General features: G+C 40.4%; 2 protein-coding genes across 7 annotated transcripts; both read right to left on the bottom strand.

Moving 5' to 3' along the window:
- Window positions 1-341: 341 nt before the first annotated feature.
- LOC117262264 (E3 SUMO-protein ligase PIAS1-like) lies at window positions 342-78,522 on the bottom strand. Its single transcript, XM_033635143.2, has 13 exons — window positions 78,498-78,522; window positions 40,368-40,863; window positions 14,224-14,308; window positions 13,980-14,118; window positions 13,646-13,780; window positions 11,405-11,510; window positions 10,569-10,642; window positions 10,115-10,275; window positions 6,996-7,132; window positions 6,376-6,607; window positions 5,378-5,517; window positions 3,665-3,705; window positions 342-847 (listed from the first exon to the last, which is right to left on the bottom strand). Exons 1-13 carry the CDS (start codon window positions 78,519-78,521, stop codon window positions 488-490), a joined length of 2,130 nt encoding a protein of 709 aa, XP_033491034.2. The 5' UTR covers window position 78,522; the 3' UTR covers window positions 342-487.
- A 12,868-nt stretch (window positions 78,523-91,390) lies between these two features.
- LOC117254610 (SKI family transcriptional corepressor 1 homolog-B) lies at window positions 91,391-102,831 on the bottom strand. Of its 6 annotated transcripts, none has more exons than XM_078174159.1 (9): window positions 101,459-102,831; window positions 98,571-100,362; window positions 97,876-97,969; window positions 97,704-97,772; window positions 97,477-97,539; window positions 96,419-96,493; window positions 96,160-96,234; window positions 95,473-95,538; window positions 91,391-92,521 (listed from the first exon to the last, which is right to left on the bottom strand). In XM_078174159.1, the coding sequence occupies exons 2-9, from the start codon at window positions 100,350-100,352 to the stop codon at window positions 92,427-92,429; spliced, it is 2,319 nt and encodes a 772-aa protein (XP_078030285.1). In that variant the 5' UTR covers window positions 100,353-100,362; window positions 101,459-102,831; the 3' UTR covers window positions 91,391-92,426. The 6 variants fall into 6 exon arrangements, with proteins under 6 accessions (XP_078030285.1, XP_033478898.1, XP_078030287.1 ...); XM_033623007.2 differs by having other exon boundaries at window positions 91,391-92,524; XM_078174161.1 differs by lacking the exon at window positions 95,473-95,538 and having other exon boundaries at window positions 101,459-102,830.
- Between the last annotated feature and the right edge of the window lie 12,980 nt (window positions 102,832-115,811).

A 115,811-nucleotide genomic window follows, 5' to 3' on the forward strand; every position in this document is an offset into this window, starting at 1 on the left:
GCAGCTCACTAGACTGAAAATGTTCCGATTTAACATACAAAAGTAAAAGAGGAAAATATATTTTGTTCTCTGTACACGGTGCCACTCCTCATTTTTGTAAAAAAGAGCCGTCCTCCTTTGTGTTTTTGCTCAGGTAGCGTCTCTGCTTCTTTGTGCCGGGTTGGTACCAGTATCGCAGTTTCGCGGATTCACATGCTGGACAGGTTTCTGATCTGAATTCAGGACACAAACACGATGTCCACAGCTGACCCCTCCAAGTGATGACTCAGTACTGTTCTCGGGTCAGTCTCGTGAAGCGAACCCTCAGGCCTGTTACCCACTCATAATATTAGTGCTCTTCATGAGGCAGTCTCGTCATTGCGGCTCCATAAACGTTCTCATGACTCGTGGCCAGTCTAGTTTCTGCATCAAAACTTTACCCTGCAGTCAAAAAAGTTTGTTACCGGATCGTAGTTGGACCCAAAGTGTAGTCTCGACTCTCCCCGAGTCAGTCCAACGATATAACGTCAGGTATCCCGCCATAAATAGCTGCCACTGCTGCTTCGGCGCTGCTCCGGCTTGCAACCACCCCGGGGTGTGTGTGTGAGGAGTGTGAGCCCGAGTGTGTGGAGTGAGTGTCGCGGAGGCTGCTGGACGACACCAGGCTGCTGCTGCTTCCCGAGTTGCTCGCGCCGTTGGTCGGCGCGGTCAGCGAAGTGGCCGAGGAGGCTCCCGATTGGTCGAGGAACAGCTGGGAGGAGGAAGAGGAGGAGGAGGTGCTGTAGGGCAGGAAGCGGTTGAGAAGCAGCTCGTGGTCGTCTGAGGCTGAAGCGGCGGCTGCTGCTGCCATCACCATGGTGTTGTAATGCTGAGCCGCGGGAGGAACACAAGAAAGAAGGAAGTGTGAGTTCACAGTTAGAGGCTGCTAAAGTTACCAGAGGCCTTATTCATTAGAGACGGGAATCTCTGCGGCACTTCACGAATCAATTACGATTCAGAGGGCTACGATAATAAAACTATTATGGGTGCATCTCGATCCATCACAGATTCACAGACACATTGTGAATACCTGCTACTTTTCACACGTGGCTTTTATGTAGTGATCCATAGTTAAATAAAGAGATTATTTTACTTGCATACAATGTGACTCTTGTACAGGTCCCTTTTTCTCTTCAGCTTCACAGCCAAACACTTCCATACGCTAGCTATTAAACCAGGCAGTGCCGGTCGGATTTTATTCATCTGTGGGTGCTCATGCTAACCCGCTGTGGGATATTTATGCCAGTGTAGTGTCCAGTGTTTGCATACTCTAATATTTCACTGAAAACACTACACAATTCATGTACTATTGGCTTAATACTAGGGTTTCAGACATACTAAAAAATCTCACATTATATAATACACACATATACTGCCCAATTGTGGCGCTCCTATAGGAAGAGCAACATGCAAAGACCTGTAATCTTTGTCGTGTTGTGAGTGATGTCCGGGAGTTACTGCACTGCTATATACTGAACTGCTGCTACGTCATCTCCTTCTTCTTCTGGGTGAAAGCCCGCAAAATAAAAAGTGGCGCATGCGCAGAACACTGAGTCCAACTCTAGTCAGACTAAGTGGATACATGCAGCAATAGTTCAACTTTCAATCAGATTATCTAGGTGTGGGGTGTTGGTGGCTTAGTGGATAGAGCAGGCGCCCCATTAGACTCACAAGTCAGTCTTTAGATGCTTTGCTTAACTAAAGACTGATGACTTTCTCCCTGATTTTGTGTTTAGATGGGCGGATACAATTTCAGAGTTTAAAAAAAACTCTCTACGTTGCAGAACCAACAGTAAATCTGCAGGGCGGTCCTTCAGTGGCTCGCTGAACTCTTGTGCTCGTAAACATAGTCCGACTAGAAACACGTGTAGCGGTACAAAATGGCTCAAGTCGCTGTAAGTCCTTCATTCCACAATCTTGAGGACTGAGCACACGTTTGATAAAACGGAGTTAAATCTCTCGGCATCCATTTTCAAGCTCTCTGTGTTTGTTTCCTTGCGGACGAGAAAAGGGGGAGCGCACATTTCCGGGAGGGCGTGTCCTTTTCAAAAATGCAAGAGGCGTTGCTTTGTTGCCGGCCATTTTTGCCGGTGTGTTAAACACACTTTAGAAAGGAGTGTCCCCAGACTAGCGCCCCATATACAAGGCTGTTGCTGCAGTGGCCTGGGTTCGACTCCAGCCTGTGGCCCTGCATGTCATTCCCTCTCTCTCTCTCTCCCCCTTTCACGCTTAACTTTCCTGTCGATTAAAGGGAAAAAATGCCTCCAAAAAATAAAAAAATTATCTAGGTGTGTTGGTCGAGCTATGGACAGTCCAATTTCAGTCAAACTAAGCCAATAATTCCATTTTCTCAAGCTGTATGTAAACGTACTGATTGTTTTCTAGTTGGAGCCGCGCCTCGTTTTCAAACTGTATGGTTTGCCTAAAATGAACAATGACAGCAATATAGTCCACGATGAGCAGCGCTAAAATCAACCTGCGTTGACCACCATGTTTTGTTTACTTCCTGGATTTTTCCCACATGGAAATTTTGACCAATCAAGAGCAGCTTTCTCACACGAGGCATTTTATCTGGTCCGCTTATAAATGCTGCCGTGAGAACACGAACCAACTCTAGGCAATTATGTAACTTTGGAACATAATTAGTCCCTGATTCAGACCAAAGCAAGACAACTCAAGGTCTGAAAGCACCCTAAGAATCAAATTGTCCCCCCACCCCTAGTTTGCAGTGAGGACTTTGGACTCACCAGAGTAACCAGGGCAACCAGGGCACTGGAGCATCTCTGCCAGGTCATATATTGAGCGTCAAGCACTAAATTTCCTGAATTCTGGTGAATTTGTAAGCAACGATTTGTACATTTTCTGCATCAATTTATGGTGGCAATGTCTTTAATTTCATCAAAATAAAAGTTCTCTCCTACTTTCATGTTTCTATTAGCAGGGGGACAAATGTCCATGTTCTAAGTATTGAGAGGGGCGTGTCCCCTGTGTCCCCCTTCCTGAAATCTATGCCTCTGGTGAGAACCAAATATTCCATTCACCCCGACTGAAGCTGAAATCTCAGAACCAAAGCTGTGAACAGCTACATATCACACCCCTCAAGGTTATTTGGGAGGAGCAACCCTTTAAAATGTTAATCTTTAATAACAGATCTCAAACAGAGCAGAATAGAAGATGTCAGAGACGAAGAGATGTCTGTATTTATGCTCGACTGCCTGAGAGAATTCAACCCACCAGTAACCGTGGGGTGACGACCATCATTTGTCAAATGTCTCGCTCTCACGTCGCCCGTAGAGACAGAAACAGACAGTGACACAGATGAACTGTGTACCAGCGGGTTGTGTGTGTGTGTTATGTTCTTTTTTTATTCTTAAGTGTTTCACTCTGCATGAGGGATCTTTAATCACTCTTCTGTTTACTGTAGAGAGGAAGTTTGTTATCAGGAACACTCAGTGCACGGCTCTGACTTTGTTTTTGGGTGAGCTCAAGAAGAAGTTATGGTCACACGTACAGTCCAAGCCTCTTTGTGCCCCTCCCCCCATTTACTCAGCTGAATTATTTAAAAATGAGCCATGGTCACAGTCTTCCAGGACATCAGTGAAAGTGTTTCAGATGGTACATTCAGGGATGTACTGTTTGTACGTACCTGATGATTGTCGCCTTGAAGGAAAGAGAAGAAGTTCAGCTCTGAAAATCAAACACAGGCAGAGTCAGTGGTGAATATCAACAAAATCAATATCACAGATCCAAATACAAACTGTATGTGTTTAAGTTAATGAAAGCCCGAGGCATATTATACAGACAGAGGGGTTTAAAGGTGTTTTTAACCAAATGCATTTTTATAAAAATCCGCATTAGAGCTTTTACAGAAAAAAAAAGATTTAGAAAAAAAGTCACTTGTCACTCTCAGACAACTTAAAGGGACAGTTCACCACAAAAAATATTTGTTTTTTTTCTCTTAGCTGTAGCCCTATTTATCAGTCTAAATAGTTTTGGTGTGAGTGTTGGGGATATCAACCATAGAGATGTCTGCTTTCTCTTGAACATAATGGAGCTAGATGGCACTCAGCCTGTGCTGCTCAAAGTGCCAAAAAACATACATGTGAAAAACTCAACGGCAATGTCTCTTTCCTTAAATCATGACCTGACCTTACTCAAGATAATCCACAGACTTTTTCGGCTGAGCTGTAACGTGAGCTATCTCATTCATTACATTCCGATTAGTCCGAGGAGGGAGGACAGACCTATAAAGACAACGTCAACAGAGCGTCAGGCAAGAGTCCTTTCAAGTCCACACTGGTCTTATTCCATCTCACCCTCAAAGGGAGTAAAAATAAACATCGCCATCCAACATCCCATAAACATGTAAATCACAGAGAAGAAATTGGAGGAAAGTAATAAATATATTCATTTAAGGAAGGAATACAAAGCAGATAAATACAGCAAAGAAATCACCACCACATGCTTCCTTTCCTTCTACGTAATATCCTTACTCATATGCAATAGCCATTTGGTCATAGAGAGAAGGTCAGTTTCTCCATCTCATATATTTCCTTAACAATTGCTACCCATTCTCCCTTTGTTGATGGTTCCTTATTTAGCCATTTCTTAGTTATTGCTAACCGGGTCAAGTTTAAGGAAAGAGACATTGCTGTTGAGTTTTTCGACTGTAGTTTTTTGGGTCTTTGAGCACCACAAGCCAAGTGCCACCTAGCTCCTTAATATTCAAGGGAAGGCAGACATCTCTACAGCCGACATCTCTGACACTCAGCAACTAATGCTGAAACAATCTAGAATGATAAACAGCACTACAGGTAAGAGGGAAAATGTGTATTTTTGATTTTGAGGTGAACTGTCCCTTTAAATTTGTTTGTTTTCCTGTTAAATTTCCGCTGGAGTTTTTCTACACTGTATGATTATCTGCTTATTCTGACACTTTATGAAGTCACCATAATGATTTTGTGGCTATAAAAGAATACTGATTTCTGTTCTTTTTTATTTATATAATTTATTAGAAATTCAGCTTGACATTTGCCTGATATCAGAGTTGTCAACTTCTTATAATCCATTTTCATCTTCAGAATCAGTCAACTCGAACTCAGTGGAGTGGGCAGATTCAAACTTGTGGACCAAGGCAAGCTGACATACAATATTTTAGATTTTAGGCAAATTTGGATTTCCAGTAGAATTTGCGATAAAGTTAGGAGAGTTGGTTTAAAGATGTCAATTTGTTGTCTGGTAAAGGATGGACTCCAGAGTAAATACAGTTAGGATTAAATACATGCATTACATGTCTGAATATCATGCTATTGCTCTGACCAGTGACCTCGCTCAAGTCATCTTGTGTGATTGTCGTTACCTGACAGGTCGTTGGGGGTGGGGTAGTAGGGTCTGAAGTCCTGGATGAGTGGGGGGACAGGAGGGATGTAGCTGGTGTCTACAGCTGGCATGCTGGGAGTGCGGCTCACAGGAGAGGCCTGGTGGTGCAGGTTCAAAACTCTGAAGGCAGATAGAGAAAGAGGTCAAGAGATGAAGAGGTAAAGAGGAGACTTAATTTATAATGAGGCTTTTATTTTATGTCATATTTATTTGTTAAATATAGACATGTTTGGTTTGTCCCTTTTGGGCTACTGCAGAACAACATGGCAAACTATGACGAAGAGGACCCGCTCCCTCTGTGGATATAATCGTCTCATTTTAAGGTAACGAAAACAAGATTCTTATTTTTCAGGTGATTATAAACTATTGAAAACATAAGTATAAATATAATATCACCCGTAATCCTACACACTGGACCTTAAAATCAATCTTTTCGACTGGTGAGTTTCATGTCATATAATACTGTCAGTGGGAAAAATGAAAAGGACGGTTCCTTCCCAAAACCAGCCCAAAATAGCTCTTCCCTCTCCACAGCTCTATAAGGTCAGTTAGCTGAATGTTACCAATCCTTCCAGATCCTGGGGGGTTTGTCGAGCACTTAATTTGACATTTTATGTAAATGTGAAATAGGGACTGACTGAACTTTCATCCTCTGATCGCGATTCTAATGTGCAGAAAAACAAACAGCTTTAGTGTTTCTCTTTTGGAAAGTCACCCACTTATAAATCTATAGATCCAAAGTAAAAGAGTTAAGACGCAAAGCGTTCTCAGTCAGCACTCGGCTTCCTTCTGTGAGTGCTTTTGAAGTGAAATGGTAAAAGAAACTTTGAGTGCCTTCAAGTGCAAAACTCATGAATCATTTAACATCCAGAAACATTACCACCCATGTCAGCAGCTAAAACGAGCCTCATTTCCACATTTAATGAAAAACAAACATGAGGAGATGAAGTCGGGGTCTTGAGTGGGTGTGTGTCTGACCCTTTGTTGATGATGGGCGGCGAGGTCGGGGACATAGAGGGACACGCTCTTTTGGGTGGAGGAGGCAGTGGTGGCGGCGGCGGAGGCGGCGAATCCTGTCCCTCGTCTTCTGAGGAGCTGTCCAGTGTCAAGTCAATTACCTCCACTTTCTTGCTGTTGGTGCTGTCGCTGCCACCGTGGCTGGATGAGGAGGAGCTCCGCTGGTCCGAGCCCGCGGACGTCCGACATGAACCTGCAGAGCAGCAGACGTGTTAGTTATGTTTGTGTGCTGCTGGGATGTTTTTTTTTGGGACTGCAACAAAGCACTGCTGAAAACTAAATTATGCTAAAACGCATGCACACTTCCGCTGCTCTCGTATGAGATATAGTGTGTTTGTTACTATGGAGACAGGCAGTTTACTCAGTGGCATCATGATTGATGCCCTACCAAATTAAAACTGACAATGCATAAACAAAGAGGGGAGGGGACGTGAATGCACGCTCTCTCTCTCCTCTCACCACGTTTCTGTAATCCTAATTTAATTACTTCCAGGCTCCTCTCACCGCCTTCATATAGAGGCAGCCTCTCTGTCTCTTACCCCACCCTGTCCCCCCATTCAGCCCCCCATGTCATGTCTCACCATCCAGCCCGTTGTTGTAGGAAGCAGACGAGACCTCCTGCACTTCCTTCTTAGACCTCATGGGGGCCCAGCTGCCATCCTCCTTGAACTGGATCTCATCACAGTCCATGCAGCTGTTGAGGATCTCCACGAAAAGCCTGAGAACAAACATATACGAACCCATCCAGGAAAATGTACACAAACACACAGAGAAATTGGGCTTTTTTTAAACAAAAGCTGAGTGTAGTGGAAAAGACCCTCCACTTCTAAAGACAAGAAACCTACTCTAAACAAGCTAACGTCAACACTATGCTTCAGAGAGTGAAAGGAAAACTCCAACAAAAACTCCATCTTTTTATATACTTGCAACCTGCAGGCTGTAAGGGCAGCTGAGTGTTTGGAAGGTACTGAACAAACGCATCAATGTTGGAAAAATGTTTTTAAAAAGCCTTTATGAACATATGTTTTCGGTAACCTTCAGTTTCTGGTGTGAATCGACACTGACGAGAGCTGCTGTCCTCCACAAAGGAGCAAATTACAAACTTTTCAGAGCCACCCTCAAGCCTTCAGAGGGTCAATCCTTCAAAAGACTACAAACAATTAAATTTAAACAAGTTGTGTCAGTGTTTGTGTGAAGCTCTAGATTTTGATACCAGTGTTATAAATCACAATGTATTTCTGCAGTTTGTCCTTTTAAAAGAACAGAATTTGAACTCAGTGTAGACTGTAACCATGAGTAAATGTAGAGGTACAAGTAGTAGTCATTACGAGTAAAAGGTTTTAAAATAATCTTTAAAATTCTGCCTTTAATGTGAAATACAGGCACCAGTTTAGATCACAGAGTTTAAAGGTCTGATGTGAAGGATTGAGTGGCATCTAGTGGTGAGGTTGCAGAACTGAAACTTCTCCCATATGTCAAACGTGTAGGAAAACTGTGGTGGTCGGTGGAAAACCCTGAAAACGTGAATGGCCCTTTTTAGAGTAGCGGTCTAGCCATGGGGTCCAGTTTTCTCCTCAGTCATTACTTCAAGGTCCACACAGTTTACTACATTCAGTGTCATGCTTGTGTTTGGCCATGTCGTTGAGCTAGTTTGCTGTCTCTGTCAAGTAGCTGTCTGTTATTCACTCACTCCACAGCAGGAAATGGCACTTCAGAATAAAAGCTTGTGCCAGAAATTCACTGTACGTAAAAATTAAGTGTTTTTATTTTTTTTTACAAACTTGAAACGCTCTGTGGTCCGTTCAGAATGGACCTGCCACCCACTTTTGGAACGAGATCCACCAGTTGGGAACCACTGCTGTAGAACAACAGTATGGTCTCTGTGGAAAACGACCGGCTCCTTATGTAGATATAAACAGCTTATTCTTAGGTAACAAATACAGGATTCTTATTTTAAGGTGATTATAAACTAATGAAAACATAGTCATGTATATTTTATACCATATCTGCCTATAGATCCCCCTAAAACGTACCCACTGGACCCTTAACAAAAAAACACATGACCACAGACTGCACAGAAGCAAGGCTGGGGAAGACAACAAGATGAAGCTGAAAGCTCCAGAAATAAAGCTAGTAATCGGACCTTGAGTTGTGATTCAAGAGTAAAACACATAAAATAGAAAAATGTACAACATAAAATGTGCAAAATAAATCTGTTTTTAAAAGAAAAAGAGCTGAAGTGTCTGAATGAAGAAGACACTTGACTGATTTCTTCCTCCTTCTCTGGTTGGAACAGACGGTTGCTCAACTGTGTCAAGAGAACAATGTGATATTTATATAAGCTTATAACAGGGTTTCCACACCTTCTCAAACATCAAATTCAAGTATTTTCAAGTATTTTTCGAGGACGGCCCAGTTTAAGACACACATCAAGGTTAATTACTGTTATAACACTGAGACTTTCTATAATGAGGCTGAGCAGGCTTTACAGACACTCACAGACCACAATTAAAAAGACAGGGAGGCTTGAATGTGTGAACACGTCTCAGTTGTGCTGTGACGGCAGACAAAAGCAAGAGACAAAATTTATATTTTTGCGCATATATATATATATATATATATATATAAATATATATATATACATATATATATAAATATATATATATACATATATATATATATATATATATATATATATAAAACTCATGTACTTTCAATGACCTGTGTCTAATTATGTCTGTTTTCAAACTGTTTCAAGGCCTTGTTTGTTCCCCTTAAAATTACACTCAAACACTCAAGGATTTCAAGGCTCCTATGGGAACCCTGTTATAAGCTTTTGTGCTGAGAGTTGGATGACAAAATTAAAACCACTCTCATGTCTGTGAATATGAAGCTATAGCCAGCAGTTGGTTAGCTTAGCATAGCATAAAGACTGGAAACAGTGCCTAGTGCCACCTACCAGCACCTCTAAGCGCCCTGACACGGGAGGCCGACGGTTGGCTGTTTTTTTGCCATATCAGCCTGTTGAATCAGCGTCGGAGACAACGGAGCCTGACGGTGAATGAAGTCACTCTGATTGGCAGTTCAGCTCAGTGCACAAGAACATAAGTAGGGAAAGCAAACAAACGACTAGTCAAGAGGGCGGGAGATCTAAGATTATTTTTCTAGCCACTGTGAAGAAACAATATGTGATTGTTTGTGTTACTGTTTGCTAGCACATGGTAAATATCCTTTGTTCTTTGAACTTCAGGTTGTGTTATTGCTGTGCTAACTGGCTAACGAGCATCTTGAATCTGTCCTGTTAGTTTTCTGATTTGCCTTTTTTAATGATGAACGCAAACTACCGCCACCTGCTGGCATGGAGAGTTATTTCCTATCATGATGGCACAGAACAAACATACCCACTGGCCAATTGCTGTGGTCTTTGCGGTGTGTTCAAGTGCAACTTTTTGGCTGAGACATTGGGGATGTGAGATGAAGCAAAAGTCTGCCTCCGCCGCCACTAGTTCTTTGATGTCAGTTAGGTGTGTCTGGGCCTAAGCCTCACAAATTTACACGTATATATGTGTTTAATACGTACAAAAACCAAAGAGTAAAAATGACATATTGTGTTTCTGGATTAAAGATTTGAACATCTGTTGCACTGTCTCCTAACAGACCGTCTGTAGGATGGGGGTTTTGGGGGGGTTCTGTGACTTACCCGTCAATGATGAGGTGTTCATAGGGGGCCTTCTTGTCACAGACAGGACACACCCAGGTGGGCTTCTTCTCGTTCATCTGGATGTACAGTGTGGCGTCAAAGCACTGCAGGTGGGAGCATGTCAGTGCCCGGCATGGGATCATCAGCCGCATCTTCCCCAGCTGCACAGTGTGCACACACATGTCGTCAGGGCATGAAAAGGACACCCACAGTGAGGGATGGAGGGTATATACGGGATGCATAAATGTCACAAACAAGCCAAACCCACATGGAAAAGATGCGTGATAAGGGCTGAGAGGACAATTAGACAGGTGGCTTGTGTACAGAACACAAAGTTGAGGACATATAGGCGTGTTGAGACACATACAAAGCAGAGGAACGGACAGACAAGTCTTGGCATGACTGAATGACTGAACACCGCCTTTAATTTATGAAGAGCAGGGAGCGTGCTTACCGGGCAGAGCAGCGACACTCGAAGGCTGGTTGTGGCGATTTCACTGTCTGGGTCTGCTGTTAGCTTCTCTTTGACTGCAGAAAAAAAAGCACACACACGAGTGAGTGAGAGCCAAACAGCAGGACTTCTTCTCCCAAACGTGCTCAGGTTCTCATTTCAGACTGCAACTTCTTTACTACATATTTCAATCCAAGGTCACGAATGAAGCAGGTTTCTATAAATGTATTGGAGAGCTCCTCATGCTGTGTTGGACCGACTGAGTCCCATCTGCACCTGAATCTTCTTATATCACTTCCCATGCAGTGTAAAATATATATGGATATATATATATAGGGCTCCTTAGCTTATAACAGTTTTAAATCTCAGATAATAAGAAAGTGTATTTTATTTCTACCTAAGATGAGAAGTAATGGAGCAAAAAAGAAACAACACATGTTGGCCAGCATCTGACTAGGTTTATCTGGTTGGACGGGTAAGGCCTAAACTTCACAAACAGATCAGTTATCTTCATTGTGAAAAAGAGGTGGGATGCAACATTACTACTGTGTCTCTCCCAATACCTTCGCTCAGGGTATCTCCTGATATCGACTCCTCATTGACACCAGCCAGTTCTCTTTTTCCCAAATTTAAAATCTGCCTACACCACTGTGTGAAACTCATTGGAGTTATTTTAATGTAGGATATCATGAAGCCTGAGAGAGTTGTGCTAAAAAAAAACATTATAACATAAACACTGCATTAATGTGGATATGTCATGTCTGGCCAGGATCCAATCCATTTACATATAAGGTCAGTATCAGTCCTGATGTGTTTTAAGAGAGGTTGGCCGTCCTTACTGAGTGCTCTGGAGTGGTCCGGGTTTCTGATGCCTTTTGCCCGTAGTCTCTGTAACAACACTGTGGACGACTGCTGCTTCACCAAGTACACTGCCATGGAGTAACTCTGTGAACACACATGTATACATACAGTACTGTTATAATGTACAAACTAGGGCTGGGCGACAAGGACAAAAATTCATATCTTAAAATCCCACTTTAAGACATTTTTTGATTTGATTTTTTGTCAGAGCTCTGAGAGAGTTACACAGAATCTCCTCGAATGATGTTACTGAAGGTAACTTTAGCAGGCTACATGTCTTTGTAAAGTAAAGAGGATCCTACTGCTCTGCGACAAATGTATTTTCAGCCGTGTGTATAAAAGAACAAAGGGAAGGAAGAGCCTTTGCTGACTTCTGAGGTCAGTATGAACTTCAGTTGTGAGATCGTTCCTCTACTGCCCGTCTATAATAAACTAGTTTTAGATATATACAGATTTATACAGTCTTAAATGTTCCATCAAAAGGTGATTTGGTGAAAAACTCTGCCATCAGCCTTTACCCAGCATGCATTATGATTATACAAAGTCATATGGACAGACTTTTCCTGCAGTTTAATGTTTTCATTCTTACCCTGCGCCATCATCTAATACTGTTTTGGCTGTAAGAACTCAACACAGTCGTGGCCAGAAATCCCACTTCCTGGGCTTCAAACCACTTCCCACACACATGCATGTGATGCACACACACAACCATTTATTCACACGAGCACTGTAGGCAGGATGTTGAATTTAAAGCTGCCGTATATAACAGAAGACTGCAGACTGTTTTCTCTTCTGTCGCATGTTTGTAGAAGTTTTGTTTTTGCGGTGGCGTCTGTGTGTCTGTCACTGTAACACGTCACCATGTCAGCACAAGACAGCAGACAGCACCTCATTGAATCTTATTTTACAGGGTTTTTTTACACGGTCTATCTTAACTTCTTAAGGTAAAGAGTTCATATAAATATTACACATTTGTTATTTAAAGATCAGCGGGTGCAGACAGAAATGTGCATGATTAAGTGATACACTGATTAGAGTAATTGGATAGATTAAAGATGATAATCAGAGCTTCAAATAATTCTTTGTATGATCAACATAACTTACATTAAATGACAAAAAAGCAGATCACAAGTCACCAAAAGCTCAAGTAATATCTCCAAATATATCTACTTTGTCTCCATTACCAGCCTAAAACGCAAACATATTGAATTTAGAAGGACAGGAAACAAAAAAGAGCAGGCAAATCTTTAAGTATGAGAAACCTTTATCAGAAAATATTTAGTAATTTTACTTAATAGTAGGGGTGGGATTCTCCAGGCACCTCACTTTTCAATTCGATCACAATTCAGATTATCGATGCATCACAATGCATCACAATGTTTGATTTAAACATGATTTCTTTTTCTCTTTTCTTTAAAATATAGCAGACTCTATTTTTGGTGATCCATAATTAAATAAACAGATTATTTAACTTGCATACAGTGTGGCTCTTGTCCAGGTCACTCTCCCCTTTAACCTCCCTCCATACCCTCACTTTTGAACCAGGGGGTGCCAGTCGGATTGTATCCGTCTGCGGATGCTCACGCTTGTCCATTGTGAGACATACATATATATGGGATATACACAGGCCCGCGTATGGTCTAGTGCTTGCACGCTCTATTCAATGATATGTGGTCCGTATCCTTTTCATTTTAAAAAGTTAACTACATTGATGAATGAATTAATGAATCTGAAAGCACCATGCAGTCTCCTGTGTGTGTGTACAAATAACATGGAGGTGGGAGGGGGGGATGCTCCGCCGCAGCTGCTGTGTTATTGCCAGCAGAGGAGCTGCAAGCAGCCTCTCTCTCTCTCTCTCTCTGTTAGCGCTGGTGAAAGCCAAGACACTGGGCAGGCTAGGCACAGGGTTTTTAGGCAAAACAGACTGAACAGAGAGTTTTTGTCTTCACCACAGAGGTGTTTTAATTTGGTTAATGCCACAGTGTGTGCTGGTCAGCCGGTTTACGCGCTGTTTGCAGCTCCTCTCATTGAATGCAAACATTTATATAATTGATAATTGACATATGTGAATTGATGCCGAATTGTCCACTTCCGCATCGGGATTCATGTAAGACTTGATTTTTTCCCCCCACCCCTACTTATCAGATAACTTTTTTACTTATCAAAGTTTTCCCTGATCATCAAAAGCTCAACAGTCCCTGTTAAACATTGGCTCTTACCCTTCCAATCTCAGCGGTCCACGACACCACAATGGTATTGGGGACTGTGGTGGACAATCTGACCAGTGAGGTAATGTTGATGGGCCGGCTGGGCCGCTTGGGCTCTACGCCGTTTTTGGTAGGTGGAAGATAACCCTAAAAGACAGACATGAATATTCAAAGGAAAAAGATGAAAAGTTGTTGCGAATATTAAGAGGTTAAATTCTGACGTTCTTCAAGAAAATGGATTCAACACTAACACAGGGCAGAAAAGGTGGAACAACAGTCATACAGTGGTGGAATAAAGACACCGTGTTTTGCTGGCTGTTTATGTGATTAATGCAGAGCGCCTCACCGGCAGGTTACATGGCTTCCCGTTGACTTTCACACACAGATTGGGTGGAAAATGGTCTTCCTGAGGACAGCTCGTCTCCGACAGGCAAAACCGCAACTGAACTTGAACTGAGAAATCACATTTGGTCCCCGAGATGTCCCTTTGAGCACAGAAACAAATATATCAGCACACATCTGTAGAAAGCATGTACATGTTTGAATTATTCATGGAGCGCATCCTGCACTGACAACGGCGTTCATCTTACATCGAGCTGCTGATCTGCTGGACTTGCTGTGGCGTTAATGCAAAGGCGAAACACGTCTCCTGAAATCTCTGGCTGTTGTCTGATGCTGCAGAGAGAGGAAGGAAAATGCTTTTTAAAAACCGAAAATTACAACATGCACCAAATTTTTAACAGTGGCCAAGACAGTGAGATGAAGGAGCCCAAACATGACAGTAAAGTACAGTGAATCACTGAAACAAAGACAACAGGTGTAGAGGTGTGTGTGCAGCAGTGTATCAGTGGCTGTTTCCTGTACAAACAGCATTATTAGGTAGAGCTCGCAGGCATAAAATTAGCAAAAGCTAAAAAACACCTGGGCGTCAAAACCAGACCACCTCACACAGAGGTGAGGAAGAGAAAAATGTGTGTGTGTATGAATGTGTGTGTGTGTGTGTGTGTGTGTGTGCTCTATTTATAGGCCCACCGAGAGGAGCTGGAAATAACTGGTGCTACTAACCCAGCCTCCATTAAAGAGACAGCAAGTCTGCAAAGGCAAGAAAAGTTTGTGTGTACATGTTAGAAGGAGGTTAGCAAAGAAACTGTGAAGAGCTGTGAGGAGTCAAATCCAACTGTGTTTTGTATTTGCAGCTATGGAACAGTTCAACATTTTGGGAAATATTTTCATTAATTTTGTTTCTGAAAGTTAGATAAAAAGATCAAAACCACCCTCCTGTCTGTGTTCAGTATGACACTTGTGGCGGTAGGTGATTAGCTTAGCTTAGCACAAAGACTGGAATCAAGGGGAGACAGCTAGCGTGGCTCTGTCCAACAATAAAAAAATAAACTTAAAACTTGACATGTTGTATCTTGTTTCATTTGCGCACAATTAAAAATGCTCAAGTGAACAAATGTTACTGCGTTTGCTAGGTCAATAATGAACCTCTAAACTCAACAGTTTAGAGGTTCATTATTGACCTTTCTTGCATCACTTTTTTTATAGTAGTAACGGCTATAAAATTCATACTGAGCATGCAGCAAGAGATCGTTTTTCACTTCCTGTTTCAAAAATGAATGCAATGCAATGCACTGTAATGTTCAAAGGAATGAAATTATGGATTGGACACTACATATGTAACAAGTGCAGGTGTTTTTAAAGAGAGGTTAAAGAGATACCTGATGGCACAGAACATCTGCCCATTTCAAATAACATATCTGACTGTACAAATGTTAAAATGAAACTTTCCTGGTCTTTTCATACTGTTTTTCGTAGAATTACAATCACCTTTGAGCTGTAAAATCATTATTTTTTTCTGACAGTTTTGATAGAGTGAGAATACTTGTTGTCATTGTTGTAATAGTGCCATTAGTAGTTTTATTGTGGTTCATTTATTGGTTCTGATTGTTTAGTTTTTCTGTTTTCTTGTTGTATTTTCTTTCTTTTTGCCTAGGATTTTTAATTATATCTTTGTTTTACACTATAATGTAATGTTTGCTTGTGTGGACCCCAGGAGGAGTAGCTGACTGATGGGGATCCAAATAAATAACTAAATAACAGGTCTTTATTAATTCATACACTACAGCATTTACTGTGAGACCTCCGCAGAGTTTTTCCTCATTTTAGGAAGATACACATTGTAGGAGCTGGATGTATGTTCTGTTGTATAAATAAGTAAATATAATGAAAATAAAGCTGAGCACTGTATAAAATGTTTTTAAAGCTCAGGTAGGGAGTTTAATTTTGGCGTTATTGGACAGTCTGTGAGAACACTTGACTTCTGCACGTCTGCTTGGCTCTGTTTTCAGGCTTTGAAAATCTAGCCAGTGACGGGAGACATTGGCCAATCACAGGCCATTTTCAGAGACAGCGGCTGTCAAACACGTCAATCACGGCTCGTGAACTGCCATCAAAATGTCATACCTGGCAACGCTGATTAAATATGAATCAAAATTCTGTTACTGCATTGCCTGTTTGTCTCCTCAAATGTTTTCAGAAACACGTTTTAAAATGAGACTTTTCTTTTGGCTCGCCTGTTTTCAACATGGCAGCTGGGTCATACACTTTCTCATTTTACAGCTAAACAGTACACTAAAATATGTTTCTGAAAATGTTTGAGATGAGCAATGGGCAATGCAGTAACAGAAGTTTGATTCATATTTGATCAGCGCTGCCAGTTAGAGCACAGTTTATGAGCAGTGATTGAAATGTTTGACAGCTGCTGTCTCTGAATGTGGCTCGAAAATGGTTACTTTCGTGATTCTTGCAAATACCATTAGAAGCACTATGAGGATTATGGATTATCGGCCACATGCACTACTGTCAGGATATAGCAAAAAGACAGACAAACAGAACAAAAAATCTAGAGCCATCTAGAGAAACAGGGAGCACTGGCAGCCTTCCATTCCTTAAGAGTAATCCTCTTTGCTACTAACATGCCCACCATCAGGGACGTCTGTACAGTATGTAACAGAGCAAGAGAAGCTTCAGAACAACCAAACAAGGCAATTAATGGGTCAAGGTCAATCTTAATGTCATAAATATTACAATACCAAGAGAGGATGTCCTGTCAAAAAAGGATATAGAAACAGTTAATCAAATGACTTTTTGTCATAATGCTAAAATTAAAATTATTATTTGTTTTTGTGTTTTGACAGCAGTTTACAAAGCAAGACATAAAATATGATTAAGTAATTTCTCCTGCTGTTCAATTGTTTTTCACAATTTAAGAACTTCGTAGAACATTTTGGGGGAGATTAAGCGTACATATAAGCACCATATGTCGGGGAGACTTGATTAAAAAGACAAAAAAATTAAATAAATAAAATAGAATAGCAGTAAATGAGGTGGGTCTTTCACCCACTTCGCCCAGAATTTAATGAACATATTTTTCTGAAGATGAGGAGAAAAGGTCATTTTTTCATTAACATAAATATCATTTACAATATCTATCCACTCCTCTAATGTGGGGCGTTCAGGAAGCAACAAGTGCCTTGCGAGGGCAGGTATCAAAATACCAAACATATATTTGTCAAAACGCTTTGGTTAAAATCCAAACATCCTAAAAAATAATGTAGAAAATTGCAAAGGAAGATCAGTGTTAAGTTTCTTTTTTACTGCTTTATGAAATTCTGTCCAGAAAGGTCTGATCACTGGACACTACCAGAATACATGCCAGTGACTGGCTTCCTGAAACCCACACTGTCTCCAGTACCTGGCATCCCCTCCGGCAAAATGTGCTTTGGTGCGATTAAAAAAAATCAATACAACATTTCCACCCAAACTCACACCACACATGTGAGTTGCTGCATTTCCACTGAATTTTTTTCAGTCTGTTCATCTCATTCAGCCATTTTTTTTCTCTCTGGACTGAAGAGACAAATGATCATATTTTTTCAGTAGGCTACCTAAAATTTAATTTGTACTTGTAATATTAATAACTTATATAATAAAGAAATCAATACTTTTACCACACAAAAATATTGTGATACTATGCTGTATCTATTTTCCCCCCACCCCTCCTATTTACCGACTTAGCTTTCACCAACAATCATCATTAAAATCCTGTTTTCTAAATTCCAGCTCAGATAAACGACAGATGACTCGACTCTGCAGGAGATGTCTCTGCTCTAAAAGTGAAACCAACTAAAATCTTCACTGCTGAGAAAAAGCTTTTAGCGTGAACCACAAGAGTGCTCCGTACACCGGTGAGTAAGCATTACAGACCAGTGTTACCTTTGTTATGACAGAGCTCCTTTAGTGTGTTCATGTCATATTTTGTGAGGCATAATTGCTGAATCTCAGTGGGAATCTTTTGGCCTGAAGGCTGCGTAAGTGAGGGGGAAAATGAGTTACATGAATTACCTATCCCTGAGCCCCATTGTTGCTTTAATTGCTTAAATATAATGTCAGTGAATGACAGCTTGCACGCAGAGAATCTATGTGCACACATGATCATGAACTTAAATGCACACCCAAAGCACACAGAGGTAATTTCTATTCCATGTAAGCCTCATAGGGGGACGAAGAGGATGATTACTGGACCAATCATGTCCCTCCTCTCATCAGCCTTTCAAACAGCCATTCGTTATCCCAGTAATGACCCCGTCTTACCACCCACATGGTTTATAATTTGTATGGCGTGTATTTACTGTATGTTTCTGTTCCTGCATCTTTGGAGCGGCAGCCTGTGTACTGCAGAACAAAATCATACGCACCAAGTGTGCTTTCGAACAACAGTCTTCCTCCTCTCCGGGCACACAGGCTATAAATAGAAAGTGCTCTCTCACTCTCTCTCACTCTGTCCTCTCTTGCTCCCCCCCATCATCTATCCATCGCTCTATAACTCACTCTGTCTCTGGCAGCGGATTTTTTTTTCTGGTGTTTCAATGTGTGTGGTTAGGAGAGATATGAGAAGGGTTGAAATGAGTTTTGATTGATGTCTTCCTCTCTCTTTCCCCTTAAAACACACACACACAGAAACTTACCCCCCCCCCCCCCCCAACACTCATGCAGACTCACATTGTGGCTTCTTAACTCTGATGATTTAAGATGCATACACAGGGATTTTATTTATCTGACACATTGCAATATTAAAACTAAGGCTAAATACAAAACAGTAACACTTCTATGGTACAGACATATTTCTGAAAAGTGGTATCAAATGCTCAGATTCATTCTCTTCTCCATATTTATCCTGTTTTTATTTAAGCAGAGAGTTCTTTTATGACTGCTTGTGTTACACAACATTTATAGGAATAGTTGGACATTTTGGGAAAATTACTTTTTTGCAGAGACTCAAGGGGGATTTATACTTTTGCGGCAACCAAAGGTGACAAAGTCTGCAAACCAGCTCCTCTAAAACTCATTAATTAACATATTAGACTGTGACTGTTTACAAAACACAAAAACTGAAGCGTAAATACGTCAAGTTGCAATTTTAGCGATGGTTAATGTGTAAGACCAGCGGTTCTCAAGCGGTCCAGATTTCTCCTTAGTCATTAGGTCAAGGTCCACACAGTTTCATATATTCAGTGTCATATTTGCGTTGAACACGTCTACAAGCTAGTTTGCTTTCTCTGTCAAATATCTGTCCATGAGTTGCTTACTCTACAGCAGAAAGCCACACTTCAAAATAAAAGCTCTGTGCTGAGAATTTACTGTACTTCAAAATAAAGTGTGTTTTTTTTTTTACAAACTCGCGGTTTAGAAAGGACTCACGATCCACTTTTGGACCACGACCCACCAGTTGGGAACCACTATTTTAGACTATTCCTTTGGGAGTAGGGTTGGGTACCATTCATATTTGGACCAGTACTGGTACCAGTACCTAATGGTACCTATTTTCAGTACTTAACTCTCTGTAATATCAAAAATGGAATTACAGTTGTAAAAACTAAGTCCAGATTTCCACGCGCTATGTAAAGTGAAGGAACAGTCTGTGGGATGACAAACCAGAGCACAGTGTACCGCTGTGTGTCTCTGTCTGGAGACAGAACACTTTGTTCCACCTAGGTTGTAAGATGTAGTGAACTTTAATTATTCAGTGCCTTTTTATTGGGCATCAACCTTGGGTACTGTTGAAGGTAAAATAGACAAGAAGCATATATAAATGCTCCAGGTTGCTGTTATGCCTGTGAAACAAGCTGAGACATGAGCCTGCAGCTGTGATGATTAAAGTAAGAACGAATCTGTTACAAGTGAAAAAAGCATCTGAAGTACTTGCAGTCTATACGGAAATAAGACTCTTTCAGATACCAAAATTTGCCACAGACCGACTTCGTTAACATGAAATCATTCTTGGGAGTGTAATTTGGTCAGTGCACAACCCTATTTGTGAGTCGTTTCCCTGTTTTCAGTTTTAATGCTAAGCTAAGCTAACTGGCTGCTGGCTCCAGCTTCATATTTAGCATTGGGACGTAAGAGTAGCATATTTTTATCTAAGGCCCCGATCACACAGACAGCGCTTTAGCAGCTGGAGGTGGCTTTTTGTCATCACTTTCAATGAGAATTAAGTTTTTTGCTCGCTGTTTTAGCATTGCTATGTGCCTTGCGTTTCTGTGCACCTCGTATGTCTGCGCTCTAGGCACCTGGCATTTTTGCCGGAGCGCTCTGAACTCCTCGAGTTAAAAAACTTCCAACTTAGACCGGAAAAGCGCCCCACGTCATCTCTGCTTTTTTTCTCCCCATTGTCCACTGAAGTGATTTGTGAGTTGTGGGCCTCCTGTGGTGGTCACGACAAGTTTACAGTTGTTAAACAATGGAGCAGAAACTGGTGATGCTCAGTCGCTCTGCAGGACTGATGGACTCTCTGTAGTTGATGATAAACAGTACGTTGTCAAACTGCCCTCGAGTCATCCTAAAATATGCATGGAAACAGCCATCATTGAGGTGAAGCGCCTGGATCAGCTGGTGATACTCCCTCTTTTTTAGGGTCTCATGTACGCACACAGATCTCCGTTCATCTGCGCCCAACAAACTATTTGCTGACAGCCTCTCACCCTCAACCAGAGCAACAGCAAGTACCCTCTGCCTCAACAGTTTGGTAACTAGATACTAATTACTGCCAATTAAAATAAAATAAATAAATAAATAATAGATTGATTACACTGGAAGGGTTAGGGTAAGGAGGTGATGGGGTGGTTGCCTGGCAACAATAAAAAGGCGCAGCAAGTGTTTTTTTTTTACTCGTGGCATCCAATTAAAAAGCCTCACATTTTGCAACCTGCAAACTGCTTTCTGTGTGAACTCACAGAGAGAAAGCAAACACAGTTATTTCCCAAAATGTAGAAACTATTAGTTTAACATTTGAGAAGTTGTTTTTTTTTCTGTTAAATTGAAAAGTTTTTAAATAAAACATTGTTTATATTCCTTAATGAAAGGTATCTCACACAGTCTGATAAAGGTATCGCTGCTGCAACAGTATGAAAGCTAAAAATACTGTCATACAGGAAAAACATTTGACAGTTTATGTCTGTTTATGTGAGGTAAATTAACTGAGAAATTAAGGTCAATACACTTCACTTCCTCAGGTGTTTGCCTAAGATTAAATTTTAAAATTCACTCGACTGACATGAGCACACAGAAAAATGGTGACAGAAATATTTTATCATAGTTCACAGCCAATGATTTAAAACATCAGAATAGGCCTGATTAGTTCTCTTTTTTTTAAAAAATAGAGTTAATCTCTTTTATTGGGCTTGATTACTTCTGCTAATCACAATAATTATGTTTTAGCAATCTATCTTCTGCCAGAACTAATATTTGGAGGTGCAAACCAAAGGCTATTTCTATTTAACTGGTCATCTAATATTTTTTGCCTAAAATCAGGTTACACAGTATTAATCATTATAGTAATGCAGGTTTTTTATGTTCTAAAAACACAGCCGTGACCTGACAGAAGCTCCTTGTCAAATATCAAACATGTACATTATTATGGTAAAAACACACATAAATATACACACGTGTGAACTGCGTGTATGGCTTTGGATCATGACATACAGGATGTTAAATTAATTTTTATCACATGTTGTCGAGGCAGAAACTTGCTTATTGAAGGATTAAGTCATTATAAAGAATTAATTTGACTAACTCACATACAGAATGTAATTCCAGTGAAGTAGAGACTTCACTAAAGGACGACACAAAATGATTGGAGCTGCTAGCAGAGTTGTAATTACTGTTATAGAGCACATTTCTGCCGCTGCATGTAATCCTATTTCTGCTTATTAGAATACAAACATTAATAACTCATTGGGACATTAATTTTGAGACACGAGTGTAATTAAGACAAACAAATAAGAGCCTCTATCAGTGCAAATCTCACAGCGTGCGTCACAGAGTATCAAGAGTTTTTTCTGACTAAACATCACAGCTGATAAAACCTCGCTCTCAGCTTTAAGGAGGTTAAAGTGTGTAAGAGTGGAGTAAGTGGATATTATTCCTCTCCGAGTTGTCTTGAAGAGAATGTGAAAGTAAAGACACACTTCTTTGCAGTGACTGTATGGCATGAAAACTTGCAGATTCTCCGTCCTTCATGGTCCACAGTTTGAAAACCCTGCTGTCTGCTGTACTGGCCACTGCTCTGCATTTTACATTGTTAAATAATATAAGATGTATGTGTTGGAGAGACAGATGGTGGTGGGAAGAGTGACAGATGGGAAAATGACCTCCAATGTGTTTATGTTTACAGTAAAGAAGATAGGACCCAAAACATACAGCCAGTTACGATTATGTATATTTCTGTAAAAGCACCGTGAAAATAATTGCTGGTTCCAGCCTTAGTTTGCGGTGCTGTTGACTCATGTTGGGTTAAGTGTTTCGGATATTTACCCTACTGACAGAAACCACACATAACCTGTACAGACATGTATCTAAACTGTAGATCTGTTTTGTGTATGTTTCAGTTCAGTTCAGTACGCTTATTTTCCTTTTCCACTGTGAAAAGTTGTGCATGGTACCAATGGAACAGTTCCGTACCGTCCCCATTTTTGGTCCCCCCTCTGTTGGGGTACCTAGCACACAGATCTGGTACTAAAAGGTGGAGCTGTGAACACTGCAGTCTGTTGATTGGTCAACAGAGGACGGTCACTCTGCTCAGGGCTGAGTTGTGGCTGGTTTTGAGGCTCATGTAACCATTGTTCATACTGTGGAGAGTTTTATTAGTAAACTGTAACTATAAAATGAAAGCATGTTTTGCCGCCTCTCACAGCAGCTGGAGTCTGAGAAAAAACGTATTCACTGGGCCGACTGCCGGCGACTTTTAAGGTGGAACGTTAACTTGTAATGTTACTCAATGTTGAGTTTGATCATTATTTTAGTTTTTAAATTACATACACTTTTATGAATGAGTGGATATTCAAGCGTTAATATATATCTGTTTTCAATGGTGTTATGTGAACTGAACATATATTTTTAGCGTTGTGGAGCGTCGTTCCTGTGGGCTACAGCAACACTAAACCCCTGAGCTTGCCTGAGAAGGACTAAAGCACACCTGCTATTTTTAAATATCCCATGGAGAGAGACTCTCACCGGAGTCTGTTTGATTTTGTTCTGAAAATGCTGGCGTGAGGCCTCGTTCTGTAGACGATAAACGAGGTGCAAACTTCCATCTGTGTCACCGGTGAAAAGAAAATACAGAGAGTGCTGGACGGAGCAGTGAGTGACAACAACCACGCCCACATTTAAGAGTACAGTCTGTGATGGAAACGCTAGGGTCTAGGTACCATGTCTGAGGGTTACTTCTGGTTCCAAAGGTACCATGCCGTAACCATTTTTTAGGAAATGGGGACCAATGAAATCTTGCCGACTAATGACTCTTCCAATCAACTAACGTTTGGTCGACTATTGGGGGGCAGCCCTAATTTTCACAGTGTGAAATTAGTACTTTTACTTAAGTAAAGGATCTGAGTACTTCCTCAACCAGTGCTTAAAACTACCATCATTGGTCACATTGGGAGGAAGGGAACTATATTCTTGTCATTTACATTTTCAGGTTAGTAACCAGACAGAAAAAAACCAAGATTTTTTTACGCTATACATTTATGCTGAAAGTAGATTCACGTTTCAGTTTGGTCACATCTGGTCTGAAAGCACTTTACAGCTAGATTTTTACACTAATACGAAGCTGTATGTTGGTTTTTCATGGTGAAACTATTGAAGGAAATTATTAACAAGTTGCCTTGTGGCGAACATTGCCTACTAGTATGGAAAGTCTGAATATTCTTACAACGCTGATTGTGACCCTACAGCCAGTGAAAACCTAGAAACCCCTCAGTGCTGGGTTTAGTTCTGGTTTGAAGAGAAGACGTGTGAGCTAAGCCACAGAGAATGTGCTCAGCTCTACAGTCTGTCCTCAGCACAACAAAGCCCAGCTGGAGTTTATTAACTTGTTAGTGGCTTTGCTACTTTTTCTCTGTTTGGTGCACCGCAGGCACACACACACACACACACACACACACGCACACACACACACACACGCACAAACACAACATACTGCAACATTCACAGGCAGAACAAAGACAGAAATCATTTCAGCGTCACTCAAATTCAAAACTACAGTGCTTGAAGGATCCAAAACAAAAGGTCAGATCTGGATGTTACACCCACTCTCTCTTTCACACTGTCAACTGAAAACTTTCCAGAAGTGTTACTCCCTCTCCCTCCAAACAGCAGTGATTATCCTTTATTATCTACATGAGGGTGTCGTACAGTTACATATTGACAGGGCTCATTAAGGCATCCACTGCAGTTCCAGGACTGCTAAGTCTGGCAGTCTGGCAGCTGAACCCTGCTGTCCCTGTTGATGTATATATACTGTAGCAGGCATTTCACAATGCCTTCAGATTTTAGCTTCATGCAATAAACGCCATGCCCAAGTCATTATATCATGGAACACACTTTAAATGTCTGACACAGTGGAAAAAAACAACGCTGCTTATGTTTGAGATCAGCTACAAGAGCGAGAAATGTTTAGAGGTACAATCAGAGCTCAGGTCTGCCTAATTAGGAACGATGATACTCAGACTAGAGTTGGGGAATTGGATGAATATGTAATTGATTGGAAGGGCTGTGACGACAGGATTCCCTACACATTCATTTATTTGTGACGGGCTGCCACGATTAAAACATCTGTTACCACGTTTTGATTTTCTATTGTTGGAGGTGGACCATCAATTAGGAGCGCTGTTGGAATATATATTAACTGTTTGCTCCACAGACAGAGCAGCACAACACCAGTGAAACTTAACCTCTAGTACACTGGGTCAAAAGTTTGCTTTCACTTACAAACAGCTGCTCCTCTCATCTAATGATCGGATCCGATCAGGTCTGATTGGATTGACTGATCAATTATCCACTATGTGACTCATAACTCCACTAACTGCTGCTGAGGGAAAAGAAGAGGACTTTCTCCGAAACTCTGAATTTAGAAAGGCATCATAGTCTGATACAAGGACACACGGGCAAGATGGAAGTTTACGTTAATAAAGATAAAATGTTCATTTTATAAATTGATTCAGTGTCCGGCTTGTGTAAAGGTAGACTAATCAAGCTAATGACATGTTACAGAAATGTCACTGACCAAACATCTGATGTTTCCTGAGGGGCAAGTAACAGAGTTCCCTCCGTAGCCTTGTGCTGCATTTAGGTGGTGTCAGAATAATCTGAAAATGTGTCTTCCATCATGTTCATGGCTCATCTGACCCATGTCCTTCACTCTATGTTATCAACATGTTGTTATAATAATAATTTTTATTTATAAAGCGCTTTTCCAAACAGAGTTACAAAGTGCTTTATATGTCAATAGTTAGAGCAGACAAGACATGAAAACAACAGCTTCTAGAAGCACTGATAAAAACACTTATAAAAAACAGAGAAAATAAAACACTGTCTATATGAACTTAAAACTTGAGTAAAATCAGGAAAGGCTCTACGATAAAAATATGTTTTAAGAAGGGACTTTAAAGAGATCCCTGACTCAGGCAACCTGATTTCCCAACACTCTGAGCAATACTAAACACAGGCTATCTCATGCACTGTTTGTATGTATGCAGTACCTCCAAAAACTAATTCTTACATAACCTGTGTAATCGTGCAGACTGCTATCATGTGACAAATGTGCTGACGGGAGTAAAGACAGAAGTAGTATAAAGAGCAAAAGTCCTTGTAAGACATTGGGGTGGTGGAAGGGTCAAACAAACACGGGACTTTTCCCAAGGACACGGGTGTTCATGTCTCGTGTGAAGTGAAGTTTAGGTTATTTCAAGGTACATCATCAGGTTACGTTACGTTAAGTAGGTAACTCTAAGTTAAGTATGTAAAATGACAATGTGCAGCTATGTTTCTTTTCTTAAACCTAACTTTCATGACTTAACTTTCCTAAACCTGACCTATGTAACTTTATCTTGATAGCGTAATGTGACGACACCCACCCATAATTCTGAATTGAAGCTGTACCCCGAAGCCTGATGTGCACCTTCCCAGAAATTTAACAACTTGTCGTAGCACCACAGACCTCCTGTCTATTTTTGTAAGCTGAACCCATTTTCCTCAGTGGAAACGAAACTGTTATTTACCTTAATTTCACACATAAGAAACAATAAATTGTGTATATAATAAAGCCTCTATAAAAATAGCATTTTAAGTCTTATGAGTAATTTATTCTTCAGAATTTATCCTGGCTTCATATGAGCAGAGGAAATCTCTTCTCGTCACTAGGCTAATTTATACAACGTAAAATGCCATAGGCGTGTGCTAATAATGTTAGCATGTTATATTTGTTACAGACAGTTGTTTTGTCGGTGAACCTTGTGAGTTGTAATGGAGCCGAATTTTGTAACGTTATCTTTGTTAAATGTGGCTGTTGTCCCTGGCTTCATATGTGAAGAGGAGAATTCACTGGTTGCTTGTCTAATTTTTACAATGTAAAATGCCATAGGCTTGTGCTAATAATATTAGCATGTTGTATTTGTGAGGAAAATGTGTCCAGATAAAGACAAGTGCTTTGTCTGTGAATGCTGCGAGTTACAGTGAAGCTGATTTGTGTACTTCACAGAAACCCCGTCACCGACTAGTGTTTTGGAGGTGTAACTGCAGAGTGACACAGACGCATCACCACAAGTATAAATGCTCACAACAGCGTAAGCTATGGCTAAGGGTCTGCCGCACAAGTACACATCCTGGTTTAGTAGGAAATAATGCTGGTTTTATAGGCTCTGAGAGAGGGAGGCCATTTTGTGCAGCGTGTTCATAGTTTGGAGCAGCCAGAGCTCCTTTGTTGATGTTCATTTGTTGTGAGAAGCCTGAGTTGTTTACAGGGAGATAAAGATTTTGCTCAGGATCACACAGAGGTCAGAGTGTGAGCTGGTGAGTCCCAGCTTGTGTTTTGATGTCGAGTGCAGAGGTGCTTTATTTTCTGTACTGTCGATGTTTTGGGGACATTACCTCCATAACCCGATGGACTGATGTCGCTGGTAATGTATATGTGATATAATATCTTCACTGACTGCCGCAGGAGACGTGCATTTGCAAAACAGGATGTACAGAACAACTTGATTAAGTGTGCTTGCTCAGGGACACTCCAGGAGGAGAGATAACTGCTGTCATGGGGACTTGAACAAACAATTCAATTCAATTTTATTTATAAAGCCCAATATCACAAATCACAATTCACCTCAGAGGGCTTTACAGTACACAACATCCCTCTGTCTTTGGATCCTCACAGCTGATAAGGTAAAACTCCCAAAAAAACCTTTATTGGGGAAAAAAGTTCTGACTTTTTGCCAGAAAATATCCTAAAATGCAATTTCTGACATCCTGCTGGTGTTTGTTTCCCACTTTGTATCCCACAAATAAATCAAATAAACAAAAGTGAATACTCGTCAAAGATTGGCCTGTTGCCTAGTTACTCTTGGATGGGGTTGATTGGATCTATTAATTGAACTTACAGTCGAACCTCGCATAATGAGCCAGATCTCAAGCACAGTTTTCACTCAGTGAGTCGTTAATTCAAGATTGATTGTGCTCTACGTTGCTTTCTTGATATCATGCTGCTGGTGATTAATCTCAGCACTTCCTGCAGATGTTTCACAATAAAATCCTTCATGTGAAGTGAAGGAGCTCCTGCTTCTGAACAAGTGAACGTGTTTCAATGTGAAACAACCGAACAAGTCAATTAACACAGCAAAAGGGAGCAGATCAGAAACTAGAGGAGGATCTTCGTAAAATATGATCAAATACATATTAGAGGTAAAGGCTTGTCTCTGATGACAGCCGATCTGAATTAAAGGCCTGGCTCTCTTCACCCTTTTATCTTTGTGCTTTGGTTAACTGACAACTTAATAATATATTTATACAACACAACATATAATACTTTGTCAAGGATAGAATGAAAAAGTCCTGAACTTATTTCAGCTCTTGTCCCTGGTGTTTACTCCTTTATGAAGACAGAGACAGGCTGACATTAGGAAATATTAGAAAACAGGAATTTGGACAAACTAGAAAAGGCTGAGGTACACAAAAACAACCAGCAGTGCCCAACCAGCATGTTCATAAACTTGCAGCTGGAGAAACACAGGGACAAATATCATTTTCTCTAGTTGTACTTAATGTCATGTTACTGCTGGTTACACCCAAAAAAATTTTAAGAACTACTTTTGAATATAGCAAAGATGAGTTCAGGTTTGGGGAATTTAAGAGTTGTTAAAAAACACTGAATATTAAATGTATTCATGATCAATTAATTCAGATATTTTGTGGCTGCTCTAGAGGCACTTGAGCCTGACGCCCTGCTTCAATCAAGGTGACATATGGAACATAAATAGTTATGCAAATAACATCATTTGTTTTTCTAATGAATATGATAATTACGAATATTTTCAAGCAAACACAGTATTTTACATAACACGTAGGTGGTCTTAATGTAAAAATGTTTATCTAATACCTGTGGAGGTAACTCTCACTTATATAAACACTCTATGAATCAGGGACTCCAAAATAGAGCTGCAGCAATTAGTCAATAAATTAATTACTTGACAAAGAGAAAATTAATAAACTATTATAGTAATCGATTGATTGCTAAAGTCATATTTTAGGTAAAAAAAACAAAACAAATGTTCTCTGCAAAATGATTAACTGATTAATCAAAACAGAATTTGCAGATTAAATGATAATGAAAAACCTCAAGGCAAGTTCAGGACTTTTTAAGAACAATTTTACAATAAAAAAAAATAGAAGAAAAAAACTTAAATCTTCAACAACATCAATTATGGGGGATTTAGGGAAAATTTTGTCCAAACTTTTTGTCACTAGGCTAATTTATACAAAGTAAAATGCCATTGGCTTGTGCTAATAACATAAGCATCTTATATTTGTTTGGAAAACGTGTTTAGTGTAGGACAGTTGTTTTGTTGTTGAACCTTGTGAGTTGTAAGAGACGAATTATGTACTGTTACCTTTGTTAAATGTTGCTGTTGTCCCTGGCTACATATGAGAAGAGGAAAGTCCACTAGCCACTAGGCTAAATTATACAATGTCAGATGCCAAAGACTTGTGCTAATAACGTTAGCATTAATGTGTGTTTTGAATCAACTACACTTTACAGCACTTCACAGAAACCCTGTTGTGGACTGGTGTTTTGGGACTGTAACTGCAGAGTGACACAGACACACCACCGCACAAGTATAAATGTTCACAATGGCGTAGGCCATGTGCGTAGGCAATGGCGTAGGGTCTGTCGAACAAGTATAAATCCCCCTTAAAAGGGGGGAGGAGATAATGTCCGGAAAAGGGGTTGGGGACTCTTACTTCCTGCTCATGGTATGTTTAATGGTTATGCAAGAGTGCGGTCTGAGGGACTGAACTGAAGCTTCTGTGATCCGATGTGTGTTGTATCAAACATATATTCAAGTAAAATCAACTGTAGCTCATGGAGTTTATTTTATTATACATCAAAATGGAGACTGACTAAAGAGTACAAATTTTTTTTCATAAAAAATCTAATCAAATCCTGCATTGTAGAGAGGCAAATTACTTTTTAAGCATTTTAAGCATAAAGTTTGTATCAGGTATCATCAGTTATGTTGCTCACAGTGTAGCTGACAGGTAGATGGCACTATGCTTCATAACCTGTAACTAAAATAAACTCTATGTAGAGCTGAAGATAGACGACAGTGACCTACTGGCCTAAATGGGTGGTAAACAACATTCCTAACAATCAAACAGCTGCACCTAGTTATCAAAGAGTTTCTCAAGATTCAATATAAAAACATGAAAACATCAACTGTGTTCCAAACACTTGATTAGACTGACATTTTTTAGCACATGAGTTTCCTCCTTTGTGTGAATAGCAATCTTCCCATGTAACAAGCCATTATGCACAAAATGCTCATCAAACGCGAAATGGGCTTGCATCCTTTTTCTGAAGATATGGTGATTAAGTCATGTATAATGCATGTGCACCACAATGATATCCATAATGAGCACAGAGGCATCGTTCTCTATGGAGGACGGATAATGATGGAGAAGAGTTCAACCAGTGAGGTCGCCATGGTAATAAAAGGAGTAGCTGGTGCAGCCCAGACTGTTGACCAGTTTAGAGTGGCAGGGCCAAACTGTGGGCTGGATAACCTTTATCCCACAGACTGATAAGACCCAGCAGAAAGCACAAGACTGCACCGGAGGGAGAGGAGGGAGGGATAATGACAGGGAGGGAGAGGGAGAGAGGGAGGATGGTGTGAGCGAGATAATAACTACGATTACATGCACACAAGAAACCAGGTTACATACAGGAGACATCAGGTTAAGGCAGGAAATCTGCAAACACGTTTACATGCACCACAATTCCTCTCTTACCATAAACCAGAATTTACAATTTCTCCCCCAACCCCTCTACTGTCTGCTGTCATATTTTTAAGTTTATTAATGATATATGCTGCTGCAGCTTGAGGAGTGGTGTCGCAGTGAGAGGAATGGCTCTGTAGCAAAAGAGCATAGTTTTCTTCTTGCAGTGCATGTGAAAAACTGCACGACTTTCTTAATTCAAAATAAATTATACACCTTACATTATTCTCTTACAGTATTCATCCATACACCACTTACTGAGTGAAATGTTGGGAAATCATGCACATAAAACAAATAAAAATCCTTCTCATACATATAAAAGACAGCCAAGAGAATTGCAGACAAAATTACTAATCAAAAACCAACAAACTCACAGCTTATTAAATTAAAATCCTCAAAAATGTAGAGAGTCTTAGTAAGTCGGTGTATAAAGCCAAGAATTAATTAGTGCCTGAAGCCATCACGAGAGGAATATGCATGCTCAAGAAACAAAAGGTCAGAACTAATGTGCAAAAATCATTAGATCTCAGTTGAGGGGGTGAATTTATGGAACAGTTTAAGTGAGGAGCTAAAATGGTGCGGCAGCATACTGTGTAAATTAAAAAAAGAAAAAAAGTTTTGTGTTTGAACTCCTTCCTTAAGCTCTCTAATTTTATTCTTCACACAATTATATGTCACTTTTAACGTGTACAGACGAGCACAGTAGTAAGCATGCTGCCAGGAAAGACTGTCTGAAAATGCAACTCAGTCTCACCCAACACGTCATATACAAACCCTTAGAAAGTTGCCCTCAGTGCCAGATACAGACGCACAGACACACCCTTTACTGGTGGCATGAGATGCGCAGGGTGGCAGTATTTTTTGAAGCTCTGAGCAACTGTTGTAGTAGAAACAGCAAGAGAGTCTGCATAGGGTGGGTGGATGGATGGGTAAAACAAACTTACCACCCAGGAGCCTGCTGTTTGTGCCCTGTATAAAAGCAAAAGTCAACCGAGCTGTTTTAATGATAATGTAGTGTGCTAGTATGTGTAACATACTATGCTAGTGATTTACGTCACGTGATGTATGTGGCTTATGTCACGTGATGTTACATTAAGTTAGTTGCGAATGTACTTATTTCATGCCAAACTAGGTAACTTTGTTTTGTTGCGACACCTAAAGCTCTAGCCTGGTTCCAGACCATAGACCCCGCCCACTCAACTGAGTAGGCTTGCATCTCTGGTCTGGCATACTGCAATGAATTTGCGATTTATCTCGTCCAAACGATGGAAGGACCAATGAACGCCGGGGGTGGGGGCGGGTCTAGCGATTAGCCAATCAGCGCCACGCTGATGTCAAGCTGTGCGCCGGTGGGTAACTGGTGAGGATAGCAACAATGGCGACCGCTACAGATCCTACAGACCACATTAACGATGCTATCGAGGTATTTCGCCGCTACTCGCGTTAATGGAGGACCAAATTAAGGAAGCTGCTAAACTGGATTTAACGGCGATGCAGCTGGGCGTGCACGACGACGGAGACATTTTAAACGGGCAATGCTCGCTTGTTTTCAATGAACTAGGCTTAAGGAAGTAAACCTAAGAACGAAGTTTATCCCCTCTAAGTTCTAAGTTTATTTTGAAAAGAGACAGTATGTATCTAAGAGGCAGAAACTGTGCACTTTTTCCTGTGAAAACTGAAGGGTATTTTGAGAAGGCACGATGAATGTAACCAGTGTAAACTGACGTGCTCTCCAAGCAGTTTCCAAAACTGGTGCTGGATGGATACCTGGTAGAGCCCGACCGATATATCAGTTGGTTGATGAATTTGTATGATTTTGGCCTATCAAAGATATATCAGTATTGGCGTATTTGTTGTCAGATATGCATCTATATTAAAACTTTTTTTTTTTTTTAAGATGGTAATGCAAGAAGAGATGCATGGAATAATTTATAATGATCAAATCACCAGTGAAGTTTACTGTTTCACTGCACTGATGTCATTTTTAACATTAAAGTTTATTGTTAAACTGTAAAATGCAAAAAATAAGGAATTTTTTTTTAATCCCTAACATCGGTATCGGCCGATACTGATATCCAGTACTGGTTGGGCTCTAGTACCTAGATGACAGATGTGTGGGGACACTGACCAAGTGTGGGTAGCCTACTATAGGAGTTGAGAGTGAGAATATGTTGCAAAAAATGTACCAATATCCCCATATTGAAGTGAATAAATGTGGGGATAACATGTGTCTTGCTCCTCTGTATGACGACTGGCATAAACTAACCATTAGGCAATGTTATATTGTTTTCTATTGTACTATTTTTTGGAACTAATTCTCTTTTTTATTTGCCTCCTTTTACTTTCATGCCAAATTGTTTGTGGACAGGCATAAAACTATTTTCTATTCACATGCATCTGAATTTTACAAAGAACCTGCTGTTCAGCTGTGATTTACTCGGACTCATTTATTCCAATTTTAGATGCAAGGACACCAAACAAGTCTAATCTTTCTTTTGACTGCACTGTGTTCAGACTCTCATGCACATGCGCTCTTGTAAAAAGAAAAACCCTGTCAGAATCTTGGTTAAGCACATACATGGCCAATAAATCAGCTTTCTCCAGCAAAAAAAACAAAGAAGAAATCTAGCAAACCTAAAGAGCAAGCGAGCAAGTGGGGGAAGGGAGTCAGAAAGAGACTGGAGAGACTGGAGGTGAGGCATCAGGAGAGGCAACAACAATGGGGGAGAGACAGAGAGAGGGAGAGGAAGAGGATTGAGCCATAATCAGAAGATCAGAGAGAAGTAAACAAGCAGAGAAGAAGCAGAGTATGTGAAAGAGTGTGATCAGAGAGTGAGGAGAGTATAGCACTTTTAGAGCGAGAGAAAAAAGTCTCCCAGTCTGCCCATGAGGAGGAATTACAATTAATCAAGTGGTTTCATTACTGCCCTCCATTATTATAAGGATAAAGAGGGTCATTTCTGAAACAAATTCAGATTTTCAGCTCTGTGAGACAACATGCACCATCTTCCTCTGGGCTTTTTCCTCCTCTCAGTCATCCTTTCGCTCTCTCTGCTTCTCTGAGAACAATATGATCAGCATGCATTATTTATTGGGAAAGTACGGTTGTGTTTTGAAAGTACTGTATGTGCAGACGTGTGTGTGTGTGTGTGTGTGTGTGTGTGTGTGTGTGTGTGTGTGTGTTTGTGTGAATGTGCGATTCAGATTCAAATGAGGGGAGGGTGTGTTCTGCGGGCACAGGTGTACGCCTGTATGATTTCATCACTTTGCATGCAAATTTTAACTGAGGATGGCCGCAGAGACGGAGTGAGGGTGGAAGACAGAGTGCGTGGAGAGAGCGCGAGGAGGCCGAGAGGGATGGAACATGTGCAGGAAATGGATAGAGTGAGAAAGGTTGAGGGAAGGAGGAGAAAGATGGTGTGATGACAGAGCTGCAGGCGCTGTGTTTGTACATGCATCTGCAGGCAAATTAATCACGAGATGGTCTCTTACTCCATTAAAATGCTAATGTAGGAAAATCTAGACATTTCCATATATTTGCAATATATCCCAGAGCCCAAAGAGTGTTATTATGCTAAATGCAGGCTGGGTGCTCCATGCACACCAAATATAATGACAAATCTGACCAAGATAAAGATTAAAAGTCTCTTAAGTGGTGAATTAAAGAGCAGACTGGATATAAGAGATAGTGCTTAAATACTGAGCCTCTATCATATTAGACAAGAGGAGATTCTGGATACCTGGACTTATTAAAAGCCTTGAAAAACTATTTTCTCAAGAAGCTTCTTTCTCTGAGTGATGACGCCTTACATCAAGGCACTTTCTTTCTGCCAAAAGTGGAACAGTTCTAGTTCATTTACATGACAGATTCGTGTATTTGCATTTTTGTCAGAGATCCTGTCGGCGGTTTGAAGTGGGTGGAGCACTTATAGGTGATGTCACATACATCCCTGCACCAGTAAGGATTTATCCATATCTGAATCAGAATCTAAGGACAGTAAGCGGGTTGTTTGCTTCTGGTGCCACTGTTAATAAAATCCGATCAAAACACACCCAAACCTTCCTGATGAAGCGAGTATTTGACTGTCGAAGGTTAAGTATGCAGGATTTATCTAAGGCTCAGGAGGTAAAGCGGCTCGTCCACTAATCGCAGGATCAGCGGTTCGATCCACTGATGGCAGTGGCCGATATTTTTCTGTTGTGTCACATTAGTTTTGCACAGGTTAAAAACGAACAGTGTCCTGTCATCCCAGGGAAAAAAAAAATGTGTTTGTGACAGAGATCTTTCCCAGAATGCTGTTGGGAAGCATTTGGGATGACATGATGCAGTAAACGTAATGCTACATTGTGAACAACAACTCCGTGTTGAAATCAGCAGGAGGAGAACTAGTTAACGTTAACAGCTAACGGAGGCTGCACTGAGTTACATTATGATGCGCTTCGGCTCTGCTCAATAAAAATAAGTATTGGGCGAAGATAAATTATAACGTTATAATGACGTGTTCAAATGTCATGTCGTAAAATTTATTTTATGGACACTTGAATAAATATAGCTGTTTGAAGGGGGAATTTGTTGATGTTTTCACAGCAATATAAAATAGATAGTGGAGAGGGAATTATGATACATACATAGTAAGGGGTCGTACACATGCCGCGTTTTTTGCATCCTCAAATTCATCGTTTTCAATGTAGATGTGTGGCAGGTGTGCTCAAAGGCCAGAGTGACGCTGTCACAGCCCACAAGTGCTCCTGAGCGCCTACTTTTCAGGGTGTTGGTTGCGCCTCAAACAGAGTTTAACTTTTGGAATGCAGCAACGCAAATCGCATGTCATGTGACGGGGAACAACCAATCACAACTGACAGATATCTTCCCCTTTATCCGTAATATCAGTCTGTGATAAATATGGAAAAGTTGATCATGTTAGTGCAGGGCTACCCAGAGCTTTACATCCGTCCCACAGATGACAGGCCTACACACTTATAAACAGCTCCTGGAAGAAGATCAGCTCTGCATTCAGGATTTCAGGTAAATAGGCTATCATACGGTACTTGTTAAGGTTGCTTAGTAACCACAGACACAACCTGCCGCTGTGCTATTGAAAGCTGGCTCAATAACGCCCAGCGTCCAACTTGGCATTTTCCAGGCGGTTACAGATGCGGCATGTGTACGGGCCCTGAAAAGGCTTTTAAAAGCAGTTATTTTTTTATAGGATATTGTTAGAGCCATTTCTAGAAAGTCCTAGTTTCCTACTTTTTGAGTCACTTGAATGCGCCACCTGACCTAGAATCTGGGGAACCTTTAATTAAGGGCAGGTGTGCTGATGTGAGTGTGGAGCGTGGAAAACACCACGGGGTTACAGTCTTTAACTGCTGGCTGTTTGGTTAATCTTAGTTTTTACTGTTTGATGAAGTCGTTTAATGCCCCATTGATTTGAAGTTTGTTTTTGTAAAGGCCTGTTTATTTGGGGAATGTTTGTTTGGGGATTTTGTTTTCATTTTTTAAGCGCATCATCCTGCAACTCTCCACACATCCTGCAAATCAGTAAACTCTTAAACCAACCGAAGCACCTGGATCATCAAACAGTGAGTAAAGCTAAACACAAAACAGTGTGTTTATCATATCTCCCATTATAGTGTCTATATTTTGAACTTATTAGGAAGCTGCAATTGATACTTTTCATGAAAAAGCTTATATTAAAGGTTGTTTCTTTAATTTTTATATGACTGAGTTTGTGCTTATTCAAAGATAATGGAGATAACTTAAGTTGTTGCATGCTTAGTCATGAAGATTTAATGGTAACAGAAAAAGAGCTGTTGTTTTCTGACAACTAACTTACATAATATGCATCTTCTCTTATTGTGGACTCGACTGTTTCCCTGCATGGAAACAGAGCTGAGTTTTGTTCAGGAAGTGAAGAGGTGATGGTTTTATGCAGAACTGTTTTCTCAGCAGTGCTGCAGACTGACGGCTCAACCGCTGTACATGAAAGGTTTCCTTAAAACACCCTAAATGTCTTGGCTCTTATTGCTCACTTAATGTGGTATCCCAGGAGACATGTGACTCTGTTTAAATAAATGCAGCACTGTCAACATATGTTGTTGAAGGTCTACCTGCAGTGATTCATTTATATTCAGTGGCTCCACGCTGATGTAAAAATTGGTCTCACAGCAAGAAATATACACGTACAATGAAGATATAATGACAATTCATCATGTGGCAAAACAAATTCCAGCATAGCAGTCTATATATAACAATATAAATATCTAAATAAGCCATTACTCATCTGTGATGTAAAGTGAAATGTGTCCAGTGGCTGAATGTCACTCTCAAAATTACCATCACTAAATATTGTTCTCAAGCTTGTGACTAAATGGAGGCTCTTATTAATGGAAATAAACACCTGAGCATATACTACTGCTGTTAGGTAAGTAGCATAAACTGTGTATAAAGATGGACGACATTACAGCTCCCCAAAAATTTAGCTGAAACATCTTGATCACTCCCTTGATGAGACATGGACCAAACTAAAAGATCAGAGTACACGTTAAATAAATTTTTTCCAAACATGTTTTCTGTCGTTTTAGGTAGTTGTTATCACATGTTTAAAGCTATAGTTGGTAACTTTCATGTAAATAAGATTGTGCCGTATTTGCTGAAACTGTCACTGTATTCTGAAAGAAGTACATGAGACAGATAGTCTGAAAAAAATCATGTCCGACCTCCGCTTCCTACTGTTTCTAATGGTATTCGCTAGAATTAGACTGCGGCGCGGCAGCAACAACCAATCAGAGCCAACGAGTCTCTCTCACAGCTGTCAACCAAGTCATTCTGCGGTCAAACTATCAAAATAGGCAGAGCTGATCATACAAGCTGGAATTTGTTTTGCCACATGATGAATTGTCATTATATTTTCATTGTATGTGTATATTTCTTGCTGTGAGACCAATTTTTACATCAGCGTGGAGCCACTGAATAGTCTTTTCCATTTTATTTGCAGATGACACAAATCTGGTTCTTTCCCACAAACATTTCAAAACTCTTATTGAAGAAGCCAACCTCAGTCTTTCAGTCATTTCCATTTGGTTCCAAATGAACAAATTATCACTTAATATAAAAAAAAAACTAATTTCATATTATACTGTGGAAGGAAAAAATATGACCCAGAACAAGCTGACCTTTTTATTCAAGGTAATAAAATCAATTAAGTTTCCTCTGCTCGATTTCTGGGTGTAACTGTCGACGAAAAATGTTATTGGAAAGAACAAATCAATGCTGTGTCTACCAAAGTCTCAAAGTCGATGGGAATTATTAGAAAAATCAGTACTTGTCTTAATAGATCCTGTCTGTTAACTTTGTATTATAGTCTTGTGCATCCATACCTCATATAGTGTAATCTTGTCTGGGCCAACACTTGTCGCACATATCTCAACAAACTCTATTTACTCCAAAAAAGATTTGTTACAACAGTCACAAGGTCACACTTCCAAGCCCCATCTGCTCCCCCTTTTTTTAAAAACTTAAGATTCTAACCATTTTTGATATTAATTCAATGCAGATCTCTATCCTTGTTTACAAGTCCCTTTACCTGAGCTATGCACTACCACTCCACTTCCAACAATACTTTTGTACAAAATCCAATCTTCACAGCTATTCAACTCGGCAATCATCTCATCTAGAGGGCAATATAATATTAAATACAGAGGGGTCTCTCTGTGGAATAAAAACTCAAATTTAGCACCTAGCACTCCGTCCCTCCCTATATTCAAACCTAGATTAAAAAACAAACTCATTGCTGAGTTGTAAACAACTGCTGACCCGGACTATCATCCAAGTATTGTTTTGTTGTGTACCTCGGTAGTTAGACACCTTATTCTTCTACTTTCAACTTAACTTTGTCCCTCTTACTTATGTTCTGTTTTTTTGTGTGTTTTCAACAACTTCTTCTTGTTATATTCTATGTTCTTTATTTAGTAGTTATTTTAATTTTGTCCATTCTATCCATACTGTGTTTCTTTCTTTTTTTTAATTATCTTTTATGTTCTAATAAACTAATTGCATAATAGTGGTGAGGCCACTAGATAAGCCCGATTGGGATTCCGACCTCTCCAGCACACACTTTGTTTATGTTTTCTTTTGAGACCACTGTATAATCCTACTACAAGATGTGCAAATAAACAAATAAACATGAATCAAGATTCAGTTACTGTATTGCCTATTTCTTGCTTTAAAATGAGGTCCGGCTGGTGGGCTGTGCTCGCTGCTCCCGTTTAACTATATCCAACATGGTGGCAGAGTCACAAGCTTTCTCATATTACGGCCAAACAGTACACTAAAATTGCAAAAACATCTGAAGTGATGGGCAATAAAGTAACAGAATCTTGATTCATATCTGATCACCGCTGCCTTGTTAGACAGTTTGACTGCAGTTCACAGAGTGACTGACATGATGGACGGCTGCATTAGAGACTCCTTAGTTTTGATTGGTGGCTTTCATTCACATGCAGTATGGCTATTAGAAATACTAATAATAACTAGAAGGCGACAGAGTAGACAGAGGAGTATAATATTTTACACAGATTATTGGTATCATTTAGGCAGTGGTGGTGGTGCAGTGGTTTGCATTGTTCCTGGGTTCCTCGTTCAAACCCACGGTGGGGGCTGTGGGAGCCCTTCTGTGTGAAGTTTGCATGTTCTCCCCAGGTCAGTGTGGGTTTTCTCCAGGTATTCCGGCTTCCTCCCACAGTTCAAAAAGAAAATGAATACATGTACGTTGCTTTAAGTGTTCATTTTTCTGTTAAGTTTAGTTTTAATTAGTTATTAGATGCTCTAAGGGGATGTGAGGTCGTGATTGTCAGCTGTCTGCACCAAACAGTGTATTTGGTATTGGGTCAGGCGGAAGTATGGGCAGACTCTGGCTCCCAGTGGCGTCACCAGTGCAAGATGGCAGCACAGGATATTTTGGCTTCATTTTTGTAGAGTGGGAGGAAGTGGAGATGCATCCTCCATCTCTATATACAGTCTATGGTAAGTAGCAGCATAAGAGTATCTGAGAAAGCCAATTTTCCAGCTTTTATTTATAAATATTTTCACTTACACATCTTATGAACCAACTGTGGCCTCTGTCTGTTCTGAACCCTCCTGGGAAATCTGCAAATTATATTTCTGCAGTAACATTTCGGTGCCCTGTCAACACATTAACAGGCAGCCCAGCACCAGCACTGGCAGGGAGCCTCTCCACAGCGATGGAAATATAAATGTCAATGTTTTCTGTGACTGCTGCCATGATTACTATGGGAATAATATACTGATATAAACACCCACAATTTTGCAGATTATTTTTTCAGCGTTTTCATATTCACTGGGTAGTTTGACAGTGAAGACACAGACAGGAAACATATGGAGAGAGAGAAGAATGACAGGCAATAAAATCCCTGCTCAGTTGCAGTTACTGTATTTGAGTCTTAACCCGCAGGCCAACAGGAAGCTCCACAACCCTCTATTCATAATGTTTTCTTGCCTTTCAAGACATGGAACTTGGCACATTATACAGCCATGTATATTCTGGCTTTGTGAAACTAAAACAAACAAACATGTCACATACACTTTCTTTTTTTTTAAACACCAGATCGTAAAAATAAAATGGTGCTATAATGCTGAAAACTGAAAGCAGGTGTGACTAAATGAATTATTATCCACCAGGAAATTCTTGCACTCCATTTAACAATTAAACTCATTTACTATACCCTGCAGTGTGATGATATATAGTGCAAATGTAGCGCATACATGGTGATTGAATGTATCTATCTACTTAAATCCAACTCTCACACAAAGCACACACACACATTCCCTCACCTAGACTCGTTGGCTTGATGAGCTCGTCCAGCATGTCGTAGAAGGGCAGCCTCTGGAGCTTGACATCTGGGTGGACCGGGTGGAGTGTGGTCGAGCTGGACAGGTGGTGCGTCAGCCCGGTTAACTCATGCTTCCCAGGGCCGAGCAGTGAGAGGGGCAGTAAGGCAGCAGGTGATGGGGCTCCACCGTGACCGGCGTGACCCTCATACGCCAGCTGTGTCAGGCCAGCGGGCAGCGCGGCGCCCCCTCCTCCGACCACTCCAGCTGAGGCTGGGTGGTGTGGCCCAGGCATGGCCAGCTCTGAGTGGGATACCATTTTGGCAGGGAAGCGTCGTCGGTAGAGCTCTTTGATCTTCATATGCACGGCGGGGCTGCAGCCGGCCTTCAGAAGATGCAACGCCTTGGTCAGCAGCTCATGCTTGCGTCCGTGCTTGTTGCGCCCAGCGTAGCCCAGAAGCACCTGCAGCTCTGACACCCGCAGGCTCATCACCATTTGCTGTGATGGGAAAGAGGATGAGAAATCAACTTTTGTGATGCTATTCATGATTGATACAAAACTGATATAGGTCGATAGATCAACAGAATTTCTGTTTAAATAGAACCACTGAAGTGTAGAGAACCCAGGACAGAGCCAGGACACAGAGGTGTGTTCATTCTAGCAGCCATTCATACATAAGCTCCATTTCCACCAAGCAGTTCGGTACACTTTTTGCTGTTTCCATTGTGAAAAGTTGTGGATGGCACCAACGGAACCGTTACGTACCGTCCCCATTTTTGGTCCCCCCTCTGTTGGGGTACCTAGCACACAGATCTGGTACTAAAAGGTGGAGATGTGAACACTGCAGTCTGTTGATTGGTCAATAGAGGACAGTCACTCTGCTCAGGGCTGAGTTGTGGCTGGTTTTGTAGCTCATGTAACCACTGTTCATACTGTGGAGAGTTTTATTAGTAAACTGTAACTATAAAATGAAAGCATGTTTTGCTGCCTCTCGCAGCAGCTCACTGGGCCAACTGCCGGCAACTTTTAAGGTGGAACGTTAACTTGTAATGTTACTTAATGCATGAGTTAACGACATGAATCCAACAGCACACTGACAACTTTGATCATCACTTTAGTTTTTATATGACATACACTTTTAGTACTGACTGGATCTTCAAGCGTTTATATATTATGTTCAACCGGACTATGTGAACTGCATATAACCAAATCCTCAGTTGATGACGAGCGCCATTCTGGTGGGCAACACCAAACCCCTGAGTTTGCCTGAGAAGGACTAAATGCACAAACCCGCTATTTTTAAATATCCCATGGAGAGAGACTCTCACTGCAGCCTGTTTTATTTTGTTCTGAAAATGTCGGCATGAAGCCTTGTTCTGTGGACGATAAACAAGGTGCAGACTTCCATCTGTGTTCCTGATAATGAGGATACAGTGAGAGCTGGATGGAGCAGTGAGTGACAACAACCCCACCCATATTCAAGAGTACTGTTTGCGGTGGAAATGCTAGGTGGACCAAAGGTGTAGGTACCATGTCTGAAGGGTTACTTTTGTTTCCAAAGGTACCATACTGAAAGTGTTTGGTGGAAACGGGGCTAAAGAGACTTAAAGTGCAACAGCGATACGTGGCTCATTCATTGTGAATGGGACCTGGTGCTGCTGCCTGGTTATACAGAGATTTAAAAAGGTGCCCAGAGGCTCTACGTGTTGAGAAAGGCTCAACTTTATGCAAATGTCCTCTCAGGCAAAGCAGGTGACAACCACACGATAGCAATCATATTGATTCTTACAGAAACAGAAGCACTTTGACAGAACTGAAAACAAAACCCATTCTGTACTCTGGATACAAACTGTGCAACATGAAATGAACAACTTCCTTGTGCATAGTTTGGTACAATATCTAGATCAGAAAGAAACTGTAAAGTCGCAGCAGGGTATGCAAATGACATGCTCAACGCAACACACCCACAGAGCTGCAGATTTATGAGCGGCCAGAGACCGTCTACTACTTTGTGTGAGTGCAGCGCTACTCCTAGTTTACCCTGCAACACTCTGTGATTCCCCAGGGAAAAACTTAACAAGTTAATGTGGGAGAAGACATTTGGCTGCTCTGCTAGCCCTTCTGCCACTGCCAGCCTGACCAGGTACACAAATTAACCGAAAGATTGAATTTTAAATACATAACTGGATGATTTACATTCAATATTCTGTGTCTTTATCTGGCACGAGGCTGGTGTGTTGCCTTTGAGCAATGCCAAACTCTGTGCTGAGTCTCTCCCTACACTCAGACACGTTAGTTCAGCACAGCTGGCAGTTTGCCCCACAGATGTTTAAAAAAAAATACACACACACACACACACTGTAAAGTTTCCTTCTGGCAGACACACATTTCATCGCCCTACAGCGCACAAAAGTCTCAGTATTACAACAGCTTAATTTCCCAACATGCTTATGAGAACCTGTCAACTGGATCAGCACCTGTCCAAATACTACAGACATCACTGACGCTGGGAAGCAGCATGCTCGATGCAGTAAGTTTTTGTATGTGTTTAAGTGAGAAAAAAACTACAAAGGATTTTCCCTGGCTCAATGTGAGGCTGAGGCGCTACCTCCCAGGGGGTTGTGGGATGGAGCTGCAGCGAGAGCATGAGAAAAAGTGTTGCCTGCACTGACTTCAGGTTTAGCTTCAGGCTTGCCCAAACTACAGTGAGCACCAGCAGCTCTTCATCTGACGACAGCAATTATCCAAATGTGTATATGGACTAACTTCAAGTAGAACTTGACAAAGAAAAACAAAGTTGTAGCCACGGTGACTGTAACTCAGCACTTCCTGCAGCTGTTTGAATGCAAAGGCCATGATCAATTATCACATGAAGCAGCTACACCAAATGCTGAAACTCCATTATTCAGCTCAAGTGATCAAAAAACACGTAGACAAGCCAGCTGAAATTTAAACCGTTTTCCACACACTTGTCCTGTCTTAGCTTGACTCAGTTTGACTTCAAGGTGTGTCTTCAAGAAGTGTTTTTCCATCACACAGCCTGCCAGGTAAAATAAGACTTGTCCTACAGATTCTTCACAATAAAAGTCCCCCTTTATTCTGTTATTTAAAAGCTTTTATTGTGAAACAGCAAAATAACAACATGTTAGTAGAAGCTACGAAACTACAGAGGGCTGAACACACAGACTTCTGAAAACGTATTTCTCTCTGGTCTCGTCGTCACCACTACCAGCTTGGAGTCGGTCAGACACACTTTTAGCCTGAATCCAGAGATGATCCATTTTGGGTGTGGCTCGGCATGTTTAAACTGACAATAGAAACGCAAATCGGTGTGGCAAAGTTTGACTTGGCGCAGCCATAAGTGCCAATGGAAAAGCCTGAATAAACAGACAAAGAAGCACAACTGCCTAGTTACTATATCTACAGTAATCACTACTGAAAGGTTATAATTATTTGCTCCAGATGACTCAGAACGCTAGGCAGATCCCAGGTGTGAATTTAAGAGCTTGGATTTGAAGCAGGACAATGCTGAAGTTTTAATGCACTCAAACTTTAAAAAAACGATTTAAGACACCAAGCTGGCCTTGAATGGAGGGACCTGAGACCAGACAACTGTATACCAGAATTTTATCACCATTCACGGTAAAGGACAAATTCCCTGAATTAAGATGGTGAGGTTTAATTTTCTTAGAATAAGAAAGAATAAGTAAGAAGCTTTGTTAGTATAAATAATCAGCTGCCTACAGTCACGTCAGTGTTAGCGTGTTTGAGATGTCAGATACAAATAACAAAAATATACCAATACTGTAGTGACCTTTTCAACATACCACAGTTTCTAGGCCACTTAGTTTGAGTGATGTCTCGATTTTGACTCGTGTTTCTGTTCCTTTTCTCGAGTTCCACAGTAATAACGTGAGGCACGGAGGTTTCACGTGGTTTACTGAGAATCCAAAAAAGATCCAGAAAACAAAACTACAGGCCAAGTCTTTCCAAAATTACATCTTGAGCTGTCCTCTACCGACTTGATGTCCCATATCTATATATTCTCATCATATTCCCGTTATTATACTTCAACACTGCATAACAAGTCAACACAAACTTCACGTCGTCTTTATGCACAACACTGTCCACAATCTCCTACTGCCATGCGCACTAAACTGCTTTAGGCACCATACCTGGCATAAATATCTTGTGTATGCATACTCATGAATAAAGTAAATATAAACATAACTTCAGTATAGTCCACTCCCATACATTATACAAAATATACAGAAACGGTTGTGTAAACTTAAATATCATCATGATGTGTCATGTCAACACGGAAATCCTTACCAAATATTAATATGTACTTAAGTGGCTCTTACAAATACTTTCTTCAGTTACAGTTTTCCTATCATTATTTGGGTTGAAACTAAGATGAAAGACGAATAAACACATAACAGGACAAAATCAAAAGAGTAAAGCACAAGCTCTTTATCTTAAGATGGAGGTGAGTGATAAACAAGAGCTGAAACCTCAGCTCATTAACAAGCAGCCATCACTGACATACATTAAATATGTGGACAGAATGTGGATGACTAAAGCTATGAGACAGACCTTAAAGAAAGCTGATCTTAACTGCATTACACAAGCTACAGACAAGGACACATACTGTATATGCACACACACACACACACACACACACTGGGTAGACTTGTAAGAATGTCTTGGACAAACATCCTCCCTTCATCTCCTTTAATGACAGAGCAGGGATAAATCACACAAACACACACCCCCTAAATGACAAAGCACGCAGGCCTGTTAGTGCCCAGTGTGTCAGTTTCCGGCTAATCAATTATATACACACAGTTATAATTGTTATGTACAGAATATGTGTGCTGCTGTGTCCACACAAAGGATTAAACCTTCAAGCCTTCTACATTTTCTTGTTGTTTTTTATAATGAGGCCCGTTCCTCCTGGGTTACGCTGGAGTCTTGCATTTAATTGACATTTAAAATGACATATATTATGGCTGCTGTAGGCTATTTTTTGTGACCTAAACATAGCAGCTACTTATTAGACTTGGAAAAACAAAAACACCAAGATGCACCAATGCTGCTTTTTCACTGCTGGAATGGATTTCTTGTAAATATCTAGCTTTATATTTAACTTTGATGCTAAGCTATTTATAAGAGTTCATCAGTAGGAGTGCATTTAAAGAGTTAAATTAATGCACAATAATCTGAAAATGCATGTCAAATTTAGCATATATCATTTGGAAAGAAATACCCATTTATACGCCCTCATTTATGAGCTTTCTTTTTTCAGGAATACCTTAAGTTTGACTGCGATGTTGAGGAGACAGAACAGAAGCTTATTCTACTGCTGTCCTACTTTGCTCTTTGTGTCATCTAAATGTAGCTACTACACATATCATAACTCAATACAGTACCAAAACTGCTTTCATTTTCACAATGAGTGGCCCAGGTGTGAATAAAGCCTTTCACTCTGGTTCGACCACAGAACTGCACTGCATCACCAACACTGACGCATGAACGGTACTTTTGAAAGGAACTGAAACCCCAGAAGTTTTTGCAGGTTACTGTAAAACTTGCTCCACTTTAGCACATCTTTCTGTCAGTGTGTGCAAGAGCAGCAAATCAATACCTGCTTCAAGTAACACCTACAACACTTGAAACATCTAAAGCCACCCAAAAACATTTTCTGTATGGGCAAATTTAACTAGTAAGAAATACAACAACAAGCAACTTAATCAGCCAAATATTCTAATCTTCAGTGAATAAAACAGCAGATTTCATCCAGAGGATGCTGTTGAATATTGCCTTTTAGTCCCTTTCTACTGCAAGAACTTAATAGGGATCAGCAAATATTAACAAGAAAATTAAAAACAAAGCGACTCTTTCTCGTGTCCGGTATGTTCAAGGTCAGCCTGTTGAACATCCAGGCTCATGAATGCCCACTGCCCACTCACTGTTATCATAGGGTACTGCCCACACTGCCTGCTACAGTGAGTGAATGAGAAGCTATTAAATCAGACACAAGTTGCAACCTCCATCAGCCAAGACCAATGGTGCATTCACTGGTGCATTCTTCTGACTTTGGTGTGACTCGGCATGGTCGCTACTAAGAAGTTGTGTTGTATTTGATTGTTCAGAGCATCTAAACCACACGTTGATAATGAAGAGCAAAGGAAACAGATTGGGTGAGCCATGAAACTCATGTTCCAGATTATTCCGACACAACATGAATGCAGCACAAGGGGCCAAGGTAATAGTCAGGTTCACTATGTCCTGATTTCAACCTTCGTTCAAAACGTTAGTTTATAAACTATGTATTTTTTGTAAAGTTTAGAGTGTGATAGACCCCAAAACCAATGTTTCCATTTTTTTCAAAGTCTCTGTGGCGGCCATCTTGGACTTTCAAAATGGCGACCACCCATAAACTGTTTTTAGGTGGATCCCTCATGATAAATCAAACTGGTTCTGAGTTGAGGAGTTAATTGCAAATTTTTCAAGCCAAATAAACAAATGGAAACATTAGTTTTCATATTCCTTGTGTTCTAACGATTCCAAAAATGTATAGTTTATAGACTCCCCAATAATTTTGAACGAAAATACATTAGGAACTGGACTATAACTGGGACGTCTGCTACATGCCCCTCAAATAACGACAGATTGTTTGTCAGTGACATTTCTGTAACATCGTTCTGAGCTTACATAGCCCACCTACATACAAGTAGGATGCTGAATCAGTGCATTAAAATGATTTTATTAATCTAAACTTCTACATGATGACTGGTAATGCACTGAAGAGAGGTTTTGTGAGGTGGGCAGCACTAGCTGTCGAACGTGTATGTACTATAACAGGAGTGTCACGGTGAAACTAACGCCATCAAAACTCAAATGGGCTGATATTCACATGTATCAACATTAAGGAACCAATAATGTAAAAAGGAATCGGTCCGCCCTAACAACTATCACAGATTCTTTGTGTCTGCTGTTCTCCACCCACTTTGGGGATGAGTTCCTGGAACAAAATGTTGGCACTGCTCAGGAGGTAATACTAAATACATGTTCCAGGTACTTTGGTCAAGCTGATTTGATGCCACATCACATTCATTCATTCATTTTCCGTAACCACTTATCCTGTTAGGGGTTGCAGGATGGCTGGAGCCTATTCCAGCTGACATTGGGTGAGAGGCAGAGTACACCCTGGACAGGTCGCCAGACTATCACAGGGCTGACACATAAGGCCCGTTTCCACTGAAGAAGTTCCTGGTACTATTTGGGGGGTAGGAACTACTACAGGAACGTCCTCTCGTTCGGCCCTCTCCACCGGCGTGTCTCCACTGAGAGAGCGGAGTAGGAGGAAGGTTCCTGTAAAGTTACGGGCTCTGGATGTGACGTAATCGTTGTGCGACCATTTACCAGGGCGACGTAGGGACACCATTAGCTGATAGCCCTTAGCGGTGTCTGTAATAACTCACTAAATGGCCGGTGAAAAAAAAAAAAAAATTCCAGCGGATGTCTTAGTTACAACATGACTGAGCTAACTGGAGTAGTTTCATGTTGTATCCGACAATGGGAGGCTTTTAACAGATGACGTCCTGATGTTAGCTTTGCTGCTGCTGTTAGCTGTCCCTGTCAGCGGCAGCCACTGATGCGTTCTAGACATTGTGATTTCCCAAAACTGAATAAATACCACACATAGCAACACAAAACTGCTTTGCTAGCTCAATCATGTTGTAACTAAGATATCCGCTGGAAAGAATATTTTTTTCATGGGCCATTTAGTGAGTTCTTTTTACATGGCGGAGGAAGCTATATGAACGAACTAACCCTCGTCTGCTGAGTTTTAAAAATGCCGGCTATTTTGTTGCTTTCTGTTGACATCACATCCCTCTGTGAGTATATCCAATCAGCACCAAGTAATCCCCAAGCCCCAGCCGGGAGTCTTTCGGGGCCATTCTGAGTACCTACCCTGAGGCAGGGGCTTGTTTAGCCCCTGTAAAAGTTCCGGAACTCTGTCCTTGTTTGGCCCCTCCTATCAGGCTCAACTCTCCCGGGTGTACGGAGCCTGGAGGTACGGAAGAAGGCTTCACGGAAGAGGTTCAGGCAAGGCTCGCGCTGGTGCACGCTCGGACAAGCTCGGACATGCTCGGGCACAGCACCTGCGCTCTCTCATTGGCTGGGGAAATCTCCGCCCAGAAGCAGTCCGAGCTCACAAAAACATCAAAATACAGTTAAAGGGCAGGAGCTCTGCAAACAGAGTCACCACTACACATGAGTAGAAGCCCATAGGTGATGATTAAGCAGGATTTCATTTGTACATGTCTATATTTTGTTTTGTTTGAAAAGCCTCCAGATCCTACCTTTAAGGTTTATGGCTATTGTTCGGACAATACATGCACTGTGATGATGTTATATTGAGCTTTAGGAAATTGTGACGGGCATTTTTCACACCGATAGACTGAAAGATTATTTGAGAATATAATCAGCAGCTTAATCCGTAATGAAGATAACTGTTAGTTGCAGCCCTTAATAAAACACAGGAAGAAAAAATAAAAAAAAAGATAAAAAATAATTGACCAAACAACTTGCTGGATGCTGTTTGGGCCACTGACTGCTTGTGTCGCTCCCAGCAGTGCGGTGTACGAACCTGTATCTCACTTTCACATGAATGAGTATCAGTAACAAACATCAGCACCACTTCTTCCGTTGTTGACTGTTTTAAAACCACTTACTTCACTCACCAACTAAAAGCACATTAAAATGAGGAGATCACCCTCACCGTGGCCTCACTCACTTTCACACAAACATACCCTTATGTGAAACACAGTGGAAATGCAACACTTCACAAGGTACCAAAGCCCCACAAGTATGGCTGTAACTAATGCTTATTATGTTCATTATTTATTATTTTTCCTGATCAGTCTATAAGAAAATTTGATCCATGATATAATAAAGAACAGAAAAAATGTCCATCACAAGTTCCCAGAGAGGTGATGCATTCAAATGTCTTGTTTTACGGCAGCTAACAGCCGTAAAACATTCACTTTGCTCACACCAGTTATTCACATTTTAGATGCTGGAACCAGTTATTCATTTACTTCAAAAAAATTACCTAAACAATTATTTGATTATCATGAATGCTGAAGATAAATTTTCAGTCTACTTGACATGTTAAGTGGTTGTTAAGTTCCTGCATGGAGACAAGATTTCAGACAACCTGGGCTCCAAACAAGCTCCACGCTGCTCAAAGTGACAGAGCAGAGGATGCTGTTTACAGGCCAAACACTGCATCTTGTGTACAGCAGCTGTCACATATGCATAGCCACACACACACACACACAGATACTAACAAAGTGGCTGATGTATACAACACCCCAACACAATTACCAGTCAGGACATACAGGACATAGACCCATCCTTGTCCTTTGTCACTGCGAGCATACGTTATAAACACATTCATGGTGGGTAAGAAAAACTGTAAATGTAATTCTGATGCTTTCGGTCTGAACCACACTGCAGTTATAAAAACACATCAGTCAAACACAGACGGCTCGTACAGCAGGAAGCTCTATCACAGGTGCAGCACGCAGGCAGGCGGCAGCTGTCTGTGGATTTTCAACATTCAGAGATATTTTTTAACAGAATAATAATTCTGTTTTTTCAATATCATTCTGTTTAGTATTCCTATACTTGGACTGCACACACATGCACACACACAGTGCATTGGTCCGGCCAAGAAAACGCTCCTGCTGGCGACATAAATGACCAGTTCCATGAAATATGCATGTTGTAGAGAAGAGGGGAGTGTGAAAAAAATGATGACACTGGTTGCCCACTGCTTCTCTCTCTCTCTGTCTCCCTCCCATACACAAACACACACACACACACACACACACCAACCAACCCCCAATCCACTCGCTCTACAAAGCAAACACACACTAAAGACAGACAAATACACACAAACACTGGCTCAAATAAAGGTATCACACACACACACACACACACACACACACACTCCACCACACTGCGGATGTGTAACATTCCTCTGGCTTCAAAAAAAAAAAGAAAAAAGAAAAAAAAAGAAAGAAAGATGGAAAACAAATAGAGGAGAGAAAACAGTGGGGCGAGTGGAGGAGAGATAGATGAACAACTCGCACTTATCTCCTCTTCCCTGCCCTCCTGTCCATTAGACAATCATTCTCCCTCACAGGACAGATGTTACCTAAACTTCTCCATCTTCCTGGTCAACAGGAGGGGAGAAGGTTCCTGAAGCTATTCAACCATCCATCAAGCAGCTCTGATGGAGTACACTCGCAGCTGAACAGTTCAAAACCAAGAGGTAATTAGTTTACTGTCATATAAGACAAAGACAGGCTGCAAATGTCGGTGAAAGTCCAGTTGCCTACGATATAGCACTTACGACAGGCTGCAAATCCTCACATTCAAGAGGATGGGATTTGCAAATGTTTGTCACGTTTGCTTGAAGATGAAATTGTCTGTTGACATGTTATGGATTAACTGACCCTTTGCTAAGTCCCGCTCCTCGGACACAGACTGGCCAATCACAGTGTAGCTTCTTTTTTCATTTCCAGGCTGGTCATGGTTGAACATTGTGCCTTGGGCTTGTGTATTAGTGATACTCATTATCCGAAGAGGTAAAGAAGACATACATTTCTTTCATGTTTCAAAACAAAAAAATCAAACCCTGAAAAGCAGTGTCTGAAATTAACACCTGCCAAAAGCTGAGGGTAGATTTTCCATTTGGTGTGAAAATTTTAGAAGGCTATCTGCCACAAAATGTAAATTTTTTTTACCAACACAGTCACGTAATAAAAAAGTACGCTGGGAATCGCAACCGTGTTATAACGTCATTTACAACTGCGCTGATTGTGTTCTCTGCAGTCTGTCTGTAACGGAGACGAGTTTGACACTCACAGCAACATGGACTTCATGGTGCATTCAAGTGCACCTCATGATCTCTGAAAAAAACATTGCTTTGTACAGCAAAGCGTGTGGGCGCCAACCATGACGCATTTAATTGCACCTTGTAAACTCTGCCATGAAGGTTGTTTAAAACAGAAGAGTTACTATTTTTTCTTGTTGTCATGTGTCATTACTTTCATGTTATTTCACAACAGCATTTTTAATAATTAGATGATAAAATCATAACAATATCCCATTAATTTCTACATTGGCAGATTTTAAAAATTCTATTTAAGAGTAAAATCAAGTTGTTATCAGCAAACCCCATGATATTCTTGTACAACAGGTCCTTTAGTACCTCTGTGATCATTTTGAAGATATTTTACTGCAGCATTTTTAAATAATTAAATACTAAAATCATACCATATGCATGTATTTTGGCATGAAAAAATATGCATGTTCGAAATAAACTAAACTAAATTATCCCAGTCTGCTGCTCACTACCATTATTTTGGCCAGTAGAAAATCTGCTTGGCTGATGGATTTCTTCATCTACCAGTCCCCTTTGCTGGTGAATCAAAAAGCTACTGCTGGAGACTGGTGAACAGTGTGGGGTTAGCTCGCTGGCAAGCACATATTGTAGACCCCTCTGTCTGCTTCTCTCTGAAACTGCTTTTTCATTTTTCCAAAAATTTGATAGTATTTCTTCAGAGAGTGCAGTTTGACAGTGACAGGTCATAACAAAGGGGCGGGGCTTAGCAAAGAGTCAATTTGACCAATCATTTGAGCTTCACCTCATATAACTAAATACTAGATTAAGAATACATACAAACAAGGCATTGCTTACTTAATCTGGGTAAAACATAAAACAGCAAATCCTCCTGCACTCCATAATGAACCAGTGGATGTAGCGAAACACTAACTGCCTAACACTGATCAAAGTAATTGAAAAACAACAATGAAATGCTTTAAAGTTATATCAAAGACATTGCAGTGTCACAGTATTTTACAGCATGTGTGGCAGACTTTACCATTCTGACTTAGAATGTAACCTTTTGCTTAATTCACACAAAAATCAGCATCCTGCCGTCACCGATCCAACTGCACTGAAAAGTCGGGTTCGAACAAAGCATGTCTGTGTGAGAATGTGCTCTATTGTGTTGTTTTACTGAAACTACTTGACATGTAGGTGCAAAGGGAAGCTGCAACAAAGGAAGGAGGGTGAAAGGCAGAGAGAGAGGGGATACAACACAAAGAGAATAGCTGGTGGTAACAGGGGAGCTCTTGCACACAGAAACACACACACACACACACACACACACACACACACATACATCATGCGGTCCAGTGTGGGATTTTGCAGTTGAAGAGGAAGTTTCTGCCTTAAATTTGCCAGCCTGTGACATTTAGCACCAATAAACAATATATCTAAATGTGACAATTTGGGTTGCCAAAGAAAATATGAGGATTCACTGCGTCCGCCACAATGATATACTCGTCCGAATGGAAGGGCCCATAAAACAACATTTTGACCGATGTATGACGCTAACACTGAAGCCCACAAAAACCCAGAGTGATGAAATTTCCTGAGGCAAGTTTTAAACCGCTGCACCAAAATTCATTTAGGAAAAACACAAAAAAACACACTCACACACAACTAGAACTGTGCAAAGAAAGGTCATTTCACATTTTCACTGCAGGGATACAGACAGTTGTCATTTCGCTTTTGAGAAGAAGAACAGTCCAGAACTTCAGAGGTGGATGAAAATAACTGAACAATATCTTTATAGTGTTGTCAAAAATATAGATTTTTTGATACACATCGATTCTTTATAGGACTGCCCCCCACTAAAAATTTTCCTAGTTGACCAAAAGTCATTTAGGGCTATTAGTCAACTAGTTGCCCACATTTTTATGATATTAACTTAATATTAAATGACATATTCTGGGTGGGGCAACACAATGGTTTGAGTTGAAGGTGTGAGAAAGAATAGTATCAGTAACATTGTTAACACTGTGCTACATTACAGAGAAATACAAAACCGTATATTTTATCTACAAGTGCATGTCACACACTGAGCGAGCCGCCTGTTAATGAAGCTGTGGGCTAATGGGCATGTAGCTACTTCCATGTTTCAGATGATACGTCATGTTTGTAGTCGACCAATGAAGATGAGTTTACATATCACCTTGGGTTCGTCCTTCACCTTCTCAAAATGATCCCACACTTTGGATTTCCTGCCCGACATGTTATTAACTAGCCTGTGTAATAACCGCAGGTACCAGCCCTGGAAATTAACCTGACTCCTGTCTAACTGCTGAGCGTGGTCACTTTCTGTGTCTGTCCTTTCAAATTAAATTCCCACATGGTCCAGTCATATAGGTTTTGATTTACTGACAAGGCGCAGCTCCTAATAGAATTTCACGTTTGTTTTTCTGCGACTAAGTGACCAATGAAATCTTGCCAACTGATGACCTTTCCGGTCGACTAACATTGGTCGACTAAAAGCGAGCAGCACTAATTCTTTATATTTGAAACTCTTTCGATGCTCATTTTTTCATAGTATCAATATAACTTTCCAAATCTCTCTTCTCTTTAACAGCAAAGTTGACACACACACCAAGAACTACATACTGACTTTTTTCCTATTTGCATTTACTCCACCAACAGGAATGCTAAAGTGATGTACTGTAAGCTGAACATCAGTTGGTACAGCACCATCACTTTTGCTTTGATGAATCACAATCACTTTGCATATGCTCAGTAAAACCTGGACTTTTGTGCTGACTGTTGTTTACACAAGCCTCACACATTTCCATGATTTGAAAGTAATTAAAACTTGCACATTTGTCACCACACACACAAAGTCTAGATATTCTGGCATATGGTATTTGTCAAGGTTGGATCAGGGATATCGTTTTTTTTAGACAATGAAAACCTCTGCAACGACCATTACTACTCTAAAATGTACTGTATAGCCTACAACTAATTCTACTATAACTTTACTTTAACATAAAGCAACCAAGCAACAGTCCTAAAATAAGTTCAATTCAAAATCAAACCAAAAAGGAAACAGAGAGATTATTATAACTCATGGCACCTCGCTGACTTTTGGTACTTTCCCTTTTATAAAGCAAGGACTTTTCCAGTAACATTTTGAGGAACTCTGACATTTAATTGCTTTTACAATCTGGTTTCTGTTTTGGTTCCTGGGTGGTGTTACTCGTCCCCGAAAAAGTCCCTACTGAGGTTTTACTTCCTGATGGCTCAGGCACCATCCAGGTGGAGTTTGTGGTGCTTGACCAGTTGCTGACTGGTGTAATATGAGCCTCATGAGTCATTCAGACGGCAAGTAAGTACTTGTCATCAGTCGTGTGAATGTTAAGCAATGGGATGTGAAATGTAATTTAACTAAAAAAAAAACAACCCACCTTTAATTCAATAGTGTTAGTAGAGCGTTAACAGGAAATAAGGAAACAACACCATGCAACTAAAGTCCTTGGCCCAGTAACAGAAATGACGTCTATAGATTTAATACTTGATTTAAAAGGATTCAGATCTGATTAAATGCTATCAAAACCCAAATTTCACTCTACCCGGGCTGTTGATATATCATCCAGATTGATATGTTGGCTGATATAAGCTTGTTGCTGATCAGTACTGGGATCTGTATCAAAATTGTTTGTTTATATGTTCTGTATTGACCTAAAAAATCCTACTTGTATTGGCTGTCCAGTTTTTTGACATTGTTGACTTGTCTAACATTATACCTTAACCTTACCTTAATGTTTTCAAAATTACTTTATTCCTAAATTTAACTCTTAGTTTTATGGGTTTTTCTATTTTTCATTTCATTTAATCGATGCAAATATTTAGGTCTGTGCACGACTAACAAAAGAGTGGTTAATTCTGGTAACTGGAGGAAATTGGCTGGTGACATTACTGTAAATAAGATGCCCATGAGCCTCATGCACTGTTGCTATGGAGAAGAAACCAGTCGGAGGCACAAAATCAGAGCTGTGGCGAATTCATGAGGCTTCATCACGGTAGTTGCCAGAATCATACAAAATTTATTCAGAATCTGAAGCTACACTAACTTAAACCACTGAATTATATTTGTTTAATCTGCATATTATTTTTTTCAGTTAATCATTTGATCTTTAGTAGGTGGGAAAATGCCTATCTCTGTTTCCCAGAGCCAAAGATGACATCTTCAAACATTTTGTTTTGTCTGACCAACAACCCAACACCCAAAAATATTTGGTTTACAATGGATAGTTTCAGTTATTTTGCTTTCAATAGCCCGACACCCATCAACCAGCAACAAAAGTTAATTTTTAAGAAAAAAAAACACAAAATGACGTGAAATACAAGAGGTCTTTCCTTTTAGTGTGGTGCTCCATTAATTCAGTCTGAGCTTTGGCACCAAATTTTAAAGCGCTATCCGTTTAGAGGTAAAATTTGAATGTTTTGTGATGTAACTGTTTTGCCCTTTATTGTATTTTCTTTCCTGTTGGTGTTGCTGACAGACTACCACCTATCTGTGTTAACATGTGGAAACAAAGTGCCCACTGCAAACCCTCCGGTCTCCACTGGTTAACCAGCCTTGGTGTCTCTTCACTGTGCATCACCCAGGTCCAGTGGGAGCTAACTAACAGCGCCGCTCAAATGCAATTACTGCTGATAACACTGCCATTGCTGTGAAACATGGTGTCCATCCTCCGGTCTTCCCCCAGGTAGCCCTGGTCAGTGAGCAGACTTTTAAACCTAAAAAACTCCTTTAGCATTGTAAGCTATTTTAGCACCACTAGCCTTGCTGACACTGCTAATGGAGCTAACAGTGATAACAATACTAAATGGGTTTTGTGGCTAAAACTGGGCAACTTACTCACCGGGGCGACCTGTGAGGAGACCACAAGGTCGGCACAATCTTTCCAAAGCAACACTGTTGGGTCGGGATGGCATTACTAGAGGTACAGAATGAGTGACACTGCTAGCTAGCTCCCACCAGACCCGGGTGGTACGCAGTGCAGTAAACAGAAGAATAGCAAAATCTACCTACAGACCGACATGCATAACTGGTCAAAAATATGTTCCGCAGTTATCTGAGAAACAGTTAACCTTTGACATCCTTGTTTACAATGATATAAAACGGAAAAGGAGCAAATCTTCACATTGAGGAGACTGGAGACCAGAGAATAATTTTTATTTTTCTGTCAATCCTAACTGATTAATCTAATAACTGTTGTAGCTGTTGCTTCTACAAAGAATTATCTGTAGCTGCCACTCACTGTTAGCAGTACATGCGCCAAGTTTTGAATTTTTCTGACCAAAATGCACCTTGGGAGTCGTAGTTAACTTCTCTCCTCCGGGTTTTATGCACAGACATGTACCTCTTGCTCCTACTTTGCACTGATTCAACTGGGAGAGTTCTGTGTTTAAGCCTTGAAGATGCTCCAAATGTTAGTCATCTAACATCCCCTATGTTAATGTTAAATTAACGAGACTTTTACTTCCAAGATGCCTGAAATAACGCCTCCCACTTCTCAACTCTATTACAGTAACATTTTCAAAAACGGAGCACTAAACCGAAGATAGCAGCATGCCTAATGTATGAGAGGGAGAGATTCAGAGTGACATTACTGCATCTGTCAGAGGCTTAGATGTTATTAAAACACCAGTATACACACACACACAGCTTACTGCAACACGCAAAACAACTCCAGCATGCTGACTGAAGAGACGATCGCTGATGTTTTTTCCCCTGCTGATATTAAGGAACTAAATTATTAGAGAATAAAATCTAAAATCAGCACCCCACTGTGCGTTTACGCCTCCTACTGCAAAATGTCAAAATGTCTCCAGTGAGAAAGGTCTATTATTGAATGTTTTTATCACTGTGTTTATCTTAATTAATTTATTCACACACAATCAACAATGACACAAACAAAATTTAAAAGGGGAAACGACAACAGATGGTGCAAACAGGAAATTCACAAATGCACAAACACACACACACACACACACACACAACAAGAATACCCAATATTTCATGGTCATCATGCGAGGTGCCTTAGTTCAGCTGTGCACACACGCAGAGGGCAGTCACAAAGACAGTGCATGCGTGCCTCAAAGGGTTGGCATGCGACGGGGGGAAACATGTTCTCACACACACACACTCACACACAAAGCATCAGGACCCACGCACAACACGCAGAGATCATTAACCTCCTAGTGATCGCATGTGCTGGCCAAATGGCTGGTGTGTGTGCAAAGACCCTCAAATGCACCATTCAGCCACATGATTATCGTATGACATGCACACAACGACACTGTCTGCATGTGAATAAATCTGCTCAAGTAGCTCACAACCTTCCTTTTCACCGGCCTGACAGAGATAAAAATATGTCTGATAATGATTAACTTCACTTGTGCTTAGAAATAAATCATTGAATGCAAGATTGAAAGGACTGGTACAAATTTAGGCTTCTTTCTTTTTCATTGCCTGAAGCAACACAGTACACCTAAATATTTTCCTCCCCTCGTGATGACACTGAGAAGTAATGCTGTGAAACAGGAGTCTCGAGACCACACCTTGATTCTGACTAACTCACAGCCTTTGGCAATATCATGATTTTACACATAAAAGCTTCACAAATGAGTCTGAAAACATTGGCAGTCATCTTATAGTGCACTGAAATCTCCATGTTTCCATCACTGTGTTGCCTGTATTTACTGATCGTGGATGCTGATGGTTTCCAGGACTCAAATTGCAATCAATCTGCAACAACAAACAGTCCAACTATGACTCCATGAGACATCTTCTATCAGCTAATGTAACTGTCAGACAACAAGCAACTCCTGGTGATACTGGTTGTACAGGTTACTATTTTAAGAGAACACAGTTGAAACTCAACAGAGGTACAATCATCATCATCAGAGAAATCAGTATGTTGTTTTTTGAATGCACAGGATGAAAAGATGATATGTATATGCTGCAGGTTCACAGTGAGGGATGGGTAATTTTCAGATACTGGTGCAGATATGATACCTCAAAACAATGTGTGGTCCCTTAATAAGTGGAACATGTTTAATACAAAAACCAACTTTCTAAAAAAAAAAGAAGCCTAATTTCTCAAATATTTAGTGTTGAGACAACACCAGCAACTGTGCAAGAGCTTTACTGGAATAAAACTGTATAAAACTGGCAAAAGTACTATTTAAATCAGAAACTGACCATGTGACCTTGATGCCACCTTGCGTGCCATGAATTGAATTGAATGTAATTTCTCAATTATGGGATCAATAAAGGTGTATCTTATCTTATGAACAGACACATTGCAGGTGTTTTTCCATTGCACCATACAGTCAGGTAAAGCTGTTTACCTTGATGATGTGTTGGAGGTGCACTGGTAACAAACCACAATTTGAATTTGTCGCCTGAAGCCCTTTTAAGCTCAGTTGCTATTTCTGTTTGTACTGTAGGGAATGCGAATTCAAGTTGTGTGCCACGATGCCGCCACGTTCGGAGGATCACACTCTGTTATCTCTGTTTAGAATGTGTATGCATTAAGTCCAAAAATGAGGCTGTTTAAAGTGTCCTGGTACGTGAGTGGTGTTGCATCCAGCCTTGAGCTGCCAAGTCTTTTGGATCTATGTAGTTTATCGTCGTTAGTTTGTCCAAATATTGTTGCTTGACCGCTGTGGCAGGCAGAGGTAACACATCCTCCCAAGATGGCGCCCCTGACCAAAAAATTCAACATGGGGTAATGTTAACTTTACATTCTCTGTACCTCCAGGAGGGGTTGGGCGATATGAAGCCCGTACTAAAAAGATGACCAATCAGTCCTTGTTTAGGCAGTAAAGTGTGTGAATGGAGAATGGATCCAGCAATGTGTATGTGCACATCCACGCAACCAGTAAAAGTCTACGGACGTTTAACGCACAAGCATGGAGCACCTGTAACACCCACAATTTCCCCCCAGGGATCAATAAAGTTTCTCTGATTCTGATTCTGATGTCCCGGACATCAAAAACAAAACTTTCTCTGTAGTCACTGGTACAACCACACATCTGTACAGACAGGGAGGAGACCTTTGCAGGTTGGCCGGGGTCAGCCCTGTTACCAGGATGAAGGGAGTGAGACGCAGCAATTGGTTTGGCACAGTGTGGCTAAAGCAGACAGACCTGGGCTCATGGAAACTACCTATTAGAAACAGGTAACTTCAGACCAGTGTAGTGCTGAGCTGTGCAATGTTGTTTATAAAGAGAAGAAAAGTCAATAAATATATCTGACAGAAACAGGTAAATTCTCCTGTGGCTCCTTGGAGTGTCATTGACTACAAAACCCATAAGCCTTTGCGGCAAATTAAATGGCTTAAAATCCTGGAAATGTCAGGGACTCATGCCCCTTCAGCTCAGGTCCTTGTTGGCTATTGAGACTACAGCAACAGCTTTGGAAGGCTCCTATTGGCTCAAGTGAGGTGTCAATAAAAAGGCAAGGAGTTCACTTTCATCATGGCCGCCACCAGTCAGTTTATATGGAACACGGGAGAAATTAATAATATGTGGAGAAAAAGATAGTTCATGCATATCTACAGATATAAAAATATGTTTGGAATAGATATTTTGCTGGAATAGGAAGCCTGGACATCTGGGAGCTGTGTAAGAAATGAAATGGGAGCTGTGTAAGCAGTGATTTCTTCTGAAGAATATGGATCCATAGATTACGATATTGCTTCATACATAGACATACCTTTTTATTACAAAGCTTTCATTAAATTAAAACTATTAAAAAACAACATATACAGCAGTTGTTTACTTATCATAATCATCAAAAAACACCTCAGGAGGGCCCACAGACAGGCACAGGCCATCAGATTCTTAACAGTTTCCAAATGACACTTAAACATCAATATGATTAAATAAAATTTCCATCCCAACAGAGAGTTCATTAAGGGCTGCCAGTGTCCGACCCAAGTTCAACCCAGGGAGGAGAATCACAAACAATGATCAGCTAACGAAGGCTGACCCATTCAGATCAACTGCCAATGTGGGCTTAACCCGTGTCACAGCGTAAGACCAAATGGGGTGCAATTAAAGTCTAAAACTACCGCTGGTGTCCCCAAGAGGCAGAGCCGGTTGTTACACCTAACCAGACCACAGTAGCGGCTTTCAACAGCTGATATTGTTTCCCTTTGAGCCCCACATTTGCTAGCAGAGCTAAAAAAAAATCTGCTGCACTTTACATGGTTTTGAGGAGGTGAACAGTAATGCAGTTCTTTTGAGTCCCAGGAGACTGAGAGATGGTGAGGCTAATAATGTTGTGCCAAGCAGTTTCTGCAAAGGTTCTGCAGGATGTGTGTTTATGTGTTTGTGTGTGGGTGTGCGGAGGTTGTGTAGGCGGATTGGGGGGGAGCTTGCACACTACCTGGCCATTATATAAAAGCTCCCACTCTCAGCTAGAGGGCTCTGTACTGAGTGCCAACTCCCTCCCCATCCTCCTCCCCTCTCTGTCCTCCCATCCCCCCACCTCTTAGCCTTCCAGCTACTCTGACTCAGGCTTAACTCTGAAATACCTCCGCCTGTTGTTTTCTCTCCCTCCTGCCTCTGTGGTATCACAATCACGGTGCACATGTGGATCAAACAACAGACGGAGTTTGGGACTAAAATATGATCGGGACATTCCTTCCCCCAACAGGATCAGTTCATGCAACCCAGCTGGACTGAGTTCAGAATGATTTCTCTTTTAATCATTAGCACGTTAAATGCTGTGCCATCACACCTGAGGCTACAGAGGTCTAGTCCCAGCTTGCCACAGGCAGATGGTGATTCTAAAACCCGCCCCTTCGATGCTGAACGGCACAAAGATGTGATGACACGGGAGGTTTGTAATCTGGTGCCAAAACGGTGCAGGTGCATGCTGCTGGAAGCAACCAAACAACACAGATTTGCTGCCATGTATGTGGTCTGGGGATGCCAGGGTGAGGAAATGTTCTCACCAGTTAATAATCTTGTGACAACGCCACTGTTACCAATTACATCGGACATTTGACGAGAAAAGACATTCGTTGATGACGCCCAGTATCTGTAGAGTGCTTACTTTTATCTTTAACATTTGGTCTTTAAATCTTCTCTTTACTTTAAACAAGAGGGAACAGGATCGTTGAAACTTGTTGAAGTTTTTTTCCTTTTTGGCTACGGCTCAGGCTCAGTGGCAGCTCCCTCCTCCTCTTCTTCTTCCTCTACTCTCTCGGGGTGCGCTCCTTGCCCAAGGGTGACCACTTCTTCCTCTATCATCCTTGTGATGTCCTTAACATGCGAGTCGTAATCACCCTAGTAACACTGGTCCATGAACGTTGCCTTGTGCATCAGGTGCCTGCTTGTTTCTGGCACAGCTCTGTGCTGCGACTCTGCTGCTGTACGGAGCAGACGCTCTCAGTTTGTAATTGTGGCATCTGTCATTTAACTAAACATTGATAACACACTTAGTATTGTGCAAATAACAGTTTTTTATTTCGATGAATGTGTGCGCTAATATACAAAAATGACCTATGGTAAATGGGTTTATTTCTATTTTTAAAAAAGCACAGAGACGGGGGGGGGGGTACACAAGTAATGTAATTGATGTATGCCGAAAAACCTGTAACGCTGCCTATGGTAAACGTTATGTGGACAATGACAGTTGGAAGGAAAAACTCTGACTCTTAAGTATAATGGTAGAGTGGTACAAACAATTGATCTGGAGCAAAACACCTGTTTTGATTATGACTGAGCGTAGAAGGACGGGAGACACCAAAGCTAAAAGGCTCAGAACAAAGACATTAGACATAAAAATTCCCACTGCACAGGTCTGGTGAGAAAACGAAGAAGAGTAAGAAGACACCTTTGAGTTGCACTCGCCCTCTTCACCCTGTTAATCCTGCGGAGGTTGGCAGACACGGAGATAAAGGGGAACTGTAGAGACAGTAGCCTGGAAGAGACAGCAGCCTGAGACTGCAGGCTGTGCAGCAAACATGTTGCGGGTAGAGTAAAGAGCACAGATGCTTTTTATCATTAGAGTGGCTCCTCTGATGTTGGGCTACATCTTAGGACCGCCTGGGAACTGCAATTGCTTTACTGTGGTCTAGTCCTGAGATTCACTCGGAGAAAAGAGGGAGCATAGACGGCTGCACCAGGCTGCTCTGTGCTTATGTTGTACACCAGTGCATGAGCATAAACATTTTTTTTTTCCTTTCTAAATTTACCAAACTGGACCAAACCACCAACATTTATCAATGTTAAGTATCATCTTGACCTGAATGTCACTAATATTTCTCCTGCTACCATGTTGTTAACTCTGCAGCCCTCCTTCACTTCTCTTTCACTGCACAAGGTCGTCTTGACCAGGACTCCCCGGGAGAACGGATCTTGTAACTCAATGGGACCTTCCTGGCTAAATATAGGAAGAATAAGATGAATAAAATGCACTAATCAATTATTTAAGGATCAGAAAATAAAACCAAAACCAAAGGAAATCAATTAAAGGTCCAGTGTGTAGGACTTACGGATATACACATTATAATAAGTGCATTTTCTTTGGTGTACAAGTACCAGAAAATAAGAAATCTTGTGTTTTCATGACCTTAAAATGAGCTGTTTATATCTACACGGAGCGGGTCCTTGTTCACACAGTCCACCAGGTTGCACCACCATGTTTGTACAGTAGCCCAGAATGGATGAACCAAATACTGGCTCTAGATAGGGCCATTAAGGGTTTTGCATCAACCACTGTAGTTAGCAGCCCCTCCAGGATGAGCAGTGTTGCAGCTGAACTGCTTTATTCTGTGTTTTTTAAAAAAGCAACTTTAAATCACTGTCTGCTTTGGAGAAAACGAGACGTCTGTGAATTTGTGGCCCGCTAAAAACCCTCTGAACATCTGGATCATAAACGTCAGCAAAACAAAGTGAGTACACATTAGCAGGCGCTGGGCTAGCAGCCTGTAGCCGAACAGTGTCAGAGAAACACTGATTTGTAACATGAAACTGCTTTATTTTGTGTTTTTTTTAATCAGTTTTAATCACCTGGTCTGTTTGTTTTGGAGAGGAAGAGACCCCTGTGGATTATTCAGCTCGTGAACAATGAACACTGAAGGAATTCTAACCGGGAGTTCATGCTTGGCTCGCGTGTTTTAGTTGGTTGCGATCTTCAATCCTACCAGCTAGATGCCACTAAATCCTCCTTTAATTATTATTACAGGCACTATTGTGAAAAATGGGCATTTTCACTTGGTATCACACAGAGCTGAAAACATCCTATAACTGTGTTTATTGCATAACAAACACTCCAATGTACCAAACACACAATCAACCATTATTCCACAGGTAAGAGCCGACCCACTGGATCATCAAAACAATTTCATTTAGTCTTATCCTTCAAGCAAAATATACACAGCTGTTTTCTTTAAAACAAAGGGGCTTATCCGCTCACAGCAGGGCCACTTCCTAAAGAATAAAGAGTGTTTGGTGAATCAGTGTCTTAAGCTGCGGTCCCTCAGGTCAAAGGTCACTGGAGAGACATGCGCTCACTTCTATTATAAGCCGTTAACCCTTGCAGCTGGCTGCTCAGGTCTCGACAGGAACATCTTTACCAGTCCCAGATGTTCGCAATGACTTCATCAACTGAGACAAAAGGCTGCGGGACTGCAGGTGTCATGATATGACGTTAAGCAAATATGAGACAGGAAACTATTTGCCAAGGAAGGCAAACAGCAGAGTGCATGTCTTTTCTCATTGACATAGCCTGATATTAAATGTATTTTCTATTTAACTTAAAATTTAAAGACAAAATGTGAAAGGTGGTGCATGATTATAAGAGCATCTCCCTTTAATTTTTGTTGTGTATTTCTGCCTTTCACCTGCAGGAGGGCAGTTACATCTGGACAAACACCACAGAATACACACATGTAATGCAAAATTCACACTCACATGATTAGTAACCATAATCAGTGAGGCAACTCAGGCCAGAGAATGTTTCCATGTTTTTGTACATCAACTATACTCTGAAGTTTGTAAGTGAATGCAGAGGTTTAAAGAATAACTTCTGTCCTCATTAACTTGCAAATTTATGCAACAAGGTGTCCCAAATCCCTTTCAAATGATTGTTTCTATTTGAGTAACCTTTGGTGTAGATGCTATCAGGCAAAACAACGTCTAACATACTGCACCAAGGCACACACAGCACACACAACTTAACATTAATTAGAAAACACCAGCTGATCCGGACGCATGTCATAGACAGAATCTTCTGCCACATTGCTGCTAATTATAAGTGAATTATGAGTCAAGAATTACAAAAGTGACATAAAAACTAAACTCTGAGATTTATGCACTTCAAGGTGGGGGTCTCACAAACACACCAGACTCCTCCAGCCTGCGGCAGGATGAAGAAATATTCTTCTCTGGCAACAAGTCATTTTTTATTCATTTATCCCTTTTGATTCACACCCAAATCTCTGATATTCCAACATTTAAAAACCTTAAAAGAAAATCTGCCAGGAGGGTGGCCAGTGAAATGTCTGTCTTTCTTCTTCCAGTTGGAGACACACAATTGAGCTCCAAACTGCTACCTACCCATGTCTGTCTCGAATGTGACATGTTTCCACGGCAACAGGACTGGGTAACAAAATCTCCACAGGAGTTAAGAAAAAGCTCCATCTCGCCGAATAACAGAAGTCGATGGCTGCAGACAAGATGTGCTCTCACGGGGCAAAAAATATCTGACAATGTAAGACCTCAGAGTGTGGTCTGACTGGACGGAACATACAGAACGTACTGTAGTGTCAAAGCATCAGGGCTGCATAATATACCTTTTTTTTTGTTGTCACTGCAATGTCAACTTTGAAAGACTGTGATATTGTACATTGAATTAAGGCTACGTGATGTGCAAAAAAACATATTGCAATAATTTTGACAGATATTGCAATATGAGTAGCTATTTTATTAGGAATGGTAAGTTTTGCATTTCATTTTCACTGAAAAATATATAAAATTGGGACGCCCTTTAGCTCAGTGCTGAGAGTGGTGATCCCATGTACAAAGGCACTGTCCCTGTCGCAGCGGCTATGGGTTTGATTCCACCTCACAGCCCTTTGCTGTATGTCAACCCCCCTCTCTTTCTCTCTCCCTTTCACACATAAGTTTGTCCTGTCAAATAAAGCCAAAAGCCACAAAAATAATCTTTGAAAAAAGTATAAAATTGATGATGATGTGTACCAACCAGGCTGTAATATGATTTGTGGGCTGGGGCACCTCAATAACACCATAATGCTTCATTTATAATGTTATGTTGTGACACATTTTAACTTTATCAAAAAACTGCACCTCCTGCGATTTTGATACTTGGTAATACTGCAACTTTGATTAACTGCAGCCCCACTTTGAATATAGTGACAACGTATTAAATTACTTTCTGTCTATATGCGCTGTTTTGGCTAAAACACACCACGCTGTTAACCCTCTCTGGCCAATCAAACAGAGCCCTCGCGGTTAGGCAGGATCTGACAATAAGAATTGCCTGATGACCCGAGGCCAGTAAAAAACCATTGGGCCAGTTGGGACCGATCGGGCCATTGCTCAGAAAAGTGAGCAAGCAACATTATCCGCTCTGCTCTCTGAGACTTTGCTCTGCTCTGACAGTGGGTGCAGTTACATGATGGCTTCTCATTCAGAATGAAATAAATCTGAATGAAATCATTCGGAATTAAAGTTTTTCCAGGTAGTTTACATGGGAAATATTCATTCTGAATGAGGGTTTACACGGGAGATCAGTTTAATCGCCTTTTAATCACCTTTATTCGGGTCCGTGTAAGGTTTGGGGCAGGGAAGGTTTCTGATTGGAAAAGGGGCAGGGCGGATGTTACGCGTTTACCGGAAGAAAACACTGTAGGCCTCGTTCCAGATAACAAGAAGCTTGACGACACTGTTCTTAGTGCCTTTTTCGGCCGTGTTTTGCTTATATTCTTGAAGCAACAGTACAACAACCTTGTTCTGCTAATGCTTCGTCTGTTGAGGAGGAGAAGAGAGGTAGAAGGTCGAAGAAGGGAGATAGAAGACCGCCTGGGACCATCTCTTGTTTTTAGAAGCTGCCATCTTGTCGCACGTGTGCTATATACGTCATCACACCAGAAGGGCAAGGAAACGAGCATGCGCAGAAAGACCGGAATGAACTTAAAGAGCAACGAGTGTACACAAGTGCGAGAAATTCTTTCATTCGGAATAAGAAACAGAATATTCCAGCCCCTTAATAACGGCAATCGCATCGGCCATTTTCATTCCGAATTTGGTGTTTACAAGATCACTTTTAATAGGAAAGAACTTTCATTCCAAATGAAAAGGGAATTAAACTGTCCATGTAAACTCACTAAGTGTCTGTTTTGGCGCAAGTAAAGCACGCTGTGTGAGGACGAACATAGGCAGGCTAGTTAAATTCAAAGATGAAATGGTGGTCAATCCTAAGACAGCATATGAGTTCAAATGCAAAAGAAGATTCATTACATGTTGGAGAAAAACATACAACTGGATTGTGAATGATGACTCATGTTGTAAGAGTGGTGTAGCTCCTTTGAGGAATAGCTTAGTGTGGTCAAGCGAGAGACAGAGCAGTTGTGGCTGGGCTCAGAGCAGACAGGTGTTGGTGAACGGTACAGAGAATAAAACATGTCTCATGTCTCATGTTAGTAAAAGAACAGCATAGACTTGCGATTTATCTGCCCACTGTCATTTTGCTTTTCTTTTAATAAATAGAGGGAGTTTGAGTGTCTCAGGGTCTTGTTCACGAGTGAGGGTAGAATGGAGTGTGAGATGGATCAGCAGTCGGTGCAGCTTCTGCAGTGATGCAGGCGCTGCACCGGACCATTATGGTGAAGAGGGAGCTGAGACGGAAGGTGAAGCTTTCAATTTACTGGTCCATCTATGTCCCAACCCTCACCTATGGTCATGAGCTCTGGTTAGTGACCAAAAGAATGAGATCACGGATACCAGCGGCTGAAATGAGTTTCCTCCATGGGGTGGCTGGGCTCAGCCTTAGAGACAGGGTGAGGGGCTCAGACATCTGGAGGGAGCTCGGAGTAGAGGCGCTGCTCCTTCGTGTCGAAAAGGGAGAGCTGAGGTGGTTAGGGCATCTGATCAGGGTGCCTCCTCGGTGCCTCCTGTTAGAGATATTTCAGGCACGTCCCACTGGTAGGAGGCCCCGGGGCAGACCCAGAACATGCCGGAGGGATTACATTTCTCATCTGGTCTGGGAACACCTTGAGGTCCCCCAGGCGGAGGCTGGGAAGTGTTGCTGGGGAGAAGGATGTCTGGGGTGCTTTGCTTAGCCTGCTGCCCCCGTGACCCGGCCCCGGATAAGCAGATGAAAATGGATGGATGGATTTTAATTAATAGCCTACTTAGCTGGATGACGGACACTACAATGTTAAACTGAAAGTGTCAGCTCCCTACAGCAGCGCAGAGTAGCGGGAGTCATATTTCTCTCATCACGTAACAAGTAAGGAGAGTTGACCAACGAGATGATGGCAGAGGATGTGGTGTTGATTTGGAAATATCTTGGATTTAAACCCATGGCTAACAGGGAACCTGATCACACTAATGAGGAGACAAGAATTTGCTTGGCAGCTCTTCATCTGACAACTCACTGTGCTTCCTCTTCTTCCATAGCTCCCTGCAATATATCAAATTGATCTGCTGTCAACAAATTGCCGAAATGACCATTGTCTTGTTTTGTAGACACATTTATGATGGACGATAACACATTGCATTCCCTGTGACTACTTCATAGTAAATGTCAGTTCCAGTTTTGCCAGTTAAATGAGTTTAATGTGAAGCTGCGGCTGTAGAAAAGTTCGGTTTGCATTAGCAGTAACTTAATACAGCACTAGATATTGAGCGTTATCCACCAATTTCTTTTCTTCTGAAATGTCCGATGTAAACTGTAACACTAGTGTTGTCACAAGTTAATTAACTGATGGGAAAATGTCCCCACTGTGGCATCCCTAATACAGTGTAGGTTTCGGTTTGTCCATGAATAAACACTGCAGCTCCTAAAGAACCAAGACAAATCCTGAATACACCATATATACAAGCTCAGGTACTGTGCAAGTCTAAGTCAAGAACTGAGTACACTTTAATATCAGTTTATTTATCGCAAGTAATATCGTTATCGCAATATTGCAAATCATAATGTGCAGCCCCACAAAGCATGTTTGTTGTCTTTATCCAGCAGCTGGACTGATAAACTTTATTAAATACTGATAACAAGAATAAAGGCAATAAACTCTCTCCAACTGTTGGTTCAACGCTAAACACCTCTGACATCTCTGCAGCAGAACAGACATGTTACATCTGTATCCCCTTTCACATTGTGAGCTTAATACCTTCTGCTGTTCACCAATCTGATTTTCACATATCCAGTACTTTGGTGTCTGAGATAACACTGTGAAATGCCACAAAATCAAACTCTCAATCACAGAGTATGAGCTTGAAACACACGCCGACATCTGCGCATGCATGTGAGCTTTAAATACACCAGCAGCTGAGAATAGTTATCATTCACTCCGGTGACTTCCAATGTCTTATTCTCTTTAAACTGAAATTAACTGCTGCGATAATGACAATGACAACAAGAGCAATAGGCAGGTGTTGAAAGGATGTAGGGGAGCAGAGAAGAGGGCCTGTATCATTAGGGATTAACCTAGCCACAGGCTCTACAAATAGACTGTCTCCACCTATAAGCCTCCAGCACACAGACAGTTATTTGAATTGCCAGGTTGCTGCTGCAGCAGCTCCACAGAAGAGAGAAGACAGTTCAAAGAAGCTGAGGTGGAGCGGGACTCCTGCGAAACAAAATGCGATGCAACAGGACACATCTGGGGGGCCTGGCAACATCAGAGGCTTTCACAAGCACAGGTTTTAGTCTAAGATGACTGCATCACAGATTTATGCACCAATTCGGCGTATAAGCTATAATAAAATACAGCCTGAGGCAGCTATGAACAAAAAGTGCAGCAGCGCAAACCAATATATTGGAGCTGAATGTATTTTAAGTCATTTTTCAGGTAGAAATCCCAAATATTTCTTTGTTCAGTTGTGAAGATTTGCTGCTTTTTCTATACTCAATTGAATATATAAAGCGTTTAAACAATTTCTCAGATAAAACAAGCAATTTTAAATCTTTGTCTTGAGCTTTGGGAGAGTGTGATGGATATTTTTCACTATTTTCTGACATTTTATAGATCAAATAAGTAATCAAAAAAAGGTCACATCATCAGAATAATCATTTGGCAATAAGACCAACCGCACAATAACAGATGTTTTTTGAATATAATTAAATCATTTTACCCATCGCCGCCATTCTGGAAAACACTTTTTTAACTAAAATTAAAAATAATAAAGCAGGTGGATTCAAACTTTCATGCCCAAAATTAATCACAACTATTTTTATTAAATCATTTTAGTCATTTTTACACAGAAAAACATTTTCTGGTTTCAGCTTCCTATATGTGAGAATTTGTTGCTTTTCTTTGCCTGGGTTTTGAATTACCTTGGATGAGTCCAGCAATTTGACGGCATCACTTAATGATCTGGGAACATCGTGTTTGTTTTTCAACAAGGAAGGAAAAATGAACGTATGAATGTACTGAATTTGTGAAGAAAACTGTTTTTCTCGCATGCTTTCACAGTGAACGGAGAATCCAAAAAAGGCGAACAGTCTTCATGAAATTAAGTCACAGGGGTCTGCATTCAAAAACAGCAAAACTATATAAAAACATCAGTTTATAAACTGTCACACAACTTGTGCAGTATAATCCAAGTCTCATTTAACCAGTCATACACTCAGTACTTCCCAAACACATACATTTCCAAACAGCCGTGTGTCCAGGCATGCTACTGGTCCATGCATGAGACTGAAGGCATCACTTTATGATCTGGAAACCTGATGCTGGCTTTGCAACTTGCGGACAATTTTTTACAGAAAATTCATAATTAATTAATAGAATACTTCACCCCTAAAAAGACTATTTCCATTTCAATTACTTACCGCATGCTACATTGAATTTGTGAAGAAAAATTTTTCTCACATGCCTTCACACTGAATGGAGAATCCAAAAAAGGCGAACATTCTTCATGAATTTAAATATTTGGAGACCACTTTTAAAAACAGAATAACCATACCAAAAATCAGTTTACAATCTGTCACACAACTGGTGCAGCATAATAAAGTCTCATTTAACCAGTCATATGCTCAGTGCTTCCCAAACACATGCATTTCCAAACGTGTGTGCCCAGGCATGCCACTCATCAGTGCATGAGACTGTGCCAATGTGTTTTCATTTTTAATATTTTAGAAAAACTGCATGTGTGTGCAATGTTATGATCATACCACTGAATAAACAAGACTCTGATTAGCTTAAACTGCAGGAGTTGTGTTGGAGTTTGTGAACTGTTGTTTTGATATAGTTCTGCTACACGCGGTTTGGAAGATGTTCACCTTTTTTGATTCTTCGTTCACCTTGGGGCCATGCATTTTTCTTACGAATTCAAGGTCACACCTCGTGAGTAACTGATATACGAATAGTCTTTTTGCTGGTGAGGTACTCAGAAGCTTACTCAATAATGCAAATATTATTTTTTTGTAGGAATATATGTTACAGAGCAAGTAAAGGCTGTGTTTGTATTGAACACTGTAATGCTTTTAACTTCCATTCTCATTCATGTTCTTTACAGCCACAGCTTTTGAGCTCTCTTTCTGTGTCTGGTGGTCTGATGACTCCTGCCACACACTGTCACCGTTGTATGTTTGCAGCCTTAGAAGCGACGGAGGCCAGGCCAGTGCACAGCATCACAGCTCTCTACACCACATGATGCATATGGACCGAAGGGACTCATTAAAACAACACACATTTTTATCTCAGGTGTGAAACAGCTGTGAAATGTCTTAATGTACCAAAATCACAGAGGCTCATTTTTAATTATTTAACAATTTCACATCCTAGTGTGGAAATTCAGATAAAAAAGGAGACAGGAGGGGGGATGGATCATTATGATTGCTGTAACATTACAACATAAACATGTCTGTAATCTCTCCTTGTTGCATCAGTATTACTGATGTAACCGTGTATCATGGCACAATGTATCACAGAGCAAAAATCTGAGGGCAAATCGTGGAGCTGAAAAATGGATGTTTATGACTCCCAAAAGGGCAACATCTTTTGTTCGCTTACGTTAAATGCAACAAGATGTAATTAAACACAGTCTCCATCGACACATCGAAGTCTCAGCTGCAGCTTGAAAAAGCTGACAAACTCACAGTCTTAAAAAATGTCCTTGTCCTAGTCTGGATCTAAAAATAGTTTGTGAGGAGGTTTAAATTGGGGTTTGTGGCCAACGGACTTCCACCAAGTTCAGACATTTGCTCTTTAAGTGACACAATTCTCACCAAGACATTGTTCAATCTTCACTTTAATTTAATGTATAAAAAAACACCTGCTTGTAAAATTTTATCAATTACAACTACATTAAAAAAGTGAACCGTCAAACATAAATACAACGTGTTCGTAAAAGAGGAAAAAACGAAGATAAAATAAGTCCGATTTTGTTCTTCTTTTCAGTTGTGTTAAAAATATCATGGGTGTACTGTGCACCGCCCTGAACTGTGAGCTGTATTTTTACACCTCTTATCATTATCTTGTAACGTGTTGTCCCACGTCTATGTCATGTCTCTTAGTGTGTGCGCTGTGCTCAGTGAATGTGAGATGTCCTACAGCATTAATACTTAAAAAGATGATGATATGTGCTCATAGCCAGGACGGACTGCCAGGAGTGGTTTGAGGGGTAATTCTGGATTATTTGATTGAGACTCTGGACATAAATAATAATAAGACATAAAAACTAGCATTATAGTGATGGTGTAAACAAAGTAATGACACCCTCGGACGTCCTCACTTGCTCTTCCTGAGGTTTCTTCCATTTTTTCCCATTACAGGTTATTTTGGGGGGAGTTTTAGGACGGTGTTGTGTGTTGTGAAGCCCTCTGAGGCAAATTATGATTTGTGACATGAGGCTTTATTGAATTAAATTTAATATAAGCGGCCATCACCTCTTGCAGGGTGTCTACAGGTATCAGACAGTTATATTTAATGCTTTTTAAAATCCATTCAAGACTCCTTTTAACCAAATTACGGCAGATTGTTGGACAAATCATGTTTTACTTATCTAAGCATCGCAGGTAAGCGTTGCGGGAAAGTAGTGTATATGTGGTCATGTGCAGAGGTAGGTGTTATGTAGGAATATGGTTATTAAACTGAGTTAAGTCAAACTACATTTTGCCAAGAAATAAGTGCAAGTATGAAGTAACATGACAGTATTATAATTTTTTAAAGATTTGTAACATAGAAAGGCTTCACACAGTTTCACAAAAAGAAATTTAATAATGATAAATGAAATCATATAAAATGTTTGTGGTAGTTAAGACCTAACAAATTCAAATTTAAGACTATTTAATGACTTTTAAGGCCTTATTGTTGTAACATTGAATTTAAGACATTTTAAGACTCTAAGGACCTGTAGACACCCTGTCTTGTCTAGCCATAAACTGACTGATCAAAGCTTGAATTATATATAGGGAGTAGGTCGGCAATAATTTGTTGATTAATCGACTCGTTCATCGACAGAAAATTAATCACCAATGACTTTGATAATCGAGTAATCGTTTCAGTCATTTTTAAGCAAGAAGCCAAATATTTGTTGGTTTTGTGTTACATGTGAGAATTTCATGCTTTCTTTGTCGTACATGATAATAAACTGAACAGCTTTGAATTTTTGGACTTTTGGTTGGCTCTCATAGTCTGAGTGGGCGGAAGTTCGCTGTATAGATCAGCCTCTCATTGGGTGGAATGAGCCACCCGCTGAAGTCCCGCCCTACCACCTCCGGTTGTGTAGCAGTTTTCAACCATTTTCAACACGTCCTTTACTAACTTTTGCGGTGTTTGATCTTGCGGGGGTGTAGCCATTTTTCTGCCATGGTTCACGTCCTGTAGGTGATATTTTTGTGGGCGTCTTACACCAAAACCTGTTTCCCCCCGGCAATATTTCTGCAAGTGCACCGTTGCTGTGGCACCGCCCAGAACGATTGTGATTGGTTGAAAGGAATACAAGCAGCCGGAGCGTTTTTTTCTCCAATCTTAAAGTGAGAGTCGACCCAGCCAGACCTTTCTTTTCTTGAGAAAGGTCTGGTGAGCGAGACTAGATATAACATACTAGCTGAAAATGTACCTTGGGCTCCAGGAAAATTACACATGGTATATTTATTATTTTCTGCCATTTCATTGCCAAAATGATTAATCTTTTAATCAAGAAAAAAGTGGGCACATTAATCGATAATAAAAAACAATCGTTAGTTGCAGCCATAATATAAAAAGGCCTGGATTATAAACATAAAAGTTATGTGTCTATGTTCCCGTGCTTGTTATGTTCTCTTTTTGTCTTTTCAGACCATCACAGATAATACACACTGATAATAAATAGCAGTTGCTGAAGATGGAGGGCTTGTTTAAGGGTTTCATCTCTGTGCATTAGGTTTAATATTTTGTGTAAAATGTCTCAGCAGACATGGTTTAGCAGCTTCACTTGTTAACAGTTAATGCTCAGAGTCTAACTCATTCCTGTGGAGTAAGTCAGAGCTCAGGTTTGAGATATTTCCTCCTACAATTACAAAAAAAGACCTTTTCAGAGACACTGTTGTTGAATCATGAATTCCTGTGACAAGAAAAGTCCCAACCAGCATTTCAAACAATTCTCCCTTTCTGCAGATCTCACACTTCAGCAGAGGTTTAACAATAACACTCATCTGGGACAGAGGAGCAAGAGCACGTATCAAAATAATCATTACACCAAATCAATTAGCAACAAGGTTCATCCTTTTCATAGACTCACACAGCTCTCACAGATTTTGAAATTGCATCTCTCAATCACAAAGAGGTACAGATAATGCCTCTGTCAATGCGTTTGCTGCGTTCGTTAATTTCATTCAGCCTGCTCGTTGTGTCCACAGGAATTCGTAAGTGATTGACGTCGGTTACAACACTTTAAGCAGGTTTGCAAGAGCCAAATCAATCACCAGTAAATCACTGGTAACCCAAACCTCACTTGTTTCTAAACAAAGTCCTCAGGCCACTTTGTCAGAGCTTGTCTGTCTTTCTACAGTGCTGGCATGAAGCTGTGAGTAATACAAAACTGAAATAAGCTATCCATAAAAGCTTCATCAGTTGTTCATAATTGCTGTGCAGTCAACAGCACGATGTGAGGTTGACATTCATACACATAAAAAGCAGACCAGCTAATGACTTCCTTCATGTTTGTGCAGACAAAAATTCTCCAAATTTTACAATCTAACAACAGCACACGAGAAAACACCTCTATCCTCAAAAGGTTAAGGGCTGCAACTGATTCATCTATTGACTATTATATTTTGTTATTTGATTTATTCATAACCATACGAAAAAATAACGCCAAATGCCAATCGCACCTTGCCATAGCTCAAAATTATGTTTTTCCTTTAGTTTAATCTGCAGTCCAAAAACTCAAAAGTGGAGTCGAAACCTTCAGAAAACAAAATAAAAACTATTGTGATCCATTAAAGGTCCAATATTGTAAAAATTCAGATTTCCATGTATTTGTTAAAGTTGGTACAGGGGGCACATAAATACTGTGACAATATCAAAACGCTCAATCCACAGACAAATGCACACAGTCCGTTTTCAGAAACTGTGCCGTCAGGACATCTGTGAAGTTGTGATGTCACAACTATAATATATAAAAAGGTAGAATCTGCTGCTACAGAACCATTACGGTCATTCCCCTGGCTGCAATGACGGTGCAGAGACACCAAGGGCACATGTGTAAAAAGACCTGGAAACGCTGACCAATCGGAGCAGACTGGGCTTTTTTGGAAGGGGGTCTTAAAGACACAGGCGCTCAGGCAGACAGTATGAGAAAAATAAAGCGTTTTTTGAATATTAAAGCTTGTAAACACGTTCTAATAGAAACCCCAAATACATGTACAAACCTGAAAATGAGCAAAATATGGGACCTTTAATTGTTCCAGCTTCTCAATTGTAAGGATTTGCGGCTTTTTTTTAATTCTTAAGTGACAATAAACGGATGATCTCTTCAGGTTTCTGACTGTTGGTCAGACAAAACAAGCAATTTTTAGATGTCACTTTCGCTTTGGTACACTGTGGCATTTCTTACTGTTTGCTGACATTTGATAGATTTGCTGATTAACTGACATGAAAGCAATTATCAGCTGCAGCCCCGTGCCCCCACATATTCAACTTACATCATGAAAATGAAAAAAGCAAGCAAATATTGACATTTAAGAAGCTGCAACCATCTCTCAGCAAAGATCTGCACTTTCATTAATCAGGGAAAGCTTATAACACACTGTAGTAAGACCACATCTGGATTTACAGCAGGCAGAGGGTGCAGCTTCATTACAGTCTGTGTAGCCGAATGGCAGCTGGCACAAAGGAGCACGTATAGATCCACAGATCCCGGCCAGGCAGTGGAAACACACTGGGGGAGAGTCTAAAAATAGCTCAAGACTCTGATCAATAACTGCTAGATATGTTCCAACTCTGCTTCATCAGGTTAAATTAAAACAGCGTTTCGGCGGAGCTACGATGCAAACAGTCATGTTAACAGAAAGATGCATCAGCGATGAATTTCCAGTGGTGGAATTTAACTAAGTAAATTTAGTCAAATGCTGTATTTCACTACAAATTTCAGGTACTTGTACTTTACTCTAGTATTTCCATTTTATGCAGCGTTATGCTTCTACTCCACCACATCACAGAGACAAGTATTGTATTTTTACTCCACTACATTTGTCTGACAGCTTTAGTTACTTTTCAGATTACAACTGTGCACCCCATTCCTGTCCAGTGAAAACCATGTATCTCCAGAGGTGGTGCTTTTGAATTTGAATTTTCAAGATAAACTGAATTATACCACATCTTTAGCTACATAAACAAGAAAAAGAAAAACTTGAATCAGCGGGAAAATGCATCAACACAAAGCTGAAAACAGGGCTGTTTTTCTGACACCATGAGAAGTTGAATTTTTATAGATATGTGGTTTTCAAGGACAGCGATGATGCAAAAATGTGATGATCTTATATAATATGATGTGTTGCTGTAGATCAAACTATCCAACAGCATATAGAGGAGTTAACCCTAAACATCTACAGCGGTAAAATGCAACGTACAAATAAATGCAGCAGCAATATTAATTTAAAAAAAGATATAATCGAAAAACACTATCAGGAACATTTTGACTGCATAATGAATAATTTCCCCTTTTATATTTTAAGTAAATTCTGCTGATAACATGTAAAATAAGGTTCTGAAAGCAAGACTTTTACTTGTAGTGGAGTATTTCCACTGTGTGGTGTTGGTGCTTTACTTAAATACAGGACTGAAATATTTCTTTCACCACTGTGAATCTCTGAGAGTCGACCACCTGGATACTTTGCTGATATAATGTTTAATCAGCTGCCGGTGGTGACACACTCATCATGCCTACATCATTTATTTCTTTGCACTGTTTTACAGGTCACAACTTACAAAATGCTTGATTTGTACAGACAGGCTGAGGCTGCAATACCATCACACAGAAGACAGTATTTTAATTTCATATATATAAATAAATATATATTTATATAATATTCAGTGTTGGGGAGGTTACTTTCAAAATGTAATAGTTACAGGTTAGTAGTTAACCCAATAAAAATGCAATAAGTAATGTAACTATTTTAATTACTTATCAAAGTAATGTAACATGTTACTTTTTATTGTTATTATCTTTCTGCACCTCCTGTCTGCATTTTTGCAATTTTTAATGGTGACATTTTTACTGTAAATCATTTAGTCATTAATTTTACCTTTTTATCTCTTTATTCTTTTATTGTAAATCTGTATCCTTTATGGTGTTTTATATTTTATTGCTCTGAAAAGCACTTTAAATTGTCCTGGTATATGAAATGTGCTACACAAATAAAGCTGCCTTGCCTTTCACTGCTAAAAATGTTTAAAATTGGGCAATAAAGCTAAAAAAAAATGTCCTGAAAGAGGCTCTGCCAAAAGAAGACATTCTGCACAGCGAAAAAAAAACAAAGCAACAGAGTGAATGTGATATTCTAGCTTACATGTAAACTTTTTACTGCAAAAAAAATTTGAATGTAACTCCTCCTTTGCAATCACCAGTTTTATAAGTAACTGTTATTTAATTACAGAAATTTTCTCAGTAATCATAACTGATTACACTTGTTTTGCAATTTAATTACAAAACTCAGTATATAGTTGTTTCCCAGCACTGATTAAATTTATATGTACACCTATTTTTCCACACACCTGTGTACATAATAGTCATGTTATCGTTACCTTTATTTGTCCAGCTTCGTTGATTTGTTTTAATCTGTTATGTCTATTTTTGTGCATGTTTATTAGGAGCAATGGTGAAAAAAACAAAGTTTAATTTCTTGTATGTTTGCACATACTTGTCCAATAAAGGTGATTGTGATTCAACAGGTAAAGTGAGTCGCAGGTGTTAATGAACAGGTCAGGTAACGTGACTGCAGCTGCACACAGCCTCGCTCAGGTATCAACTTTATCATGATTCATATGTGAGAGATGATCCGTCCATGTGTGCGTGTTTTCAAACATGCAGCATGAAGCCGCTGTCACATCCACACAGTCTGGAGGCTGTCCGCGCCACTAAACGCTCTCGAGCAAACGTTTATTTATACCTTAAAAATATAAATTAAAGACACCGGACAGAGCTAGGTGTGATGCCCTTTAGTGAGCCGCTGCCTCCCGTGTTCAAACCCCACACAGAGGATGGTTGTAAAGTAAAAGCCGCCCCGCCAGCAGCTGAAAACGGTCCGTTCGCACAAACCAGCGCGTCTCAATATCAACATAAACATGCTCGTGCAAGCTTTGGCGCTCGCGCATTCAATAAAGTTGCCGCTGTGTTTGAGCGATAAACATTAAAATCTGACAACATCTCAGCCCCACGAGATTTAAATCACTGCCGCGCGGTGTCACTTGACAATCTAACGCTCGGTAACCGAGTAAAATTATAACGATTTCAGGCTGCGCCTTACCTTCAGTTCCGCACTCTCCGCCATCTTGTATTTGTTTGCGCAGGCGTGGTGAGGTGCTGTCACATGACTGGGACGCGCAGAGCTGCTCCGGGAACGCGCACACAGCACGCAGGGGTGCGTTCAGGAACACAAATGATGGGAGGAAAAAACAGCTGTAAACTTTTGTCGAATGTTACAGAAATGAAATATAATATAATATAATATAATATAATATAATATAATATAATATAATATAATATAATATAATATAATATATACATTTTTAAAAAATATGCAAAAAAAATTTTTTTGGGCAGATATATAGATGAGGACAGGTTGTGTTAGAGGAGTGCTTATTTATTTTGTAACACTGGTTGATACTTGGACTCTAAATAAACTGGGTTTATTACCGATTTATTTAATTGGGTGGTAAATAGACTGGGGACAGTTATGTATTAGTTGCAAATAAATTTGGCAAATTGTTGAAATAATGTATAAGTTAAAAGAAGGAATGTAAGGAAAGGGCAGGGACACATAAGTTTTACTTCTACCTACTCGTTTTCGGACACTTTTGTCTTTGTCTTGTTTGTTTTTTTATTATGTTTTTTTTTTTAATTTTTGGTTAAAGATAAAGTCATTCATTCATTCATTCATTCATTCATAATATAATATAATATAATATATTGGTTATAAATAGATAAATCTCAACTTAAAAGTCCAGTGTGTAGGATTTACAGGGATATACTGGCAGAAATGGAATACAATATAATAAGTATATTTTCTTTAGTGTATAATCACTTGAAAATAAGAATTTTTGTGTTTTTGTTACCTTAAAAAGAGACGTTTATATCGTCGTAAGTAGCGGGTCCTCATCCATGGAGACTGCCATGCTGACCATCATGTTTCTACAGAAGCCCAGGAGGGACAAACCAAAAACTGGCTCCAGACAGGGCCACTCAGGTTTTCACATTGGCCATTCATGTCGGCCACCATAGTTAGAAGCCCATTTGCAACATGCACCATCAGAAAAATACTAACTTGCAACATGAAACTGCTTTTCTTGTGTTTTTACTGGTTTAAATCACCTGGCCTGTTTGTTCTGGAGAGGAAGGGACCTCTGCAGATAATTCAGCTCCAGGTGACAATGTCGTGAACATCTGCATCTTAAGTTGTCAGAGAAAAAAGGTGAGCCTACATTATCATGTTGTGGGCAAGCCACCCATCTTCAACGTGCCAAGCAGTGCAGGAGAAAGACCCATTTGTAATGTGACACTGCCTTATTCTGTATGTTTATCAGTTTTGATTACCTGCTCCGTTTGTTTTGGAGAGGAAGAGACCTCTGTGGATAATTCGGCTCCCAAGAAAAACACCCTGAATACTGAATCTGATCTTATCTTATTTGAGCTTATCTTAACTAAAAAAAGGATACAATGTACACCCGTACAAGCCACACACTCACATTTGTTGAAAAGTAGTCTGTAAATTGCTAACCATAATCATATATACTCATTAAACTTACACAGTATATTCTCCAAACAATTTATCTCAGCGAATAAATCAGACCTTGATTTTTCAGACTCTCATACATGATTATTTTCCACTGGGAATCCCCATTATTAGTCAAATATGTAGGTCATTTCTGGCAATAACAATGTGGGACAAACAGTTTCTGTCTCAAATATCAATGACACACCTGTATCTTGTTTGCCATCTTACAAAGACCATGCCATCAGTGCCACACCTGAACATGCTCAGCTCATATTCCCCATACCAGCGCTGAGTCAAGGCCAGCAGTGCCAAGCTGAAGGCACATCTGGTCCACATCAGTCTGCTATGTGGGTTAAATTATTCTTCACCAACAGCGATTTGAGTCTATTCTTCTATCCAGCCTGTAACCTAACTAGTAATCAAAATCATTACTGTCTGGACAAATAGAATAAGTCTGGCATATTACAGTGGATCTAGTATTCTTTGCTTTGTTCAGATGGAAAACTACATGAAAATAGTGTATTTTCCTTCGGCCTGTGTTAAAAAATGAACTCAATTGTCTTACACTTTGCTGGTATCAGAGGGAAACATAGCTTGCAGCTTTAACCTGTACTGTACCTGAATCACTGAGGCTGAATTTTGTTTTTTTTGCTGCTCAAAACAATGAATGAAACAACAAAAACAACATCTCTTTCCAGACACAGGTCCGCCTGGGCAACCAGAATACCTCTCTGAAACTGCAGGAATACTGAGGAAATAGTTTGTATATAAAACATGGATGTTTTTCCTGGAAAAAGGGGTTTATGCAAAACTGTATATTTTTTCAGTGCTGTGAGATCCACAAACAAAATTCCAGTCACCTCCACTGTGTTGGGTGGAGGCAGGAAAATCTCAGAGAGGAACATTCTAAAACCTTGATAAACAAATTCAAACCTTTCTGCTTTGCTAAATCCCATTACAGCTGAGAGATGAAATATGATTTTAGCAATTCAGGTGAACTGACCTTTTAATAGATTTGCTGCACCACATGCCTTTATGTCTTCCTTTTGTATTGAAAGGAATGGTGACATTGTAAGGCCTTCCCAGTTCCCAGTAACCACACAACTAAATCCTGTTACACTGGAACTAAGCTGCCCCCCATTTTATAAACACTGGGCGAGAGGCGTAAACATAGTTTGATGCAATGTGACAAATCATTCATTTCTCATCACATGAACCAGGAAGGCTGGGACCCTTTATAATGTGATAGCTGTATTGAGTTACAAACTCTCACTAATATGCCAAAGACACAAAAACAAATATTGAGTCTTGATTAGCACACCTCTATCATTCATGGGTGGATTACTGAACAGGCCAACTGAGTATAGGCCCGGGGGCCCAAAGTGTCAGGGGCCCCTCTGGCCTTCATCTGCAAAATGTCACGCAAATACTGTAACATGTACCCTCCAGGAAAAGACTCAAAATTAGCACAAAGAGATGCAAAGAAACCAAGCGACAACCTCCAGGGCTGAAAAATGAAGCCAACACACAAGTGCCAGAAACTGCAGTTCCTCTAATGGCCACTTGAGGCTGTCTCCAGAAGTGAGTCAATCCCCATGTTTACATGTTTAAAAACATGTTTACAGCCTTTTACAAAAAATCAGTTTTGGTCTCTATAGCTAATTTCCACCTTCATGACAACTGTACGGGGTTTAATTTTTTTTATAATTCATCTGTTTACATTCCACAAAGGCTTAAAGTTAAGCATAATTAAGAGCACTTTGAGCGACAGGCTGTTTGCTGATAGTGTCCTCGGCTACTCAGTCGGCTCTTCCACAGCACCAGCTTTTCGCCAAAATATGGTCACTTCTGGCTCCAAAAAAACAACATGGGAGTCCACAAACCAACAGGTGACGTCACGGTGGCTATTATTTTTACAGTCTATGAAAGAAACCGCAAAAAAAGACACAAAATGACCTCAAAGAGATGCAAAACCACAAAAAATGGATAATGATCACAAAGACATGCAAAACAACAACAAAATAAAAGAAGCAAAACCATACAAAGTCTATGTGGCTTGCTTCTATGTATGAGGGTAACACAGTCTCACTCCAAAGTCATCAAAATCCGGTGCTTGGGCAGTGACTTGTGGCATCAGACACTGACGAAAAAGTCATCCTTTAATGTCAGCATGATGTGCAGCCAGTCACCGGAGGCTTGACAGCATCAGGGGGAAATGCGGTGGGATACAAACGAAGTTAAGGTGACAAAAGTCTGAGTAGGGCGGGCTTGACAGGTGGTGTATGGGTCCAACAAACACAGACCTTCACCCAGGAGAGCGGTGTTTGCGTCCTGATAGATTCTAGAGGCCAAACCCTGTTCTTTTTTCCTAAACCTAACCATGTGCTTTTGTTGCCTAAACTCCGTCGGCAGAATTATGAAATTCATTGTCTTCAAAGTGGTCAAAAATCTAAATAAGTATTCAGCAGGATAAGGACGAAAATAAGAATTAATGAACATTTTCATGGTTTACTATTAACAAACTTCATCTCAAATATTTATTATGCGTGTCCCTTGAACATTGAATATTTTGGAAACACAATATTTCAAGGGAGGGATGCATCTCAGAGGCAGATGTGCAGCAATTGTTAACATTTGTTTTGAAACATTCAGATTTCTTTGACAAACTAAATTTTATTGTTGTTAGATCCATGTGAATCTCCACAGTGCAAAACCATGCATTCTGTTCATCTGCTCAGGGGTGTGTGAGGTATAATTTATTCTGTTCCTAACATCTAAGCCAACTTAAAAGCTGTTTTCTGAAAAATATATGTGACCTCTGACCCTCCCAGAGATCAAAGGAGAATTTCCCAGAAACAGCAAGCAGACTATCACACACACACACTCGGCTCACTGTACACTTAACTTCAGCTGTTTATATTAGTTTAATCGTTAAAATCTTACAAATACAAAGACTGTGTTCAAACGAGGAGAGTATATCAGCTTATCATACTTATAAACGATGACTCAGATTTTGAATCATAACTTCCAAACACAGCCTCGCCTTTATTTTTCCTTTCTTTTCTTTTGTGGCCAGAAAGGCAGAGACAGTTGCATATAAAAGTTCTTGTATCATAAGATTGTCGTGATAATCATATCAAAAGGAATGATTTCATCAATATTTATGGTGAGCCGAGGCGTCTGCTGTGCTCTTAATAAAACATGCTTTCTCAAAGCTGCATGTTCACAGTGAAAACCTGAGTTCACGGAGGATTCTGACCCCAAATCTGTTTTTCGTATAAAAGTTTGAAGAACACAATGATCAAAAGCTTCATATCAGCAGACACACAATGGGTCTGAGGGGTACGGAGGACATTTTGATTGGCTCCATAGAGGTTTTTCTTTCTTTTTCTATGGTAACTTATATTTTAAACATCAAGGTTACTTTACTTATGATGAAGAGAAACACAGCCTATAAAAACAGTTGTATAGAGTTATCTGCGGCTCTGGAGTGAGCTCGCCAAAGTCCAAAAACAAACTCAATTTGAGACTGAAGTGCCTGGTAGGGTCGAACAAACAGTTGCTTCTATGTTGCTTAATGTGAAGTGTAGGCTACAGGCGTTTCTATGAAGGACTAAAGCATCAGGATGTCTCGGACTCTGCTGGATGATTTCTGAACTCATTAAATCTATCTCTCACAAGTCTGCCTGGATCTCGAGGCACAGCCTGGGGGAGGAAGGGGTCCAGTTTGGGGACCTCAGAATTGCATCTCTGCTTTTCGCAGATGATGTGGATCTGTGGGCTTCATCATACCATGACCTTCAGCATGCACTGTGGCGGTTTGCAGCCAAGTGTGAAGCGGTCGGGATGAGAGTCAGCACCTCCAAATCTGAGGTCATGGTTCTCTGCCGGAAAGTGGTATATTGCCTCCTCTGGGTTGGGAGGGAGTTACTGCCTCAAGCGAGGGAGTTCAAGTATCTCGGGGTCTTGTTCACGAGTCAGGGTAGAATGGAGCGCGAGATGGATCGGCGATTTGGTCCAGCTTTTGCAGTGATGCAGGCACTGTACTGAACCGTGAGCCGCTGAGCGGGAAGGCGATGCTTTCGATTTACTGGTCCATCTACGTCCCAACCCTCACCTATGGTCATGGGCTCTGGGTAGAGACCCAAAGAATGAGATCATTGATTTAAGCGGCCGAAATGAGTTTCCTCCGTGGGGTGGCTGGGCTCAGTCTTGGAGATGGGGCAAAGAGCTCGGACATCCAGAGGGAGCTCGGAGTAGAGCCGCTGCTCCTTCGTGTCGAAAGGGGTCAGTTGAGGTGGTTCGGGCATCTTATGAGGATGCTCCTGGGCGCCTCCTGTTCCTGTTCCAGGCTCGTCCCACTGGTAGGAGGCCCTGGGTCAGACCCAGAACACGCTGCAGGGATTATATATCTCATCTGGCCTGGGAACACCTTGGGGTCCCCCGGGAGGAGCTGGAAATTGTTGCTGTGTAGAGGGACATCTGGGGTGCTGAGCTTAGCCTGCTGCCCCTTTGACCCAGACCCGAATAAGTGGATGAAAATGGATGGATGGATGGATAAGCCTGCCAACTTTTGAAGGACAGTGCTAAATCTCTGGAGTGCACCTTTACTTTAAGTGTAAAAACAACCCACTTCACAGTAATAAGAGCAAGTGTCTTTTCATAATCTTTAGATATTTGCTCCTTTATCAATACTTGAACATTAATACTTCTCATTTTCTTATTTGAAGCTCTTTTGCTCTTCAGTTTGAGAGAGAAACCTAGTGTTTTTCTACAGTGACACCTGCGAAACGGCGGAACACAGAACAAAGTCAAGACTGTAGATAAGACTGAGGACACTGAGGCCGTGTCCTTGGTGTATCGTGCATGGAAAATTGAGCATTATGTTTTGCAATCTGAACACAATGACAGGGTGTTAAGGTGTTATTTGTGACAATGCCAAATGTTTTAGACTCAATACATTTAAATTTGACAACTTTTTGGTTAAAAAATCTTCACCAGACTTCGGAGAACGCTTTGAAACAGCATTCAGACACTTATGCTTAGAAGTGAAACACACAGAAAATATAACAGAATCTTTAACCAGTGGTGGAAACTAACTACGTACATTTGCTCAAGTACTGTACTTAAGTACAATTTGAACATATTTTTCTGTAGGTTACTTGAACATTTCCATATTCTGCTACTTCAGACTTCTCTTCCACACATTTTACTCCACTACAGTGGAGCCAGTTCACAGTGTTAGATTCTCAGGTCACATCCTTCCTGCTGTTCCACAATTGAGGCTTAAATCTGAAGGTGACTTTGCTTCTGCCATCAGGGCCTCTCGGATTTAGAACGACCTGCCCGAGGTCTAACTACTAAGGGGTATTTAGTGTAAGTGTTTTGGTGTATTGACATATGTGTACTTTAGTATGTGTATAGTGATATGTCTGTTGTAGTCGATGTATTGTGGGATATGTTGTGATGATTGTATTGTGGTATATGTGTTGTAGTGTGTGGATTATGGTTTATGTATTTTATTGTGCCTTCCATGTTTATAGTTTATTGTGGTTGTATGATGTTTTAAACTGTATATTTTTACTAACATTTTAGGTCTACATGTAAAATCCCAACTAGGGACAAGAGTTGAAAATTTCCAGTAGCTTTAAACTCTCTGCAACACATCAGTCTCGTACTCTGCATTGGAACTATATTAAATTGCATTGTGACTATAAAATAAAATTAAATTAAATTAAATACAATAAAATAAAATAAAGAAATAAGTAAGGGACAAGGACAGAGCACCAAATTCTTTTTTTTAGCAAAGTGAGTTTGCTTTCTTTCCTTTTCCTTTCTTTATTTTCTGTTTTTGGAACCCTAATTTTCCTTTCTAACAGACATGACAGTGTCTGCTCCAGTCAGTAGAAAACTAGCGTCACACACTCTGGCTCTATGTGCATTTCTTTTATTTTGACGATGTTTCGGCCTTTGGGCCTTCACTCAGACCAACAAACATACAATCTTTGATACCTTGATCTTGAAAAGGCCCAAAGCCTGAAACATCATCAAAATGCACATGGAGCCAGAGTTTTCTACAATCAAGTCTAATGCCAGTGACCCGCACCTCATTGTAATACTTGGTATTTGTTACTTTGTTATTTTAAATAGTGTCTGCTCCAGTAGCACTTGTCGTTAGTCATGTGTAGAGACAAATCCTAGTGCAGGGTGGACTAAACCATTTTGCAAAAGTTGTGAGGGACCTCAGAGAGCCTCCACTATTTTTTGATACAAAGTTCAGTCTTTCAACCTATGTATTCAGCCAATTTTAATTTAGTTACAACATTAATTTCTTAGAAATAAAAAACAACCAAACTTCTCTTTCCATGCTTTTTGAGGGCCCCCTCCAATTTAGACCCTGAGTAATCAGTCCCACTTTTCCCTCAACTACGACACCCCTGCCTGAGGATGAGGTTTGCAGAATCAGTGACTTCTTTTTTAATCACTTTTTAAACCCTGTCTTTGTAGACTTTCTTGTACGTGATGTCATCTTCTTATTTCATTGTATTTCATATTTTTATTGCTTTGATTCTTTTTATTTGTATTTATTCAAATTGACATTTTGCATTTTTTTTGTCTTCTTGTTTTAACTTTATCTCAACTTTACATTAATTTTGTCTCACTTGTGTTTTGGTAATGTTCGGCTTTCTGTTGTCGTATTGCCCTCTGACTGTCCTGTTTCGGCTTTTGCTTTGTTTGTCAAAGCACCTTGTAAATTCAGTTTTAAAGGTACAATATAAATCATAATCATTATTAATTGTTGTTACAGGTTAGTTTTTACATGAAAAAAGTTAAGCTTACATTATGTAATGCAATGCAATACCACTAATCTCCCCAGTAGTACACAAAGTATCTGAAATTGGCTCCAAACTGACAAATCTACAAAATGAACATGCTCCAACATGCATTCATTAGTGATAAAATCATAATAATATAATATTCTATAATACTATATCATCTAAACGAGCCCTTCTGCATAATGAGTACTTTTACGTTTGTTACTTTAACCTCATTTTTCTGATGATACTAATGTACTTAACAGTAACATTTTGAATTCAGGACTTTTACTTGTAGTTAAATGGATTTTTAAACTTTTGTTTTACTAACTTACTTAAGTTAAGGATTTGAGTGCTTCCTCCGCTGCTGCCTTTACCTGAATACATGAAATCTGAAAACTCAAAATCATTAAGAAAATGTAAAAACAATGTTGGAGAGTAGAGTAGGGGTGAGAAGTGTATTTCTAAAATTATGGTTATAAAACCCTGAAATAAATTGAAGACTTTTGTCACTTGGGGATTCAGTTTGATGCCACTGCCTTCTCTATACAACCAGGTTAAAGTCGAGTCAGATAAATGTCTCAATCAGACACTAAATCACACAAAAATCTTTCCGAAGTACAAGACTGTAACAGCAAAAGCTCACAGCCAGGTGAAGGATTTGATAAAGCCAGTAGGTGGCGCCCCATCATTTCAAATTAATCCACCACAACATGAAGTGAACTCTCAGGTCCAGATCCTCCTCAGTGGTTTGTAGCCTGTTTGTCCCTCTGCAGTCACGTCTCTGCTCAGTATAATGCTTCTATACTTCCATACTGACCAAAAATCCACTATAACACCAAACACATTAGGCTTTATGCCCGCTCCTTCCCTCGAGGCTCATACAAAGAATCTATTGACAAACTAGTTGTGCTGCTTGTTTCATACGAGAGAATCACAGAGGCTTTATTATATCATTATGCATCACTGCCATCTGCTGCATTGTTGATGGCCGCTGATGGGACAGGTGTCCACTGGCCACACATGTTTATACAAGCAAATAAAGGTACACACTGCAAATACTGTGGTACAATATGTTCCTCTTTAAAATGCTTGATATTACAGTGTATGGATTTAATGTGAGCTTGTGTAAATGCACTTAGTGTGGAGCAGCAGGAAATCTGAACAGATGATCACTTTAAAGACAATCAAAACTTCCCTCAGAATACAACAACATAAATTCACCAATATATGGTCAAGGTGGCCTGATTTTATCAAACCCCCAAAGACCAGACTTTACCTGAGACACCTGTATATAAGTTGACAACTGCCATCCCTCCCACTTGTTCTGTAATGATCATAGTTTTGTTTGGTACCAGCGATTAATGCCTGTGAAATATAACTACTGGGGAAGGAACATGACACATTTTCATTTGGAAATTTTATTATGTTTTTCTATGTTTGTGGAAAAAAAAAATCGTATTTCCACTGTTATTGTGGGACTTTGAGACAGTAAAAGAGGAGTGATGTAAAATATCAGATATTAGAGATTACTGTCTTAATCAGGAATCCAATGGAAAATGACTTGAACTTTGATGTTCTGTTTTCTTCCTCAGTTCCTTCCTCATTTATCTCAGTATATGTGCTTGTTTGTTTTTTGGCTTGTTTATTTATTTCCTCTAAGCACTTTTTTTGTAATTGTTGTGATATACAACCACCAAAACAGACGTGTAGTAAAGTATTTGTAACTGTTTTTCCTTATAAATCCTTTGGCTGTAAAACAATACTAGGAGTGAGCTACATGGATAAAATCCATCATTACAGTGTAGTATACGTAATGTTATATTGTGATATCAATATATCACTTTACATATGTCATGTCATGATATAGAAAATTAAACCATTTGTGGATATAATATTTGGATTAAAAAGTGTCTTATCACTGTGCTGGAAAGAAATTCTGAGTATGTTTCTTGATTACAGTTTTGAGGTACTTGTACTTTACTTGCGTATTTTTCATTTTCAATACATTTCTTATAGGATTATTGCACTTTTTACACCAGTTCATTTAACTTACAGCTAAAGTTACTGGTTATTTTCAGATTATAGTTCTACATTTAAAACATATGGGCAGTTTTTAAAATAGGGTGCAGTGTTATTTCTGAAATTATGCAAACAATATAAAATAGTAAACAAATGTCCTCCATCTTGACCAGCTACAATGTTAAAATGCTGCTTACATGGTTAATGAAATGCATCAATAATAATATCTATAATTAAATATAACACCGGGGCCCATTCTGCATTAAAAAAAAAGTATGTTTATGTTTGATACTTAAAGTACATTTTGTTGTCAAAACGTCTTTCCTTATACTTAAATAAAATTTTGATTGCTTGACTTTTGAATGTACTTAAAGGCGCTTCCTCAGCAAGTTAAATGTATGATCAATAAAGGCACTTTTTGACATTGATACTAAAGTCATATACACTTTCAATATTGCCATATAGCAGTCGCTGCCTGTCGACCTGCAACATTTACCATGATTTAAATTTCTGTGTGAGTGAGAGACATATGACAAACTCTGTAAATTAATATTTTCCAGGTATTTATTGTCATATTGCCCAACCTAAAACAATACATACTACAAATAAAATAAGATTGTGCATGTGTGTGTGTGTCTGTGTGTGACCTACAAGGCAAAAAAGCATATATAATATACTGCATATTGTCCGTTGCTTTATTTGTTAAATACTTTTTTTCTCAGAACCTCCTCTTTAATTATTTATTTATTTACTAATAAACAATATTTTGTCGAGTCATTAAGTTGTGGTGATGTGTAAACTGTGTCCGTCACTTTATCTCATTTATGTGTATTTTATTGCCAGTGCGTCACATATGCATCATGGATCAATATGCGAACACGGGGCACATTTTCAATGAGCGCCTTCAGTCATACTTTAAATTTTAAAGTTGTATAATTACGAAATTATCATTAAATAATTCATCATGCCTGTAGTCAGCAGCTCTCAGGCCCTCTGTCCTCAGTTTGCATTTCAGCTTTGCAGGGTTTTAGAGAAGCTAGAAATCACCTTGTTTGGAGGAGACTTTTTTCCCCCCTCACTTGTCACCATTAAGGATTACTGAATGGGCCTACTGGGCACAGGCCCAGGAGCCCAAGGGGTCAGGGGACTCCTAGGCCTATAATAAGGAGCAAAATAACTAGAAAGAGGCGCAAAAAGACCACAAAGAGTTGCAACATGAGCACAAAGAGAAGAAAAACAACCACAAAAAGAAGCAAAATTAGTAAAAGGAGACACAAATCATCCACAAAGAGATGCAAAATGACCACAAAGAGACACAAACTGACCATGCTAAGAAGCGAAACCACCACAAAGAGATGCAAAATGAATACAAGATGCAAAATGACTACAAAGAGAAACAAAACCATCATAAAGAAATGCAAAATGACCAGAGGAGATGCAAAACAACTGCAGAGAGACGCAAAACAAAACAAAACTGGAAAAACATGCAAAACAACTAGATGAGACACAAAACCATCACAAAGAGACACAAAACAACAGCACAGAGATGCAAATAGATCGCAAAGAGACACAAAACCATCATAAAGAGATGCAAAATGACCAACAAAAACGCAAAACAACTGCACAGAGATGCAGAATGATCACAGAGACAAAACTATCACAGAGACTCAAAGCTACCACAAAGAGATGCAAAACTACTAGACAGACATGTAGAACCATCACAAAGAGACTCAAAATGACCAAAAGAGATGCAAAACAACCACACAAAGATACAAAATGACCACAAAGAGACGCAGAACAGCTGCACAGGGATGCAAAATCATTACAAAGTGACATAAAACAACCACAAAAAGATGCAAAACAACTGCAATGAGACACAAAGCAACCACACAGAGACACAATACAACGACAAAGAGACACAAAACCACTACAAAGAGAGTAATTTGTAGTTTGCAATCATTTTGAGTCTCTTTGAGTCTTTCCCTTAAGCATGATGAGTGGGGGGGGGGGGGGGGGGGGGGGGGGGTTGACGTGTCTGTGCTCAGGGCCCCAGTGTCGCATAACCCATCCACACTTGTCACCACATATCAGCCTAAATCTTTCTTTCTTAATATCAAACAGCTGAATAAAAACATACTGTATGAAAGCAGCTGATGGTTCCCACATTACTTCAGTACTTCAGTTCTGTTCATCTCCGCAGGCCTTGTTAGTATTCAAAGGGAACCGGCTTTGCCACGGAGGGCAATTACGCTCACAGAAAATTAACATTCATTGTGTGTCAGTGACATTATGCGAGTATCTGTCTCAGTATGAAGCATCCAGGGACTGAGAGCCGTGTAATCAATATCTATTAGCCCTCCCATCAGAAGAATTAGATTTCACTATTAGATCAGCCTGCTCCCCTGACTCGACGTCAAACATTATAAGTTGACTGGACATGTCATGCACTGATGTAGCCGCCTAATGAAAGAGATCATGTTGAACTCAAATACAATAAGAGGAAATATGATCCATCTCAGGAGAAGCTCTTCTGTGCCGAGGCCAGTAGGTGTCAGGCTCACACCAGAGAGAGGAACAAAGAGCAGAAAGTGGCTTTCACATTTTATTAATATTGACATGGGTACATACATAAATGGGAAAATTATGGGTAGATTGTGACAGAGAACATAAACGCAGCTGTGTGAATGGCAGATTGAACACACACCTCATACAGTGTCTTATAAAAACACCTTCAGATGACAGGAAAAGGTTTTGGTTTTGTCTGTTGTGACTCACAGATGCATGTCATGATAGAAAAAACCCTGAAACAGAGAAATTTATGGGATCAAATTTGTGTCAAAATAGTCTCAACTGTACATGAAATCTATAAATGGCTCAAGACAGTTTATTTTCTTTAAATCATCACTTCAAAGTTTGACAGAAAATCTTTTGTTTGATGTGAAACCTGACCGGCTTGTTTAAGTAAGTGCTCATAAGAATGTTCTCTGTCTTAAACATAAAGATCCTCGTATTGTTTGATAAAAAGAATTTGGTATCGGATGGCATGATCAAATTCAGAAATGTTGCCCATTTAAAGTGCTTAACAACATATACAGTGTTATAAATAATCTAAACAATAAATTAAACCAAAGATAAATAAACAAATAAATGTAAAAACTCATTCAAACAAGCAACAAAAACTAAATAATGAGATTTTGAACTTAATATCACAATTATACGAGCCATTGCACATCGTCACGTGTTATATATATATATGTATATGTATATAGTGTTGTTTCTTATTCTCAGAGTAGCTAAAGAGCAGACGACTTTGATTCAGAGAGACTCCTTGGTTTGAGCTTCGCAGCTTCAGATCAACAATCCTTCGACTCACAACATAAAATGAACTTAAGATCTCTTTAAGTCAAGAGTTCAGTTTTTCAGGGCGGAGAGGTCGCTGCCGAAACCTTCTCCGAGTCTTAGCTCAAGTGCTAAAATCAGTGGTGTATCTATACAGCAGGCTGGTAATCCTCGGGTTACAGGTGGAAGGTGAACACATGAGAGCTCTCGAGGCAGACCAGTGAGTGTGTTTTTTTTTGTTTTTTTTTGGCTGTGCTGAGGTCAGGTGCAGGGGTCGTGCCGGGCACTAGGGAGGCAGCAGCGGAGGTTTGAAGGTGCAGGCTCCGGTGCACTGACGAGGGGTGAGCATCTTGCAGGAGAAATGGTGAAGGGCGTCATGAGCTTCTGGGGAGGAACGAGTCCATCAGTGAGAACATGCAGACACACACAAACACTATCACTGATTATTGTTTCATGTACAGGTGTATGTTGTTTTTAATGTTAAAGGATGGGTTCACATTTTATTAAGTCTGTCTTAAAACAATACTCACATGCTCATATGTACACTGAAACAGGTTTTTGGTCATTGTAAAGGCCCTGACACATAAAGCTGACAGCCGGCTGTTGGTGAGCGCTCTAGTTTTGGTGGTGTGTCCTGCACCGTTTGCCCTTGTGGCTTTTTTTCCCAGCTGATTCAGGATGTTGAATCAGCATTAAAGATGGCAGAGCCCATGCATGAATGAAATCAACCTGATTGGCGGTTCAGCTCAGGGCACGAGAAGATAAACGTAAGTGAGGAAGCAACCAACGACTAAAGTCAAGAGAGCGTGAGATCAAAACAAACTTGTTATACGAGATAAGATTATTTTTTTCGCCAATTAGCTCTTTAGCAGAAGCAGTTCGTAAGTGTTTGTGTTTGCGTTTGCTAGCGCATGATAAATATCCTTTGTTCTTTTAACACCAGGTTGTGTTGTTAATATGCTAACTGGCTAACTAGCATCATGAATCCCTCCTGTCAGTCGTCCGGTTTCCCTTTCAAATGTCGACTAGAAACGACCGCCGCCTGTTGGTATGGAGAGTTATTTCCTCTCACACAGGAGCAGACGCATATGTGCTAGTTGGCCACAGGCTGTAGTCTTTGCAGTGTGTTCAGGTGCAGCTTTTTGCCTGATACACAGTTGACATGAGGCGACACATCTGTTAGCCTTCATTGCCATTTTTCTTTGTTGTCACCTTGGTGTTAATAGCTCCTCCATGTCCATACAGGTCATACAGAAATCTGTTACTGACATAATTTGTGATCCACAGTCCTTGTTCTGTGTAAGAATGACTTCTGAAGTCTAGCCGAAGCTAACTGAGAGGCTTCAGTAGTCTGAGTTACACAAATGAAGTTGGTATCCTCCACTTGATATTTTTTTAGTACTAAATTTGCCCTTTGTGATTTCATCCAAATGTAGTTTACATTTCAAATGAAGGATCAGAAAATTGGTAAAGGAAAATGAGAATCAGGAGTTTGTTCATCACAGATAAACAGCTGGTGATGCTAATCAGGGACGTAGCACCAAATTCTAGGCCCTACGCCTTAGCAGTCTCTGTGGGCCCCCTGCCCTTCCTCTCTTGATTCATGTCTCTCTCATGCACCTTTTAATTTTTTTCACAAAGTCAGTTTCCTCTCTATCTTTTTCCTTTAATTTCGTTCTGGGAACCTCGATGTTCCCAGTCTTGAGGACAGACTCTGGTGCTGCAGCAGCGCACACAGTCACTCAGCTCCTGCTGCGTTTAGAGACAAATCCTAGTGCAGGGGCGGAGTAAACCATTTTCCACCTTGAAAGGGTAAGAGGGAAGTTAGAGAGCTTCCACTTTTGTTTTTATATAAAGTTCAGTCTTTCAACCAAGTTATTCAGCCAATTTTAATTCAATTATGGCATTAATTGCAAACAAACCCGAGCCTTTCATTCCAGGCTTTTCAAGGGCCCTCCTCCCATCGGGGCCCTGGGTAATCAGTCCCACTCTTCACCCCACCATGACACCACTGGCACTTACTCTCCAGTTGGATGCTGTTAAACCATAACAGACGAAGAAGGTGCAATGAGATGATGTCATTAAGAAAGCGACAGTCAGACCAATAGAGAAGGATGTGGAGAGGGTGATGGAGATATGGCATTTATGTTTTTTAACATGAATAAATGAAAGAGGAAGGTTTTAGTCTCCTCATTGCTCCACACAGATCTGACATTTTGTCTGCTCCTATTTTAGTCTCTTCAGTGGACAATAAGTTACATATTCCACACAGGTCATGATTTATTTTCTGTTGCACTTAGTTACATCTTGCTTTTATTGAGTGTAAAACACTTTTACAATAGATCTATTTCGGTGCTTTAATGTCAGCAGCCGTCTTTTGAAATAAAGGCTTTTTAACTTAATTCAAATGCATCTGTTCTTGCTCCATGAATAAGTGCCTGAAGTTCATTATTTCTTCCTCCCATGCACTGACCCTGTTCTTCAAGATAACCTGCATTTTTTCTTGAGTATCACATGACAAAGACAGTCCTCAAGTGCACTACTATCTCGTTCTTCGAAGATCTATTTCTACTTTTAAAGAGCAATGTATTTTTTATGCACACAAACACACCTATAGACAGTGTTTTGTTTCCTTGCTGAGCCCCACAGTGGGTTAGCATAGGTGTAAATTTCGAGGAGGACACAGGGGACGCATCCTCCTCCATATTTAGAACATTTGCATTTGCTGCCCTCCAATAAAAACATGAAAATAGCAGAGGACTTTTACTTTGATAAAATTGAAGACATTTACACCATAAACTGATGCACAAAAGGTGCAAAGTGTCGCGTAAAAAAGCAGGAAATTGAATGTGTGATGCTCAAAATTTTCTTGCAGAGGTGCTGAAATGAAACCTACACCTTTGTCAGTTAGTGACTAAAAGAAATAGGACATTGTGCACTAAAAGGACTGTGAATTTGGAGGACACACACTTCATTTGATAAATTCAGATTGCTGAAGCCTCAATAATGTTTTGCACAGAACAATAATCGTGGATTTTCCATCACTTACAGTGAAACTGCTTTCAGAAAGCATCTCTCTACAGCCAGAATGGACAGGAAGAACAATTAAAGCGACCAGCAGGACGTTTGATGCACATATTGGTCCGTGAGTGTTGTTTTAAAACAGCCTTGAGAAAATGCAAACCTATTCTTCAATGGTGTCTTACTGTAAATACTGATCACACTGATCACAGGAGATGACTAATTAAAAAAAAAGTAGCACTTGCATATTTATGCTTGTAGGCACAAAATGACATGTATTCATGTTCCTCTTTTGGGCCAGATAAATTTACCTTTTAGCTTCTGCTGTATTGCATAACGAGCCTTTCTCTCTTGGTCCAACTCGCTGCACAAAGTGTCTATCCAAAAATAAAAAATTGGTCAAAAAAAGGAATAAAAAGGAGTAAAAAAAAAAAAAAAAGAAGAAGATGTGAGCTGCTGCGTAGCATCTGAAGCAGAGGAGTGTAATGTATGCCGTTTGCCCCTATGGTATTTAGAGTGACCCCTCTGTGTACTTGAACCCTGTATTTAAACTACTGTAACATTAAACCAATCCTTTAACGGGTGGCATTAGTTGCTGTCTACTGCATGTAACCGATACAGCACTACATAATGGTCTGTCCATTCAATTTTCCAGAGCATGATTTAGGAGAAAATAACCTTTGCAAACAAAACAACGTGGTTTCAGTTTCACCTTCTGATATCTAATGATTTACTCAACTGCAGGAGGGAAAAATATGGAGTTTACAGGAAAAAGGCTGGACACAAATCACCAATATTTCAATATGCAAGTGTCACTTTTCCTTTCTTTTTAGTTCAGAGGCTCGTTGGTTCAGATTGATTGATATGGCCTATGTTACTTAAACGCTCTTTTGTGTGTGGCTCAAATATTTTTCCTATAAACTTAAAGAGCATTGATCTACATCCGCTTTACAGTCATAATCTATGGAGGCACAAAGTACAGAGAGAGAGAGACAAACCTCGAACAATCTGCAGCTGCTGGACCATTTCCTCTCTGTAGGACAGCTCACGCTTCATTTGATCCTGAAAATTATCTGAAGAGTACCGAAGGCCACATCAGATGGAAACTCTCTGACATTGTGGGGATACATTTAAAGACACATTCCTGGATGCAAAGGACACAACAACACAACTGGCTCTCCTCCTGACATCTAGGCTGCGAGCACAGACCCAAACACAACACATCTCTCTGTGACTTCCACTCACTTTGTGTCCTACCTTTCAAATGCTGAAATTCTCTCTCCAACTTTTTCCTCAACTCCACTTGCTCCACAAGCTGCTTCTGTAATTCCTCTGCAAAGCCAAAAGCCAAAATATGTGTCAACTTATTTTCATCTGCTGCAAGGAAATATCATTATTCACCCTCAAACACTGAAACACACCCTCGTCTGACTCCTGAATCATGAGCAGGGATGTGGTGCAGCACAAAGCGAAGAGCCACCAGTAACACAAATATCTGCTAAAACATATAAAAATCCTTCCCGTCCTCATCTACCTCACATCAATTTGATTCCACTTACTATGATATATTTTGAATTTCTGCACATAAAGATTTATGTCAGCCCAGTAAACCGACTTCAGGTGCGTTTACATCCTTGATAACAACCATTTCACCGCTTTCCTCTCGCTCGCTGCCACAGTAATTGCCATGCATTGCCTGGAGGTTGAGACGATAATAATGGAGTCCCAGGGTTTTTCCAAGCGTTGTAAAATAATTAGCTGCCGTGCCTCGGGGTTATGGCTCTGTTCGTTAAAATATTAATAGCCTCTAAACGATTTCCTCTTACAATAATAAGTCAAAACTCCCACATCTCGTGATTAAGTGGTTAACAACTATGGAAACACTTTAGGCCTACAAAATGTAAATTCGCATTCGGATTTTGGCACGTCATCTTTAGCAGGCCGTGGGCATTTGGCTGCATTAAAATAAGATTGAATTTAATGTTTAATATTAATAAAATACACGTTTTTTTAAATGTTTGATAAACAGCGTAAGAAGGGTCGAGTTTAATTTGAGTTTATAAATTCAGAACCTAAATAGCATTTAATTGGCAATATTTGATTTAATTTTAATTCTTACATTTAGAAATAACAAATAAAAAGCTGCCTTAATTAAATGTGGTGACCATGCTGCGTCTGGCTGCTGCATAAATATATATTTGCAGGCTGGCACATTAAAAATCAAACAAGGAATAATTGCTGATGATAATTAATATCACCTGCTACACCCTTTCTTTCCCTTTTATTTCCTTTTGATCCCGAAATCAGCCTCTTACCTTTCGCCATGTTCTCCAGATCCCTTTCATGCACGCTGATATCGATGCGTAAAGCTCCATCGGCTGCACAAAAACAATAAAACACACAATTTAACCCACAGTAAATCATCTATATGGCACATATATTGCAAAAGGCTTCAGTGGGATTTAATCAAAGCAGCTAAAAAAGATAAAACAGGTGGATTTTGAATTTTACTATTAAAAATATAGAGAAAATAATTAAAAACCTTGTCTGTCCTTCTGCTCCTGGTACGTTGCGTTGCGTTGGCTCTGTATTTCAGACACGTGGTGAACACCTAAACATGAACGAGCCACAAACATTTTAAATTAAATTATACACACAAAACGACCCCCATTTGCATCAATAACCCAAAAACCATAAATTGCCTGAATAATTACCGTTGGATCTGCGGGGGCTGCTCGAGTGTTTGGATCCAAACGATGTCGGAGGCTCGCTCAGGAGCACGTGTCCGTCCTTTTCATGAGCGTACACCTGTAAAACCAAGCGCACAATCGCGTTTCATAACGCACAGCAATTACATGTCATTTGCTGCAGTTCTTCACATAATTGAGGCCCTTTTTTTCCTTCTTCAGAAACACAGCAGCCCTGTAATTTGTTTGTGAAGATGTTGCTTTCAAAAACAGTAATTTGGTGGTGAAATAATATCTTATAATTGCCACACTGATTTATTATAATGGGAATAAATCAAAATTAAATCAGGATAAATTAGGGGTTTGATTACATTGATGGTAAAAGGAGATATATTAGTAGGCTACAAATTAATGCTGCTCTTTGTAGATTTTTTAAAGCCAATTTCACTAATTCTAGAGGGAAACATCGGCCTTGCTGCTTTGCTCAACGACACTTCAGCACATTTTCCCCGAACACTAGGTCACCGTCAACATTTACTCCTATGAATATTTAGAGAATATGCCCGTCTACATCTGGATTCTTTTTTATTCCAGGCCAATTGATCTTGATTACATTTTTATAGGCCTCGTCTCTTCTATAAACTCTTTTCATATTCTCCACAACTGCGACAATTCCACTTCCCCCACGGGGATCATTAAAGTTTCATTTAATCTAATCTTACTTCATGAAGAGGAGAGCCATTACGCATCCGTCTGTCCTCATCTGATGACCCAGTGTGCACGGTGTCCTCCGGTGACGCTGCTGCTGCTGCTGCTGCTGCTGCTGCTGCGGGGCTGGAGGCATCAGGCTGCTCTTGTCTCTCCTCAGCAGCCGAGGAGACCTGGTCCGGCACTGGGGAGCCGTGGTGGTCTCCTCCCGGTGAGATCTGAATCGGCTCCTCCTCGTCTTGTCCCCGGTTGGACTCCACATCCACGTCCGGGTCATCGTCGTCGTCGTCCACCACGCTGTCCCTGTCCGGTGATATCGACCTATAACTGGAGCTCTCGCTGATAAAATCCGGGGACAGGTAGCCAGGGCGCACGCCGTAGCTGTCCCGGTTGCCGTAGAGTTTGGCGATGGTCTCCGCGTCTTTGACGACGGGTCTGAAGGCTGAGATGTAGCTGATTTTCCTCTGAGGGGTCTCGTCCCCGGACTTGTCCTCGTCGTTCCTGGTGGAGGAGGACTGGGAGCTGGAGCAGCGCTCTCCGCCGTCCTGCTGGTGGTGAGGGTGGTGGTTGGTGTCTTTGGGTGTGTTTGCGCCCCGGTCGCTTTGGTCCGATAAGTCGAGCTCTGCCTGCCGGACGCCTGGCAGCTCTGGAAGAGGTTTTGGTGGAGACCCCGGGTAGGGTGGCATTGGTAGGCCGCCAGCTGTAGGCCAGAACATGGGGAAAGCAGGGTAGAGGGCGTCCTTTGCGCCAGGCCAAAACACACCCGAGACATTGGTTTTGTTCGCGTCAGGCACACCATCGCTCTTTTTCTGACACAGCCCATAGCTGGGGAAGCCGTAGGGGTGGTGGGGGAACAGAGGTGGGGGGATTTTCTGGAGCATGCCAAAGTTCTTGCTGGGCACTGGGATGACTGGGTAGGTCCGTGCGCCGCTCGCCAAACTCAGGTTATTATTTCCCTGATCCTCATCGCACCGTAAAGTTTTTTGAGGGATCTCAGGGGAGCTGGTTTGGGCCAAAGAGGACGAGGCCTGTGATTTCATCGACGAGGACATCCCTGACCCGTTCATGGGCAGAGTCCTCTTTCTGCTCCCCCCGTTGAACATGGCCTTTACATCCTCCCACGCGTGGTGAATGTCCTCAGACTGTTTTTTATCCGTCAGTTTCAGGTGGCGTCTCCACGAGTTGAAGTTGGCCGCGTCCGGCTGCAGATACTTGGACTCTGCGGTGCGGTGAGAGTGGAAAATGAATTTATTCGGGGAGAAATACATGTTACAAAAGCTGCACTTGATGCACTTGGCTCTGGAGCTGTTGTATCTGGCGGGGATGAAGCTGCCTCTGGAGCCCCAGGCGCATTCATGAGACACGTCAAATGCGAAATTTTCCGGGAGCTTTGGGGGGCTGTGCGCTCCCAGGAAGGACTTGCAGAGCCTCTCGGCCTCCCGTTTGGTGATCATGCCGCAGCGCCTGGAGGAGATGGGCATGGCCCCGGCGCGCCGCAGGAGCTCCAGCTGGACGGGGGTGCACTGCACACAGGTGATGCCCAAAGCGACCCGACGGTTGTGTATCTCGTTGTAGCTGTAGTTTTTCAGCAGGGTGTTAGAAATCTGCGCCAGGCACAGTCTCTCCTTACCGTCTATGACCAGACATACGATGGGCACCCCGTACAAGGAGGTCTCACTCACTTGGTTTGGTTTGAGGGAGCTGGGGCCGGAGAAGCTCGGTGCGTCCTGCTTTAAGCTGGGGGAAGAGCTGGCGTCTCGTCCCGCGTCTCGAAGCTGTCCGGGCATCGACTCCATCCCTGGAAGCCTGTCAGGCAGAGAGGAAACAGGAGTGAGCCCCGGGGGAATGTTTGACAGGATGCACAATCATCTTAAAATTATTCAGCAAGTGACAAAAACTTATTAAAACGGCACTAAAAAAAAAAGAAAAATGTAAACGTGTCAAAGAAATGAAAACAAAAATGTGGTTTCCAAATTAAAAAATTTAGAAATATAAACGATGTGAGGAAATTATCATGTTTTTATCCACAATATCTGACAAATAGAGATGATAACACAACATTTATCATTACTATAATAAAGATTATTACTATAATAAAGTAGCTGTGGCAGCAGTAGGCCTGTAAGTGCTGATATTTATGGGACATTAATAATAATAATAATAATAATAATAATAATAATATAGGCTACATAACGTATTTTAAAAAATTACCAAATATAACTAACATGAGGCTTTTGCAGGAGGTTATATTAAAAAGTGAAATCAATCAGACGTCTTGTGAATCATTTCTCGTATGGCTTTATTTATTCCTCCGTGTATTCGGCCTCCTCTCTCGGGTTATCCGGGTTCCTGCGCGGCAGAGGTGGCTCTGCTGCTCCTCTTATCTCCAAAATCGGCTCAGATACTTATGGGGCAACTACTTAAGGGTCACATAAGATCCTTATACGCGGATAAGGACAGAAGGAAAATGCAGCCTGAGCTGCGCCAATGCGCTTAGCAGAGAGGAAAAGAACAACTATAAGCTGCTTTCCTGGTAATTACACAGATCCACGAGCGCGTCTTCGCATTGTTAATAAAAGACTAGCCCTATATATAATTAAAGCTTCTGCGCAGATTAGCCTCAGCCAGTTGCTCGAAATTAGGTTGAGGCAGGCCTATCTCACGTTCACCTGCGCATACTTACTTTTTACATCTCGTCAACACGGAGGCCGCGTAAAGACATGAGAACAGCCCGCAGCGGCTTTAATGGATCTTTATAAGTATTTAGGGTGATTTATTAAACACAATTAGACGAGTTTAAATAAGAAAATGCAAAAAAAAAAAAAAAAAAAAAAAAAAAAATACAGCAAAATTATCATCAATTCTGTCTAAATTATAATTAATAACAAAAACAGCAACATACCTTTCTCTCCTTAAAAGACGACTCACTCCAACAGGGTTTGGGATGAAAAATAAAATATAATTAATATGAATAAAGTGATATAAATGCAGGCCCGGTGAGTCCAGAGAATGATGATGCCACAGACAAAACGGTCTGACAGCAGGAACTCTGAGTCGGAGTCTTTATTTCAGTTTATCTGAGTGCAGCAGCAGACAGGACCTCCATCCCGCTGGATCCCGGGGAGGTGAATGGCGTGTAGACAGGAAGCACATGGCACCTCTCTCTGTCTCCCTCCCTCCCTCTCTCTGTGTCACACACACTCCCACACACACACACACACATACACACTCTCTCTATCCTGTCGTGCTGATGTGTAATAGCTCTCCCTCCTTCTCTCTTTCCCTCAAAGACGTGCTGAGCAGCTACACACCACTTTTGATAATTCACAATTTTGCAGCTCTGACGCACAAACATGATCGGAAACAGAGAGCTGTCACGCCCCATTAGGCCCCTGCTGACCCCAGAATGGGGAATCATTTTTGCCTTAACACTCATGCATGAATATATTTGTCATAAGGTATACATAGGGCCTACATATAATTAAGATAAATGCGACATAGATTTTTGGAAATATCTGCACAAAGACGCGAAAGCAGAGTAAAACTGTGACAGTGGGCCACCTCATAGACCCTTTAAAGGACCCTTAACCCCACACTGGACTTGGCTGATCACGCACGGTGTGTTTTTAAGCATCAGATCAGCTGTGATCATTTCATATCCCGCATTATTTCCACCGCAGCAGGAGCGAGCTGACAAACACGAGGCAGCGCCGAGTGGCACTTTGCAGGGCAGCAAGACTGACAAAAGGCCCGGGCTCATTTATCAAGTTACACCACCATCTGTTAGGCTTCCACACCGGCCACGGAAATCAATCTGAGGCCTGAGCGATAAAAGAAGAGTGTGGAAGGAAGAAATGAAAGACGGGGAAAATAAATAAAGGACTTTTTTGCGTGCGTTAAATCATTTGGAGGCGTTTTAAAATGTTTTGGGTTCAAATTCTGTGCGATGAAAATGGAGTGAATCTGGGATGAACTGAGGATGATGACGACAATGATGATGATGCCCCAGGCCAAACACACACACACACACACACACACACACACACACACACACATATACACACACACAAAGTTCCTATGCAGTCCTATGTCAGTGATGTAAATGGTGGCAGTGAAGCCGATTGGCTGTCCTCGAAGACCCTAATTTATTATTAAAAACCGGATCAATGCTGATCGCTTAACCAAGCTAATGTCCCCTCTGTCCCCTACAGAGAGACGTGTCAATACCTGCAGCAGGTGGACAGGCAGACAGGCAGACAGACAGGCAGACAGACAGACAGACAGACAGACAGTGTTTGACCACTGAGTGGAGAGAGGAAATGGCAAAAGCAGTCATGAATTTTGTTTTTCTGACATCATGTATGAATGGAAAAAGAGCCACGCCTTCAAAATTACAGGACCCCACCCTTCTCCTGGGTGTTTATTTTATACACTCTGTGGTGTTTGTACCTGAAGCTTTCCCCTCCAGTGGCTTGGTTTTATTTTAAAGGTGCATGAAGTCTTTATCAGGTCTTTATCAGCCTAAATATTCCATGGAATAAACCCTACAGTAAATCTCCTCCTCCATCCTGTGACTAGAAATAGATTGATAAATCAGCAGGCTGATATTAGTATTGCAGATATGTTGATGTCAGTGTATCTGCAAGCTGATAAGAAGTGCCAAATACATCTAAGACAACTGACAGGTTAATTTTTCGACTGTTAAATAGCCCACTAAATACACATGTTGGTCACAATTCTTATGAACAAAATAAACCATTTTTAAGGGATCCGTATCAACAATGTTTGTTCATGTTAATGGTGTTTGAAAAGTTAAGTTACGTATCTATTAACTCTCAAATACTGGTATCAAGTTTAAAAATCCAGTATTGGTAGGATTATACACAGTGGTGTAGTGGTGGTTGATGAGGTTGATGGGAAGGTTACTGAGGAGGAAGTGGGTATATTCTCTTGTATATTCCAACGGCTTTTGGCTGACAGGTGGGTTTACTGTATGCAGCCAGATTAAGAGGATATCCTCCACCACACTGCTGGTTATACATGTTTATTCACATGAGCAGTTTTATTATCTATAACAATGTTACATTCTTTGTTACATCTAGTTCTTCAGGTACACTGTCAGCACAAAGTTTAAAGTAATAACATCACACAAACGCAGCAGTCAAATCACCAGCCTTCTATTGTGTGACTTCATTCTTGTGTTCAAGGTGTGCTCTGATAGGACGATATTCACTCTGAGGTAAGCATTAGAGGATTAAGGGACGTCCACGCCAATAACTCTAACTATAAGAATATATTGTTTTACAAAATAGATTTTACGCAAGTGGATGGTGGAGTCCACACCACAACTTTAATGACAACGGCAGTGGCAAACAATATCACATTCAAAGGAATATGATGAACGATAGAGACACTGACAGCAAATCAAAATCCATGCTGACACAGCTGGAGCATGCAGTGTTTGCCTGGTGCCACTTTTCACAGATTTGTTACCGTTCATCATTGTGGGTGCTCAAATAATAATTTTTTTTAACCTTTATTTTAGGATTTTCAACATAAAACAAACGCTCAGTGCTTCAATTCAACAACTCAGTCACAAATATCTTCACAGGTAGAAAAACAAACAAGTCTTAGGACTTCACTTGATCGCTTCCACAGCGATAGAGGGTCTACTGCTAGACCAATATTGCGGACAAATATTTGAATCTTATTCTTATTAGAAAACCTTAACCTTTCATCAGCACTCCTATCCACATGCTGTATGTTGGTGCAAGGTCTGACTTCCACATAAGTAGAATAAGTTTCCTTACCACAACTACACCAAATAAAATGACCTGAGGATGATCACGCTATTGTTCTTAATGTGGACGACCCTTAAGGGTTGTATCCCGTATTTGTCACCAAGTCTTATAAAAAATAAAACCCAGCAATGAATCTAAGCTTTTGTCTGAATATGAGTCTCACACACACACAAACACACACACACACTCTGTCCTGTGGCCAGAAATACTCCTGTATTAATTCACTGGTGACAATAGTCCTTCAGTTTATGTAACATCTACTAAAACAATATAGTGGCAAACTGTTTAAGGAAATTATTCATCCTCTTAAAACTACTAAAGCTCTACATTTGTGACCTGTTTTTAAGACGTACAGTACACCTTCAATAGGAACCGACAGACAGGGTGTTCAAAAGAGACGGACTGAAGCACTGTTAGTTTTGGTCTTTTCATGGGGTTTGTTGACAATAACAAAAATATAGAATAACATCAGCAGATATTTTTCATAAAATAAAGTAGGCTATGCATTAAGTGTATTTGACATGGGGGGGGGGGGGGGGGGGGGGCAGTGAGCAAAATCTCACCATGGGCCCCAGAAAGTCTCAAACTGGCCCTGTCTTTCAAACTCATAGAGCTGGTATCAAAGGTGAGGGTTTACTTTCAATTTTGGACACGCACACACACACACACACACACACACACACACACACACATGTAACAGGGGAATAGGGGCTCCACTGACAGAAAATTTTGTGCATCAAACACTTAATTCCACTAATCTAGTGAATTTTATGCACAAATTTTTGCTTTTTTGTATTAATTTTGCTTTAATTTAGTCAAAGTGATACTTTCATGTATTTAATGGGAGATGTTATAAAATTTGAGGGGGACGTGCCCCCTGCGTCCACCCTGAAATCTACACCTATGGGTGGTGTGCATTGGTTTCACATAATCCGCAGAATAATTTAAGGTTATGCTGCTAATGTCTACTGAGTCACTGTAAATACATGAATAAATACATATTGTGGGAGGTGTCAAGGACGGCAGCGGAGAGAAACCAAACAAATGGCAAACAGGTGCGTTTGTGGACAGTTTATCATGAATGAAGTGACACTGCAGCAAATAAACACTTCATACACTTGGACTGATGTGTGTGTGTGTGTGTGTGTGTGTGTGTGTGTGTGTGTGTGTGTATTAATCTGGTGTATGAAGTTTGTATGAAGCATCATGAGCCTGTGTGCAGCCTGAGCTCGCCAGTTTTACCTCCCTGCAATATTGATGCTGAACCTGATCCTAAGCGCATCCTCTCCTCTTTCACCATCAAGAGGCTTCCCCCGCAGCCCCCGCCAATAATTACAATTTTATACTGTAATTATTCCTCTCTTTTTAATTATTTAGACCGCCGACTTGAATGCAGCCATTGTCGCTGCTTATTCCGGGGGAAACGTGAGCTGACGTGGCTGGATCAGCAGCGAGGAGTTTTTAATTAGACATTTCAGCGGTAATTTTAGGCGAGCTCTTTATTATTACTGTTGGATACAAATTACCCGGGCCTCATTGATATGCGCTCAATTGTTTAAACAAACCTTTAACCTGAAACATTAATGCGCTTCAGGTTCAAGTCATTAAGAGTCCCAACTCACCAGGTGAACCCGAACCTGATGGATTATTTAACACGGTGCTGATGCCACTGGATTTTCCTTTTTGGGAAATAACGTTTAATAAGCATTTGGTTGGTAAATGGTAAAGTGTAGCGTCACTCATTTTGCCACAAAGACTGGAGACTGTGGACACATCTGCATAATGTAAAGAGGCACATTTTATTTTAAAACCCTTGAATTCAATTTAAAAAACATCACAGGGAAGTTCTCATGTACTTCAGGAATTAATTTTCATTTTAAATTTTAATTTTGGGACGTTTCGCAAAAATAAACTTGCCTTGCTTGAATATTCCACATTTTCTTTTTACTGTATTTTAATTGTAAAAGTCAGTTATGTAGTTAAATGTAGATGTGGTGCTTCATAACTTCTTTTCCTTTTTACTTTATACAGTGGCAGATCTTCCTATATATGACATAGGCACCCCCCACCCCATAAATAAATAAATAAATAAATAGAAAATTAAAAAATTGACATTAAAAAAGTAACACATGATGGAACGATGTGTATGATGAAAAAATGAGAAAATATAAAAAGCTAAAGCCATTTTGGGCTAAAAAAAACAAAGGGGGAGCTTGCCTAGGGCACTGAATATGCTGGGTCCAGCACTGCCTTTAAATGTTGATTTATTCATTGACTGACTGCCTTCTCAGCAGCACAAAATCATATCCAAACCTGTTATTTAATCGACTATCACATAACTAACTGTATTATTACCCAATGCAAACATGTAGAAAATATAGCTATGGACTTAAGTTAAAATATAAAAGTCCACTTCAGGAAACACAGCTGTATCCATGTAGGCCTAAAAGAGGGGGCTTTAATACCACCTCTAAGTGTAAAACAACCAACAGGAGTGTTTCAATGCCATGGATCACTGGTTTGAGTCAAAGCTCTGCGTTAGATTGCAGCTGAAGATCATATTTTCCTGCAGGAGCCGTTTCATCCCGTTAAAGGTTTATTTCCCAAACACTTGCATTTTGTCACATGATGTAAAAAGATAAATCAAGCGCGCCTCAATCAGGACAGGTTTAATAACAGCAGCAATTGAGGCCAAATGTTTTATAATTAACAGTTGTATCAGCACCCTATAAAACCATGACCCCTATAAATCCCATTTTAGAGACCAATCAATCCTCCTCTTGGACTAAAGGGCCTATTGATCCCTCGCTGCTAAACGCTTTCTCCGTATCCTTTTTTGTTTCCAGTGAAAAGAGCATTTCGATTGCACTTTTTATTGGAGGAAAGATTCCGCCGAGAGGAAAGCGATGGCTCGAAAATTAAACGGTGACATTTTAATTACAGGACATTGATAAAGGGATCTGGGTAATGGCTGTGTACAGGGCGGCCACTCATTGTCCCGCCTGATGTGCTAATCAAGTCGGACTGCTCGGGAAAAAAAGGTCATCGGCCGATACAAAGCGGAGACGCAGCTCGGTGGGAATTTGGGAATATGAAGGTCCCGGATTGGCAGAAATGAAGACGCATCTCCAAACAAAGCGCGGTCAATATCCCGGAGAGAGGCCCGCCAGATGAGATCATGGAGCGGCCAAATTTTCATTGCAGACATATTATCAGTATAGGTCACATGAAGCGTCGCCATAGATCATCTGATGCCACAATTTACATGCTACAGAAATCATTTGTGGCGAGCAGAGCTGTCACAACACGGACCGATCATCATCATCATCATCATCATCACTGATCCCAGCAGGCTGCAGGTTGGTTCAATCAGAGGAGTTATCATGTCAGCGTTATCAAGTGATGCAAAGTCACGACTTAACATTATGAGCTGAATGAGAGGCTTAATCAATGTTTTAGTGAGGAGTTTCTGCACCACGCCCCTACCCAGCTACACCCACAGACACTAATTAAGGTGTGAACTGTGGTGTAATTGAGCTGTTTGTGGACTGAATCCTTGAACTGGGCTGAACCCGTCTGATACATTACTACATGAATATTAATTTATGTTTTTTTGTGTGGCCAGAAAGACCAACACATTCTCACTCCGACCTCGTCATATTGACGTTTGGTCATGGACCTTCCACATCCGGATGAAAGGTACCCTAGGTGCGTTGTTTTTTGACGCTCTGGGACACCTTGTCAAGTTCTGCCGGCCTTCTTTCAAAATACACGTTTTCACAGGAAATTTCACATTTACATACAGTCTCTTTCAAAATAAACACACTACATCGGCACAACACAGCGAAATGGCTTTTTTTTGCCACCCAACAACAAACACACAGGTTTAGGAAAACAGGTTTTGGCTTATAATCTTACAGGATGCGAGCACTGCTGTCCCAGGTGAAAGTCGAGCTAGGTCTCACTCTGAAGTCGTCAAAATCTGGCGCTTGGGCAGTGATTTGCAGCGTCAAAAACCAACGGAAAAAAAAGGCATCCTTTAAGGTCGGCATGATATGCAGCCGGTTGCCGTTATAGTTAAATGGCGCCCGACAGAGTCAGGGGGAAACGCAAGAACAAAAGTTAAGGCGCCGAAAGTCTGAGAAGGGCTGGCAGGAGGGGTGGTGGATTTGCCTGGTTCCAGACCATAGACCCCGCCCACTCAACTGAGTAGGCTTGCATCTCTGGTCTGGCATACTGCAATGAATTTGCGATTTATTTCGTCCAAACGATGGAAGGACCAATGAATGCTGGGGGTGGGGGCAGGGCTAGCGATTAGCCAATCAGCTCCACGCTGATGTCAAGCTGTCCGCTGGTGGGTAACTGGTGAGGATAGCAACAATGGCGACTGCTACAGATCCTACAGACCACATTAACGATGCTATCGAGGTATTTCGCCACTACTCGCATTAATGGAGGACCAAATTAAGGAATCTGCTAAACTGGATTTAACGGCGATGCAGCTGGGCGTGCACGACGACAGAGACATTTTAAACGGGCAATGCTCGCTTGTTTTCGGCACCCCCGAGGCATGGATACTAATGACGTCAGATTCTGGGTGAGTCGTTGATCTCTATTGATTGGTTAGGGAAAAATCAAATTCCCTCCCCCTTGTAAATCACCTTCAATAAAGGCAATGTCAGACTGAAGGTTCTGGGAGCTTCAGTCTGACACTCAGGCTAGTGGTGGATGGGTAAAACAAACACTGACTTTCACCCGAAAGAGTGGTACTCATGTTGGATTCTAAAGCCAAACTCTGTTCTTTTTTCCTAAACCTAACCACGTGTGTTTGTTAAAGGGAAAAAAAAGAAAAGTCAATTTGGAGTGTTAATTTTGTCTTAATTTTGAAGGAGACTGTATGTAAATGGTAAATTCCCTGTAAAAACGGAAGTGTATCTTGAAAGAAGAGAACTTGACACGGTGTCCCAGAACATCAACAACTAACGCACCCAGGGTACCTTGTACCTTAATTTCTTCGTGCAACAAATGCACGTGGTTAGGTTTAGAAAAAAACATCATGGTTTGACTCAACATTCATATGAGAAGCGAACACCAACATCCTGGGTGAAAGTCTGGTGTTTGTTGGACCCATCCACCACCTCTCCCACCTGCCCCATAGGGACTCTCCAGCTCCTTAAGTTACGTTGTTTTCTGGCGGTGAGTCTAACTGATGCTGCCCGGCAGCGTATCATACTGCTATGAGAGAATGCCTTTATTAATCGCTGTTTGATGCGACCAGGTGGCGGTATTTGACGATTTCAGAATGAGAATGGGTTGCCCCCGTCTGCGCAACCCAACCTCACCCGTCTATGCAACCCAACCGTACCTGTCTGCGCTCACCTGTTTTCTCTGAAAACTTAATGTGTGCTCACCTTTTTCTGATCCAGACGTTCAGGTGGTTCTTCCTGTGAGCTGAATTATCCGCAGGGGTCTCATCCTCTCCAAAACAAATAGACCTGGTGATTTAAAGCGGTAAGAACACTGAATAAAGCAGTTTCACATAAATAAAATCAGTCTAAAAACATGGTGGCAACCAAGCAGCAACCTCAGAGGCTGATAAGTGACACCAAAGTGGAAGTGCCAAAAACTGCAGTTCCTTGAATGGCCACTTGAGGCTGGCTCCAAAACAGTGAATCTCCATATACCTCCATGTTAAAATGTCCAACTTTACAGCAGAAATAAACATGTTCACAACTTGGTACAAAATGGTTTTGGTCTCTATAGCTAATTTCAACATTTATGACAACTGTACAGGGGGTGAATTTTTTCACAACTCACCCATTGACATTTTATCAGGACCCAAAACATTTAAGGGTGGGCTGCTTTGAGTGAGAGGCCGTCTGATGATAGTGTCCTTGGCTTCTCAGTCCAACACATTCTCACTCTGACCTCGTCACATATCAGTGTTTGATCATGAACTTTCCACATTCCAGACATGACGTTAAAGGTACCCTGGGTGTGTTGGTTGTTGACGTTCTGGGACGCCATGTCAAGTTCTGCCTGTTACATGCATTGTCTTCTTTTAAAATACACTCAGTCAAATCCACCCCTTGCTCCTCCACAGCTCAAACCTCTCGCTCAAACCTGGTCACTTCTGGCTCCAAATATCCAAGATGGCGACGACCGAAATTCAGGTCAAGGCTTCAAAAAGGGAGTCCACAAACCAGTGGGTGAAGTAATGGTAGCTACTCTGATTATTTATACAGCCTGTGGGTGCAACATGGCAATGTCCATGAATGAGGACCCTCCACCTGCCTGATATAAATGGCTCATTTTAAGGTAACAAAAAATTCTTACATTATATTCCATTTCTGCTAATATATCCTAAAATATCTGAATTAAAGTGCAAAAAGAAACAGATTTGTAGGAAACCTCAATGGCTTTTACAGAAGGTTACACCAAACAAATGCAGAAAACATTCAGTTTTTTAAGCTATTCATGTTAGTAGCAGTTGAATAGAAACAAATAAACAACCCTGTTCATTTAAAAATGAGCACACCTGGCTAGCTGTGGAAAGTGAGACTTATGGATTGATACAAAAATGTTCCCACTTCAACAGACCATCATGAGGAGCTTTGCAGTGCTGTCGAAACTTCTAAAGAGCCTCTCGTTGGCGGCATGCGGCAGCCTTTAGGTCGATACTGTAGGACAACTCTCTTATTGATGCGGCAGCAGGTGTCCAAGGTTGTTTTTTTTAAAGGATACAACAGTAAATGTGAGTAGCAAAATGATTTCCTACCTGACTGGAGTCTTTTCTGGGAATGTTTGTGGCACAAGGTTGACACGGTATAGAGGCAGTTCTCCTCCCAATGGAGATTCATGTCATTTAAAAAAAAAAAAAAAAAAATTTAATACAAGGACGAGTATCATTCTGGCTCATAGTGGGTATTTATTGTATTACTGCCATCAGTGTCCCTCAGAAGAATAATCAGTGCTTACATTGCACCATAAAAGGGATCAAATGGCAGGTAAAGTTCATGTCACAGCAGAAGGATCAGTGAACCTCAATCATGAAATCATTTCACTTAACATGGCTTTCATTTAAAGATCAAATAAAGCAGGGAAGGAATTTCTGTATAATCATATAATATCACAATATAGAAGAGCTTTGAAATCACAGTTTGTCCTTCTGCTTTCCGAGTCCCCTTTGAAAAAGTTGATAATACAGACAATACAACACAGCACAGACTAACTACATGCTCCCGAGGTGTGTGTCAGGGTCCTGAGACGCCTTCACGCCTCTGTTACACACGCAGCATAATTATAATTATTAGATCAGGCTGCCTGTCAATACATGTTGTCGCATTCAGGAGGAAACCTGTTCAAATAACATCGTTCAAGGTCTCTGACTGAAGGCAACATATGACCAACGGTAGGTAACACAATACAGCTGTGAAGGCCACGAGTCTGTATGGAAGCCCGGGGAGGACAAGCGTAAATACGAAAATGCAAGAAATAATTTAGGGATCTTGGCATTGGCTTGTTTTCTTGAGATCATTTCATTCCATGCTAAAGAAAAGCTGAAATTATTTGCCTCCAAATGCAGTAATTAAAATGAAGACCTCTCTGACCCTGTGTAAATTAATCATTGGCCGTGTCTCTTTTGAAAAGGTGAAGATATCACAAGGAAGCCAGAAATGTATTCAACTAATGTTTCACACCTGAATAATATATAAACTGTTGTTTACCAAACCTTGACATACCTGACATGTTATTTTACTTAGCGGCTGTTTAAGAAGATACAAAGTCAAAAAAAAAAAGCAGCTGCTTACATTAATAACCGAGAATAAGGTGGATGTTAATTAAAGGTTGACTAAGATTAATTATGAAATGCAAATTGTAATTGAACTTTGGAGATAGCAAGGTGCTCACAGGTTTAGGTCACTCTACAGCAAGATGTGTAAATGTCAAAATATTAATAAAGCTACCATCATTTTTTAAGTCGTGTGAAGAGGTGGCTGCCGTGCAGGTGTCCAAGGTCTTGTTTTCATTTTAAGAAAACCCTGCACTCAGTTGCCAGTTTATTAGGTACACCTTGAGTACCTCATATAGTCTTATACTACAGTCCTGCAGTTAATCATGAGGGTTATAATTTGTAGTTTATATTTATAGTTTTTGTTAGAATTGTTTCAGAGAGGTTTGATTTTACTTAATGGGTGGTTTAGAAGTTGCAGTTTGTGGTGCTGGTATTTCTCATCTACCCACTTTTAATTTTAAATTGATGTTTCTAGAGCTGTCTCGACACCATCTTTACCAAATGTATATGTCAGAGCTATAATGTGTGAATATAAGTTAATTTAAACATCATACAAAATTAATTTCCATTTTATACATGTTATTCTATAAAACTTAGATATTGTATAAAAATGTAAAAGGACTAAAATGCATGTATGTTACATTTCGATGATGACGCTCCCTTTAATTTAGTCATTTACATCATGTGCAGTTTAGTTAAACAGAGAGCTGCATTAGGCAGGGAGTACATAGTTTTTCTACTGTGTGACTGAGTGTAATTTCAACTTTTCAGCAAACATTTTAAACTATATTACATCTCCTGTCATTTCCGTCAGACTTAAGTTACCATGCCTACAGCTCATTAATGGCTTTCTGAAATTTAGAGGTTAACGCGACAACATCAAACAAGGATGATTATTTTGAAATGCTTTACACAGGGTTTCTACAGCTTAAGGCAAGTTAGATTTATATATTCTTTTAATGGCGCTCAATACAATTTAAGACCAATTTTCCAATAACCAGAACTGAAGAAAAAAATAAATACACCGACATCAATTATGTAAGGTAGGAAACAATTTCACTCAAATGTATATTGTAAGATGAAACATGACTTTTAGTCTCTTGTCAAAGATAAGGGGTCGAACAGAACTGGGAAATACCCAGGAGTTTTCTTAATGATTTTGAGTATCTTACTCTGCATGTGAGATTCCACTGGCTTGAGTGTGAAAAACTTTTGCATAAAATATACTGAGCCTGTCGGGCAGGTAATGACTTCACCATGCTAGCTTGCTAGCAGACAGTTGTTCTCTACTCTGAGCATCCCAGCTGAAAACAAAATAGGAGTGTTGTTGATCGCACCGTGCTGATTTGTGTGACATTTATGCCAGTAAAGTATTTGGTAAATTATTTAAAGAAAATAAATGTTACCAATTGTTTTGAGATCTTACAATGCAACATCAGGAAGAAAAACATTAAAACCCCACTTTCCGTGTTATAGTATTTCTTAAAAGACTTTTGAAAAATTGGTTTCAGACATTTTAATACCCATTAAGACTTCAATGCCTTTTAAGACTTTAAAGGAACCTGCTTAGAATTAGCACGTAGCATGGAGTTGCGATGTAGCTCGGAATACAGTATTTCTAACATTTCCTGAATAATGTATAATAAATCATGAGAGCACAACAAACGCTAGTATCCAATATGGCCATAATGTTTAACCACTCTGAAAAAGTTCAACAAAAACTGAACCTAAAGGTAGGATTAATTAGACTGCTGCTGTATTAGACTGCATGCGTTTGAACTTGGTGTAACTAATTAACTGAAGAGTGATGAAATGATCGTTTTTCAGTTGCAGTCCGATTTCAAAAAGATCTCGAAGAGGCTGCACCTCTCTTAAAAAACACAAAACATCAAGGTGAAAATGGACCAAGTTGCCAAAAACAAACAAAGCAAAACTGCAGTGACTAAAAACTGAGATAATACCCTCAAACTCATGAAAATTAAACATAAAAACATAAAAAAAAATCAAATAATTAATATCTAGACTGAGAGAGCATTGAAATTTTTAAATGTTTAATGTTAGGTGAACAAACAAAACTCCCAAACTTACCCAAGTGATTCTGTTTAAATACTTTTTATTTATTTTATTTGTGCATTATGGTTGGAATATGTGCCAACACTGATAGTTACAGAAAAGGCCATAATCAGCCAGTAATATCGCAGCACTAATATTTTTTCTGCTGAGTCCCATCACTGACTTAATGCTTTGTGGATCTGGCAAAAACAGGAAAAATGACAGGGCAAGAGTCACAAGCTGAAAAGTAAAAAACATAATAAATATTTCCACTGATACCTCAGATTGGTTTTTAAACATCACAGTCAATGAGCACATTGTGGAGCTTACAGAGCATCTGCTCAGAAATGTGAATTGCTTTTCTCTTTTTGGTTTTATTTGAGTTGCAAGAATATATTTAACATTTGCAGAGTGTTCATTAGTAACCAGTGGCCACTACACACTCTTCTTATTTCACACATAGTTTTACCAGACTGCAAAGTATTTATAGCTTCAGTTACATTTAAGGCCAACTCAATATAGTGGATGTGTTAATACTACAGTAGAATTTGACAGTTAGATTAATATAATTAACAATATATGTGGTATAATGTAAAGTAGATATTCTATTCAATGCACAACAGTTGGAAACTTCATGTTGACGTATTTCATTAACAATTTAAAATTTTGAGTTTCACCAAGTTTCAAAGTGGCATTCCTTTTTTTTTTTTTATGAAAATGAATGGCATCTTGCACAGAAGTCCCCCTGAAGTTAAGGTAAGAGTATATTAATGTACATCAAAGTAAAAAGGCTTAGCCTCATTTTTAGGTTTCTGAGGCAAAAATAATGGCACTAATGAATCGTGACACATAGAGCCTCCGCTGGTTGTGCAGTTCACAAACAATTTGTCTGTAATGACCCTTAACAACTGAAACACAGAATAAAGGACATTTGTAGTATGAGTTTATTAACAGTGATGAACTGTTTAATGTTTATAATGAGCAGTGTGTAGGATTTAGATGCATCTAGTGTTGAGGAGTGAAAATTGCAACCAGCTGAAACTTCTCCCGTGTGCAACACATGAACTCCCAGTTAGGATTCCTTCAGTGTTCATTGTTCAGGTTTTTACCAAGAGCCAAATTATCCACAAAGGGCTCGTCCTCTTCAAAACAAATGGACCAGTTTTGAAATTGGTTAATCTGCGCTCGATGTTTTTCTCTGATACTGTAACTTAAGATCCATTCAGGAGGTTTTTACTGGGAGCTGAATTATATGCAGAGGTCTCTTCCTCTCAAAAACAAACAGACCCAATGATTTTAACTGGTAAAAACATTGAATAAAGCAGCTCCATGTTAAAAAAAATCGGTATATTTCTGATGCTGTTTGGCTCCTCATGAAGGGGCTGCTATCTATGGTGGGTGACACAAAAATGTGAATGGCCCTGTTCTACAGCCAGTGTTTGGTTTGTCCATTCTGGGCTACTGTAAAAACATGGTGACGCAACATGGCAGACTCCATGGAGGAGGACCTGCTCCCTATGCAGATATAAATGGCTCATTCTAAGGTAATGAAAACATGATTCTTATTCAATTATACACTAAAGAAAACATACTTATTATATTAGATT

The sequence above is a fragment of the Epinephelus lanceolatus genome, chromosome 2 (assembly GCF_041903045.1).
Source record: "Epinephelus lanceolatus isolate andai-2023 chromosome 2, ASM4190304v1, whole genome shotgun sequence".
Lineage (NCBI taxonomy): Eukaryota > Metazoa > Chordata > Actinopteri > Perciformes > Serranidae > Epinephelus > Epinephelus lanceolatus.

Bases quoted from the DNA above. Each gene is read 5' to 3' on its own strand.
- LOC117262264 (XM_033635143.2), bottom strand. From the start codon at position 78,521: ATGGCGGAGAGTGCGGAACTGAAG. The intron at 10,276-10,568 runs GTAAGCACGCTC...CACACTGTGCAG, and splicing joins GAGTGTCGCTGCTCTGCCCG to CTGGGGAAGATGCGGCTGAT. The intron at 5,518-6,375 runs GTCAGACACACA...ATCTGCCTTCAG, and splicing joins CCGCCCATCATCAACAAAGG to AGTTTTGAACCTGCACCACC.
- LOC117254610 (XM_033623007.2), bottom strand. From the start codon at position 100,352: ATGGAGTCGATGCCCGGACAGCTTCGAGACGCGGGACGAGACGCCAGC. The intron at 97,970-98,570 runs GTAAGATTAGAT...TTGGTTTTACAG, and splicing joins ATGGCTCTCCTCTTCATGAA to GTGTACGCTCATGAAAAGGA. The intron at 92,525-95,472 runs GTAAATTTATCT...GTTCCTCCCCAG, and splicing joins AATACAGCAGAAGCTAAAAG to AAGCTCATGACGCCCTTCAC.